Source organism: Lonchura striata, chromosome 1, assembly GCF_050655825.1.
Source record: "Lonchura striata isolate lonStrDom1 chromosome 1, ASM5065582v1, whole genome shotgun sequence".
In the NCBI taxonomy this organism is placed as follows: domain Eukaryota; kingdom Metazoa; phylum Chordata; class Aves; order Passeriformes; family Estrildidae; genus Lonchura; species Lonchura striata.
In genome coordinates this window covers 72,689,900-72,834,078 of record NC_140703.1, presented here as the reverse complement: position 1 = coordinate 72,834,078, position 144,179 = coordinate 72,689,900, and the positions used below count along the sequence as shown (strand labels likewise).

General features: G+C 38.4%; 2 long non-coding RNA genes across 2 annotated transcripts in view; one reads left to right on the top strand and one right to left on the bottom strand.

Annotated features, from left to right (window-relative positions):
* The window catches only part of LOC146768718 (uncharacterized), a 19,868-nt gene extending 12,806 nt beyond the window's left edge, over positions 1–7,062 (top strand). Inside the window, exon 2 of the long non-coding RNA XR_014955704.1 lies at positions 1–7,062. This exon is cut by the window's left edge and continues 8,170 nt beyond it. This is a non-coding gene — a long non-coding RNA (uncharacterized LOC146768718).
* Positions 7,063–57,988: 50,926 nt separating this feature from the next.
* Positions 57,989–130,836, bottom strand: LOC146768717 (uncharacterized). The gene is made up of 4 exons (XR_014955703.1): positions 130,403–130,836; positions 67,957–68,349; positions 67,820–67,876; positions 57,989–61,160 (listed from the first exon to the last, which is right to left on the bottom strand). It is a non-coding gene; the product is annotated as an uncharacterized LOC146768717 (long non-coding RNA).
* Between the last annotated feature and the right edge of the window lie 13,343 nt (positions 130,837–144,179).

Genomic DNA, 144,179 nt, shown 5'->3' with positions numbered 1-144,179 from the left:
AGTTTTCTAAACCTCTTATCATCCTTATTGCTCCCCCTCTGGCTACTTTCCAGTATATCTGCATGGGCTTTTTTTTGCTGTGCAGTGCCCCAAAATGGACAAAGTTGCAGTAACATAAGGTAGGGCAAGTACTGCTCCTGCATCGTATAGAACCATTCCTTCCAATATCAGACAGAATTAAATTATCCTTTATTTTTATCAGCACCACTTTATAAATACATATCGGATTTGTCCTGCACTGTGACCTTCCTCTTGGTATTGTTGATTGCTCCTTTACTCCTAGTTTTACTAGCATTTTTCTTCTCCTTCCTAGGTGTAGGGAAATACATTTATCTTCACCAATTTAATTTGGTTAATTTTAGACAATGCCTCCAATTTATCAAGGGCAGTTTCAATTCTAATCCTAACCTCTTAAAAGCTTTCAGCTCCCTCCAGCTTGACATCGTCTGCAAATTCTACACATTTTCTCTCTTTTCCATTATCCAAATCATTAACAAAAATATCAGATAGACTAAACATTACAGAACCTGCTTGGACCACACTTGAAATTCCTTCCCAGCAGAATATCAAGTAGCAAAATTACTTTCTAAGCAGCCTTGGTGGGTACATGACCTCACGTATTTGCATGCTCCTGTTTTCAGTAGCAGCAAGAATATCAAAAGCAGAGGGCAGGAGGCAAAATTCCTGGCCCAGGAATCCACCTGTCTGCTGCCACTGCTGGGACTGTGCAGTGAAGACCCCAGGAAGAGAAATGGCAGCTTTTGTGGGTATGTGGGGGGGAGCAATGGAAGTACAGAAGACCAGGGAGCAGAGGCAACCTGTGAGAGGCAGAAAGGCTGGTTTGGAACCACTTAAGTGTCTGTGCAGATGCTCCAGGGTTCAGGACCCAGCCATCTGCCCTGGCAAGCACACCTGCAACCTGCCACAGAGAGCAGGTTCTTGAGGCTGCTGCTCAGCATCAGAGATCAAAGGGGTGCTGGAGTTGGAGTCTCAGGCTGCTGTCATGCATTTAAGATTGGGCAGCTGGAGAGGTTATTTTCCAGTAAAAAATGATAAAAATATACATATACACTAATAGATCTGTGAATGTTACAAAGACAAATATTCAGTACTCATAAACCACAGATATTAAGACTGCAATGGAGATTTAATTATTCCCTTTTTGGATATGCTTTGCAAAAATTGTAATACCTTGATTTTCTGGTAGGACTCAAGGAAAATGGTATCAAGGAGCAAGTGTTTAAGTAATGCTACTGCTTGTCCTCATAATTCAGTGTGTTTCAACACACTATTTGCCACATAGTAGGGGTTCTGTAAAACATGCTGACAGTGGATTGCCCTTAACTTTACAAAATTTTTTTGAAATATTCTTATCCTAACATCTTAGAATACAATAGGTTAAATAAAATTTTGACAAAACCAAGATGATAAGGAAAAAAGAAAGGAATCATCTGGCATATGATATTCAAAGACTGCAGAGTTTGTGCATTTTTATTAATAGATTAAGATGGTTCTGCTGGAAAAGGCTAAGAAAAAGAGGAAAATTTTTATGATGAATGTTGATCAAACAGTAATGGATAAATCACCATTATTGATTGATACAAGACATCTCTTACAGGCATTACTGGTCAGGCCAACCAGATGAGGGACTTGTGAGCATTATTCAACAGTTCAGGCTCCTAGAAGACATAAAGAAATACGCAGATACTGTGCACCAGGTGGACTAGGATTACAGGTAGGCATGAAAGAATAGAATCTTAAACGTTTTTTAATATGAAAACATCCCCTTTCTAGCAGGTTTTTGGTTTTTTTTTCACTCTGTAAATCATCCTGAAAAATTGATGCTCATCAAGCAAAAATGTACTTTAGGAGACGTCTATTTATTATTTAATCTACTGGTCCTTCTGACACTGGAGCTTCCTCAGATCAAGAAAAACCCAAAGAACATGGAATTGCTGCTCCTCTGGCTTTAAAAATTTTCTTCTTTTATTCATGATGTGCAAGTTAGTTATTCATCAACCAGTATCAAGAATGCACTTTTGCAGGCTACAAAGACTTTTTAAACATTATGGTAACCTTCATGTCCTCTTACTACTGACATAAATCCACCCTAGGCAGAGGTAGGGATATTGGCATGATATCATGAGTTACAGAAGCTTTGAAATGGGTCCAGTGCTTAAACAAACTTTTGCAGTTATGCAGGCTTTGGTATCGGATCAATTTACACTGCTTTTATGCTGTTTGCTTTAGTGATACTTTTAATGACACTGTTACTAATGGACATATTATGCAAAGGTACTGCTTCCCTCTGATTCATAGTAGATGTTGTCCAATTTACTGAAAGCAAGAACTGATTCTGAATAAATTTTAGGCACACAATGAAGCAGTTATCCTGAAGTTTACCGTCTGAATTCTCTCACAGGTCAATGGAAAGAGTATGAAAGCCTGCAAAATTTCCAGGCAGAGGCAGACACATTTGCCCTCTGGAAGCATTCACAAACACATACTTCTCTCCACTGACTATAAGGGAAATTTGGCACTTTCTTTTGGGGCACAGGTTACTTATACAACTAAAGTTTAGGTACAGGTTAGGAGGTGTTGTACACAATATATATTTGGTTTCTGCTTTGCAAATAGGAGGGAGGCCCTGTGGGCTCTAACACATGCCATGCATTGCAGAAACTCTAAGGGTAGTGGGCCTTAATCTCATTTTAGCCAGGTGTTAGCCTGGGGTAACTTGCTAATGACAGTGGAGTCTTGCCAACTTTGCACCTGTGCAGTGAGAACAAAAGTAAGTCCATTAATGATGCATTTAGAGCTGGCTGGAGAACAGCAGTTCCACTTCATGATAACTTTGAACATTGCAGAATTGATATTTTTCCTGTATTGATTGGAATGAAAACAAAACCTTCCAAGCACTTTGTCAGAATGTATTTGAATGGAAAAATGCATTTTTGGATCAAAACCCTACCACATGTCTGTCTGCGCTCTCTTTCTCTTTTCCCCTGATCTTAGAAACCTCCTTCTCTCCCCCAAGTCAGCATGGTCACTTTTCCATAAATCCTGACAGCCTTAACAGAGAATATTTGTTTGGCAAGAAATTTCAAGCAAAGGACCTTCCAGACATAGCCATGGGTTCATTCCATGCAAAGATATAACAATTACAGAGCAGAGAATAGACAAGAGTTGCCAAAACAATAGATCCACTTCACTCAAATCCTTTCCTGAAGTTTGAGAAAGCTTCTATAACTTTGTGCATTATTTTTTTGTTTGTTTGGGTTTTTTTTGTTTGTTTGTTTTTTGTTTTTTACTTTTGACTTGCAGCTGAGACTGCAAGCAGTAGTTCCAAAATACCACTGGAAATACCATACTTTTATTGTTCTGGCCATATGGTATGTTGGTACATGTAGTTGGTAACCTCTAGAGGAAAGAACCTGGTTCCCATCAAACTTCCAGCTGATTACAGGTTGGGTCACCCAGTAGTTTTCAGTGTTGCCATCACAACCTAAAGATGACAAAGAGTGTGGCCCTTTGCAGGCTGAGGAGAAATTTGAGGCTATTTCTCAGATTTTTTGAATGGCCATAAAGGTAACTTGTCACCTTTGCTTCTGTGTGCATCTCACATTGGGTGCAGAATGACCTTCAGACATGGTACTCTGGGTAATTACTCTGGGTTACTCTGTACTGAATACCATCAAATCCATCTTTTCTTCCCTTTTGGCCAGAAGAAGAGGTCAGAAAATTGTACTGGCTCTGAAAGCCTTAATTCAAGCCTCTAAAATTGCTTCTCTGTACTTTTCATGTCCAAAGTATTTTTCAACAGTGCATGTGTCACCTAATGCATTACTGTTTTTAGAAACAAACAAATATTTCCTGGAGATTTCTGAATGTCAGTTATTTAAAACACTCTATTTACCTCTGTTTGAGTCCTGCTCCAGCAGATAGAAAAGAAAGTTCTTATATGCACAGCTTAGCACAGCTACCATGGTCCATTAAATACAGTCAAATTTTGTTATCATTCTTCCTCTTATCCTGCCTCCCTCTATTTTTTTTCCACTTAAATAGATTGGACATTCAGAGAATCTCATGCATGCTGGAGGAATTTCTTGATGTTGGCAACAAACTGATATAGTGGCAATCCCCCACAAGCAGTGCAGCAGAGAAGAAAAGAGCAGATTTTGGACTTTCCATCTTTACAGATTTTTTTCTGCCAACTCAGGCAGCATCAAAAAAGCACATATTAGAGACAGCAAAATAACCAGGGATGCACTGACTCTCTGTAGGGAATACTGAGATAGCTACTAATAATGCAAACTAGCAATTACACAAAATCTAACAAGTGAGGAATGTGAACTACAAATAGATATTCACTGATCCTCATTCTTACAAATCAATCAGGCCACAGGAAACTTTGTAAAGCAGGAGCCTCTTTCTTCCCCAACATGAGCCTGTGGGAACACATGGATCCCTTTCCTTCATTGTACATATAATTTTTAGAGAACAGTAGGTTAAGTTGAGGGTCTTGGCTATGCCTTCAAGAGGCTCAATGAGCTTAGGACAAGTCATCCAAGAATCAGCTGGTGAAGGGTAAAGATTGGAATCAAAGCTTCATCCCTGTGGCTTAATGAGAGAAACATGCATAGCACAAAACCTTTTCTGGGCAGGAGAGAAATGCAGGCCTCTCAGAAACCTGCTGGATGCTGTCAAAAGGATCAGCTTTGGTATTAGGGACTATGGCAAATTGCATTCTTGTTCCTGCATTGGGTATGTTTTCTGACCTTGTCTTCTTCATATATAACAGAGAGTGGACTCAGTACAGATATATGTTTCTGCTACTGAACTGGTCACACTTCTAGTCAATAGAGAGAGTAGTCAATGAAATCTTAAGGTAAAATTTTTCTATAGGTACTTAATACAGGTAGGATGATGTGTGTCCCTAAAATGCATCAATTTCTTCCCATTCCAGTACAGGAATCATGGCTTGCTATCTCCCACGTAAATAGCTATGTTGTAAGCCTGAACTTAGGTTACATAAATCCCACCCAAAATGACATTCACCTTAGAAAATTAAAAGCTAAGCAGTCAAAAAAAAAATTTGCACAGAGAATCATGATTGAAAGAGACTTCTCCCACCAGACAGTTTCTTCCTGGGAAGACAAAGAGGATGAACCATACACAAGGGTATTAATTTGCTTTGACTAACATATAATTAGGAAGTGCACAGATGCACTACAGGTGCAAGGCAGTATAAGAGCCTGTGTGAGATAGCGTACAGTGGAGACACAGTGAAGTTGGTTTAACTAGGGAGTGGGTTGCACACAATTACATTGTTGAAAGCCTTGATACATAGAGTAACTGTTTAATGATAATGCTGGAAGAAGACTGTTTAGAAATACAAAACAATGGGGAAAATGCATCATATTTCTAAAAAAGAAATCCAGATAAATCTTTATATTATTTTAAAAGTAAATGCATGACCTAGTGGTCTGATTTCAACTGGGATAGAGTTAATTTTCTTTTTAGTAGCTGGCACAGTGCTGTGTTTTACATTTAGTGTGAGAATAATGTTGATAACGCACTGATGTTGTAGTTCTTGCTAAGTAGTGCTTACTCTAAATCAAGGACATTTCAGTTTGCCAGAGAGCAGGTGCACAAGAAAATGGGAAGGAGCATGTCCAGGACAGCTGGCTCAAACTGGCCAAAGGGCTATTCCACACCACAGAACACTATGTTCAATATGTAAACAGAGGTGAATTGCCTATGACAGGCTGATTGCTACTTGGGAACAGGCTGGGGACTGGCCAGTGGGTGGCAACTAATTATGTTTTGCATTACTTGTCTTTCTGGGATCTTATTCCTCCCTCTTTCTCCTTTAAATTACACTTGTTGTTGTTACTATTATTTTGTTATTGATATTGCTTTTGTTGCTTCAATTATTAAACTGTTCTTACCACAAACTATGAGTTTCACTCCTTTTTCAAATTCTTATTCCCGCTGTGGGGAGCAGGAGTGAGTGAGTGGCAGCTTGGTGCTTAGTTTCTGGCTGGGATTAAAGCATGACATCAAATAATTGAAAGCTGAGCCATAGAAATATTTTGTATCAATACAATCAGGATATTTAACTGTTAAAATCAGAGCCAACACCTTCTGTTGCTGGGATAAACTACATCTCCAAAGATCTTCTTGCAGCTGCATCTCAAGGCAGCTCCTTATGTTACCTCAATCTTTTGAATCCAAGATTTACACAGGCTGTTCCCATGCACCCGCTAGCCTTGTCCCCTGAGCTGGTTGTCCACAGCCTGCCAGGGTCTTCTGCCCTGCAGTTTCCTCTTACCTGGGGTAAAACCTCCTTCTGGAAATGCCTTCTGGAGAAGACTGTTTTGAGTCTGGTGGAGGATGTATCTGTGAAAGCTTTTCAAAGCTCCCTTTTTGTTTCATGTCTCATGGTTCAGTCATTTATATTGTAGCCTGTGTTTTAATGAAACCTTTCTGTCTTTAAGACTAATAATTTGGAATCTCCCATTATCTTTCTGATTGCCATGGTTGAAGCAGGGTGACTATTAAGCTATTTTTGGAGCAAAGACCCCAATGTCTTGAAATGTTTGTTCTGAGTCAGAAGTTTATTCCAGCTTTGGATTTAAGTGACCATAAGTATCTAGTTAAACCCTATCAGGGCCCACAGAGCTTCTGGTCTGTGTTTCAAACTAAGCATATGCTTAAATAATGAATTTAAATTAATGCTTCTTGTATCAGGGCTTTAGTTGATAGTATTTTTTTTCAATAAGTTGGTATAATATTTCTTTCTAGTTGATGTATTGATGTCAAACTGCCAGAATGGTTAGGTTACCAGCCTCTAATTTCAGATCTTTCTCTTTTTCACTGATCTGGGATAGCAACCACTGTCTTGATTTTACACAAAGCGTTTGATCCTCCATGCATGTAAATAAAAGTAAAAGTTTCCATTCACTTCTGTTGTGCAGGAGTATTTCTACAATATGTTGACAGTTCCTGTGGCTTAACACCAGAGCACTAAATTAATAAACATGCAGTTTTATCTCCAAATCTCAGACTTCTTTTTATTTACAAATACCTAAAAAAGCAAGTACCATCATTTGCAGCTTAAAAAAAAAGGGAAATAATTTTTACCTTTCTGTTATACACAAACATCCTGTTTTCTGCAAATTGAGCTACAGAGCTTTGGTCTAAACATGAGACAGAAAATGGCTTTTGTCTAGCCTTATGGATTTTTATATAATGGCAATTATATATACGAAAATTGTTTTTCCTTCAGTAGTGTTTCTGTCAACAATGAACATATTGCATACATGAACTTTATCCTCTCTGTATTTTATGTTCATGTATGGTCTTTAATGTCATCACCACTGATGAAGAATTATTTGATATTTCTAAAATGAAATGTGAGGGTGCACAAGGAACATAGAATTATAATGTCAAATTCCTCAGATATGAAGATAGACAAATTCAAAATAGTGGTCAGACAGTATTTGGAGACCAAGAAAACATGAGACAAAGAACACAATCCTAAGAAAATGTTGGAACAATTGAGCAAACTGTATAGCAGATACTTCATTAATGAAAGCTTTTAACTGAGGTATATTACTAAGAAGAAACTTGTGGTCCAATATAGGAATTATTTCATGGTCTGTGTTTTTATTCAGGATATCAGTCCATTAAATGATTAGAATGGTCACTTTTTGCATTAAAATCTGTTATCTAGCAGTAACACAACAAAGACATTAGTCACGATTTTGAAATCCTCTTGATTTTTATAAAGTACACAAAGATACAAGATACATAATTATTTCAGATTGCAGTCTCTTAAAGTGGTTTGAATCCACCAGTAAATTCAGTCAGAAGTGTTTTGATATGATTGAGAGCAGGGGAATAAGGAGAGCAGATGATACCTGGAAGAAGATTATATCCTGACAGCCTGCCACCCTGGCTAGGATTTCCGGGGCAGATTAAGCTGAAAATGAGCTCTAGCATGACGTAGTGTGAGTATTCCCTCTATAAACAGCAATGCAATGGTTGAGTAAGAAAGACAAGACAAATTTAGTTCTCTACATGCTAAACAATTAGCTGCTGCTAATTGCACAGTGTGTACCATCTTGGAATGCCCATATTCAACAAAGAAAGACTACAGAGGCTGGAGGAAAGTGTGACAGGGAAAATTACCTGCTGGTGAGAGACTGGAAGCCAAAGCATTTGCCAAAACAGTTGTCATGAGATACCCCAATAGCAATGCTTTAGCACCCTTAAAGGGGGGAAATACTGTGTGTGTTTTTGATGGAGAGCAGACGAGGGCTCTCACCTGGACACTGAGCAAAACCAAGTGGGTTTTAAATGGTCTGTTTTTCTGAAAGATAAACATTAATCAAGATATTAATCTCAGCAGAGGGGTAACTGATAGAAGACCAAATGAAATATTAAGATGTTTAGAGGAGCTAATAGTCTTCTTACTCAGATTTTTAGATGAAAGCAGCAGAATCAGGGACATTATTATTAGAATATAGACCTAATCCATGCCACTCTTCTCTCATCTGCTACAAGATTTCACTCCAGGGATGCTGAGAAGAAGATAAGTTTCCATGGAAGCAAGAACAAAGGGTAACTTTCTAAGGAGTAATATTTAAATACCGAGGCCTGAATTTCTGTGTGACCTGGAGTTTTTATACACCTGGTTGATGGGGAAGATTTTGAATCTAAAAAATAACTGACTTGAATTTCAGTCACTGCAAGAACCTGAATATTCAGTGGGAGTTCTGTGATGAAATTGTGTAATGTAGATACATGGAATCCAGAGATGTCTTTAATCTGAGAGGTTACTCTGTCAGAATTATTGCTTATGCATATCATGGGTTAGTGCTACAAATGACATAAAAATAATACCAAAAGACAAATTCATATATATCACATTCCCTGGAAACTGTGAGTTTGTGTAAATTGGGATGTAGATAAAATAATTTGTGGCTTTAAGTATTTAACACTCAATTGAGGAACTTGACAGATCAAAACTACTATTCTCATTAAAAGTTTTATAAGAAGAGTATAATTTTGTACAGTTCAAACTTTATCTACTTCATGTCCATCTCTAGCTGACAGAACAGCAGTCTTTGCTGGTTCCACTATCCTATGTTTCTCACATTAAGGGATTGGTGAACTCTGTGAACCTAATAACAACCCAGTTCTAGTCACTCAAAACTCATGTGTGTCAGCTTCTTAATTATTACTGTACTGACAGACTTACTCCTGCTTACATCAGCATATGTAAGCAGACCCAGCACTTTCTTTGCTTTGATATTACATCACATTCTCATTTTTTAGTCCAAGGACTAATGATTATAACTCATGGTCACTGAGAAGCATGTATCCAGTCAGTATGGACAATGGAGTTAAATCTTAGAGCTTTTACTTAATTCCATTCTGTTTGTATTAATTTAGTTTATTTACACTTTTAATCCTCTAACTGGTTAAGTAGGTATTATGGAAAAAGAATTTTATTTGTGAATTCATTCATCTTTTTAATTTGACTTCTCGCTGAAGAGATGGATGAGAAACTCTTCCACTCAACCCCTTTTGGGTTTGCTTTAAATAGAGATAATTGAATGGGCAAGAGATGCCATTCACAGCTCTCTGGATTCAGATAGACATTTCCTGTGCATTATAGTGTAGTCATAGAGGTGATGAGACTCAGCCTTTAGGACTGCTCTTTAGTGTAGTACAGAGAAAGAAACATTATTATGGGAGTAGTTAAAGAAGGAAGGAATTAATATTGTCAATGTCCATTGTTCAAAATCCAGCACCAATTCTTCCTCAATAAGCCCATGTGTTGATGGTAATGGAAGCAGCCTGATGACACCTCTGAAGAGTCTCTTGCCACATTCTCTGCAGAGCAGGGTGGTTGAGGGGTTATTTGATCTGCTCTAACAGCTCTGAGGTATAGGTGTCTTCAGTGCAGGAGAGATCCTGCAGTCCAATTCTCTGGAGAGTAGAAAAACTGTATTTACACTGAAGTGTGAAAGTGTATTTTCTAGGTAGGAAGGAAATGAATTATATCCTCATAGGTGATTTGGGAAAGGAAACGAATAAGATCTATGCAAGAGGCTTTTCTTTAGGAGTCAGTAAAGGAAATTCAGTGCCAGCCATGGAAGATGCTGTTTAGAAACTGAAGCAGTCAAAACCCAGGGTGGGTAAAGTTCATGAGATCAGCATCTGCCATCTGAAAACTCTACCATGATCTTTTACTAGTTATAGCTTTGGACAGCACAATGGGACCTTTCTAATTCCTGTGCTCCTGAGTGATGTTCATTAAAAGAGAAAAAAGCCACTGAATTTCAGGAAGGTTTTACTGATTGTATCAAAGTGTCAGGGTCCAGAAGGCACTGCCAGCTCTGTGAGTCCTACCCAGCCACCCCTCCACCTGCCCACATCACAGGACCCTATGTCAGCCCCCTGCCTACCCCCATCTGCCCTTCCCCTGAGCATGGCTGGAGTGGTGGGACAGGCTCTGCCTCCACCCTGGGGAGCCCTCAGCTCTCATGAGCCTCAGGGAGTCCCTGGTCCCCATGGTGTCCTGAAGCAAAGGATTCTCCTTAGGATCCTGGGAGCTACCTTCTTTCATAGTAATCCATCAGCAGGGTGACGGCATAGGTAATGAGTGATTGCATACCTTGGCCTCATGTCAACGGAGACTTACATGAACCAGAGTACCTAGTCTGGATCAGAAATGATATGCTGAGACTGATCTTAATTCAAACTTGTAAATCACAGATCATAAACTGTAATGAGACTTTACTTTAAGTAAGGACTAGAAGAAAATCTGTGTCCAAAACACCTTGTATACAGGGCAGACTTAGCCATCAGACACAACAATGACATAATGTTGGTCTTTATGGAGCCAGCCTTTTGCAAAAAGCCAAACTGACTGGACATTTCCTATACTTTTTAAAAAATATATTTTATAGTAAAGGAAACTACCTTGATTAAGACTACTCGTTGTACATGGAAGAATCCACTGATCCCTTTTGTTTAATTTTTCAATGAAATGTGGCAGCTGAAGTCAGGTTTTCTGACCTTTTATTTTGAGAGAAATTAACAGAGGATCTTAGCTTATCTCTTACTTTTGATAACCTATCACAAACTAAGCAGGATTTGTGAGAAACTGATGCTGAATTTCTGTGGGTATGGCCCTTCCATATGGTTGGAAACTTCTGAACATAAGGAAAAATTTTTCTCTGGCCAGAAATGTTGAATGGAAAAATTCAATTATTGTTTGATATGGAAAGAGAAGGTGAGTCATGCTCATTTCTTCCACAGTGAACAGCATGGACTTTCTGCATCCAAAGACACAGAAGTAATTACTGCTAGCGAAAGTGGGAACAGACTGGCCCACACTATTGGGAGGTAAAGGGCATAATGTGATGCAGCAAATGCCCTGATGCCCTTTTGATATGGTAACAAAAGTTTTTCCACTGAATAATTTCTTTAGTCATATTTTGAATAAGTTTGATAACTGCACATCTCACTGTCTGTAGGAGGCAGTTTGATTGAAAAAGGAGAGCAGCACTGTCCCACAGAGAGATTGCTTTCCAACAGTTATATGCTCATCTGCCTGCATATAGCTTAATGTAGTTGAAAGTTAGTAAAAAAAACCCTCATGTATCTTTTGGGATCTTGTAGCCAGTTAATGATTTTTAGGAAAACTAGAAAGCCTCCAAGCTGCGTATGTACACAGAGGTGTATGAGCCATTTGTTCCGTACCAAAGTAGTTCTGGATCCTGAAGGCACAGGGAAAGGAGAAAAGACTCTCAGGATTGCACCTGGGATGCTGTTTTTCTTTCCCTGATTGGATCTTGGAACACATACCCTGTGAAAAGAGGCTGGGTGTGTTCAACCTGGAAGAGAGGCAACTTCAGCAGGACCTAACAGCAGCTCCCAGTACCTATGGGAGGATCATTGAGGGCACAAAGCTCTTTGCTGGGATGCAAAAAGGAGAAGGGGCAGATTTCTAGAACTGAAATTAGGTTAAAAGGTGGAGGGGGCAAGGGCTAGAGGTAAGGGGTGGGAGATACATCACCTCATCTTCAGAGGTTTACAGACAGCTGACATAGCCCTGAGCAGCCTGATCTGAATTGAGTCATGACCCTGCTTTGAACAGGAGATTGAACCAGAGACCTTCTCAAATCTCCTCTAACCTCAACAAGTCTGTGTCTTCTCTGTATAATAAAAAGCAATGTAGCATTTAGATACAGCATTACCTTTAGCATTACAAAACATGTTATGCTCTTTGTAAAGTCTGATGTATTATTATCATTATTAGATCAATTATGATTAACTTTACCACTTATTATATGTATAAAAAAGAATATACTATTTCCTTCTTGACTTTAGTCATCTTACTCTTTTAAAATCATATTTTTCCCATTGATCTGAGTCAGAACATTAGCTGACTCATCTTAAAATAAATGATTTACATAATCTTCCCATGGTCTCTGCTGGGTTTTTTTTTCTGCAAATAGCTTCATAATGTTTGATTATTGTGTGACAATTATATCTCTTCTGAATGAAAGTTTTGCTTTTAATAAAACCAGGCAAAGAGTTTATCTTCATGGGCCCACAAAGGACTGCAGTACAGAGAGTGCTGGTCCTCTTAAGTAGCGGTAGATGACTGGATGGATTTCCTTGGAAGAATACAGACTATGAAGGGTTTGTATTCTAGGCCATGAGAATTTTAATTTGGCTCTTCAGCAAAGATGGAGAATACTTTCTGCCAAAGCAGCAACAGGATTTACTTCCTGACACTGTCAGATATGGTCATGTCAAAGAATAAGCCCTTTCCTCCTGAAAGTTTTAATTCTGAACACTGTTTCTTTTGTTTTAAGATGACCTTGAACTAGAAAGGAAAAAAGTGTTCTTTGATTTTGTAATTTTTCTACCTTGATGCTGTACCAGGATTTTTTATTTGTTTACATATAATCTGCAGCAATATCAAGAAATACTTATAGGGAAAACAAATGAAATGGTTCTGTAAATTAGCCACATCTAATTTTTTTTTTTTTAATACTATGATCTCTTCTTTAACCCTCATAGTGCTAATCTAGACCTCTCATTTTCACATGCAAATATGCAGGTGTTTCAGTATAGTGCTCCCCAGAGCTCCATACTTAGCCCTCTGCCTTCTCTCATGGGCAAGGACGAACATGGATTTCTGGCTCTGTGGATGCAATAGGAGAGATCAAAAAGGGCTGTGTGGTCTAGAGAGGGCACCTTGCAGCAGCCTTGGCTGTATCTTTTAATGCTTTGCTTTGCATATGCATCACATACATGAGTAAACACTTAGATGTTGGACAGATTTGTTTAGAAGTCATTTACTAAGTGTTTTCTAGGTACCCACAAGTTCCAAGAGTGCAAAAAAGAGTCATTTCACTACTTGCCCATTGTCAGGAATTATTATACATTTTTTTGTTCTTATTGTGAGGAAGACCTCCTGACCAAGTACAAGATTTGAACTAGCCAGGAATAGAGCCTAACTGTTATTTAATAGGCTCAGGAGCAGTTAAAGCTCAAAGCATAAAGACCTTCTGGTTCCATGCCAAAGTAATAGTACCATATTACCAAAGCAATAGTACCATGAACTTTCTATGCAAAAAGAATTTCTTTGAGAACCTCGCACAAATTCCACCAAAAAAAGAGAATGTTACCCCTCTAAATTAAAGAAAAACATTTGCATGTATTGAAAATTTAGCATGATTTTACCCTTTTATAAAGGTAAAATCAAAGTTTTGCTTTGCATTTCCTTAATGGTTTAGCTAGTTCCTCTGATTTGGAGTTATCAGACCCAGAATTAAATACAGAGAAATGTCTTCCCATAGTGAAAGTGGGACATTAACTGCAGTGACTTGGTCAAATTCCAGTTGGAATAATTGCACACACTTAAATAAAATGCCCTTTTATATTTCTGTTAAGGATAAACATTATTTATCCCAAGTGATCTTGAACTGAGGAGTAGTGATAAAAAATCTTTTCATTTTGTGAGAGAGTGAGTGCTACATGGATGGGCAAAACTAATCTGGGCTATTAATGTGTCACTGTGTGTAGGGCTGATCCTGTGGAAACCAGTGGCAGAACTTCATTATATTTCCTAAGTGCAGGATTCCACTTATCATTCCTATGTCTGGTTTTGGCATCAGCCTCACATGGCATCTTGTGTAAATTACTTCACTACTTCATAGAAAAGATTTATACCCCCTCTCAAAGTACTGTAACTTAAAAACTGACCGCAATTTTAAGTACAAATAATAAGCACTGTATAAGGTCTCTCTTTTGATATAATTATTATAAGCAAGGCAAATAAAAGTCTCTTTTGTTTAAGGTTTTCCATTACAGGACTCCATTTTTCAGTTACTTGCATCAAATTACCTGAGTACACTTACGTTTTCCATGGAGGGTAGGGACTTCAGCCTCAGGTCTTTTGGAATGTCATCACAAATGGTGTGCATTTTTCTGCCTATCTGTAAAGAGGTCCCCAGATTTGGCTGAGTTATGTGCTTCTTGAAACCTTAGTTCTTATTTGCTCAGCAGTAACCTGGCAGAAGTTGGCACTTAGGTTTCCGAAGATACCATCTGCACTGGGCATCCTCTGAACCAAGGCTACAGGGGATGAACATAACTTTTCCTGTAATTTCTCCTCCTGTGTCCATGTATGGCTATGGCAGAGCATCTAATAGCAGGGTCTAATATCCTCTGCTCCTGCTGCTTCTCCTTCTGGTCCTCTAGCAATGAAGAGATGGAGGCAACCTGGGGGGAATGGAAGGACACAAAATCAAGGAACACAGGATGAGAGAAAATCTGCTCAGAGTGACTTACTCAGCATCAACAAGAAGAATTCAGTGGTACACTCAAGCATAAAATTTGCTTTTCCTAGAATAGCATTATGGTTGCCAGATATGCTGTGTAACATGGGATTTCTTGAATTATAGTCTCAACTTCCACGTCCTCTATTAAAATGTAGAGGTGATTGGTTTCTCTGTATATTACAGAACTACTGTCTTTGTAAAATCTGATAATCTACCACTAACTTTGATCTCATATCTTCTCTATGGGTGTTTTTTTGTTTAATTCCTCACATTGTGTGGATAAACCCACTTCTGAGGGTTATAACAGGAGGCAACAAATTCACATGTAGGATTTATGCTACTGCTGGAGTGAGATACAATTGACTGACCTCAGGGTGGGCTGCAAATGGACTTTCAGAAAAGTGGGTTTTGGGGTAAGGAAGGAAGGGAGTAAAACTGAGAACAAGCTGAAATACCAGTTTTAGTTCTGGATCTGAAAGTGATGAATGGCTGGGGAAAAAGGCTTTCTGGTGGTAATCCCAGGCCCCGGTACAGGGGACAGGTGTGACAAAGGGGTCACAGTGATGTCTTATGCTGGATAAATGGTTTCTAAACCATTAGAGTTTCCTGACACCAGGCTGATCCCTCTGAACAGCCCCATCTGCATGGAGTAACACTATTCACAGGGATTCTGGGGAATAAACTTTGTGATCAGGTCAATTTTTGATGATCTTCACCTTTTTTGTTCCTACAGTTGATATGCTGGGAAGTTTCTGAGGGTCCCTGTCCAACTCCAGAACCCATCTGAGACCCTCCACTGGAGCTGATATTCAGTGCTATTCAATACATGAGCTAAAGCCACAGTAGAAGCCATCAAGAACTGGTGAACATGAACAACCCTGAATACATCTTTCTTGTACATGTGCTGGCACTTCACAAGCCCCAGACATTGATTTCCAGGGACAAGCAGGATCTGTGGTGTGCCTGGTGAACACACAGCTGGCCTCAGGAGACCACAGTATCTGTTGACAAAGGCTGCCCTGAAGGTGCCTTGCCTATATCCTCAAGTGCACTCACTCCTGCCACCTCCTGCAGACGAAGCTGGAGGTTGTTGGAAAGAGCTGGATCCTCTGTTGCCTCCTGCCTGATGCTGAGGTCACCTTCCCCCTTGCCTGTTCCTGCTGCCTGTTTAGGCAGCAATGCCTAAACACTGTAAAATTTTGTTTTAAACAGCTTGGTTGTCCTGGTCTTCCTCAGCATCCTTTCCCCTGTGGCACCATGTCTCCAGGCACAGCTCCTCTGCACCATGGCTGTGGCTGCTGAAGATTGCCTGTGCTTGCCAGAGTTTCTCTCTCTATGCCCCTTTCCAGCACTCTCATTAGGAATGTGCATAATTCTGTGCTTGTAATTAGTATATGCTGTTTGAGGCCTAATTATACTGTATGTTCTGGTTTATCAAAAGCTGCTCATCTGTTGTGTGAAAAACAGTTTAGGAATCTCAGGCTGCCTTCTGCAGGAGTCCTCCTCCTTTGAAGTGGGAAGATCAGAGTCACGGCTGGGTCAGCACAGCATGAGCTCTGCCTCCGCTCAGGGTGCCGGGTGTCAGCAGCAGAGCAGGATGGGCTCCTGCTGTGCAAACGTGGCTGCAGTGCTTCATGTCCTGCAGTGCAGCCCAGAGACAGCCACAATCCCCAGCTGAGCCCTAGGAGCAAGTCATGTCAGAGCTAGCTAGTCCCTCCTTATTCCTTTCCTTCTCTTCTTCCAGTTAAATTTCCTTCTTGCTCTTAAGCATTTTCTTTTACTTGTGACATCAGCTACCTTCTTCTTTTTTAAGAACAGTTGATACTCACACAAGCCTGGAAAAAAAATTCTTTGTGTGTAGGCATCAGGTCAGTATTTCCAATGGAAATCGTAGTGTGTGGTATCACAAGCTATTTTAAATCTAATGAGAAATGCAGGAAATCCTGCAGTGAAATGAAGCTGACCTTGGTGACCGTGACTGTCTCTCAGCATTGCATATACTAGTGCAGTGTGAAACATGTAGAAGCCTAATCTTAAATAGGGAGTCACAAATATTTATTCTACCCAATGTTTTATAGAGAACTGGGAGTAAATAGCTTTTGCAACCACCACCCCCAGTATCTATTTTTTTGGATGAAGGAATATATTTTAAAAAAGGGATGAACCTGTGTAATAGTAAAAGGAAGAAAAAATATTTTCAGCATTTATTGCAGGATAAACTGAACCAATGATATTCTGACACCTTATTTTATTGTACTTAATGCTTGAATATATTTTTAAGAGTTTTAGGGGGTGGGGGTAGAATATCTGGGAATTATCCAGTGTAACAGCAAGGATAAAAGAAGGTGCTCCAGCTCACTTGGAAAACCAGCACTTGCAGGCATTAATAACATAAATGATAGTGTGTCCAGGGCAATCATCACATTGCTGGTTTTGGACAGTACCTCTTCTCTTCAACAAATGAAGATTTCTTCTGTTTACAAATGGCGCACCTCCTCTACACTAATCACTGTGTGATTAGCAGGACTGGGGCTATCTGGGGCAGCATACAGTGATAGTAAATGAGCTTCACCAAATGCAACGGGTCACTGACTGAGAAAAGGTCTATTGGTGATGCAAGCTAACCTCATGCCATTGAGAGAGCTATTACATCAGCCTATCCTGGGAAAAGAAAAATGAGATGTGGAACTTAATCTTTTGGGTGTGTTAACAACTCAAGACTGTGTCTAGAGTAACAGGACAGGAGTGAGTGCCATCCTGTGTCTCTCTCCCATGGAGACACCTAGCAGAAAATAAAGACAGTGCTCTTGTGTATCACAGCACCCATCAGCAGCAGGATGCTGCATGACTTGCTGCACACAGCACTTGCCACAGGACATCCAGACACACTCCATCCTAGAGACCTGACAGATTAAACACAGAAGGAGCTCCATGGTGACATCAGATAAATGTGACATCATGCTAACAGATCGTGTTAGTGGCACTCTGTGTTTTCAGGGCTTATGTGAACTCTTTTCTAGAAAAAAGGACAAAGATTAACATGGTTTGTAATGAAGCATCTGCTCATGCCTACAGAAAGTTGCATGCATCATGTGATGAGGATTTAAAGAGTAATATGCAAGAATAACCCATATATTTTTACATGCATGTTTATGCCTACACTTATTATGAAGCATCAGATATATGTGTACAGCAGGAACTATGCACATTCCCTAAGTAATCCCCAAACTCTGAACCTGAAGAAAAAAAGACAAAGACTGGTTCCTGAAGAAGCCTGAAGAAAGAGAAAAGGGTTCCTGACCTTAAAGTTAGATGATGTTGCTTGTCCATTTTAAAATATGCTTGTGAGCCTCCCTGGGCAAGGTTTCAAAATACACACTTCACTGTTTCAATTCTGTCATTCAGTCATACTGAGCTTGCAAAGCAAAATACAGGAGTGGGGGCAGAATCATGATGCGGAAGTTTTATTTTGGAGAAAATCAAGCAGTCCCAGACGATACCTGCAACAAGTTCAGTGCCCTAAGCACACAGTATGCTCAGGCTTTGGGCAAACTGCCAAATGGGTTTTCAGTAAGTCCTAGACTTGAAACACATATCAAGATACTTATTTTAAGTGTCAGCAACAGGCAGTATGTCCATAGCAGGATATTTTGGCATCTGATCTGATAGATTCACTTATATAATTGAAATAATATCTTGGCTTTTTCTACTCTTGGCTTCATGTTGGGGAAAAATCTCTGAAAAGATGAGAACCCTGAATCATAACAAAAATTGGAAATTTTGTGGTATGTATTATCACTTGGCTTCTAACTAAATAATTTTAGGGAACCATGTTATGTTCCTGCCAGAAGATTTAAATGTTCCCCGAAGTCAGTGATTCAGCAGTGTTTCTATGAGAAAGATTGTTTTGATGCTAACTCATTAGGGAGGATAAAGTCAACATGCACATTGATTTTAAAATTCTCTCTTGAAATACACAGTTGATTGTTTATTATCTTTGAATCTGCAGAGATTGGCACCTAATTTGTTTAACTCCTTAGAAGTGAATTTAGAGAACTTAGCAAGAAGACTTATTTAGAGATACTGGCTTTAATCCACATTCTGCATCATGTTCAGCTTGGGTCTTGCCCAGTCTTCTGGATCGAGGTGACTATAGGAAAGGAGACAGATCAGGTTCAAGTTCTCATACTCAAGTACCCTTCACTGGCATTACAAGAACAAACTGGGGTTGGTAAAAATTCTTATTAGGCTTTATAAGGTCTAGAAATCTTCATTATCCACTTTTTCATACCAGCTTGGTTTTTACACTCAAACCTAATCAATCCATGACAGTAAGCATGTATTAAGATAGTTTAACGTAAGGAGACAAATTGTTTTCCCTCTTACTTTATATGACTTTTTGATACTATGTCACTTGCAGTAAACCATCACTACAGATTGTTTGTTGAGGATCTGATTTCTTCTGGAGAAGTATAACTGTGCCTCAAATAAATCTGTTCTTGGTGTCTGTGATAGCTTAAAAAAAGTGATAATGTATATGGGAGAGTAATCAATTGTTTAAGGAGAAACAAGGAGTTGAAAAGCAAAAAGCTTCCAGAGAGACCAGACATTGTATGAAGATGAAGGAGAAAAGGAATGGGGATGGTGACTATACTGAGCTGACCTGGGCAAAGGGACCTGAAGGGTCCTTACAACTTGCTGGGTACAGTGAACAACCATGGTCCCATTCATAAGCTCTGTAAATTCCACCACAATATTGCTTCCCTAGTATGTAATTAAAATAGGATCTTTCTCATACTGAGAGTTACAGTCATAGGAAAAAACACATGAGATTTTTGTGCTTTCTTTTTCTTATGTTTGCATGTGTCTGAATAACAAGCTGAATAATGCAGCTCTGATCTTTTTCAGGTTCCAGTTATACTTCATACATAACATTAATAAATATAAACTATCATAATTAGAAGAAGTCCTGATGCATTGGTGACATTTGCAGTGCTTTACTTTCCATCATCCGCTGTACCAAGGAGCTTTCAGAGTCTGCTTCTGGCCACTGTGTGCAAAGGCTGTCTCTGTGTTTTGTCTGGTCTAAAAGGCCACACTCCTGAGTCTAAAATATGTCTCAGTGCCCTGTGAAGAGTGTCTTGGCTGAGCTTTCCATTTGCTTTTGCAGCTGCACTGTCCTGGCACACAGCTAAGAGAGTGGCTTGTGGCTGTGGCTGAGTAATCCTGAATGGACAGGAGGAGCAACGAATTTCTTGCTGTCACCATGGGAAAGCATAAGGCTCTCCAAGATGACCCTCCTTTGTGTTATCCCCATCTTAAATTATTTTCTGTTCATTTTTGAAATGTTACTACTAGAAGATTTGAGAGCTGCTTTATAAAGTGTTGTATTTAACTCCTGCTTTGTTTTGAGGTGTCAATGTCATACTGCTGGGTTAGGCTGGAGAACTGAGGGACCATTTTCAGTTTACTGCAAGCCACTGGAAATACTTTCAGGTTTGTAACCACAGCAAAACCCTTCAACTTCAGATGCAATCAAATATAAATTCACTGGCAACCAAAAGCTCACTTGTTTGACATCAAGAGTGTTTGTCCTCTGAGATAATATAAAATGCTTTGAGGTACTTTTCTGGAAACCTTGACATTTGCTTTATTCTCTATGATTTTATAGAAGCTTTGTGTGCTTCTAAAGGCCACAGAGAATTTAAAGCTATAGCTTTGTGAAAAAGTGAGGTTCAGCAGTTAGCACATTAAGTAAGACTCAAGGGACGTCAGGATAGTTCATTCTTACAACACTCTGGAGTAAATTATCTCCTAAAACTGTTCCTTATTTTCTGCTTTAGTCAACATGGGTATATCAGTAGTTATCTTTTCATTGTTCTTGCACACCCAAGCAAAGCATGATGGCAATTGTGACTATTTTTGTGATTTTAAAAGCATTAAGCTTTTTGATTAATTTATTTTAAAAATATGCAAATCTTCTGGTGTTACAGGTTTAATAGCAGTGAAAATTGCTAAGTAAGTCTTAGTCTTGAATGAAGGTCAAGAAAGTACTCATTACCCTTAAATCTTTCTGTGTGGACTCGACCTACATCTCTGATAATGGCTAGACCATGGTGACAATATTGGGAGCTTAATGCTTTGGAAGATCTCACTGTGATAACACTGGTCCCCTTCCAAAACTGACTTAAAAGAGTTCTATGCTACCAGGATTATGTATGCACAATTTCTCTGTATATTTATGAACAAACAAGCAGTTAAGGGTCAGTTTTATAAAGAATGCATGTTAAACACACTACCAAGGTCTTATTAGATACAAAATCACCTTTGCAAAAGATTGGCATCTTTTTCAGAAGAGTCAGCCAGGTGCCTAAAGTGACTCCTTGCAAATGAGAATATGTTTTGCAGGTATGTCAGCTCTGAGTTCATCCAAAACAATAACATATATTTAACAATCTGTGGATGAAGGGTTAGTCATAAGAACAGACCAAAGAACCCTGCTTGGCAACGATACAGTCTTTTTGTTTCCTTCTGTCTGGGGCTATAGAGGCTGTGCAGTAGAATAAGATACAAGTGTGGAAGTCAAACCCTCCTCATCTTCAACATGATCAGCTGACTTCCCGCATGACCTTCAGGCTGAAGCTACAGAAGGGCCATTCAACGTTAGAACTTGAGATATGAACAGTCCAGGGAATTTTTGGATGATTTTCTGGGCAATTAAATCCACAATCTGCCTGGGAACAATTATAGCTCATCCATGTGCCATGCTGCATTTACTTTGTAAACACCACTCTTTAGGCACACCTGTGATGTTGGGAGAAGAAACTGGGACTGGAGTTTAACCTCCCTCTTCTTTTCCCAGCAAAACTCTGCAACCCTATGGTCTCTTCCACATCTCACTGCCCTAATGTGAGTTTTAGAAAACCACACTGATCCCTGCTGGTCTGTACAAGTGACCTGGGACCTCTAGAGCTGCTCACTTGCTGCATCCTCTACTTCCAATGTCTTTAGACCCTGAACACTTCATTGTGCCACTCCCCTGCCTTCTTTGTTCTCTCACCTCTTGCACATTCATGTCAGATTCTTTCTATTCCCAGATTTTATCAGGACCTGGAAGGATCCGAGTCAGGGTTAACAAGAAACTATTTCTGTGGGCAATAGGAAAATTGGTGGTCAACTACCAGCTTCAGTGTTTCAAGTGTTTGATGCAGGATAAAAACTTATGTGTTTTGAGAGTGGGAGGGCTCAGGGAATTGTATTACTTCCTCCTGTCTTGAATGTGGTTAGACTAAATCATAGGGTGTAGAGAATGAAATGCCAGCTGTGCTGCAGTACTGCACAATGGAAACAGCATCCACAGCTGCAGTCCTTGGTTTTGGTGACAATGTGAGGAATATTGAGACAAGCAGATTTTGACTTGTTTTTCTAAGAATAGCCCTGCCCTGCTGATGTACTCTTGGACACAGCACTATTTCCAGAGAACTGAATTCAAACAAGAAAGTCCAGTCAAAGCTAAAATGCTCTTGGATAGGTCAGATCCCAAAAGACCTGGCTATTTAAAGATTGACCTTTACATTTTCAGATCAGAGTCTGCACTATATTTCAATGACACTTATGTAAAACTCTTTCTCCTGGATCTCTGCCTTATTAGCTATACTCAGTTCTACCGTTGAAAAATTGGAATTTTGATATAAATGAAGAGGACTAAAAAGGGAAAAAATAGAAGGGCTAATATGGAGGTACTCCCAGTATCTTACTAAGGAGACAGGAAAAAAAATTTCTTCACTGATATAGAAAGATTTGAGACATGATTCCAGTCCTCTGGAAAGGACCAGCCTGGCATTAAAAAAATACAGCTTTGCATCCCATATTATAGGTGACTTTCACTTTCTGACAAAGAAGGCAGCAAAGCAGCACCCCACCAAGAATGCAAAAGAGCTGCTGTCCAGTTGATTCATATTTAGTGAGCTGCAGTACCATGGTTGCCCATTGTGTAATGTCTGTGGCAGAACTATTTTCAGAAATGGCTTCAGCAAACAACTTTGAGACAGGATATAGACTGAATATCAGCCCTTCTGGATAATATAACATTTCTGGATTGTGTAACATGCCTCTGAGAGAATCTCAGGAATCTCTTATATTTCAGATATCTGGGAATGTATTTAATCTTTTTTTTCTTTATTTTAGGACTGAAGTTCCCATTTATTTTCAGTTTAACTTAACTGAAATTTTATCCTACTAATAGGAATTACATGGATATTTATAAACAGCATTAAAATTTGGAAGGTCAGAGATGGATGTTTGACATTTGAAGGCCTATTTTTCTTTATGAGACATGCATTGAAACATATGATTAAAGACTTGAGCCATCCTTCTAGACTTTTACTGTCTCTAAAAGCTACGCCACTGATTTTCCCAAGATTATTCAAGTAAAACAAGGGAAATACAGACCCTTCCCCACTTCCCAGCTGTTCATGTGCTGCTTGCAAATCTGGGGGAAGATCCAGCCATGCAGGATCTCCATGGGGGAGGGCAGATGCAACAACCTGTGCATAGTTTACTGCCAGAAATCAGGATTAAGGGAGATGGAAAACAGGGAGTGTTTTTGGTCTTGTAGACACTGCAGTTCTGTGCTTGTCCTTTGCCCATGCAGGAGCGAGATCAGATGGATTTTGAGTTATTGAATCAACAGTGTGTTCCCAGTGAGTATTTGTCCAGTCCATTTCCTTGTAGGATGTTGACACAAAGGTGGCGATGGCACCTCATGGTTAAGATGGCACATATACACTGTTATTTACTTTTTGTGTTGGAAAAGTCAGTGCACAATTTTGTCACAAAATATAGTAGATTTTGACTGTTGAAGACAATGTAGGGCAGAATTTTAAACGATATTTTTAGCACCTCCACTTTCAATACAGAATTCTTTTTTTTCAGTGCAGTTGTACATATTAACCCATTGCTATGATCCAATACACACATTTACATCAGTACCTCTGCTTCTGTGGGGTTCAGTGCAGTGCTGCTCAGCTCTGCCTCCTTACCTAGATCAATGAAGGACAGATACAAATCTTCTGAGGATATGAATGTTCTGCAAAATCATTTTGTTTCAATTAACAACACCTCTTTCATTATCTGAGGCGTGGCTGATAAACTTCATGTCTGTCAGGTCTGTCTTGCTTCATGAGTGAGCCATAACTAGTTCACTAAAACAATTAACAAGAAAGAACTCCTAAACTGCTCTCTCCACTCCTCATGCTCCCCTCCCCTCCTTCCAAACTGGGGAATTCTTTATTTCAGAACAAAACTCCTTAAAAGCTATTTTTTTATTTTTGTCTGATTCATTCAGACTATCCATTAATTTCCAGACTGCGGTCATGAATTCATGCTTCCTCCTCATATTTTGGGACAGCAGACACAGCTAGAGGCACCCTTCAAGGGTTGAACGTAATCTGTGCAAACACTGCTTGAAGCTGTACAGAGGCTACCGTCGGTCTGGGTGGAATAATGTTTGTGTACACGTTACAGATGAGACAAGGTCATCCATCGTGCCTGCAACACAGCAGGGAGTTGAGTCCTTGCCTTGAGTGTTACTTCTATGCTTACAGAGAGAAATAGTGTTGCTGGGTTTATTTAAGATTCTTTGCGGTCCCCACAAAGTGTCTGAGGCTCTTCTGGGGCCTTGCTCCCATTTTCTCTTCTGATAAATCTTGGCTTTTGGGGTGTTTTTTTTTTTTTTTGGTTGTTGTTGTTGGATTAGAGCCAGTAATATAGGTAGCTGAACAGCCAGGGAGCTGATTGTCAGGCTCTGATTTTACAGCAGGGATTTTGCAGGAGGCTGCTGATGCAGTGACCTCTGAGCGTGAGGTGAGGACCGTCAATCCTGCTGGGATACTGTTGAAGGACTGGCTCCTTCTGTGCTGCTCAGGGAAAAAGAAGCTTGGCACAATGGTATCTCTACTGCTGGTAGGGGGTAACCCTGCAGCAAAGTAATTGCTCTTCCGTGCTGTGGTATTTGTGGCCAAAATAATTAGATAGTTACAACAAATCAGAGCCTGGGTATGGACCATCATATATACAGTGCAGAAAATTAAAAGATATTGGGTTTTCAGCAAAACAGAATAAATCAAATTGACAATATGGATGTCTTTACCAACACTATTACTCTCCCTGAAGAGGAACTATTTAAACCCAGATTAAATGTTTTACAGACCAAGATTAAACCTGCTTCATGGTGGAGGCAGAGATAAGGGAACTCTTTTAGCCAGTACTTTGTCCATCTGCTAATTAGATATTGTATTTAGAAACATTTTCTTATTTTCCTTTGATAAGCCTGAATATTGTCAGAATTTTTACTCAGAAGTAGGAGACCCTCATGCCAAAACTGCCTGTAGCTCTTGGAGGCTGCAAAACCTACTTTCTATGTATGAGGCAGGCCAGGAATAAAAAACAAGCCTATTACACCCTGGGAGGGTGCTCTAACCAGCAGCCTCTGAATCAAGCAATCTCTTTGAAAAACGATTTCTTCTAAAAGTTCAAAAACACCCATGCAGAATCTTGTGGTGAACATAGCAAAATAGTAAGGAAAATGTTGGTTATAACAATTCATCTTTCCCAAAAGATTCATGGAAAAATTCTTGAGCTGCTTTATATTAGGTATTAAACCCACTCTGGTGAGAGGTGCAGCTTTACCAACAAAAGAAGTAATATCTACAAAGAGTTGTCTGTAGACTGTTGGACTAGTGACAGTAACAATGCAAAACATACTGGAGGCTCTGGCAAAAGAACAGGCACAATTTATTGGCTATGCAACTCAGAATAGGGTAAGATGAATAGAAATGATGACCTAGTGAATAGGTTACTGGATTGCGATGCAACAGAGCAGGGCTCAACTCCTGACTTAGCTTTTGACTTTTTTGTTACTTCAAGGAAGATGCTGAAATCTTTCCTGTGTAACAGTTCCCCATCCTAAAAGAAGAATAACGATATTTTCTTACAGTCACAGGGATACAGGCAAAGGTAAATGATAATTGCAAAGCCTTGAGGTACTGCGGGAGGGAGGGTCTAGACACAGAAATGTTCAACCCTAAATCTTTCCGTTAAGGACAGTGAATGCAAAAAATATTTTCTAAAGACATATTGCAAGGTTATTTTCCACTTTCCCAAACGTGGCATGTAGAGACATATTTCAACTTTTATTTCTATCCTCTATTCCTTTTTAAGTACATTCTTTCCTTCCCTTGTAGGCAGAGACATATGTATGGCCAAGGGGATGATGTCTAAGCCATATGATGTTCCTGTATTTCTTCAGGTCTGATTTGATGGTTTTCTGACACCAAAATAATCAGAAATTTTATGTATGATTTCATAGTGCAGTTTCTGAGAATTTAATATTTCACTTTGACCCTCCAGATCCTTCAAAACAGCTTATAAAATCTTCATGGTGTGGGAGGGAGTATTTCTGGAAATCTTTGTCTTTCCAGGAGTCATTTTGTGTGAAGCTATTTTGATGGATTTGCTATCATATTAGTCAAATATTTTCTCCATTAAAAATTTACACATTTGTTTTCATGTAAGGAAGCAAACAAAAATCTCTCATTTCTAGAAGGTAAACATTTTACTCAACAATTTTTGGAGTGTAGTTTCCTTTGAAACTCAGTTTAAAGAAATAGATGAGTGCTAAATGCAGGCAAAATAGATCCAGCTGTATAAAGTCAGTCACTTCTGTAGCATGAATCATTTCTCATGACAGATGGCATTGCACTATAAAGGTATCTGTTGCTCATGTTTGACTGTAGAAGAAACCTGAATAACTTATTTAGGCTAGTTACCTGTTTTTGGCTAGGCAAAGCTGGGCATAGAATCCATGTAATTGCCATCAATAAGTATACATTTTAAATCATTGCATGACCTTCTCAAAGTGTTTAGACATAGATTAAAATAGGCTTTCCAAAAGTCAGGCACCTAAAATGCTGAACATTTTTGGAACTGTAGGACTTCTTACATACAGGACTTAGGTATTTTCAGGGGAAGAGGTTTGCCTCTGGCTTTATTTGGGTAGCTGTGCTGCTGATGTGATCTGGGCTCAATACTACATGTCACACAGATCTCTCTGCCACATGCCACCTTTTTGGGTAAGAAAGCCCCATGAAAAATGATCAATAACATTTGAACTAATCATTTAGGTGAAGCTGTGTGATATTTCTGTTATTATAATTTTATTTCACAAGGACCAGTCACTCTGCCTCTCCTGCCTCAATACTTGCAAAGCCTGAGAGAGGGTTCTGTGTCAACCCTGCTCAGAGGTTGTGTTGCCACCTCCATGAAATGCAGGGTTTGTCTCTCCCATGCCGTGTGCACTCTTCACACTGACTAGCTGGGGTTAGTGGGGCTGAGCTACTGCTTTACCCCTCTTGGTTCCCCCTGGGAATGAATGGAGATTTGAGCTGGGGAGCCCCACCAGTTTTGTTTTAATTTTTTTGCAGTGGAAGTGGGGAGGCATTTCAGGGGCTGGCAGTATATTGTCCCTTCCTTCGCCAACAGCATCTTCGTGCTTGTTTGAGGGGTGGAAAGGCTTCAAAGTTTACACAAATATGTCACTATCTCTCAGGGCCAGATCCCAACAAGACTTCCTAATGGAACCTTCTAAAGTCTTGGGTAGAAATTAGAGTAATGGAAATAAAAGAAGACTGCCCAGGATGGTGAGTTTTGCTGCTTTTAGAGATAAGATTTTAACTGATAGACATAATGGGGCAAAAACATAGTATTCTGTTCACCTTGTTCAATTCAGTTTTTGTAAAGCTCCAGTCACCATGGCATCTAGGCATGAAAGATACCTTATGTCAGCGGGATATGCATCAAAGGAGTCCTTTTCTAATGGATAAACCTGATATCAAAGAACTGAAGAAACTGAACCAAAATTTACAGGTGTCCTTTGCTTTGATCATTAATTAAAATGTGACTTATACTCACAGTGTCCCTATTAGAGGACTTGACACAACAAAGCATTTGTGGTACCCGACTATTTCTTGTAATGCTGTGAAAGACAGGTGTTCATTCCTGGGAAAGCTTTGAAGCTAAAAATAAAATAAAACAAAATTAAAATTAAAGGATATTTCCAGGTACATAGTAATCATCTTAATACTTACATTTGAGGGCTTTGTGTGTGTGTTAAATACTGACAGAACTCCTGGCTGGAAAGGAATGTAGACAATGAGGTAAAGTAAAGCCTTGTATGTCATTTGAGATCAATTGTCAGAGAATTTGTCTCAGCCATGTCATTATCAGATTAATAGTTGAGTTCCAATTTAAGCTGGAGTTATTTGGATAACAGGAATCAAAAGGAAAGTTTTTGCAAACAATTTGCCTTAGAGCAAAATAAAAGTGTTAGACATAGGATTTTTTGTGATTTTCACCACACCCCTTGAAATTCTATGCAGACCAGATTGCTTCGTAGGCAGATCATGACAGCAAACCCCAGTACTCTGGGTTATTCCAGCCTGGAGGTGTAAGATGGATCAGGTCATTTAATTTCCCCAGCAGGTAGCCCAGACACAAGAAACCCAGTCATACAGCTAATAGGCTGTATGGCTGCCAAATATGTTGATGATCCAAAATAGCTAGTTTAGGTTATAGATTTGAAAATCATAGAATATCCTGAGTTGGAAGGGACCTGCAAGGACAATTGAAGTTTAACTCCTGATATCTTCTTACAACAGGTCATTTGGCAAATGAACATTCCTGCAGTTTGTCTGCTTTGCTCTCCAAGGCAAATTGAAAAAAAATCTTCCAGCTTTGCGATTTTGTTTTGTCTTCTTTTCACTTTACTTTCTGTCTCTTCATCTTCCTCTCTTATTAATATTTCAAAGGCTCATAACTTAGTATTTATAACTCATGTTAAATAACATTAAACATTCCTGGGGTTGAATCAGCTTTTAAACACAGGGAAGGGAAAGTGCCAGAAGAATCCTGACACCCAACCCAAATCGCTAACAACTTCTTAGGAAGTTTACTTTTTGTTAACTTCTTATTGTTAACTTCTTGTTAAGTTATGAAGTTAACTTATTGTTAACTTCTTATTGTTAACTGCTGCCCTGATTTTTAAAAGTGTTAAGTTTTCTTTTATGGTTCTTTTGAAAGTTTTAGAATTTTCATAAAACTTCTTTAGCCTTCTGATAATGTTTACATATTTCTACTGGAGTTCTCACGCACTGTTCATGTAAATAATTATTGTTTTGCATTCTTCTTTGTGGGAGGAGAGAATTGATGGACTGTTGGTTTGACCAGTGTGGTTGGAGAAGTGGCAGTTTCATCCTCCAATCCACTATCACTTTTGGAATTCTATATATTGTGAGGTCAGAAATAAAATTGGCTCTTTTTCTCTTTTGAACTTACCAAGCTTCTCTGTACTCATTTTGTGTCCAATAGTGACAGTTAACTTCTTAGGAAGTTGTTAACTATTAGGAGGTTGTTAACTATTAACTATTATTATCTTAAATATAGTTGTTAACTATTAGGAAGTTGGCAACTTCCTAAAACATGTTTTATCTTCCCCTCTCCTGCTGGGAATCTATGAGTTTCACTAGCATTTCATAAATATGTTCTACTATGTGAGTGGTTGTTGTACCATCTAATCTTTATAACACACTGGGGTGCAGATATCCAAAATGCAGGGATTTCATTTGCAAGAGCATTGGATCTTTGGGATGTGTCACATTGTGCTGTAACCTTGAGGTGGTAGCAGTTACCTGTGAGTGCAGTGTGGTTTTCAGTGCTATGACCAAGTATTCACCTTTGGTGACCATTGGTGTCCATCTCCAAATTCATGATTTGCCAGAGTGAGCAAGGCTTCAGAAAAGAGGATCCTCCACCTGTCAGTTCCTCTGTAATCTATAGATACTGTAGATATAATGACAACTTGTTAGACCCTCTTATTTCCCAGTGTAGAATAACTGAATAATTTCTGCAGCTCTGAAGAGATGCTTTTGACTCTGTACTGTAGTGGGTACAGTGGCAGTGTGGAAGAAGACAGCACCACATCAGGTCTGGTTTGTTCCAGTTTAAACAAGAACCTCCTGGGTTTTATTTCTTCCATTCTGTGGGACTTGTGTCCCCATTTGGTTTGAATCTTGCTAGAACAAATACCATCTGAAAATCTGGCCCACTCATAGTATACCCTCTAACAATTAAACTATGGGTTTAAAGACTAACCTTAGAGTTTTCCTCTATGTAATTAGTTTTACAAATTTAGGTTCACCAGACTGATTTGTGAAATTTAGGACTTCTATGAAACATCCTCTACTGAAAAAAACCACAATCTATAAGCAGACTCATGACTATGAAAGCAAATTGCAGGTGTTTCTGGCAAGCTTTCAATAAGGAGGGTGACACTACGAAGTCCTTTGTCACGATGAGTGACATCTCTCTTGTTGCACACCCTTTAGTAAAGCCCACATCAAGCCACAGAGGTGGAGCATTCTTCCTGGAGAGCTAACAGTCCCATTATTTTTCAAAGAATTCTTCAGCAGGGTTCAGGTTCTGGTTTAGCAGAATAAATGAATCCTAGAATATGAAGACATTCTTCCCACCCCCAACCCCTTCTTCTTTTGTGATGTAAAAGGACACAACAGTTTATAATACTTTTAATATCAAATGACAGGTTTTAATTCATTCCTCGCCCTGATGTTGCACCTACAGGTAGAGGGATAATTGGTGGATGTATAAATTAATGCTAGACTACATTAAAAAAAATATATGCTTAGAAAGTACTATTGACATTTCTAGCTGTAGCATATTTTCACCAGATGTGTTACGCCCATTCACAGATACTGTGTTCTCACTCCATTTTTAGTTACGAGCTTGACTTATTCTTTGTCAGTAACTACCCTTGAGGAATATTTCTGTGAAATACAAAAAGCTTGCAAGTATACTTAAAACAATCAATTAGTTAGATGAATGGCACAAAGACTGAATCAACATGCATCCAGAACATCAGACTATTGCAGACAAAACTTTTTATCCTTTCCAGAAAGAGTCTGCTTGATTTCTATTATCATTAACATCTGCACTCTTCAATGTTGATCACATGCCTTTAAAGAAATGTAAATCAACTCCATATTCTTAGACATTTTTCTAAAGATGGACTGTAACATTTTACCCCCTTCAGCAGAATTGCAGTATCACCCTGTTTACCAATGACCTATGAGTCTGGTATTTGAAGAAAGGGAAAACATAGACAGTATCCATCTCCCCTTACTCATCCCAAGACTTGTAAAGAGAAGACAGTCACTTCCTGTTTACACAGCTATTGCTGATGTGAGATTGTTCCATGCCTTTTAGTTTCTACTTTATATTGGTGATCTTCATGGAAGAGGAATTGCAAGGGAAAAAGTCCTTAGAAGAAATTATTTTGATATTACATAGTAAGGAAAATATAATTCTACCATTGAAAGGAACTAAATATAAGAAAATTATTGAATGTCAAGGACAGATACAGCCTTAGTCATCAGGTGGAAAATGGATGGGCAAAAATCCCTCTGTTCTGGTGATCTTTGGCTGCAATGTACATGAACTTCTGGGACTGGCTGTTACAGTTGTGGCTTATTTAATTGTTGGCTGTTCTGTGAAATATTGATTGTTCTGAGGGTCTGTGTCAGTAAATTTTCAAGAAGTCTTTAACCAATAAAGATATGTGTTTTATTCTGGAATCATCATTATTCTGGTATCTTTGTGTGTGTTACTGATGACTTGATCTGACTTGGCAGGCACTGAGAGAAGGGCTGAGTGTAACTTACACATTCCTCTTCCAAGGACTGTAAGAGAGGGAAAGTCTGAACAAGAAAGCTGATAAAGAAAATTTCATGTCTGATTGAGAGAAAATACATCCCTTATAATTGCAGATTTGGCCAGGGAAATAATTTGAGATGGATTGTTTATTTAATGAGGAGTTTAATAAATAGCCTTAATTTAGATATGGTAAATTCTTTGATAAGGGCCAAGACTTGTTGGAAGAGTTAAAAAAAAAAAAGTGAGGGGTTTATGTGAAATTCAGTCTAGAACTGAGCACCTGTCACTTCTATCTGTGAGGCAAAGGATCTGCCTATAAGGAGCAGCAGAGGAGATTCATACACCATAAATACAGCAAATGAGTGTGTGTGACCTTTTCTACATGACTGCTACAAGCATGACTGTCACAAGCATTGTGAAATCTTCAGTAATTTAAAGGTCTTCATAAGTGTGTTTGCACCATCCAGAGCTAGTGTGGTACAACAACTAAAACCACATTAAAGTGAAATTAAAAGAGCCTTGAAGTATCATTTAAAGGCCTTTAAGCAAGAACAAAGATCATAGACTTACTTAGATATAGATCTTTACCTATATATTTCATTTGAGCAGTTTATTGTTTTTCACAGTTGCGATTCTGTGATTACATTTCCTAAGAAAATGTGGATATAGTGCCCTATGTCCTTCCTGTCACTGTCTCGATATCTGTTTTGAAACAACCTCAATATATAAATCCAAAGTGTAATTTCTGGATCCTTGGTGATCAAAGAGTACGTCTGTGGCTGTTTATGATATTTTAATTATATTTTTCCCAATTCTTCTATAAATTTCTGGGAAAAAATACTTGCTTCTATAACTGACACAGGATTATTTGCACAACACTTCTGGAATTTTTCTTCTGGCAATATATATATTGAATAGAATGAGATTGGTAAAACTACCACTGCTGTGAGCAGCAGACTTTTTTTTCCAGAATTTCCCTTGTGTAATGACCGACCAAAATGCAATTTCATCAAAAGGCAAAATGAAAAAGTTACAGGTAAATTATTCGACAGACAAAAATTATTACATCTTCACATATCAAGGTACAGTATCTTTTCAGACCTTTCTTGGCAAGCCTAAGCATCTGATTTCTATACAGGAGTAACTGGATGAGATTCTCTGGTTTGAATTAAAGAGGTAAACTAGATGATCTAATTTTTCACTCTAACCTCTGCATCTCTGAGATGAGAATAAGTCATGTGAGTCAGGCTACTCCTACATAAACATATTTAACCATAACATCGTAGGATTTTATGGTGCTAGGCTTTCTCTGAGGAACTCTTGCATTATTCCACTGCTCTGCAAAGCCAAAGTTTTGCTTTCCAGATACTCAGTTGAGTTGAGCTGCTGGGAAGTTTGCAGCTGATTTTGATAATAGCTGTTATGGACTTTTTTGTTTCGTTTGTAAACCGTGAAACATAATAATTCCTGAAAGCACTTAAGATTGTGGTAACTGAGAATATGAACATGTTCTTGGATTACTGCTGTGCTTCTCCAGTTTGAAGTTGTCTGTCAAAGGCTGCAGAGAACATGAAAATGTGATCAACCAGAACCATAAACAAAAATCCCTGCCCAACAACCACACAGAAAAATTGACAACCAGAGTTTGGATTACCACAACTGTCAACAAGATTTCCATTCAGAAATCCTCAATTTGGCTTGTCTTCTAATACTTTTACTAATGGAAAGAATGCTCTTAAAGAAGGCAAACTCCTTTATAAAGTTCCTTTTGATCACAAATCAAATAGAGTTTCAACCAGAGAAAATGAATAAACATCCGTAGGAATTTGCAAACAATTAGAGCATGTTTTTTCTGCCTCACCCTCTTTCTGCATGTCTTAAAACAAATATACATGGACATGCATAACTTTTTCAAATTTGTTTAATATTCAAATATTATCCAGTGACAGTTTGCAGTTGTGGAATTTTTCAATCTGTTTTGCAAATTTTCTACAGAGATTCAAAACTATGCAGCCAGGCTGTGTTGCTTCATTCTGACATGTCAAATGGGATGTTGACTTTTCTTACAGCATCTCTTGCAGGAGAAGCTGCTAAAATGGCAATAGTTGCAGGAAGAGGTGACAGGAAATGTATCTGTTTTTTAAAGGTTTGGGGTATTTGCAGACAGCATTATTACCAAGTGCTTTCTCAACACATAGCTTTAGAGATTCCACTTTAGAGATACTGCAAAGAAAGCTCTTGAATTGTATTCAGTATAGTAAATCATACTGAAGCTTCAGTTGCTGAGATGCTGGCTTTGAACTTCCAAAGTGACATCTGTGGCACCAGAACAAGAGAGATAGATTCAGATTCACAATTTCAGTGTTTGAATTTTTCTTGTTGATTTGGTGAAGAGCAAGAAATAAAGATATAAAGTAAGAATAGAAACCTGTATGCATAAAACACATAAAAACCTGCTCCAAAACAGAGTGTTATTGATTATCTAGTTCAAAGCACAGGTGCTTTTGTTAATGACAAGTTATGACAGCTGGAACATACTTCTTTTATTTAGTGGGTAAAATGAATCACTGACTCTCTCATTACCCTGTCTATAAATTCTAAGATGTGAAACAATGCTGCTATGGTTAGTGCTCTGACTGTGGCCTGATAAATCCTGTGTTGTCTATCTTTTATAGTTATTTGTACATAGCAAACTGCTGTGAAATTACTCATCTCCATTTATGTGCAACACAACACTCCTGGTTTTATATAACAGCTGCTGTTTGAAAAATACTGGTATGTGAACAACAAGGTTTGTAACCTGTAATGGATATGTGAGGATGTCTAGCAGTTTTTATTAACTGATCCAGTATTAAACTAGTGACAGTTTCTACTAGTGACAGTTCTGGAAATACAGCTTGAAAAATGGACCAGATTCTGCAAAATGGACCAGAGAGCAATTGCTCTCTGTGAGGAGCATGCACGTGCATGCTAATAATCTGGATCAAGGATATGAATCTGATAAACTTGTTCTACAGTAGCTTCAGGAATGATTTTAAATGACTCATCCTAGTACTGACACTAGAAATGGCCTTCTCTGCACTGATTTTAAATAATGATGCTCAGCACCTAGCCTGCCCACAGAAACATCAGTCATTTGGAGGCTGCTGCAATTCTCAGTCCACTAAAATTGTGATGAAAGACTTCCTTTTCTTGAAGGATCTCTTTGCCAGGAGCAAATAGCTATGGCAGGCAGATAACAGGAAAAGTACCTCCCAAAAGCAAAATGAAGTTTTATTTAATGTTCCCTAGGATAAACACTGCATTAAAACCTAAGTCTGAGGAAATTTCTCCAAACAGTTGTTAAGACAGAGGCAGAGATACACAGCAGTCACTTTTGCCAATTCACCCCAAATGCAAAAAAACCCTAGAGGGATACATCTCTCCATTTCCTTGTCACCCACAAATTGCTGGGTATGTCATGCATTTCTAATGTTAGCCTATCTCTAGACACTTTGAGTTCATTTTCTATGCAGTAACCTGTGGTTTTTCTTGGGAGTTGTGAGTTTTGCTGAACTATTGCCAAAATGAACATTGATACCAGGTGCCTACTCTGGCACATTCCAGTATCACACCTTCAGATAAAGTGTAGAATTACATGTGTCATGCCCAAGCACCACAAATTACTCTGACCTTCATCTCAAATAACATGATAACTCCTGCTTTGAGACTTCAGACAATGCAACTTTGGCAAAAGTCAAGTTTTTCATAGCCAAGAACATCAAACCTCATGTCTTTTACTGCACTGAAGGGGTTGACTTTTAAAGAAAATGTATTGCCAAATTAAATCTACCTTTGGCCTATAAAATAAACCTACTATCCTGGGCAAGCACAGTGATAAACAGTCTTTGACTGGTTTGGAAGGAACCACAATGGGCTGCAGTGCTGACCGCTGGAGGCTCACATATGAAGGTGATGCTGATAAAAGCACATGAGTGTTCATGATGAGAGAAACAGATGGTCAGGAATGACAGTCATCTCCTCTGAGATTTCTGACTCTTGCTAAAAAGTCTGAGGTGTCCATACTTCATGCTGATTGCTTGAAGGCTGTTGAGAATTTGAGAAAAGCAGAGGTCGTGGCTGGTGGCACTGCACAAGCGCTGGGGAGGAGGGTGAGGACCACTGGGTCTCTGAAGGCTGCTGCTGCTGTAGCAAGTGCACCAAACCACTGACACTGTGTGGGCTGGTGGGAACTTCCTTCCCATATTCTCAGATTAACCATTCACATTCAGACAGTTATAAAACGAATTTTTTACCTGAATTAGACACCTTAGTTTCTCTGTTCACTAGCACATTTTGAAATTTTGAATCCTTCAAATGCGTGACTGATCTAATTAACCTCAAACAAAAAGGGTGACTAATTAGCAACTAAAATTTGAATTTGAAAGTGGGGCCTGATTAAGCAGATTGCAATTTTTATTTGGAGGATCAGGTCAAAAGTACCCTACCCCTTCTTCTACTTAGTGACTGGTCCCAAAGGACTACACTTGTAAATAGTCTCTAAAAACATGACTGCAATGTTTCCTCAAAAACTTTTGCATGAAGAAGTTCTTAGGGCTGTAGAGAACAATGTCTTTTTTTCATACAGAAATGCGGGAGTTTGAAGTGAGGAATGGATTAGACTGCAGAGAACTGTCAGCAGGGATCAGATGAAAATTTACATGTTATTAAGATCAAAAGAGTAATTTCCTAAAGTTTTTTTTTTTTTTTTAATCCATTTTCAGGCAAAGACAATAAGGTTATTCAGAACTTTCTACTTCAACTAGCTTAGTGGGATAATAGCCTTAAATATATTTTTTTAAAATTTATGGACTAAATAGTAATTATTATTTATAGACATAATGATTATTATGTCATTCTCTGTCTTAATCTTAGTTTTATTTAAATTTTTGAGCTTTTGCATTTGCTAAAAAAAAAAGGGTAGGGAAAATATTGGCAATTCTAAAATAAGTGACTGCTTAGCATATCATTGCTAATATGGAAGTGGCCTGGTTAATGATGTTCATCTTTAAGGACAAAGATAATAATCTTTATAGCTTGCAAATTCCTTATTAGCGTGCAGATAGTGTTACTATAAATTCAAGCTGCATATCATAAGCCACACATTTTTAGCTGTTAGAATTCATTCCCTGAATATTTAGTAAGATGATGAAGGGATGAATGGCAACTCCCCAGCTGGACACAATTCCAGTTTAAGCAAGATGATAAACTTCTAATATGAAGATGGAACTTATGGATTCTTGCCAGAACAAAATAGCATTTCTCCAGTGGAATTCCAGTTCAAACTATTCTGGAAAGAAATTATTCTAACAAGGTTCCTCGCCCTTTTAGGGGCTCCTGGGGAAAAAAAATAATGGAGAAGCCAAGTGTGTGGTCTTTTGAAATTTCAGATAATTTGTAAAAGAGACAGCATGGGCAGCTTTTAGGAAAAGAAACAGAAAAAATCACTGCAAGTTGACAAGAAATATTTGCTGCCCCTAAGCTCTTATAACAGCACCCATGACCCTGCAAATAGAATTATTTTTTTCTAGCAATATGTCTAAAATAATGGCCTTTATACTGTTGTGCAGATTTTTGAAGTGATTTCATATATTTTTAAGGAAAAAAACCAAACATAAAATTAATTAATTAATTATGTTGGGATACAGAGATCTCAATGTTTACATTTTGAGATCTTTTTTAGATTCTTACATTGTCTTTACCCTTGAAAGAACCGAACAACTTACCTAGTGTTTTTTTCACTTAGCTCATATAATGGCATTCATGTCTTGGGGAAGGCTTTTAATAGATAGGTCCTCACATTCAGCAATTCTAACTTAAGGCTAAGTGATTTCAGTCACTGTTTTTTCCTGAAAGTGTGGCAGTAACATGGGGGTCCAGCAGGAGTGTGTGTGATTGCACTCCATGCAAATCTATGGAAACGCAAAAATTTTCAAAACACTATGTGTGATCCTAGAGTCAGTGTCTCTTTTAACGTCTTTGTATTTAACATTCAGAGAAACAACCATATTTCACTGTAGGCTCAGGCTGAGTTTCATGCCAGATCCAGGCACTTTGTGTTAGTCACACGACTGTCCTGCAACCTTTCCCAGCCTGTGAAGTCAGCAGTCTTTTTATGCATCAGAAAGGGATGCCTTTGTCTCTCTGCTGTCTCCATGGGCAGCCTGCTGTACTTACACTCCTAATTAATGCACCTTAGTTTGTTCTCTATAGCTAAGAGGGGTTGAATTCTGGCCCCAGCACCCATTTTCAATTTGTCTCCAATGGTAGGCATTTGCCTTCTTTTGATACTGTCTGTGTTATATACTGAGCTTCTCAGGCATGTGAACTTGACCGAAGAATAAAACAGGAGCCAAAACAGCATTTAGTTCAAAGGAAATCAGAAGGTATGCAAAACATTGCTGGAAGTAGGATGATTTAATTCCATGAATTACTGGTAATTTGAAAAATTTTCCCCACAGAGATCAGCGGGAAGACTCTGAGATAGCTTTCAGCCACATGAAAGGACCCGATTTTCAGATGGGTTGCTTTGGGAAGGAAATTCAGAATAATCAACAATTTGCATTTGAGATACTACTAAAATTGATGGCCTTCGTTGACAGATTTTCTTTTGAAAGACCTCTAAATTACCATGGTTGATAGCCTGCCTTCTTCCTGTGCACTACACTTCAGTGCCTGGAGCTGCAGGATATGCCCAATGAAGGAAAAATGAAGGAAATAGAGTTGTCACAGATGAATTGTTTTATATGAAGGTAAACACCACATTCTCCTTTTAAAGCTGTTGTTATTTTATCCCTTAGATGCCATTATTTACTCTGGGTCCAACTGTTCTCATTCAAGATGAAAACTTAGCTTGCTTCAATACAACCAATTAAAACACTTTAAAACAGTTTCCCAGAGAAGCTCTTATGCAGTGATTGCCACAGAACCTCTTTCCTCAGGTAATAGGAAATTGAAAACCACTAGTACAGCACTTCATTTTGGAATAGAGTTTGGTTATTGGAGTTGGGTTGGGTTATTCTTGGTCAAAAAAGACCTCAGCAAGATCCAGAGCTTGCAGTCACTCTGGTTGTGACTTATGTGAAGGGCACAGAGACTTCATACCCAAAGACCTGTTGGGAAAAATACACTTTTCTAGTTCTCTGGAGAGAGATGACCTGCACCCTTCATGCTCTAGATGGAAGTATGAAGCAGTCCATGATGCAATGTTTTGGCAAAAGTTTTCAAGTATACAAAAAACCCAGGAGAAAACTCAGACATCCCTTTCATATATGGAAATGTTTTTGTTTCATAGAAGGCCTAGAGAAAGCCCAAGTGTGCTGTATGATAATCCACATTCACTTGCAAAATCTACATGTCTTCCACAAGACTGAGGCATGAATAGAGAACAGTTCTTGGAAACCATCACTTATAGTAGTAATGTTTTAAGACTTGAGGGGACACATTCAATTAAGGCTTCATATTGTTTCCATACCAAAGAAATCCCCACAAAACTGAATATATAGTAGTGGGCAAGATGTTTCCAGCCTACACTAATGTATAGAATGGCTCCTTTACACTGCTTTAGAGATGTAAAGGGACTTTAAAAAGTTTTAAATGAACTGTTAATGGAGGACATAGAGGACATTAACACAAATGAAAATCAGCTTCATGACTATTAGGGAGTTAAACTATTGATTGGATTACTTGGCTTCAGAAATTCAAAGAAAAGTCATGAATCCAATTCTGACTTTGAAGCTTATTAACCCTTTTCAGCTTTGCTTTTTATTTCATCCTTTCTTCTCAGCCATAACTTGAGATTTTCTGTTCTGTGACTCAGCTTCAGATGAAGGGAAGGGAGAATGAATGGTTTTATTGCAGGCAATGCCATGGCCTAGTTGTTGGATACCTGCCAAGACCTGTGATGTGGGTTCAGGCTGTGGATTTCAATCCACTCATTGCCTGAAAGAACACTTGAACTTCTTGAACAAGAGGTTGATACCCCATTTTTTTTGATACCAAATTTGGTGCTATCTAAATGAATCAAAACAGTCTAATAAATCAGTTTCTTCTGGAGGTTTATGTGAGATTTCTTTTCTTACATCTGAAATATCAGGAATTTAGATATGTTGTTCCCACCTATCTGGTCAGGAGAAGGACTTCTGAACTTGCTTGAGAATTCAGATTCTCTGAGATGTGCAATGGTATCTATCTCAGGCTAGACAAAGCTCCTATGAGTGAAGAAGTACTCAAGGCATGACTGAGGTGAGAAGTCAAGGTGCACCGGGAATAGGGATTTGAGGCAGGAGTGAAACATAGATCGAGAGTTAAGAAAGACCTCAGCAGTTAGGGAAAACTAATTTGGGAAGGACCAGAGCACTTAGACTGATTTTGAGAATTGTCATAAATGTTGGACTTTTGACAGTAATCCTGCAAATCTCCAGATTTGTGTTGAGTGTACAAATTGGATCTTTTCTGGAAGCAGGATTCTCCCTCATCCCTAAAGCTTAGTTAAGATTCTGGACACAAGACTCTGGATGCAACAGATACCTCCACTAAATCCTTCAGTCCATCTAGGAATTTATTATTCAGTTACAAAAGGATTAATAGGATATCTGAGGCTAAGGACTTGATATCTGTGATCACTGAAGTTGCCCATTTTTAAGCATCAGAAAAAACTTCCAGTAGGAAATTTCTGAGTCCTGAGGGGGAAAAAAATATCTTGAAGACTCAAGCAATGACAGTCTGAAAAGCTTCTGGGGAAAGAAAGAATTTTGTCATTCAGCAAGCACAGAAACCAATTTCTGTGGCTCTTGGAAAAGTTTGAAAGTTCACAGAGCTATGAGGGCACAGTTAGGGAATATATGCAAGGCTCATGGATAAAGCAAAACAAATAGATGCAATGACATAAAGAAAATTATGACTTATGTTACACATCGTTTGAATACATAAGTGGATGAACATCAATCCTACCAAAATACAGGTGGAAGCAGGAATAGGTGCCAGTGTCAGAGTCTGGTAACAGTGTTACTCATTTGTCAATGAGAAAGAGAAAAGCATGCATGATTCAAGCAGAAGGAAGGAATTTCTACTTACAGTCAGGTGTAATGTCCTATTCATCCTGGGATGAATAGCAACATATCCCTGGTCTTTGTAGCCTTAAATGTGCACTTGGGTTGGGTTGTAATGTTACATTTCTAAGTCAATGATCAATTATATTGAAGGACCAGTAGTGCTAGCATATTGGAATGAGCTATTAGTGTTAATACCAAAAAACATGGAATAATTCGCTGTCTGACTATCATGCCAGGGGTACCTCATTGGAGCTGAGATTCCTCTGCAGCTTGTGATGCAGACCATGGTGAAGAAGCTGTGCCCCTGCAACCCATGGAGGTCCACAGGGATGCAGAGATCCACCTGCAGTCCTTGCAGATGCCCATGCTGGAGCGGGTGGATGCCTGGAGGAGACTGTGTTCCTGTGGGAGACCTATGGAGAGAGGGCTTCTTGCTTCCAGACTGGAGCAGTCTGTCCTTGAGGAACTGTACCCCATGAAAGAGTGACCCATGCTGCAGCACTTTGCAGAGAACTGTTGCTCATGAGATGGAGAAATTTGTGAAGAACTGTCTCCCATGGGAGGGACCCCATGGTGCAGCAGGGGAACAGTTCTTCTCCCTGAGCAGTGGGAGAAGCCTTGAGTGATAAACTGACCATAAACCCCATTCCCTGCCTCCTTGTGCTGCTGGGATAAGTGAAAGAGCTTGGAAGGAGGGAGGGTTAGGGGGATGGCGTTTTTAAGGTTCTTATTTTACTTCTCATTATCCTACTCTGATTTTGTTAGTAATAAATTTACTTTATATCTCTAACTTGAGTCTGTTTAGCCCTTGATGGTATTTGATGAGCAATCTCTCCAGCTCCTTATCTCAACCCATGAACACTTTGTTAAGTTTGCTCTTCTCTGTCCAGGTACAGAGGGGAATGAGTGAGTGGCTTTTGTGGGTGCCTGGCATCTGCTCTGGGTAAACCCACTACAGAGCTGCTGCTGCTTTCAATTTTCTACATTTTCTAAAAAATCATGTTAGTTCATTTTAGGCATAATTTCACTTAATAATTTTATGGCAATTTGACTTCTCAAACTAGTAGGCATCCCGTCTAGAGCTTGCCTATGCAGAATGTGAACTATTAATACTGACTTCAAATAATTTCTAGAATCAAGAGGTGGAACAGCACTAAAACCTTGTCATTGGCTGTATAACTTCTACAGAAGAAGTGATTCCTAAGGAGATAAAACAGCTGCTGGACAGACTGCTTAGGAGCTGAGGCAGCACCTACAACTGGGGAAGTAGCATTTATCTTGACTGTGCATATGGTGTTGCTAATGGGTCTGAAGGGATTGACCCACCTGTTCACTCCTCTACAAATACACATAAATACTGGCATCAGTTATGGAACATATGTATCTTCCACTCTGGGGTGAAGTCCTTTGTAGACTTCAACTTACTTAAATGGAAATAAGTCTTCTAAACTTCACTTATTATCTTGGGTTGAATAGTGAGGATTTCTTTGGTTTTGGTGGTGTTTTTTAGCCTTTTGTTGTTTTGGTATGTTTATGCATTTTATTCAATAATAAAAAGTTATTTGCTATAGCTTATTTTGAATGAATCTAAGGGGTTTTTCCTTCCCTTTAGCAGCCTAATTAACAATCTCTCCCAACCAGTTATTTACCTGGAACACTCCTACAACCATGATTTATTCATAACAGACATTTGAAGTAGTTCAAAAACAGAACAGAAGATTGAGGAGAAAGTCATCCTTATTGTAATTGATGAAACCAAGGTAGTTAATTCCCAGCTAAAGCATAGCACAGATCTACAAGTCCATGATGACCTAGGAAGCTTATAAGGCTTTATCTGACAGACTGGAAATGGTCAGTGCTGAAGGATGCTCAGAGTGAAGGTTCCTAAGTGAGCCACACCTGCAAAAATCCTCCAGGAAAAAGAAAGAAGTGAATTGCTTATATTTATATAAAAGAGAGTAGGAACGAAACCATCACCACCAAGAATGTATTTTGTTATAAAAGAACTGCCATCATCCAGACCCCCTCCATCATCCTTATACAACATGCAGTGGTAACAAAAACAATGCTGATGTGTTTTTAACTTCTCAGTCTCAGAGAGCCAATGTGAAATATGAAATTATGATGGTTTGCTTGATTCCAGGAAAGTCTTTGTACTGAATTAAAAATGCATTAAAGGCTAATTGGAGTTGATATATCTCCTGCTAGATTAATTTTGAAGCAAGTACTATATTATATTGACATTGTGTTGGTGATCAAGATGTTCTCTAAACTGAAAGTGTTTTTGAGGGAATAATTACAACTTGGAGGAAAGAACAAAAGATTGAAGGTGTAAAGTATTAAAAATATATAAAAATAACAGTATAATTTTTTTAATATATATTTATAGAAGCTACAGAAGAACAAGCAAAAGGACTTGTCTAAGTAATTGAGGAAACGTTGAAAATATTTTGAAGGATCCCATGATTCTTCCATGGTTGGAAGAAAATTCAGTTCAAGGAAGTTGTATAATTTGGAATGCCTCTTGCTTTATGTTAGAGAAAGGTATACATTTCTTAATATTTTCATAAAAGAGAAAAAGGTCCAGGGCAGCACAAGTGCAAGCACACCAGTGTGATCAGCATAGGCTCTCTTTGTGTTCCCAGTCTTGTTCTTCCTTCCCTTCTTCCAGTGGTGCTTTGTCAGGAGTAATCTTCTTTGAATTTGAAGACAGTTTCTTGTGGCCCTGAGAAAGTGTAATCAAATCAGTGTTTATGGTTTTGGGTTTTTTCATTGTTTTGACCAATGAACTGTTCTTGATGAACCTCTTTTTCTTGGCATGGACCAGAGTTAGCAGTTGATGTCTGGGAGGCTTCATAGGAGCTCTGCTACCTGTGGGACTTCTTCCAGGTACCCCCTGGGACTGTGGCAGCCTTCTTTTCTGTCCAAACACACAAGCTCTTCATGTCTCCACTTGCCTTTACAAATCTGATTTTCTCAAGCTCAGACCAGGGAAGCTACAGATACAAAACAACAGTTACTTATTTTAGGCAGTGTCACTGTGTGCCTGTACTTTCCAAGATTTTGATTTCCTGTGTGAAAATGTAAGATTTTATGACATGTGAGTATAAATATCTTCCTACACATGGACAAAGCCAGACCTCATGCCAGAGAGTCAGCTCTTATTCTTGTTTGTTTTGGGATGGAGGAGGGCACAGAGATGTGTCAGCTGCTTGCCACAGAGCTGGAGGGAGAAGACCTGTGTGGGTCAGAGTAAAAGAGAAATAACTCCCAGCAAAGTCTGAAGTAAGATGGCAGGGACTGTGAGAATGGCTCTTTATCAAAAAGGATGACAGGAATCTGAGGGCACCTGGTTGGCACCCGGGAGCCAGAGGCACATGGCTTCTACTGTGTCTTCATGGCAAAATGCAGTTAAACTGCAGTGGGACTTAGGCCTATTTTGGGCATGCAGGAAAGCCCCCAAATTGAGAACTCACATTCATGTTTTTAAAAAGAAAAGGAAAGGAAAGAAAAAAGAGTAGCCTCAGTATTAGGTTCCCAGTCAGATTACTCTGCTGCTAACAAGCAGCAAACCACAGCAATGGACACACCAGGTTTCTCTGACTCTTTGCTGTTGGTATGGAAACTCTTTGCTCTTGGGAACATATTGTGTCTTGTTTTTGCCAGTGGATAACTTGATGTTACACTTAACCTGATAAGATTTTCACCACCTTTTCTGGGAGTAATTCCACAATATACTCATAGCAAGCTGGCAATATATTTATTTGCAGTGTGTGATGGATGCCTATGCGTGACCACAACTCATGCTGCAACTTAATGTTTGGCCAGCAATGGTAGCAATTTTGGCTACCATGGAACTGGGATGTGTTCCCAACCCAAATCAGTCAAAAAAGAAAATGTACATATTCTACAGTTAATTTTCAGAATCTTGCAGCCTCATCACTATTGAAACAATGAGTAAAATAGTAATGGATCATGAACATATTAATACCTGTTAAACAATGTGCCAGTTTCAGAAAGATGCTTACCTGCAACTAGATAATCAGGTGTTATCTAAGAAGCTGTGGGAGTTAAAAAGATAGATAAAGAACTTCAAAACCTATGGAAGCATTGAATATTCACTTGTTTTCAAATTTTTTTGCTAGAATAATCTGTTTGCAGCCATGCAGACCAACTGATAATTAGCAACCTTGAACAAAATGTCCCCATTCATAAATCAAAATTATTCACTACAAATATTAATTGCAAATTTAGCCTTTTTTTTTCCTTGTTCATGAATATATTTTCCATGCATAAATATTCATTGAATAGTTTATGAAAACAGATTTTAGTCTGTGGGTTGCTTGTAGGATGTTATTATATTTGTGTAGTTTCTACTTGTGCATCGCAATTAGTCAATAATTCATACAGGTATCATCTTTTCTCCCTAGAAATGAAATTGTTTGCTTTAAAAACAAAATAATATGGAAAAAAGTATAGGGATAATTGCAGTATTGGCATCATTTACAGGAACAAGTCACATGCACTAAAATTTGAGTAAAGTATGAAGATTCATGATTATCATGACAAATACCCACAGCTGTGTGTGGATTTATAAGCATGACATATTATAAAAGCATAAATAGCAGGAAACTCTGCCTTATTTCTTCTATTCACAAAAGTATTCTTGAATCACAGCATTATTGTAAATGCTCTTGCTCACAATGATACGTTTTCCTGTTTTAATCTCTAAGCATCAATTGTAACTGTTTGTCAGCTTCCAAAAATTGTTACACAAGATAATATCCGAGCTTTATGCTCACTTGAATAGATACTGCAGTCTGTCCTTTCCCTGTCCTTCTTCCAGAGCATCTCTTTTACTGAGGAAAATGAGACAAGCTGCTCTTTCAATTTTTGTTGCTGAGAGCCATTCCCCCATCAACTCTGCACCTTTTAACCCTTGTGATGTGATGTTGATGGAGCTGCCACTTAAAAACAAATTTTCTTTGGCCATCAGGGAGCTTCCTGCGGTGATGGAGATGACAGAGCCTTTTTCAGGAGGTTGCTTTTGAATCTGCTGTTGTGGGGAAACCCTTGTTGTCTGATATCTAACAGAATTTGGGTTCAAATGTGAAATCCCTGGGCTCATTCTGGATTCCTCATGTATAGGAGGCACAGCCACCAGAGTGGCTTGGGAGGGAGCAAAATCAAGGGAAAGTCTTTCTTGGCATGAAGCCTTATTTACCCAGTCTTGTGGAACAAACAAGCAAACAAAAAAACCCTGTCCAAAACAAGCCCCACTGTGTAACCCACTGTTAGCACTCAGAGTTCAGAATATCCTCTGGCTTTGAATTAAGTGATTTGAAATAAGAAACTATAGGAATGCCCTTGGATAGTGACTATTTAATACACTAATTATTTGTACTAGGCTTGCTATGATAGAGGACTTAACGCTGATTATTTTACAATATTCGTTTTCTAGCACAATGGCCCTCTGAACAGGTGGAGGGGATTTTATCCAGCACATCTTTGGTTGTTATCCAGCACATTCTTGCTCTTCCAGACGTGAAAATATTTACATATTAGTAATATGAAATAACATATTTCACTTTATATAAAATTTGTAAAATGACACACTAACAGCTTATCATATACTCATTTCCAGCAAAAAATTAGTACAGAAAAACACACCTCCACTTTGCATTCACTGCCCCAATCTAACACGAACATTTTAATGTTAACTCTTTGTCCCTGGGAGTCGATTTTTCCCAGCACAGCACCTAAGTGCAAAATGCATTAGCGCAAATGTCTGAACTCCAAACCCATCTGGCATTAGGAGCTATAAAATATTGCCATACTTGTCTACAGTAGATTTTAACAGACTTTCTGGACAATATCATTTAAAAAACGTTGTTGTGCAATGGAATTAATTAGCACAAGTAACGTGTACAACATAAATTTTTATTGTTTCTTATATGCCATAAAATTTCCAAGACACAGGCATCTGGTAAAACCATACCGTCTGACTGGGCATGGCATTACGAAGGCCTAGATGGGAGCAGATGGAAAGTCTGAGGATGAAATAAGAACAGATGGGAAGTCTGAAGGTGAAATTTGAACTTAGGTATTTCAAAGTTCACATGGCTGAACATAAAGTCCCATTAAATGTGCTCCGATGAAGAGTTAAACCGACAGACTCCACTGTGCCTTCCCTCCTTTTGTATTTCCAGTGTCACTTTGCTGTCAATAATGTTTGTGGCAGCAGTTAAAAAAGCACTTTCCTTAACTCTGCCTGCTCATTTCAAACCTGAGTTTTTGTCATCCACTCCGTACCTGGGATTTTATGGAAGTGTTAGTGCTATAAACATGGCAAAGCATTTCCAGGTTTCATTCAGAGCTGATGTCTCTCCCCTGTAATTTTGCTCGCCTTCGTTTAGGCAATTGGGCAGGCACAGAAAGCTGTGCTGGCAGGGAGGCAGCAGCACGCAGCCAGTGCTGAGGGGAGGACGGACCCATGGGGCTACCGAAGATAGCAGCGAGCCCACCCTCACCCATGGCTGGTGTCACTGACAAAAAGCCCAGCTCCTGCTAACACACCTCCATACACTGTGCAGTTGGCTCATTTTAATTGGTACAATTTCTTGGAAATACTTTCCCTTCTACAGTTTTTTCCAGCAGAACAAGTCTGTTGCAGTTTTAGCAGGGAAATATCATTCAAAATTGTGGGAACAAATACAATTGCCACTTATACTTAGCGGTAAATCCACAGAGGAGAAAAAACTCTGGAGCCATTCCTCAATTTTTGTTGGAGTTTTTTTTGCACCTTGTTGGAAATCCAATGAAGGATTTTTGTTTTAGAGTGAATTTACCTCAGTTTAATGGGGTTTTATGAAGACTGAATTTGCGCGAAGTCCTTTGCATGGATGATATTAGTAAATGTGGTGAGCTAAGAAACAAGGGCTTGGTATTCCTACTAAACTATCATACTTTGTATGACATTGTTACTTTTAAAACCTGTGAATCCCTGATACGTGATTGTCAGCAGAGATAATTTTTTCCAGCTCCCACAAACATACCGAATTCTCAGTTTACAGCACCACATTGGTTGTAAAACACAAATACTGTACCTGGCTCTTGTTCTGAAGTCAAGGCACAGAGAGATACTTCTCAAGTTTAAATAAATTACTCTTTTCAGATGTTGAAAAAGGCATGACAATTTACCACTGATTCTGAAATATTGCTGTAATTTTTAACAGTTGCCATAGCAGGGTGTACCTGTTCTAGGACTTGATGGGTCATTTGGAAAGTGCAAAGAATGGACACGCTTTTACAGTTGATCAAGTTCTTGGGTCACTTCTCTCATGCATGTGGCCAGCTGGGTATTTGGGAAGGGCTGTTTGTGCCGAGCCAGGTGGGGCACCTGAGTCAAATTTGTGGTAGGTTCCCAAAGACTAGGAATTGTGGCTTTCTTCAGGTTAACTAAGCTCTTTGCCATCATTATCAAATCAGTCACTCTGCTGCCATGTCATGTCACCTGGGTCTTGAGGATCATCATATTCTACAATTCTGGAAAGCTTTTGAGTAATGGTCTGAAAAATGACAGGCTCTCACATGTTCCTACTGTACTTGAGGAAGTGCATTTCCTGTGATTAATGGCCTCTCTTCATGCTCTGCACAATGCTTTTTTAAGATTTTTCTTTCCCTGCTGTAAGCCAAACCAAAGAATGTTTCCAGTTTCTCAGGCTCTATTTACCTTCTCCCTCATTAATGGAGGCTCTCTCTCCTTGCTTTCTGATGATTGTGCACATACTTAAAGCCTTCTGACTATTTTCAGCTGCTACGAGTGTGTTCCAAAAATGTGACACAGCGGAACGCATCACCTCACTGCCGGCGTGCAGCAGGCACTTCCCTTGGACTTCTGCCTGTTGCATTTGCAGTCCAGGGGGGAACCAGGTAGAACTGTGACTCCAAGGAATTTATAGGGACTCACTGAGCTTGACACATGTGCCCTGCTTTCTGACACCATCCCTCTTGATACTTCAGAGTTTCAAAGGCTACAGGAGACTGGCAGAGTGAGGGCAGGGGAGAGAAGGAAGCTTGTGTGTGCTGGGCTGGACAAACAGGCAACAGACTGGGCAGCTGATACAGCCTTTTAGCTGTACACCATGGATCACCAGAGTAATGTGCTGTAAATCCTGGCCTAATTCTCAGCTTTTCAGTACTATCCAGTCTACCAGATAGTAATCTTACTTTTTTTTTTTTCTCTAACTTTTTCCTGATGACAACACAACATATTTTTAGTAGAATTCAAGTGTAAGGCATGAAGGTTATACTGCGTCACATAAGGGTTGCCTTATAAATACAGCATTCTTTTTTCATGGACACTGGTGTGAGTGATTCATAAAATATTGTAAACAGTTTGTTTTGTAGTGAAATAGCCCAGTAAATTATCTTTATTTTCAGATTTTACTTGCGGCTCCACTGAGTTCTTTTAGGTGATGACTGTGGAAGGTCAGCCTCCACTTGCTTTCTTGCTAAAGTGAAAAAATTATTGCTTACTATTGTAAATGCAGATGAACCCAATGGGAAGAAATGACGATGTTTGACTCAATTCAGAAGGATGAATTATTTCTTTATTATAACTATGCTAAAATACATTAATATACTATATAAAAGGAGGATACTAAAACTACATACTACTTTCTCTGACTCTAACATAACTCATGACCCTCTGTCGAGAGTCCAGACACAGGTGGATTGGATTGGATTGGTCATCAGGCTCAAACAATCCTCACCAGAATTCAATCAAACACTCACTCCAGGTAAACAATTCTCCAAACACATTCCACGTAGAAAAACAAGGAGCAGAAATAGAAATTGTTTTCTTTTTCATTTCTCTCTGTGCACCTCTATGAGAAATCCTGAGAGGGAGAGAAATGTGCTTGCCACAGCTCACCACCTGTGTATCTTTTTTACTGCTGTGGAGAGAAGAGATGCAGCATCTCATTTCAGGTAGGATCTACAAGTACATTGTCCTGCTCAGACTGAGTGGGTGAGGAGGCCACAACTGTGGCCTGGAGCCACAGCAGCAGTGGGTGCCACAGACAGGGTGAGAGGCGGTGTGGAGAGATGCTGCTGCTGTGGATGCCTCTCTGTGACTTCTTTCCAGTGCTCCATGGGTAAATCACTTGCATGAAAAGTCATCAATTCAGACACATAAATGTGTGCTGATGTGAAGGAGTTCTGTGGTGGGTCACAGAGTGTTTGAAAGGCAATGGAATAAAATAGATATGTAAAAATGTAATTACACTGAAAGAAATGACCCCTACTTCTTTCCTTGGATGGTTTAGGGGCTATGGATGAAGGCATACAACTTGGTAAAAATCCAAGTAAACTGCACTATTTTTTGTGTCTTTCCTGCTTATTTTTCTCTGTTTCAGCTTTCAATTCCTTTCTGAAGTCCCTGTAGTTAGCTCTGGCTCAATTTTTTGCACTCAGTAACTATTTATGGTCGTGAAAGAGCTCAGATAAAAGTTCTGCTGTCACAGTTTGTGAAGGCAGAACTTCATCCACAGCATATTTATTTATCCACTAACAATTATTATCAGAAGCATTGCCTTTGCTGTTATCCAGATTTTTGGTTCTGTTTTTCTCTTTTAGTATAGTGACTGATTTGATAAATAATTTACAGAAATGACTGGCATTTTGTTCACAGTGAGTTTCCTGTCATGGTGCTCTACTATTTTTAAAATTCTTTAGCCTTATGAATATAAGTGCTGAAATAATATGGTGCCTTTCACACTGATTACTCAGTGATTCCATGCACAGATGAGCCGTGTGCTGGAAGACTGGACAGGTGTAGATAAGCCTTCATGTTGGCAATCTTGGTGCTCAACTTTCCCAAGACTTCTCAAAGCACAAAGTGGGTAAGAGACAAGACACAGAGTATCCAAATGGATTTCTTGAGGTCTTTCCCATCCCCTTCCTTGTAAACAGTTTTTAACAGTGTGAAACGAATGCCGTATCCCCACAGAGAATGCGTGTTTCATGTAAGTGTTATTTCCAAGTACTTCCAATATTACTATTATGTAGTAATCAAAATATAACATAACCTAGTTTTATATATTTTTACTAACATATTAGAAGTGTGATAATTAAGAATAATTCATTAAAAATATTTAGAATTCATATTGTTGTGTGTGCCACAGGTCAAGTACTTGTTAATAAAATGTCTGTTCTTAACAAAACTGCACAAACACAGGATCTCTACCGTTTAGGGAAAAAGAGCTTTTAAAGCAGCAGCAGTCAAATCTGTAACGAAGAGGAAAAGGCGAGTGTATGAGTGCTGCAGTGTTGATAGCAGGCAGCTGGTTGATTCTCTGGAAGATGACCAGTAAGCTCTGACATTTCTCTAAGTAGCATCACAAGAATTGATCCAAGAACTATTCGAAAAACTCCCGTGGCATGATTACACTTAAGTTGAACTCTTTTTTCCTGTTTTGACTATTAAAAAAATTTCAGTGTTACTATTATATTTTCTGTGAGGTAGATCTCTTACATATGCTGACTTGGCCCATTTTGGCTATTTTTTTCATGGTCAACCTTGATTTTCAGAACCTTCTTTCTATTCCTGACACAATCTGGATTTGAGAATTGGCAATACATATTGTTAATTTCTATTTAATGCAGCTGTGTCTGACTTGTCTTCACAGGTGTTTCACAGGGGCAGTTTTTGGGAAGAAAAAAATCCAAAGCCAGTAAAGTGTAGTGCAAGTTTACTGAGCAGATGTGCCATCTCACGGGGAAGAGATATTTCCTTTTTTTTTTTTTTGCATGTAGTTTTTAACGGCAACCTCAAATACTAAATATGTTTCTTTTAAGTTTCAAATGTCCAAATAAGTTTTATCAATTGCTGATGAAAATAAAAGCAAAAGTAGAGTATTTTAAAGAAATTTAAAAAAAAATCAAGACCGTTGGTTCACACTGGTTCCATGCAGCAGTAGACCAGTCTCTTGGGTAAGCCTTTGAGGTGAAGCTACTTCTTTCTCCTATACAACAAATACATTGAAGCAAAATGTTTATATATTGCCTTGCTGAATATTTTATACATTAGCCTGCTTGTGATTTGTGAGATTAAGGACTAGAAGGAACAGCTACAAATCTAGTTTGATTTCCTGTTTGATGGAACCAGTTAGCCTTTGCTTGAACCATATCTACTCCTTGACCAAAGAAAAATTATTTTCAGTTTAAAATATAAGGACAGTTGTGCTTGAAGACATGGAAATTTCAGCTAGTCCAGTGCCTACTCTCTTACCAGGGAATCTTAGGAATAGAGGACAGAGGAAGAAAAACTAAAATCTGATCCCTACTCTCTGTGATAACTTTCCAAATAACTGCAATTTGCAATTTGCAGCAAGGTCAAACATCATAGCAATATCTTTTAGTAGCAGTTAGGAGATTTATTCTTCTATTTTGTCCTAAAGAATATTTTCTTTCAGTAGTCTCCAGTTTACTGAAGAAATATGTTGCTCTAAATAAATGTCCTGTCCCCATTCTGTTATATTATTGCATTAATCTGTAGGTGAGCACCAAATTTGTTCTTATTGCTTCTAATTAATATAATAACATTGACCAGTAATTTTACAGCAGCAACTGAATTGACATTAGTTAATTCTGAAGCACATACTACCTTTTCAATTACTTTGCCTGAATATGACATTAAACTAGTCAAACTGTAGTTATCCAGATCTCTGCTTGTCTATTTTTTTTTTCAAATTAAGTATCTTTCTAAGTATCTTTGATAGACTATAATCATCAGCAGGTTCATTAAAGATTAGCACCACTGGAACAAATATCACTGTGGAAAGTTATATAAGCACAGTTTCTTTAAAATAGTTCTCTTTCAGTTAATGTAGTTCAGTTTCCTTTAGATTTTTGGAAGTAGCCATTCTGAAACATCACATCTACTGTATTCTTTGGGGCTATGCTTTGTTTGGGTATGTTGAATACAATGAGGTCATGATCATTGGTTCCTAGGCAACGACCAACTTCTACTCCAGTGATTAATTCATCTTTATCCATCATATGAAGTCCAAGGCAAAGTAACACTCTGTGTCAGAAACATTTAATTAGTGTACAACTTTGAGCACATCTTCCAAATGGAAGTTGCTCTCTGTAACATCCATGTTTCTCATTAATTTTTGTATTGCAGACACTAATATTGTTTTTGTCAGGTAAAAGAACTAATATTAATCTGTTTACTTTGAAACCCTTTGTGGATTCTATATTTAGTGAGATACTGATACATAAATTTGCAAGTATGAACTATATAACTGGACAGAGAAGAAAGATTTTGTGAGGTGTTTTGCATTTTTTTAGCACCTTCATCTTACCACCCTAAATGGCCTCTAAAAAATGAATTAATGCACTATTGCTAGAAATTTATGCCAGCCACTGCAGTTCCTTTCCTCAATAAAGTATTGAGCCCGATAAAATGTTATTAGCTTGATTTCTTATAAGTAGGGAAATGGAAGGGCAAAGTGGTTACATTCAGCATTTGAAATGTGGGCATCTCATCCATATTTAGGCACCATTGTGGCCTGATTTTCAGAGTTGTTGAATGCCAGCATGATCCCATTAAAGTAATTTATCAAGGTCACACAAAAATCCTGTACCAAGATTAGTCTTGATCCGTGCCCTGTATGTTAATGATTTGTAAATTCAAAATTAAGACATCATCTCCTTTATGGATAAGGCAAAAAAGCCCAGGGTTTTTCATAAAAAGAAGAAATGGGCCACATCCCCTCACTTCCAGTTTTGTCAGATCTAAACTATTTCATCTCCATCAGTTGTAATGAGCTCACAGCCATATTATGCTGTTCTGCAGTTCCCAAACTAGCATTAGTCAAAGCATAGGATATCTTTTTTAAACAAGCTCTTCAAGGCTGCTGTCTCTTGTCTTGATGGATTTCTTCATCTGTGGGCTGCTCACCCTCCTCTTAGAGCAGGCAGGGATAGTTGTAGCCTGGTGCCTCTGGTGAATGGTTATGGAGGAGCCAAAGGCAGCTGTTTGAACATGGTGGCCTGAGACAGATTTCAATGCAGCAGTGTGAAGATGGAAAATAAATGCAAATTTGTGTAGCAGAGGTAGAGAAAAGGAATGTCAGAAGACAAAGAAGAATGATAGCAAGTTAATTGTTCAGCCCTAGATGAAAAGTCCTATGACTCAGCCCCATGGAGACCGTTATCTCATAACTGTATGCCATAGAGATTTTACTTTACAGGGCTGAAGGGTGATGGGAATAGATGCATTAAGCCTTAGCCACCATCTGGGCAGGGAATTCAGATGCTGACAGAGTAGGATTCTTGAAATGAAAAAGTTATGTTTAGAATGAGTTCACTGGAACATGACCCTGTCTGCACAGGATTTCTTTCTTTCTTTCCTTTACTATTAATTTTTGCTTAAGTGGCAGGCAAGTTCTGGGTCAGACTCCTGATATGACAGAAAAGAGAAGCAGAGTGAAATAAAAATTTTGGAAGAGTAATTAACCAGGAAACAGGACTTAAGAAATGGCATCGCCTGCCAATTACCTCCTCCCCTGCTTTACCCCTCACCTTCATCAGAGTGCAGGGACTGAGGAAGGAAAGACTGATGGGAGCAAGGGACAAACATTGTCTTTACAAGTATTGCACAGTCTGGCTCAGTATATCCTGTCTGGTGCAGGGTCTTAACTGCTTACCTTTCTTTCACTGTCACCTTTAATTAAGCTCCCTTAAGGGTCATCATGAGCATGGGAGCTTGGCTTTTCTGTTTTCCACTCTTTTTATACTGAACTGACACGCTAGCCAGATTTTCCGAAGTGCACAACTCCCTTTTGTATCAGATTTTCCACCAGATGAAAGTGTGGGGAAGAAAAGGGTGAATGTGATTTTGATATCTTTTCTCTTTTTTTTTTTTTTTAACCTGAAGAATTTTATGATATGCCCATTCCCACTTTGATAATAAAGGAGTTGGGACTGTACCTTTGTTTTAAAGCCTGCTAGGTGAGAATTTCCCCCTGTGGCTCCCACAGCTTCGCTTTCAGGACAGGATTGATTTAGTGGGGAGCTGTTCTCCTGGTGATGCAGGGAGGTATGCAGCACTTGTGGAATCCTCTTCTCCACAGAGGAGCCCCTGATGGCCCCATGTCCTGTGGACCACACCCCTCTCCAGTCCCAGGCAGGACATGTTGATCCATTAGCTCCCAAGGAATAGCTGTCCCAGGCTGCACTTCCAGCCCACAGTAAGCACAAAGTGTGTTTTTTTCCTGATAGAGTAGCTGATGAAGAGCTTGACAGAGGATGTAAAGATAGCCCTGGACAATAAATAGTTTCATGGAAGCCCTTTACCCTGGTGTTATGGCCATCCCAGGACATGTACAGCAAAGGGTTTTGTGCTGAAATACAGTGCACAAAACCTCTGTCACAGCTGCAAAAGTAAACCAGACTCTGGTGAGATTTTGCCTCATTCTAGTCTTTTAACACTTGGGGATTCTTGTGAAAGTGAAAAAACATGTTTTCCATAGCTTGCAACACAGGGAGCAGGGGCCCATTACCAGAATACAGTTGGCTCAGAATATTTCAGATACTCTAAGGCAGCTAAGCCACCCACACAGAGCTGGTAGAGAGGACTTGGGATCTATGGGATGATCCACAGCCGTCTAAAGCCACAGCTGAAGGTCATGCCAGATACTCTTCTGTCGCTGTCGAGGCAGGACAGGAATGAATAGACTTGACTCAGAAAGCTGTGAAAGTAAGACTCCCCTTTATTCAAAATACACTGCTCTTTTATACAGAGCTTCGTGAGGACCAAATCCATTGGTTCCGAAGTGAAAACAACCCACAGCATTGGTGCAAAGTGCTTGACGCACAGTGATAGAACTTAACTATAAACAATGTGAAAAACAAGAGAGATAAAGAATTATTTACATTATTTTCCAGCTCTTTCCCAGGCTTTTTGCCTGGCTAGAAACTCTCAGTTTCTTTCTTTGACTGAATCTGAGACCCACACTCTTCAGAATCTGAAATGGCATGAGAAGCCTATGTTGAGGCTTCCCTGGGAGTTCATGGAAGCTGGAGACTGCAGAGTCTGGCTGGGTCAGCATGACAAGCACTGTCATTCACGTGTTTTGTTTTGTATGTGTCTGTGTGGCAAAAACCAGTAGGAGAGACGCTGAAATGACCTTTACTGACATCCACCTGGCCCTTCCCAGCTTTGACTTGCACACTGATTTTACTCTTTAATATGTCCAAATTTGGCTTTATGGAGAAACTAAGATTTTCCAGATGAGTATTACTAGAGATTACCTATGAGCAGTCATAATTAGCTACATTCCCTCTGATGCTGGAAGGGGTAATCCCAAGGTGCTCCATGCTGTTGCATGGAACCTATTTTAAGGCTCTTCTGTGGTGGGGGAAGGTGTGAGCTCAGGTGAGGGAGGATGAAAGATTGCTACACTCACAGGACAATTATCCTGCATCTGTCTACCTTATTTGCCTTTCCTTGTCCCTCTCTGACTACACAACTGAATAGACTGGGAAAAAAAAAAACAAAACAAAACAACTCAGAGAAGTGAAACTGATAATTGGCTATAAATGTGGGACACCTGGAATTTTCCTGATTTCCCACTGCTGAATTTTGCTGATTGATGAGACTAACAGTCCAGGAAGAGTTTTCAAGGTTACTAGAACAAAGATTCCAATTTTTGGAGGTTCATTAAATGCTAAACAGTTAGCACAAGTGAAAGGAAAATATTACAAAAATAGTCAAAACAAAAACCTCTCCAAAAGGATAACACTAGCAGGGAAAATGTTTGCTTGCTTTCTCTGTAAGCAAGTTAGAAAGATTATTTATTGACATGAAAGCAATTTATAAATTATGAGGCTGTGATATAACTTGAGTTCAAGATTTTTAATCAACATTAAGTTTTGCTTCCAGATTCGCTGAGACTACTCAGTGTCCTAAGAAGAAAAAATATTAAGAACAGAAAGAAAGCAAGAACTATTTTGCAGCCTTTACTGTTGTCTAGGTTCCACACTGTGATCCTCCAAAAACCTTCACACAGAAGGAAAAGAAGAAGGAAACGGGGAAAAAAAGTTATTTTCTTTTGATATCCTCTTAAAAAATGACAATATAGGTGTAAGTGACATGGCTCAGGCCTGCTAGTTACAACTGCTTTCTGAGGCAAAACATATAGACAAGATACTGAATTCTCTGTTTCCATCAGCTTGAGACCTCTGCACTTTCCCAGGTCTTTCTAGCTTGGGTTCTGTACAGTAGGAAAGTTTCCTGCCAAAAACTTTATCTGAGTTGACATATTCCCATGAAAAAACTTCAGTGTTGGTCCATAAACACTTTCTCATGAAGTAAATAAATAACATTCCACGCTAGCTCTGCTCTGTGTGAGTTCTCACTAAATATCAGAACAGATAGGCAAATAAATTTGACGGCATTTTTGGACACAGGAGCTTTCCTAGAAAAAAAAGACTCCATTGTGTCCTCAAGTAGAGCTACTGGAGAAGAGATTGTCAAACTCCTATACCATACCAGAGCAAGTAATCTTCACAGAAAGAAAACACATCCTTTTCTGCTGCTGGTGAGCTCATCCCATAAGGCAGCATGGTTTATGATAGCCCTTGATCTTTTTATCTTGACTGGTAGTTTGCAGATCCTTTAATTATGCACAAGTAGCACATTTTTCTGGTGAGATCTGTGAGCTGCAGAGCTGGCTACAAGATGTTAGTCTCAGTTTTGTGAGCCTTTTTGAAAGTAATTTCAAAGTTAGGTAAATAGCTCAGAAACACCCATTATTTTGTGCAGGTGAGACAACCACTAGTTCATATGCTGAGCTCTTTGATTGTTTTTCTCAGGAAAGAAAAATTTTTCCCCATGGAGTTTTACCCAGGCAGGAGAGGACTGCTCGGTTTGGTTTTTTTTTTTGTTTTTTGTTTTTTTTTTTCCCGTCGGTTTGCTTTTGCTGGCAGGGTGGAGAAAGGATGAGTACTGGATAAAGATAATTTCAGGGAAGATAAGATACTGTACCAAAACTTTCTTAGAAACATCTTTTGCATGTATGATGATATTATGACCCCTATGTTGTATGTAGCAGAACACACACAAAAAATATTGTCATTCACCATTTAATATGTTCTTGAAAGCGTTAATTTCTGCCATCTTGAATTCTACATGCACTGTACTATTCAATTAATAAATGGTAGCAAAAACATAATAGCAGAAAGATGATACAAAATAATATGAGATGAAATTGTTGTAAAAACACAAATGAGCAATATGATTCAATCTGATTTAGAAAAACAGTTATCAGATAAATATAATCCAAAATCTAGTAAGCAAATTGAAGATAAATACTTAGAAGGAAATTATGTTCAGCAAGAGAAATAACAACTAAATACATTAATTTTTGAAGAAGCCAGAAGATTTCTAGCTCTTGCCTGCTTTTGCATTATGATCTAGAATATTGCCTGAGTTTCTTCCATTAGAAACATGAGATGCTATGGTGATACATGCAATAAAATGTCATTTATAACTGGGTATTGTAAGCCCAAGTGCATTAATTAAAGAAAATTAAGGGTTTGTCAGGCAGAAAGCCTGTGCTGGCCTGTGGAGGTTCCTGTCCCCCAGCCAGGATCCTTTATTTCAGATGTGTTAAGAGAGCGAGTTCCATTGCTGCACTGTGTCGGAAAACAAGGTCAGTTGATGGTGACTCACATGAACCCCTGTTACTTTGCTTCACAGTGGGGTAACAGCACATGCACAGTGAGCTACTGTGTCTCAGCTGACAGTCTGGAGCAGCCAGCTGGGTTGTGCCTCTTGTATCGTGTCACAGCCTGGGAGGCTGTCACGGCATCATTTATCTCCATAAACTCCACAGAGTATCGTTCTAGGCACATAATCTGCAAAGACATGTCTCCAGATCAGAGAGTCATGAGAAAAGAGTCACATAATTAAAGGTTGGTTTATTTATAGATAGAGAAAATATCAACAGTATGAAAATTATGACTAGGGAAAGATACACATATGAATATTTAAAAGGCACATATATTAATGAACAAGTAAACTGTTTTTCCCGATGCAGATAGACACTGGTAGGAGTGGACAGGGCTGCATCCTGGAAAAGAGTTTTTATTTCTTGATTATTGCATAAATTGCAAGCAAACAGCTCCCAGTCAATGACAGCGACCCAGCTGTGCCTGATGTGATCCCACATGTAGCCTGTGGCAAGTAACACAGGGGTTTGCATCTCTGACTCAGAACTTATTTATTTCATGGGGGGCTGTTATGAAACTCAATTAACACTTGCAAAGCTTTTGGATGGCAGTTACAGAGTAAGTGTGAGGTATTATATAATGGGATGAAATTAAGGACAGTGAAGTCTGATTATCAAGGAAAAGAAATCCCAACAATGTAATCTGTTAGACTGGGGAATAATGCCATAGGGGAAGAAGTGGATGACTCATTGCTTGAGTCAATTAATTCTGGGCTGGATGTGGCACCAGCAAATATAATGTAGGGCACAACCCTCTAGTAGAAGAGATATGGTGCACATGACCTTATTTCTGTGATCTTGCGCTTGGCTGTACAACCAACTAAGATTATATGAGCTCATATAAACTTTACATCATTTCTCATGTGTTTCTCATGTGTTTAAGGACTCTCAAAACATTGTTGTGGTCTGCACTCAATTGATGAATACTTAATATACTAAAGTACTGGAGATCATTAGCATTCCTGAGGTTGTCTGGCATGCTTTGTTTATGCAGTGTGGAAATGGGAAATATTTCTTTCAGCCTTTATGAGATATTGGCAGTGTCACCTCTTATAACCATCAGCCTACCAATTATTTGACAAAATATGCTGATTATTGAAATTGCACTGTTAATAAGCATCAGTGCCAGAATATTATTAGGACCTAGAGCCTGTGCCACATAGAGGACACAGACCATGTAGTGGGTGCTGTGTAATGGGTTGATTCTCTCCTCACTTCCTTTAATCACAGACTGTGTAGACTTACATGTGTTTGTTAGCTTCCATATACTTCAGGACTGGTTAAAAATACAAATTTTTATTTCCCCCTGAAACACTACTTATGCCCTTGCTAGAAACTGGGGATGGATTGATAGGTTTTAAGAGGATTGCAGAGAAGGGGAAAATTGAACTCTTTTTTTAGGAGTCAACTCACAAGCCTATGCTCTAGTCACATCCAACCTCCCTTGATTAAATTTCTTTGTTAGGAGTGCACTTCTCTTCCTTATTTAAACCATGAAAGGCAACAGGCACTCCTTGAGAATGATTTAGATTTTCAGCATCTCTGTAAAAGGATCTTATCTTCACTGAACAAAAAAAAAAAAAAAAAAAAAACCCTCTGAAACATATCACACGCTGATATACCTAAGTGTACCTTAAGCTGGACTGTGTCCACTTATAGATATTTGGGAAGACAATCTCTGAAGACATAGTCTGGCAGATGTGCTTGAAGAACTAATTCAGTCACTAAGTTTGAGTGACCCTGACATGCATTTGCCATCTTCTGCTCAGCTCCAGAATATCTGAGTTTATGGCAGCAATACACAATGCACTAAAATTAATTTGATACTGTTGTGCTTGACCAGGTATATCAATATAATTGAAACCTTCTGGGCTGGTATACTGATGTCCATTGGTACATCTACAACCTTGCTTCCTAGTAATTTCTATTGCTTTAAAAATGTTTTTTTTTGTGGTAATTACTATCACAACATAACAGGGTCTTTTCCAGTTACAGGCACCAACTCACTTGCCCTTGGTTTCTTGTCACAGCTGCCTTTGCAAACTGTTTATTTCCTTATTTCCTGCTTGAGGGGTTGCACCATAGGGAGGGATGGTCCTCACCAGTGATTGTAAAGTTCTTTCTGGTCCCCCTGCACAGAGGGGACACACAGTTCTCCATGGCACATCACAGCCAGTCCAAGGCCACTGAGCAGCCAAACCCCTGATGTGGCCTGAGGCTGGCCTGTAGCAACCAGCCAGACATGACAATGCTGCTGTTGATGAATGTTTGCTGTGGTGATCTCATGGTGATGTGATGACATTAAGTTGAACAAACAAAGCAGTGGCTAATTGACTCATCAGTAAACATGCAGCTAAACAGAATTAAAAGGAGAGAAAACTCAGTGAGATGATTTAATAGGAGGCTCCTGATGACAGGGTTTTATTAATTATATCTTCACACAGCCAAAGAGGTACAAAATGAGAGACAGGAAAATTTTCAAAAGGTTGTTGGAAAGAGCTATCCAAGTTTCAGGAGAGGCTGGTGTTTTCTGCTTGGCTTTTTTTCTCCAAAAGGTAACACAAGTTCCTTTGAATGAGAATTTTTGTTGTTTTTTCATTTATAAGCTGAAAAAAATAAAAAAATACATACTGTAACAAGCAGGATGCCAGAAACACACACCTTACATGCTCCCCCTGTTAACATAAATCACCACTTCTAAACTATCTAAAATAAAAGCCAATCTTCATGTAAATTAACAGAATTTTAATAGGTAGTTTTCTACTTCTAGTCAGTATTTTGGTGAAAAAAAGGCTATAAACCCCAGAATTTTATTCAAGGCAGGACCTCTTTTCAACATTAGCTCTATATGGAGGTGGAAATTTGGCTTAAAAAGTCAACCTCTGTCTTCTTGAGGCTGTTTGAATATAGCACTTCTCACACAAAATTTCTGAAAGTATTTTGTGGTGACCATTTAGATGTAATTGTTGCAGAACATGTCTTAATGAACCATTTCCATCCTGTGGTAAGCCTTAGAAACATGATTACTCTGATGTTTATTTTAATCACAACTTTGTTAAAGTTAATGTTAGAGTTCAGAATTAAAATTCCCAATAGGAAGGGACTTGTATCAGTTTAAAAGTGCTAAGTCTCCAGTTTGACAACCTCAGCTGCTACTTCAATTTTCATGTTCCCAACAACACCCTACCAGTTTTATCAGCAGCTGTGTTAGCACCACACATTTTTCAATGGCATTTGTTGTGAGAGATCTCAGCTTCCTGCAGCAGTGCAGGCCTGCAGTGATCACACACCTCTCAAAACAGCTAACTGCAACCTTGAGCAGCACCTACTCATGCTCCTGGTTATTTCTGCCAGGCTAATTCCTGTCCACTAGCTGGAAGAGATCTGTAGCCCCATCCAAAATTCAACTTCTTCCTCCCAGAGAGCAGTGTATTATTATGCCATTTGCAGATTACTTTCCTCTTGATACTTGCCTATAGGTAGAGGACCAAGGATTTCCACTGGCCTCCATTTGTGGGAGAATGAACCCAGAGACAATTTTATTCTCTCTCAACATAGCTATGACAATCCTCTGTGTGTAACATAGTGACATATGGCAGCATTCTTTGATTTTACTTCCCTTCTCCCTTCACATCCAGGCCCCTGTTCTACCTTAGTAGCTTTTTTTCACATCTCCAAGTTAATCTCCCTTTCATTTCCAAATACAGAAGTTCTAATGCATGAATCAGCTAGCCTCCTCCCCTTACATTTGTACTGTCCTTCCTTCTGCCTCCTCCAGATCTCCCACAACTCCCAGTCAAACTACCATGGAGCTTACAAAATCCTGTCCATTGCTCTGACCTCAACCCCTTCTCCCCTGGACCTCTGCATTTGCCAGGTCTTCTTCAGCATCTGTGCTAACAAGTTTCTTGCTGGGGGATTCTTTTACTCTGCCATTACCTGAGAGCACCTTCTCCTCACTCCTTACGAAGAACACCCCATGACAATCCCATATCCTTTGCATAGTCAGACAGGAAATATTTTTGCAAATAAAAATCTGTTCTGGTACAATTGTGTTTCTTTCCTCATGGTCAGGGGGACTTTTGTATGTTTACATTCCTTTCTGGCAAGGACCTGTAGTCAGAATCTAGATTAAACGTACCAAGATGTTTATGGCATTATTATGCAGGAGAAGCAGATACAATATATGGAGGATAAATTTCCAGTTGTGATGATACACAATACGTGGTTTAGTTCCTTAATCTTTTCAAGAAAATAATTCCTCCTTTTTAGAGGTTCACACAATTAACATTATCTGTCTAGATCTTCACAATAATAACTTGCATTATTTTAATCAGAGGAATAACCTTATGCCTTTAAATCTTGATTAAAAATAATTACCAACTATAAAATGTTCCTAATGTTTTCGTTTGAATCACCTTCTGATGGTTCTGTAGCAAGCCAAATTAGATCCTTCAGGTATGGTAGAAACAAAGGAGTCCAAATGACTCAGAAATCTGCAGGGTATGTGGAGCCTGTGACTTCTAAGTCACTGATTAAGCTCAGGAGGTACTGCAGATTTTCAGTGGAAAAGACAGTGCTGCTGCTCTGTCTGCTGTTGAATGCCCACAATACTAAGAAATTTTGATTACTATTACTTATATCAATAATGAGCACTGGCTTCTGCTTTCCCTTTCTTGCTATTGTTACTGTGCTCCCAAATAGCATACTTATTTTATCGGTCTGATGGTTTCTATATGTGATCCAGGATTTATGGAAATCAGCAGAAAATACTTTTCACACTGCTTTCTCAGGAAGGGAAGGAACTATCTCAATTTAGATGAGTTGGGTAAGCTTGCTTGATATAGAGCAAATGATGCTCTAATTGATACCTTCAGCAGGAAAGGGTGATAGTGAATAGATTTAAAAAGTTAAAATACCTTTGACTAAGGATGTCCTAGGAAACCGAGTAGCTTCAGACCTTTGTGTTTAGGTTACTATCATTCTGTGCATGAATAGGAAATTCTTAATTCCTTATGTTCCTTCAAGAATGTCACCATTTTATGAAGAAGACACATACATGCAAATACTAGGGCCTTTCCATGAATAGGTGAGGAAACTGGATGAACAGACTATAATTTTAAGTTCTTCTACTGAAAAAAATAAATAAGGAATTAGGTGATTCATAGATTTCTAAACTGGGTTGGGAAAATGTATTAGTTTTACAAATTATTTCAGCTGACAGCTGCTAAAAATGGTTTAGTTTGCTGGGTTGGTGAAGGACAACAAGGCAGGTTAATCAGTACATATAGGCACAGTAGGGATAAACATTGTGCTAAATTTAGCAAGGCATTCTCCTAGATTGCTTGAGCAGCAGTAGGTGTAACTGCTCTATTTTAGGATCCACTACCACAATGAATTCACAGGACTCCCAAGGGCATTTGATTCAATTGATGCTGCCATGGCTAAATGCCAGTTTTTCTATAGCCAGGTAACCCCATTTTTCTGTTTTTCTTAGTCAATAACCACAAAATGATAGTAAAAAAATAAACATAAGCTACAAACATACATACATACATACATACATGTATTTGTAAAAAAATGATGCGGGAGGGAAAAAAACTGTCTGAAGACTATTTAAATGATGGTGATTCTGTCAATACTTTGTTTTGCATTTGCTTAATTTTACACAGGGTGGGGGAAAATAATGAAAGAATATAAATGCTTTATTCAGAAGTGCAGGACTAAAGACTATGTAGGTCTGTATCCTTAAATAAAAATGCACAAATAAAATAACAGTGGAAAATTGCTTCTGACCTTTAAATTGACACACATTAACATTGGTGGGAGTTAATGGTCTTTAACATTATTAACTGTCTTATTAACTGATCGAAGAGCTTACTGGCAAACTGACTAGCTGTGCAATTAGGTGTACAGAGAAAAAGAAATCCATCAGCCATTAATCCTTCTAGTAAGAAAAAGAGGATAATACTTTCTTTTCCAAATTGGGAAAATGTTTAAGGTGAAACAGAAAGAAAACATTCTATAGCAAAACCTAGGTTTATATCCCCCTGGAAATATTTGCATGAGATCTGTGATCACTTCTTCCAGCTGTGTCTCAGGCTGAGGAAGAAAGGGCTTGAGATGCTGGATCCACACTTAAGTTGCTTCTAATGCAGTGTCCTGCCATATGTCCCTATCAAGTGTCTTTAAGAAAAATATTTCCTTCAAGGTGAGATTCTAAGTTGTGGTGTTACCCGCTTAACAGCTTTATCATAAATTAATTATGATGTAAATTTTTCCATTTCTGGGTAATAGTTGTGACTTTGGATGTTCCACAGATCCATTAAGCTTTATGTTGGCATTACCATTTCCATCTTTCTTTTCAACCTTGATTCATAGTCCAGCTAGCTCTGTTTACTGACTTGGGATTACATGGTCAAAGCAGACCAAATTCAACTTTTGAATGAGAATTAACAGTGTGGTGTCATGTACTGTGCTTCTTTGCTATGGGTAATGTGTAAAATCTCAGCCATTGCTAATTTTTGTTTATAATATGTTAGGTCATGACATTAAATGTCATTCTGGCTGGCACTCAAAACACTGAATGTCACTTATCTTGAATAAATGAAATAACAATTTCACACAGGAAAAAAATGACTTTGGAAAATTCTGAATTTGAGTGACCTTGGATAATTTGAAAATTAGCTGAAATTAATCATCATTAATCCTTCATTTGCAGCATTTGTCAAAGATGAGTAATCTAGTCACTAAATTGTTCTCTTAGAAAACACTTTTGCAACTGTCTTACCAAGGCCTGTATTCAAAGAAACAAAAGCAATGCAAGTCTTGAAACTCTGTATTTCAAGGCTGATTTGTGTTTTGTCTGCTAAACAACTGCCACTCGAAACTTAAGAGAGGAGCAGTCACTGCATAGGTAGTGCAAATGTCTTGGACAGTAATCTAAGTTTCACTCTTCCATCTAACATTCATTGATCACTCTAACCTCTGGGAAGCTGAAACTGAGCTTCTGCTCCTGCCACCTCCTACAACACACATTACGTTCCTTTCATAGCAACTTTCTCTGTGTCTTTCAGCCTGTAGTTGAAGGTTCAGATCAGATATTAGGACAAAATTCTTTAATGTGAGTGAGGGTGGTGAGGCACTGGAACATGTTGCCCACGGAGACTGTGTACCCCCTGTTCCTGGAAGTGTTCAAGGCCAGGTTGGATGGGGCTTTGTGCAACCTGGTCAAGCGGAAGGTGTCCCTACCCATGGCAGAGGGCTTTGAGCTAGATGTTGATAAATGTTCCTTCCAAGCCTAACCACTGTATGGTTCCATGATCCCATTTGAAGGTCTTTTCACAGCTGCACTGTGCAAGGCTAGATTCTGGTCATAAAGAAAGTAAAGCTTCCCAGAAAGTTTTTATATGCAGAGTTGTTGTCCTCTGTATGTGACTCTCAGCACAAGGAACTGATGCTGGTGGCTTTATCTGTTCACAGATCTAAAATGGCTATTCTTATTTTGCTGAATCTTAGAATAAATAGAAAGTCAAATTTTTCAAATGTTTCCTACAAAAACACTAGTCAAACTATGGAGAAGAATAGATCAGAATATGGGCTTTTGTCTAGTGTTTTGACTGTCACTAAGCATAGCCTTTGATTCATAATTTTGCTTCTGTCACTCTCCATTTCTTGGGTTTGAAAAGAGAAATGCATTATTGTGACAGATATTCACCATGTATTTTTAAATTTACAGCAGGTTTATTTGAATATGGTACCGTGAGTTTGCAGTTTCCCTTTGCAGAAGCAAGAGAAAATATGGTGTCATACTCTGACAGAGCAATTTGCTACCTGTGGAAATTTGCAGTATAAATTAGTTAGTATATTGCACATTTAAAGATGTCTTTTTAATAGGGGTATAAAACCTGTGATAGTACAAACATTATGAGGAGATGGTACTGATTTAAAGCTTTCTAGTTAAAGATAGGAAAGTTTTAGCTTTGTTTTGAGATGAAATATGAAATGTAAATCTCACTTGAAACCACAGCCTTTAAAATACTTAGAATCAGTCAGCTGAGGAATTAACTTATTCTCGATAGGAGTTAACATAAGCTATTTCAAAGCTCAGTGTTTATGTAGGTCACAAAAGTTGAAAACAGCTGGAGACATACTTCATGCGCTATTGCTATTTATGTAAGTAATGGGATTTTGTAAGTGAAATGCACAGTAAATAGCCTACTGAAGGAAAAATACAAGAAACATGAATAGCAGTAACTTGTTAACTAGAGTAGGTTAACTCTTATTGTGATAAGGCTGACAGGCTTATTAATTAATGACCAAGATTTAGACCAGGTGCATGAGATTTCTTTTACCTGCGGTTTATACTGGGGTGTAACAAATGCTGATTAAAAAATAGAATAACTCTAGAAGTTATCTGGGTGCCAGATATGCATTTAGGACCTTATTCTTGAAGCTGCTTGGTGTTCCCTGTGAGGCAGCAATCAACTAGAAGGAATATTGGACCCCTTCTTGAAGGTCTGACTGAGTGCTGAGGGCATTCAGCCTTTGATCTTTTTTAGTTCACAAGAAGCCAGAGGCACAAAGTGCTATAAATGCTTACTAGGCTCAATTTTGTAGTATTACTTATGCACAGAATTTGGGGGTTTATGGTTTAGTTTTCTTATAAAACTCTTTGGGACTAATGGTACTTCCCACCTGACATACTGTCTAACCCTCTGGACTTTCGTAACATTTGTCAAGCAACTGCAGACCTTTCTATTTCCAAATGCCCTGAGATTCAGAAGTGGCTGCTTACTCTCTCATATCCATTCAAAGTTGGGCCACTGCTAAACCATTCTGGAAAGCTGGCAATCTCTCAAACCTGGTATTACAAAACCAAGACTATGATCCAACAGATTGTTTCCTTTGCTGAGTTGGCATTTCACAGTCAGAGGAACTGGGAGATATTGTTACAGTCCTCACCCCTTTTCATCATTCCTAGTCATTATTTCATCCTTTCCAGAATATAGCTCTTGTTCTGCCACCTGAATGTCTGTATCCTTTTTATAAAGCTCAAGCAGAAGTTGTCTGGGACACTGGACATTAAACTTCGAATGATTTAAGGGCAAAGTTTTCCTTTTCTGGATGTTCTGCAGGTGAAGCATCCTGACAGAGAAGTGTGTATGAATAAATTTGAAATAGCAAATGATCTGGTCCCTTAAAAAATGTAATCCAGAAAAATTATATGGATCCCTTAGGAGGGAGCTGTGAATTTTTTACTTACAAGTAGTTCCAGGATATGTTTAGTCACCACAACTTGAGACTTCTTTTCACTTGATTGCTAGGGAAAAAGAACAGAGACTAATATGCAGTCAAGATCATGCTTTGGGCCAAAAAACAGCAGAAGGTAAGTATACATACCTCACTGGAATGTCTCCTCTCCTCTCTGTAATAGCTGCCTGAGATTTCCAGGCAAGAAAGAAGCCATTTCACTGAAGCCTGAGCCACATGCCTGGAAACTTGTGCCTGTACTGCAACCAACACTCACTTGTCTTCTCTGCCCATAGTGGGTGTCCATGTTTTGGGGCTGCTGAGAAGGCTACTGCACTGTGGAAGCTGTCACCTGGCTGCACTCTGGAAAGGTAGAAAATTCTGGGTTGCAGGTAATTCACGGTTTTTGTAAACGCAGGTAACTCACGGTTTTTTAAACACAGGAAAAAAAAAAAAAGATGGTCATCCTCTTGACGAAACTGACTTGTGCCCAATTTCTAGGTTAATGATAGAAAAGGTCTCCAAAAGGAAGTGTCTGATGTCCTGTAAAGAAAATGGACAAAGAAAAAAGGCATTTGAAAGCCTCCATTGGAAGATCTGACCTGCCTGAATATGACATCTGAGCTTAGGATCTAATTTGTGTATTTTCTAGGTTGAGTACATTATTAAATGCACTCAAGGTGCATTTAAGGTATCTTTCCTGGTTCAAGTTAGAATGCTTAGACCCAAAAGATGGCTCATAAGTCATGCACATACTGTTAAAAAAATGAAAATTTTGACTCATTCTCTAAAATGCTCCAATGGTCTGCATATCTCAATATCATGTTTTCATCTCTATTCCTTATAGAGTTATATGATTACTGCCTTCAGTCAGTGAGGGTCAAAGTCTTACATATGGAATCAGGGAACCATTTCAAGAGTTTTGCTCTTTTGTTCAAGTCACCTTCAGTGTGGATGCACATGATCAGTAATCTCAAAGAGCTACAGCTGAAGCAGCAAGTATCCCTTTCACTCAGCTGATCAGGGCATTGATTATACAAATAAGTTTTCACCAATAATCTCTACAGCACCCACATTTTCAAACTGTCAGGAGGCAAAACAAAAACATATGGTCTCCTGGTTTCCTAAAATGTACTATAAAGAACAGAGATTCATTAAATACACCAAATGCCTCAAAGTATTTCAGTAGTGTGTTACTTCTGAGTCTGCTTAGCACTCACATTGGTGTGTAATACTGTAGGGTTTACTGCAGATTACAATAAGGAAATGTGTTGCCAGTTTGAAAAGAGTGTTAACAATTAAAAAAGTGCCAATCAAAGCAAAAAGATGAAACATTATGCAGCTATTAAGAATATTATTCAGTCCTTTTAAATGATTGCCAATTTAGATAGTTCTCTTGTTAAATGATCCTTTTTAGCTATTGTACTGAATGCCAGTTTTCAAGAACAAGACAGTCCACAAGTTTAGCTCATTAATGAAAACACAACCTGGTAGGTAATTTTATAATTAAAATGGGTATTTTGAGCACTATGCTGACTTTTGCTACATATCCAACTCTCAGTTGAGTAAGAGGCTTTATGCAAAAGAATTTTAAAGCTAAATTGTAAGAGAAGAGATTGAAAGGGAGGCACGGTTGAACATTTTGACTTTTTTGAGCAGAACAACCTTAAAATGTTCTGTTTATTAACACAGTGCAGAAAGGTTTATATAAGGTTAATGTTAGAATCACTTAGAATGGTAATTCCTTCTGCAAAGTATCTGCATAAATTAAAAAAGCTGCCAGATTTCCATCTGTTAGCAATACAACTTCAGTCACAAAGACAACTGTCGTGACAACCACACTGAGTTAGTCTTTCAAATAAAACCTGTTAAAAGCTACTGCCCTCCAGCCTCCACCCACTGCAGTTAACAGCATTAAATAGCACTCTAACTGGTATTTATTTTCTTAGGCATTCCTCACTTGTGCAGCTGCTGGCACACTGGCCTTTGATTTTAAATAACCTCAACAGGATAAGAGTTTACAGTCTCTGAAGGTCATGATGTATGTGAAGTGTTTGTCTGAAAGAAATATCCAACCTGAACTTTCTCAGGCTGATGTTACTGGATTCTGTATACTTATCTCTCACCTATTTTGCATGGCCTCATGTCTGGGAACTGTGATGGTTCAGATTATTTCTTCCAGATGATGGCAAACCACAAAGAGGCTGCTCTGGACAACAGATCTAGGTTTAAAGGTGGTGGGAATCACCTTTAGGACCTTTCTGCCCTCCCCATCTGAGCTCCTCCTGCAGTTTTTGATGCACTTGGGTGGCGCAGCAAGTTCAGGCTAGTTTCAGCTCATCCATGAAATCTGTGCTGACAACAATATCAAAGCTATTAGAAAATTCATTTGTGGAAGGTCTCTCATTCAACAGTCTATTTTTACTCAGGCATTTCAGTGTGTCAGGGTAGCACATAAAACACTTACTGACCTTTGCAGGAGCAAGCTTAAGGTTTCTAAAGCCTTTATCAAAATGTGCGTATACAAATGGAAGTACTTTCTTGTAAGAGTAGAATTATTTTTGTGCTGTTTTGGAACTGTTGCCTGCTCTCAGTGACAGACCACTGGTGGGGCCAGAGATGCTGGAACCCTTCCCTCATCCGTGGAGGGGATGTCTGCCCATCTGCCAAGGCAGTGCCTTGTTTCTACTTCAGTTTTCTCAATCACTGGTTATCCCTGATACATGTACTGCATACTGATACTGGCTACACAGCTAGGATAGAGGAAGGGAGTAAAAATTATTCTCAAATATTTGTAACTTGTGGTTTAAATCCAGAGAAGAAATTTCTTGTTGGGGGCTGAAAGGAACTGCTCAGGAGCTGCTAAGGAGAGTAATAAAAGCTTGATGTTGTCTCCTGGATGTTTAAAAGTGGCCATTAAAAAGGTCCTTCATATGAACAATGCAGAATACAAACCAAAAATGTAAAGCAGTGATGTTTTTAGTTATCAATGTCAGCAGAATTTCCATAAATAATATTTCAATTACTTTTGTGCATTAACTTTACATTTACTATACATCCTTATGGAAGGAGAAAATTGTCACTTCCAAGGTTTCTTCCTCTGGGCTTCATCATATGTTTTATTTTGTAGTGGAAGTATTCCTGATATTTTAGCATGATCACATAGGAGACAAAGGGCATCAGACACCTAAATATCAGATGTCATGTATTTTTAATTACAAGGACCTTTTCTAAAGGAAGAAAGAGCAAAGCTCCCCTTATCTTGTGGTTAGGTCACCTGAAAAGATTGAGATATAGACTTTCTGATTTCCTTTAGCAGAGGATACAAAGACAGTTCTCATGTCTGCTGGAAAGCATTGTGATGGGGCTGTGTAGTAGCTCCTTGTGAATTTAACTTACCTTGTCTGACAAGTACCTACTTCCTGAACGCCATACAGGAACATTTTGTTGTGCTCACTGTGCATCCTTTCAGGCCCCTACTTGGATCAGTTCTCATTTAATGTCAGTCAAAATGAACTCACCTTCCTTGTCTTGTTCTTGTTCCCCCTTGTTCCCCACTTGATGGTTTTTTTTTTGTTTGTTTGGTTTTTTTTTTTGCATTGGCATTTGCATGGGGGAGAAACAATAGCTCAGCTCAGGGTAGGGAGGGGACTCCTGTTAAGAAATGGGATAGAAGGGGAGGTTATATACACTGCTACACTCTGTGGGTGCTCAAAATTGCATGTAGGTGAGCCATGTGCTGGTGGTGGAACAGTGCCAGACAGAGGTATGAGAAAAAACCAGCACAACCCTCCCTGCAAACTCAGTGCAGAAGCAAGGTGAGGTTTTATTGACAATATGAGGCACAACAAATCTGCTCATTGCAAAGAGATGATGCAGTTTAACAGTGGGGTGCTAGGGCGCAGTAACAGTAATATCCTGGGTTCAAAACTAACATCACTGCCCTCTGGCTGGCTCAGGTGTGCTGAAAGTTAGTCAATAATGACACAGCAGCTTCAAAGCATTTACAGTGTCAGCCAATTAAAATACCTTCCCTAGCACTTTTATTCATGTTTGTTAAGGGTTAGATTGGGCTTTTAACTTCAAGCAAGGCCTGTGGGAGGCTGGCTGGAATAATGCTCCTTCCAGCACATCCTTCTTATGTGGGAGGCATGATGATAATCAGCTGCAGCTCTTTCCAGGACACAGCCTGCGGAGGGGGCAGGGGAGGTGACGCTGCAGCCGTGCAGCAGCTGGGATGGCAGGCAGCCCCCCGCCCAGGGTCCCTTCTTGTTGGCCTGGTGGCTGGCTTCCTGCAATGCCAGTTGCATCCTTATCTGCCTGCACCCAGGGTTATCCTGGAACCAGGCAGAGTGTGAGGGTGGAGGAACAAGTTTTGGCTGGAGGGACATCATGCCCAAGGAATGGGGAGCAGACTGAGCCCTTTGCCTCTAGTTCCTCTCTCCATACTGAGTTAGCTGGGGTTTCCCAGCACAGAAGAAGGTCCTTCCCTGGCAAAAAGCATTTGCTGCTAGGGTGCTTCTGCATGACTTGGAGGCTTCAGCAAAGGCTCCTATGGCATCTTCAGCGGCAACTCTGTGATCTACTACTCCAAATTTAGCCACAACAATGTCTTGTGGTACTAAAAATAATCTCTGGAGTTTCCTCTAAGCAATTGCAACTAGAGGTGACAACAAATTTTGGGCTGCCTCATGCAAATGCACTATCTACTGATACAGTAACAGTTAATGTCACCACCCTCTAACAACATTATCCCGATCTGTAAACAGATAAAACAGAGGCTGCTGGTGATGTAACATTGTTGATCATAAGATTAGAGATCCTGCTGGTCTTTGTTTGAGCCCTTTAAAGAAAATTGCAGAGATTAAATAGAGAATTTCTAGTGATTTTATTATTAGTGTGTAATATGTTTACTTAGTCATGATTAAACAAGATGACTTGGTATTAAAAAAAAAAACAACAAAACCAAAAAACCAAAAAAACACATGCTTTCACTAGCTCTGTAAGGGATAATCAAACTGGGGAAACTTTCCAGCACCCTTCAGTTACATAGCAAATGTGACTATATCAGTGCAGCAGCCAGCTGAAAAGGATTATGATTCTGGAATAGAATTAATGTGCTTTTGAGTGCAAGTCCTGAATTCTCCCTGCAGTTCAACAGGAGACTACACAAGAGGCTTTTAGTCTTTGTGCAGGGAGCCATTAACAGCAGGGATGTGATTTTACTGTGTGATGGGAGGGGGTGTATTCCCTTGGATTGGGATCCAAAACACACCAGGTAGTCACTTTCTGCTTCAAAAAAACCTTTCACATTAGAATAAATGTTCAAACATGGGAGATTGAATATAATTATTTACATTAAATTCACATGCTTTTCCCTGATGTTTTTTTCTCCTTACTGGAGGTGTGTGTATGTTCCAAAGCCAAGCCCTGAAGGCCCCCTTTCTGTCCAAACTCCCCAAGAGTGTTTAAGCAGGGACTTTGTGGCTCATAAGTAGCTTTTTCTCCCTGGTAGCTCATTTTCCAGAGAGGTCAGGTAATGATTATATCATTTTCTGCTTTGGGCTGCATCTTTTAAAGTTACAGCCCAAAGTGAAGAGTATCTTATTTTCAGTGATGTGCTCAGCAGAAAAGAACAGTATTTCAAAGAAAAAAAACAAAAACAAAAACAAAAACAAACCAACCCAAAAAACAGTTTATCTAGTTAAAAACACAGTTCTAAAGCAAATTGTCAATCAGCCTTATTGCTGGGACAGTTCAGAGTCAAAGAAAACACAGCTGCTGGTATCTCTCAACTGCAGATACCAGGCCCTTCACATTGCTTTAGTGCTTTGGAATAGTGTAAATATCCACCTCCAAGCAAGAGGCTGGTGTCTGCACCCCCAGAGAGTGCAAGGATGGCAGCTGTACTGTGAATCCAGCATTTCATTGAGGGCAGTGTAAGGCTTCTGCAGTTTGCTTCTGATGAATTAGCTAGAGTACAGGGAGCGTGGGCTGGTGTACTATGGAGCAAAATTTGTGCTGACTATGTTTGAAAGCTGGAATAGGTGCTCTTGTCCTGCAGAACTGGCACATCCACTCAACCTCCAGACCAAGTCCATGACCACAAAAACATCAAAGTTCTGGGATGTACAAAAAAATCATTATGAAAGAAAATTTTTTTCTTGTGTCATGGCTCTTGGAAAAGGGGCTGTCTCAGCTAGTGCTGCCTTCTCTTTATGTTTAGCTCTGTATATTGACCTGTCCTGTTTTGGTATCTCTGCACAAGGGCTCAAAAATAAATGTAAAGAGATCACACCTTGGCAGGTGTGACTTCATGTAGCCTGCAATAGAAAACTGGTGCCATGATCCTTGTTGTATGTTGCATTATCTCCACTGTCTTAGAAGAAGGGCATTATGAAAACTCCTTTTGTGACCTCAGTGGAGGGATTCCACTTAGAATACTACATGAAAACATTTCTTCATGGGATGCAAAGGCAACTGTCTGGCTCTGCTGGTGCAAGCAGTGCCTGACTGAAGTGGAGCAAACAAAGATGTTCCCTCCACTGACTTAAGAAGGGCTTTATACTTGTCCCTGCATACAATGATAGTATCTGTTCTCTGTTACAAGGTAGTTTCCTGAGGACCCATGTTGTAGATTCCTTTATGCTGCAAGAATTAATCATTATGATCAGACAGAGAAGTCTGAGTATTGGTCCTTCACTACCATCTCTGACATGATGAATATGAAGCTATACACTTTGGGGTTTTCTATGGCTGCTCTGTGGTGGCTGCCAGTTCCTGTACTGCTCTCATTTTACTACAGGTACAAGAATGCTTATCTCTGCCTCAGTGTTATTTAGTCCACATGGAATAATATTCTGAGGGATAAGACTGAGGCTGCCCCAATGGACTGCAGAGACACTTTGGTGCTTTTTAGCCTGGGAATCTGCACTTACATTTGTCAAAACTGTGAAGGGATCCTACGGATTAATAATTCCATATGGCAATGCTATGATACTGAGCAAAACCCAGCCGTTTCAATCCAAAAACCATCAGTCATCCTAAGTACACAGATCTGCTTCACATGTTTCGTCAGTCTTCAAAGCATTTCAAAGAATCTTGAACAATTTTTTAAAGAAATTTTGATGCAGATTTTCTTCTCTCTCCATATTGAAGCTAGAATGTAAACATTTTTTTACCTTTTCATAATTCCACAAGTTTCTTCTTTGTTTAGGGATTAGATTTTTTTTGTTTTATATTTCCATTTGTTGTTTTTGTTTCTTGACAAAATTAGCTCTAATAAAAAAAAAATGTTGAAAGGATTTTTTACGACAACAAATATTTAGAGGAAAAAATAGCTACAGTTATTGTACAGTTTGCTATAAAAGTTTTTCCTTAAGCAACATTTTTTTTAGCTTCAAGTTCCTCTGCAATGTGAATTGCTTCTACACTGAACACTACTTTTCAGCAGAAAAATGTTCTTCCTATGCCTTATTTCCTAGCAATATCCTGAAGGGGAAAGTAAAGAAATTTTTTCTCTGTACTGCCGGTATTGGAGTTGGCAGCCAAGCCCACATTCATAGCAGGCAAACTGTTATTTGTTTCCTTTAGAACATATCAACTGTAAATGTTTATAAAGTGTGACACAGCGAATAATTCAGATATAAGTGGAATGGAATAAGCAAAAGAAGTATTGTCTGGCAAAGTATTTGGCCAGTGTAAACTTAGAAATGATGAACGTTTGCTTACAACCTCAGCAGAAAGGTGGAAAGGTAACATACATCCCACCTGATGCTATACATGACTTGTTCCCTAAAACTCTTTTAATCAAGATCTTTAAGATCCCTAATCAAGGACCTTAGTGCAAGCACCTTAATCAAGTGTGCATTACACTTGAAGGGACATTATGTCGGTAGGCAGTTATCTTCTAGAAATGCCAGTCTCTCCCCATCCAAGATTGTTAGTTTAGACAAAATGCTTGGATTTCTGATGAGTAAATTTTGGAATAGACAAATACTGAAACCTCATGAGTACCTGAAGGAGACAAAAATTTAAGTAGAAGAGAATATTAAAAGTTAGAAAGAGCAAAGGTTTTTCTTCCAAACTGTGCTGTATATTTCCCAAAGGCTCAGCACTGTTTGTAAATCCTAAATGCCCAGCTTGAGATTGTGGCTGCTCCACGTGAGGGAAGGTTAAATTTAATACATGTTTTCCAGTGAAAGAAATAAAGAAAGATTGAGGATTTTGTACAGGGTATTGTACAAGAAAAATGCTAAGGTTTTGGGCTCTGTTGATAAGCCTTGCTTATCTGATAATGAAAGTGGCAGCTGGAAAAATTCTAGTCTATTAATGTGCTCACAGTGGATTGGTTCTACAATAACCCTGTTATATCCAGGGCCACTTTTAAGAACCTTTACTTCACTTTAGGAACCTTTACTTCATTTTAGGGAGGTCATATGTCACAGGGATCAATAAACACCAGCTGTCGTGGTGCCTCCCCAAGTGTTGGCCAGCCCAGTGTCCTTGGCACTGCGGGCAGCAAAGGCCACTCTCGTGTGCTGCTGTGGGCAGGAGCTATGGCCTGTGAGCCCGAAGCCGCCACACTGGGAGAGACACGGAGCGACGTTGACAAAAGCGAGGAGCGGTCCTTTCGGGGGTACCCATGTTCCGAGTTTATTAGCAGTCTGAGGAGACAACCATGGCTCAAAGAGAGATAAGCCCCAAAAGGCACTGACCACTGTGTGCACGGCCTTTTATATAGGAGAGGTAACAAGAGGAGGGAACAACAGTCAACCAATGGGATAACAACTGGGGGTGGCAACCGAGGTGACAACAGGGAAAACGTCCAATGGGGTGAGAGGGAGGGGGGGACCCCGGGAGCAGCCTATCACCCGAGGCCCTGGTAGAACTCTCTGGGTGAAGGGGAGGGGCCGCAGAGTGACGGACAGGCTGGGGAGGGGCCAGGGGAGGGACCCGGCGTGAATGAACCGATGGGGTAGAGGGAGGGGTGACTGGCAGATGGAGGGGGAGGAGAAGGGAGGCCGGACCATTTAACGTAAAGAGGGGGAGAGGGAGCAACCATAAGTGGGGGGGAACTTAAAACGCACCCCAACAACCAGCCACAATAACACACACTTTTTTCTCTTTTCTCTCTCTGATTTTTTTTAATATAGAAGAGGATTATAAAACATAATTTCAGACATCCTTCCCCTCAGTCATTAAATGAACTAATGCAATGTGGGTGCGCGCGCGCGCACACACACACACACACACACACACACACACATACACACACACACACACACACACACACACACACATACACACACACACACACACACACACACACACACATACACACACACACACACACACACGCACACACACACACACAGGTTGGAGGCTGGAAGCACATCATCTGAATTTCGTGGGATACAAGAGTGTTATTCTGCTTCTTTGGGCAGCTGTCAATAAGTGCTGTCTCTAGACTTTGGTGCTTTGCCTGTTCTCAGAACAGCTTCTTCTGTGATGCAAGATTATCTGGATGTCCAGCTGGAGCCTGTATTTGTAGCTCCTCACTGTGCTTCAGTCCTCAGTGCCTGGGTGGTCAAGCTTCACGTCTGCCAGTTCATGAGGACTGTGAGCAGTGTTTTGGAGGTTTGCAAAGTGCAGCTCTGGGGTCCTTTGCCCAGTTCAGCTACACACTTACATAACTTCAAAACCAGAAAGCACACCACATGACTTGGCAAGTGCTGCTTGCATTCTATGTGCCTTGGAAGTCCCTAGACACAAATTGTGGTATTCTGTGGGAAGCAGAAATGCACAGATATTAATTTACAGCACGCTACCATGGGCATGTAGCTTTATGAACCTACCCTCTGTCATTTGAACCAAGCTCTGTAAACTGAAATGGCCACCCTCCTGATTTCACTGATTGGTATTCATTCGTCTTTGCAAAACAGACACGTTTTCACCTGGTTCTTACATTGATAAGGTATTTGGCATAGAAGAAAAGGTATTAAGCACTCTGTGTAATTTTGTTAGAATTCTGCATCAATTATCCTGTGAATATGACTTTTCATCTTCAAGGAATTTTACAAACATTTCTCCACCAGCAGGGAAGTAATTCTAATCAGTCTAGCAGATGTTGTTTTGCTGGACTGTGATACCATGTATTCAGTAACCTGTGCAGCCAGAAAGAACAGTGCAAGAGCATAGCCTCCTGATTTAACTTTGATGGATGTTACTAAAACTGAAGAAAATGTGGAAAGAAATGTATCTGTGTTTTGGGAAAAGAAGTATTGTTTAGACTCCAAGTTCTAAGTTAGAAGATGAGTAGTGGCATGAAGGAATAAGGGAAACCACATTATTGAGACACTAAAGTAAACAGGCATGTTTGTAAACAAATACACAAAAGTATGATGATGAATTAAGAGTCTCTAATGTGACACAATGGATAAAATATTTTTTGTTAGAAAACATTTATCTTTATGTTGAAAATTAAGTGGCAGAATCCAGAGAGAAATTAAAGCTATTAGGTGAATTTCTAATATTTTCCAAAACATTTTACAACAGAAACAATTTCTTCCCTCAGAATATGGCCCTATTTACCTATAAACTGGCATTACAAAAGTTGGTGAAATAAAACTAAGTGATTAGTTTCAATTAACAAAAGACTAAGTCTCCTTCCAGGCTTTTGCTATGATAAATCCCAATAATGCACTAAATAATGCACTAAAACACATCCCCATGGGCTTTCCACTCACACAGAGAAGCACTTTTGTGCACAAATGCACACTCACACATAACCACCAAAACAAAGTCCTTGGTGAAATACATTCCCTAAGGTGACCTGAAAGCATTTAAATAGCATTTTGAACCACAGAAATGCTTACTTGAAGTCATATTTCCTTTGTAATTTGTGTCAGTGCTATCACTAAAACAAGAGGGAAAACAGGAATGAATTATTGCACTATAATTTCTTCCCCATAGTCCTATTTGCCAAGACTGTATGTAGTATATGCTTTAAATTCTGATGTGTGATTATAGGCCTAGGGAAAAAAAATCTCCCCAAAAGATATGACAGGAATATTTAGTAACTCCAGTTAACTTCCTTAAACAATCATACCTAATAGCTTACACATGAGGAAGAAAACTTGTATGAGAATAGATTGCCAAATGATACTTCATAATGAAGTGTGCGCATGAGTGTTTATACATTTTTCTCTAAAGTAATAATGGTGATAAGAATTTACCACAGAGTGCTGGATTGCACTGTCTGCTCCAAGCTGAGCTCTAGGCTGGACCTGCCAATCCCAAGGAGCAGGTTGGAGGATGTGCTACAGCCAGCACAGCTGGCTGCCCCTGGTGCTTGGGGAGGTGGTTTACTGCTTCAACCTTTCCGCAGCCTCTCCCATTGCCTCTCTTGGTGGGACAGGGACTGAGCCCTGTGGGTTGTGGTGGAATCCTAGGCCATCCCGACCCTTCCATACAGCCTCTTGCTGTGGGCAGTGTTCCTTTCCTGTGGAAAAGGCTTGTTCATCAGGTTCATGCCCTGGGGGACTTTCCCAAGATCTGGGATGCCCCTGCAGTCCTGTTGCCCATTCCTGCATTCTCTCAAAGCCCAGGTGTGAGTGTAAGCAGAATCCTCTACTCATCCTCCACCCTTTAAATCCTCTTTAAGGACAGGGCATGGACAGAGAGAGGTTTCTCTTCAGCAGGCATACAGTCCCCATGTCCTGTTCCTGGCACACACATGTCCATGCCCTAGCATGGTCTTCCCACTCGCCTCCTGGGAGGACTTTGCTGCACAGCCTGAGTCGCTGCCATGGTAGGTGACACCACTGCCACTCCCTGCTGCTCCCTCTGTCCCACACAGCTGTGCTGGGAACTTCAGAGCAGAATGAGCCTATTCTCCCAGTCCTCTCACCATGGTCTGTGCTTTGTCCTGTTAATGTCAGTGGGGCCAAAAAGACCAATTCTAACCTTGGCCAAGCAGATATTGAAGAACTGAGGACAGAGCATGTTGCTTTTGACCATCATTCACGTTTGACCATCATTCATTCATGTGTAATTTAAAACCCACAAAAATCCTTTATCTAGATGCAATAAAGACAATGACTATGTGATAGAGTTCGTAAAACTCAGTTACAGTTACAACACTGGAGAACAGCCATGTACTTTCTCACAAAAATGAGCCACTACATGTACTCTAGAACAGTTGTCATGCTGTTACATTTTCCCTTCAGATAAATCTCACATCCTTAGGGTAAAAGAGAGAAAAACTGAGGTTACTCCAATAATGCCAATCGTTCTTATGATTTCAAAATAAAGTTCATGGTTTTTTAAATTGACAGGAGTTTGAAAGGTCATACTTTCTGCAGAAGGCTATGACATATGCATAGTTTTCTTGCCCTGTGATCTGGGATGTCATCTTCAAGCCTGCTTTCCAAGAAAATTATTGTTCAGATGCCCTCCACAGCAGTGTCTCTGGCAATACTGAATCCTTTTCACTGAGAGCTAATTTAATTTTACTTTCATTGTCTCCACTGGAATTGGAAATATATTATAAATGAGATGTGAATCTAGACATATGAAAGAGTAAAAAAGGAATGTCTGTGGAGGAGCTTCCTCTGGACCCTCTGTGATATTGTGCTTTAAAATAATATAATCAAATTTGCAGGCAAACAAAAGTTCACAGTAAAGTCCAATGCACTTTGGACCTCAGTTAAAAGCCAGCCCTGAACTGAAGAATGACAGCTAAAGGACATCTAGGTAAAAGTTAAATCCCCAAACTCTGAATATTCATTGCATTCACAGGAGAGAAGACAAGAAGCTCATCTGGGAAGGCAGAAAAACTTTAGCTGTCATTATAGGTGCTGAAAGTTGAACATCTTACTTATGTCAAATAGGACACAGTTTACAAAATAAATATGCATGTAGAGTTTTAATATGCAAAAGAGAAAAATAGCAAAAGAGATGTAAGGTTCTAAAAGCATTCCTACTTTGAGATGTACAAACATATTCTTCTTTACTGAAGTTTCCCAATGGCCCAATCTCGGGGTCAAACAGACATAGGTATTTCATTTTTTCCTTTGGTAAACCAGAGAAAGAAAAAATCAGCCTGGGACTTGATCAAGGCCTCCAGCCTTGTAGGGAGGTGCCCTAATCACTAAGTTCTGGTAGTTGGTAAGTGGAATCTTCTGTCTCTTATTTTGACCAGAAGTATGTTCTTGGCTTTCAGACGCTTTTCTTATTTTGTCTGTATGATCAGGCATATGGTTCTATTCAAGCAGCATAACAAATTACTAATAAATGTAACATATTTTCAATTTTGTTGCAGAGAAAGGCAAGACATTTAAGCAAGTTGCCTTATTTCACCTTTAGTGTCCTTCAAAATTCAAACTAAATCTGATATTTTCCCCTGTTCAGCTAAAAAAGATAATGTCTTGCATCATACAGGTCTGACTGTGCTACATGCAATCACTACTGGGACAATATGAAGAAAAGTACAAGATTTATTGTATTTGTTAAAGGCCAAAAATATTTAATGAAAAATTCCTAAACAGAATTTTAGCTGAAATCATTGCTGGAACAAAGGTAAAAAGAGATTCTATTGGAGGATCTTGAGGTCGTATATCAAGACTGGATGATAGATAGTGCAATATCTAAGAGGAATATGGAAGAAAAGAGAGGCTTAAGGCAGTTATGAGATTGTTCTAGTACAACAACAAATGAATTAAATAAATTAAAATAGAAGAAAGAAGAGACACCTTTGTAGTGGAGGAAGAAGATGAAGGAAAAGCAGTAAACATCTGCTTCTAAGTGATATGAGAGCCTGCTACTTTTCTGATTTAATTTTATGCAGACAGGAGATATATAACAGCCTCTGAAAAACTAAGTGCAATGTTCTCACCTTGAATAGTTCAAAGTCATGTGCAGCTTGATGTACCTAGTAGTGGAACTTGTGATTCCTGCAGTTCAGATCTTCCTATGTTGGTTGATACTGGTGGGTCGAAATAATCAGCATACAAAAATTACTTACAAAAATGCAGCAATTAAGAATTCTTCTCACTTCTGGCCGTCAGGCTATGTCAGTTCTCCCTCTGAACCTGAAACCTCCAAATCAGGCTTTAGAAGACTTTATTTTGTAGCATGTGGATTCAAAAGTGCTTACAGGGAGGTGTGTAGGAATAGTATTCCATACAAATAATGTCTGTGGTTAAGATGGAAGGTGGATAGATCACAGCAAGATACAAAGGTTAATTTGAGGGTGAACGTTTCAGCTTATGCATATCAAAGCACTGATGCATGGAGTCACTGGCACAGAATGAATAATTATTTTTCCATGAGAGTAATAGAATGTTCTTGCTTACTGCTCTTCAAAACTATGAATAATGCCAAATGAAATGATTCTTCTTTACATCAGTCATTTTCTGTGTTTGCTGCATAACAAAGATACTTATTCTTACAGAATTCATAGATGGATATCCTCAATATGCCAAATATGAGGAAGAAGGAGAAGGAGAGGGAGAGGGAATGGGAGATGGGAAAGAAAGAAAGAGAAAGAGTGAGAGAAAGAAAGAAAAGAAAAGAAAGAAAAGAAAAGAAAAGAAAAGAAAAGAAAAGAAAAGAAAAGAAAGAAAAGAAAAGAAAAGAAAAGAAAAGAAAAGAAAAGAAAAGAAAAGAAAAGAAAAGAAAAGAAAAGAAAAGAAAAGAAAAGAAAAGAAAAGAAGAAAGAAAGAAAAGAAAGAAACAAAAGAAACGAAAGAAGGAAAAAAAATTACCCCCTCTGCCAAGACAGTATTATTAGACTGCTTTTTGATAAAGCTGTGCATAGAATTAGCATAAAGCTTTTTTTTTTCCATACATGGTTTTTGGAACTGGTGTCTGAGAGGTCACTGGCCAGGTGTTTAACTATTCTTGCTCAGAATAGAAGCCCATTATTCATTTTTATGTTAATAGTAACTGGGAGATGAGGAGTGGTAAAAATACATTCAGTTCTTAAATTAACACCTTATGACAACTTGAATTAAAACACAATGTGAGTGTATTACATTTCACTCTGAATCCACATGGTTGGCTACAGCAGGTATTGGACCAGCAGGAATCACTACTTGTCATATTTGTGGTAACTCTCAAATTAGCTATGACACGGAACAGCCTTTTGATCTTGACCATATTCTACTAATTATTTAATCTTTGACAACATAGAAACATGTTTCAGCACATAATCTAAGAGGACAGTATAGGTTTTCTTCCAAAGTGTACAAAAGCCAAGAAAGCAACCTCACACTTCTTTTAAATCCCTGTTTTCACTCTCTCTTCATTAACGCTGGATATGACCCTTAACTTCAAATGAAAATGGACACAAAGTTTTCCTCTTAGGGTAGAATTCATTGTTTCCAATTTCAGATATCTATGAGAAACGTGTTTAACCCTGATTTTTTTCTTCTTTATTCTGCTTATAGTCAATAGGAAGAAACTAACAATTTTAGGGACTTTTAGACATTTACCTTAAAATGAAGCAAATAGTGCTGTAGAGGTGTGTTTTTTTTTTTTTTTTTTTTTTTTTTTTTTTTTTTTTTGGTCCATTGGCTTGGGAGACCAGCTTGGATGTAAGAACATCTGGTAAGAGAAATCTCACCTAAGGTATCTAAGAAAGACCAGATGTATCACACCTCAGAAAAGCCTAATTCTTTCCATGGACTAAGAGCATGCTTGGGGTTAAATCAGATGAATTCCAGCCTTGTTGTCTTCTATAAATTTGGCAGAATCTATGTCTGGGTCTGGCCAGAGAACAATGGTTACATTTTACTTACAAGTAAAGTAGAAACACTCTTTGAAATTCTGGAATTTGTGAGAATCTTACCCAGAACAGTAAGCTTCTGCCTAAAGCATCTGCTGAAGAACCTTTGGGACAAAGCCAAGCTTTTGTCTGGTTTGATTCACAGTGAAGAATCAAAGCTACTTAGTGTAGGTGAGTGCCCTAACAAATGGGTTTGTGTCTGCTTTTGGGCCTGTTTCAGTTCATATCATTGGATCACGAAGAAAGGATCTGAATCAAGGCTGAGTAGTATCTTCTGCATGGGACTCTTGTGGAAAAAAAAGTTTGCTCACTACAGTATCAGGTGATTTCTCACTTGTTGTCTCATTAAGTGCAGAAAATCTCTTTATAGAGTTTTGTTAAAACAGAACCAGTGCCACAAAGTTATTGAGTCTTGAGAACTGGCACTTTCTAATGTAAAAGCATGATGCTGGAAGGTCCTGGATAACAGTCCTGATAAATTTCTCTTTCTCTCTTTCCTTTTTTTTATAGTTTTCATTAAAACTTTGTGATGAAGCCTAATATAAATGAGCAGAATGCATTTGTCTGTTTATTGTTTATACCAAGTTCCTTTTCCACAAGAAGTATTCTGATCTGACTCCTTTATATGCTGCAGTAAAAATGTTTCACTGATAAATTGTGGTATTCTTTGGCAATTAACAAGAATTCTTCAGTAGCAGCTGATGGTTTCAAACACACTTTCCTCACATTTGATGAATGTCTACCCAAACAGACAAAAGTGGATGCCAGCTTCACTTCTCTTGTCTTACAGCTCATGTGTGTTCCAGGATATGCTACAGCTTCCAGGTGTGGGCCTCTAAATTCTAGCCTCTTTGGGAAGAGTTTTCATTTTCCTGCTCTTTCTGTGTTCCTGCCCTCTCAGAACCTGCAGACCAAATGCATCATATAGGCAACACAGGTCCTCCTGGTTCCTGCCTCAGTCTTCGCTATGGGTTTCTACTTCAGATAGGTGGGACTTTCCTGGACATAGGTCTCATTGAACTTCCTGGACAGTTACCAGGTAGTTCTAAAGAGAAGATTTTTGACTTTTAATAGAAGGTACTTCCCAGCAGCCATGAAAACCAGTACTGGGAAGGCAAGCTTCTCTCTTACAAGCAATGACAAGAATAGGGAAGAAACATACTTAAGGTATCAGTACACTGGAGAAGTGGGCTTACAGAAAACTCACAAAGTTGAATAAGGGCAGATGTAAATTCTTCCAATGTAGTGTAGATCTGTCCCATGTAACAGGGCAGGCTGGGGAGAAGACAATTCTGAAAAGAGTACAAAGAGTCCTGGTGGATGACTTGAACTAGTGAGAGCAGAGTCTCCAGACTGAGGCAATAGAATATTCTTTATTCCATACTTCTGAGACTACATCTGAAGGCCTTTGTCCAATTCTGAACTCCCCAAGACAAGACTAAGCCCAAAGTACTGTAATGAGTCTAGCTTATCACAGGGACTTACTGAGATGGATTAGCTGCTAAATCCTTGATGTAGAACGACTATCTGAGAAACCTTGATTTGCTCAGTCTGAAGGACAGAAGGCAAAGTCAGATCTTAATGCTGTTTTCTCTTGGGGATTCTCAACAAAAGCATAAGCAGGAATACATACAAAAAGTGCAAAAAAAGAAAATCTTTATTGGATATCAGGAAATAAATTTCACCATATGGGTTGTCTAACATTGGTGCAAATTATCTAGAGATGTTGTGAAAACTCCACCCCTGAAGATAATCAAAATTTGACAAAAAAAATCCATGAGCAACCTAATGTGACATTATAAAACATCAAATGGCCCCCCAAGGTCTTTCAAATCCATTTTATGCAGAAGGTCTTTAATGGAGATCTTAAAAACCTAATTTTTGGTATTAGGTGTTACCATTCTGGTGAGATCATCTTTGGTGAACACATTTGCGATAGACCCATATCTACTTATTAAAATAATGCTTATAACTGTGTAAAACTGTGAAGTTACATGAGCCAGGGAAAAGGCAGATAAGGAATTAATGTACATTTCTTAAAAGTACCTACTTGTCATTTTCATATTCAGAAATTATCTCTTACAGAAAAGAAACCCTGCTTTTCGGCATCCTCTAATGTATTAACCAAAAATTTTTCAGTATTTATGATTTACAATTATTATGTAAACTTTTTAATTTCCCAAGAACTAAAAGAGTTGTATGATATAAATTCATGTTTTATAGACAAAAGAGAAGGAAAAAGTACCGAATTTGGAAACAAAATTAGTTTTATTTGCTGTGAGCGGTTCTGGTAATGCAAGATGATTTGACCATGACATAATAGAAAGAAACTGTGCAAGATGAGGTTCAACCAATTTTTCTCAGAATTCTGGTTCTGAAGATCCTGCAGAACAATGTGCAACCCTGAGAAATGAGGAAGAGTTGCTGTGTAGAAATCAAATTCATTTTGACTCAGAAGGCTTAAGGCAGTAGATAGCAATACATACTAAATGTTCATGTAGTGCACTTATATTTTGTTTTTCATTTTCTGTTTCCTTTGAGACACCCACATGAAAGTTGCACAACTGGTTCCTCTTGCTGTTATTTACTGCAGTTGCACATTGAACAATTTGCTATTTCCTGTGACATTTTTCATATATCTCAAAAGTCAGTTTTCATATTATTCCCGAAAAAAAAATCCTCTTTTACATGTAAAGCACTGAAGAATTAATCTTTTCAAAGAGAGCATTTAGGGGGGAGTTCATGGTTGGTTATTCTAGAAAACCATTTTCCTTTTTTCCACTTTCTAACTAGGAAATCAAAAAGAGTATTTGACAAAAAGAGTTATTGAATGACTTAAAGACTATTGTAAAATGTGCTGGTATTTTGCTGCCATGTTGTCAAGAGTGACTTAAACCTTAGAATCAATACTAATTGCACATTTATTTGATATTTGATTATTTGCCCCCTACTCCATTTATTCTATGGATCCAATGGAGACTCTTTCACCAGGATAGACTTCTGACAGAAAAAGAGAATATGAGAATATTTGAGAAGAATTCTCTTCTTCTCAAAGAAGAGAAAAGCTTCAACTGTATTAGGAGTCCTTCCAAATAGCCACATCATATCTGTGAGTATATGCATTCAATTACTCTATAGAAAGCAAATGGAAGCAGAGGCCTCTCTGCATTCTTCTGCATGTGCTCAGCATGCTGACAAAGGCCTTATGTGAAAACCAGCAAGGACCTATAAAAAAATCAAGAACTTTGAATCTCAGGCAGTGAGAAAAAAAACTGTCTTAGTGATGCTTTCTTATTCCTTCTGAATCAATTTAGAGGCTATGAAAGGTACCAAACTGACAGACCAAATTCCTTTCTTAATACACAAAACAGGTGCAGTAAATGGTGATTTTTGAGCTCTCCCCACTGTTCCAGTGCATTTCAGCCTTGGTTGAGGGGGACCACCTTCGGGCAGAGAGGAGAGTTCATCTTCCAAGCCTGTGCATTTTTTCCTCTCTGTGTCGACTGCCAACAAAGACACCAATTAGTGCATAGCCCCAGCATTTGAAGCAAATGAAAGCAGAGACAACAGAATAAAGGGAGAGATGTGTTTGCTCCTGGAATTCTGTGTTGACATTTATTTTGGATTTTAGCAAGGCCTACAATCGTTTGCATTATTTTAAGGGAAAAAAAAACACCACCCAGTCTCATTACCATTGGATATGATGATGGGGGAAATGGGCTGGAAAAATCCTGGATCTTTGCTGTGCCTTATTCTGGAATTACAAAGACTAGGGCAAATTCTTTACTGCTGTGCCATTCAGCTATTATGTTTAACAATCTAATTAGAAAGGCTATGTTGCTTTCCCCCATTATAAAAGCAAAGACAGTGCACACAAGCAAAACCAATTAGACAGCTGTAGTTTACAGAGCTGGCTTGCCTCGAGGCTTGTTTCTAATGAACCCCCAGTAGATGGTTCCTATCCAGAAACAGGACAGAAGGAACACAGTGACAGTGTGCTATCTGTCCTGTAATCAGTCACTAATGTCTGCTCAGGTCCACAGAGCTGACACTTGCCCATTTCTTTCTGCAGCCATGGTGGCCACAAGCACCAGCAGTGTGACACTAACCTGGCTGACAGCGCATGTCCCTTACACGGCTCAAAGTCATGCTAACAGGTGGCAATAAATCTAAAATGTTCCTCTCAGTTTTATGATTGCTGCTTTCTGCTCACCAGGGACTTGTTTTAACTGAAAGCAGACACAAAGCTGTACAATAACCTGCATACTTGCCATGCTTTTATTTTTTCAGCATGTATGGCTCAAATTAAGGCAGAGTGTATTGAGTAGATTGCTCACTCCAAGTTAGTCATCTGTTTAGTGTTTCCACAAAGCAGTTGTGGTTGTTCACAAGTCTATTAATTAAAAAGAAAATGGTTAAGGAAACTACTCAGTGGGTTGATGAACCATTCAACCACTTCAAAACTGAATAAAACATTAAAACAGCCCCCCCTCCCACATTCCTTTTCTTGAATAGTCTGATAACAGGTATTTGTTTGAAGTGAACTTTATAAGGCTTGTGAAAACACAAGCTCTTGTCATCACTGCATTTAAATGAGCTTTATGTCCAAGAAACTGAGTAACACTGTCTGAGCTACAATAGATGGGACTGTGTCAGCATTCCCATTAAAAATGCCCCTAAATTCACTGGGTTATGAGTCAGTTATAAAAAAAATCACTCCAGGATCAAATTTTGCATTTTTGACAGTAATACTTGGGTCAGAGAAAGCAAGCATGGGGCTTGTAGAAAAGTCTGTATAAATTAATTTATATTCAAAATTAAAAGTACATGCACAGCTACATATTGATATTTTTTTTCAGCTGTAGAGTTGCATTGCTATTACTACTGCTATTATTTATCACCTGAAATATAATTTTCTCACTCATATTATTTTGAATTACTCTGTTTGGGAGAAATAAGTGAAGAAATCCTTCCCATCCACTATTTTTACCCAGTGTTTGTCTCCTCTGCCCTTGTTTCAGTAGAGTATATAGGGGTGGAGAGGATATAAGCAGGATGAGAAAAAAGGAAAAACAGGAATATAAGGGAATAAAGAATACAAATCTGAATTCCTGTGGTATTAATAAAATCTTAAATAAGACATTGAAAGTAAGAAACTAAGCAAAGAGGAGTTTGAAATATGTCTTAGTCACAACACTACTGTCAAAAACTTGACTTTTTTGATTTTTTTTTTTAAATTCCATATTTTACAAGCAGGTAGAAAAAATTTTCTGACTAGCTGTCATTGTCATAATGCTTTCAAAACAAAATAATGAAAAACTTGAGTATAACAGCCCGAGATGTAGGAAGAATAGCAAAAATAGCAACTAAAAGGGTAAAAACCTTTGTTGATAGTAGTCTCAATTTGTATCTTTAGTTAATTCTTTTTAAAGAAGTTACTTTCATGGATGGTCAAATGGAGTAAATAAGTAAATATCTGGTTATAAATTTTATTAGATTCCTGCCACACTGGTAGAGGTAGCTTAAAGTAACCCTGTACATGAAGGCAAACACAAAAGAAGGAGTTACCTAGGCTACTGTATATTTACAAGTACTTTCCAGTAATATCTCCAAATGTAGCTCAAAGCCCAACCAAACAAAATAGATAATGAATGCTTGTAAGGTTTAGGAAAAGTGCCAAAGATGGCAGATCAAGGAATTATTCTTCATGGGAAAAAAATGTAGGATCAGATTTCTAGAACTAAAGTTAGTATGAATTCTTTATGCTGAGGCAATTTTATTCTCCAAAGAAAGAAAGAGCTTTGGAGGGTGGGTGAGATGGAAAGTCAGCTTTTAAAGACTTCTTATGTTTGCAATGGTCAGCTATTTTTTGGAGTAAAACTAGGTCAATTATTGTTGGTTCAAAAAGAGGTAAAAATTATGTCTGGATTAATTCCAAATCTTTTTTCCTACCCATTTTGTACTATGCAAATAATACAAAAGATGAATTTTCCCACTGACTGGCAGTCCACTGCCATGCCTTCTCAAACCATGATAGTGGCATCTCCCTGTTGCCAGCCCTAGAATAAAGGAGTTCACTGCAGCTGATTTTTAAGCTTAACCTACATATAGTGGACAGGATGCCTCTCTGAAGAAAGAAGTCTATGAGTTGTTTATCTCACAATTGGTCTTTATGTGTGCTCAGGTTCCAAGACCCCCAGATAAGGGTGGGGATCAGAATTTGTGTTGAGACTGCAAAACTAAACCAAGGTGAGAAGAAATAGGGAAAAGCGGCATCTTTTTAATGACCTGCTTCAAAACATGCTTTTTAGAGTGTCCTGTATATTGATTTATTCTTCTTGTGGTTTTGTCATTTTGCCACCATAACATATTGATATCTCGTATCATCTGGATTATCTTGCTGTTAAATAAAACTTCTTTACCTATCTCTTAAGACTAGTTGCAACTTTGTGCAGAATAACAAATTCGGAAATGCTGGGCAAACCTCACACTAAAATCAGGAAAGCAATCAATCCCTGCAAACATGCAATCATGTGTTTACATACCTTTCACGTGTGGCTAAGGATCAAATTGTGACCCCCATCCTGTGCTTACACAGAAAGGTTTAGCACATGCCCACACCCACTTCTAGGCAGACCTTCCTTACAGAGGAGTGTAAGTGTAGAGGAATCCTTGACTAAGTCAGACTGGAGAACCATTTTGTCTGTTACTCAATCAGATACAAGCAGAAATAAATGCTATAAAGAATGACAGAACAACCCTGAAGGAGGCGGAGGCAGAATAATCTGCCTCCACAGAGATCTCCTGATCCTATTCACTAATTGTGAGAGACTAGTTTAAGCCCTGAAGCACTAGGTTTAATATCTCTTCCAAAAGTTTTATTTTCTTTAATTATGATAACTCCGGTTATCCATGATATTGATATAATATCCAATCTCTTGATGAATCTGGTGAAGCTTTTGGTCTCAACAACTTCCTTTGGCAATGAGTTCCACAATTTAATTACACGTAATATAAAAAGGTATTTCCTTTTATCAGTTTTGACTTGCCCACCTTTTAATTTTAATGAATTCCATGTTGTTTTTCCTTCCACAGCCAGAGTGGAAGCCCCTAATCTGCTTTCACTGTGCTGTTTTATATGATAACATTAATCTGTATAATGTTTTCATTTTGCCTCTCATTCCTTCTTGTACGAGGGGAAAATCCTCTCTCATTCCAATTTCTCTTCACAAGACCACATTTCCAATTCTGTTATTTTTTTTGTGATCTCTCACCAAGTCTATCATATTATTTTATGGAACACAGTATCTGGTGCTGCAAGAAGTATCTGAAGTTTCTCTGTCATTTATATATGCAAAGGCATTATGATGCTTTCTGTGCTGTTTCCACCCTCTCCCCCATGCTTCTGCAGCACCTGAATGCTGTCAGATTTTTTTGGGGGGGACCACAAGCTGCACTGTCTGACATGGTGCCTACATTTCCCTGCTGAACTGAGCCATAATATAGAGTTTGATTGTAAGATTAATCACTTATATCCTCTGATGCGTTTTACTTCACATGTATCAGTGATTCTTGCAGCTGATTTAGAGCTGAGCTTTCCTGACTGATCAAGGTGATTTTGGATGGGGTCCAGTCACTATAAATAAGGTGCTTAACTTGAGGATGAACTGTAGGCCCTTAGTGAGGCAGCTCTGCCTACACGTATGAACCCAGTTTTCTTCAAGCTGATGAAGAGAAGAAAATTATGTGAATGCCTCTGAAGCAAGGCCTCATAAGCAAGACAACAACTCACAACTCTGCCCCATGCTTAAATTTAGTTGTAAATTAGGATGCTGCCTTTCTGTCTATTTTGGTATGTTACTGTTTGCTCTCCATTACTATCCTTTCATACTTATCAAAAGCATGCCTTAGACTAAGATTTGGCTCCACCTTACCTGCAGCCTTGGGCTTTTAGGAAAAAAAGCTAGAAACCTATGAGCAGAAACCTTTGAATCATAAAGAAATCCACAGCTATTTAAAACACAAATTTACTTTATAGGGATTCTAGAGACAGAGATGGGTTGCATGCTACCCCAGAGAGCAATGGGAGGGAAGTGTGGATTTTCTTCACTCTGAGCTTGTCATAGAACAATTCATTGTGTGCCCTGCAGGGCTGAAAACAAGGGATGATGCCACTGGCCAGGAGAATTTATTCTCTGATAGCATCTGCTGTTAGAAGTCAAGATCCCAACCCTATTTTTCTTATTTGTCCTATAACTCCAAAGAAGATTCCAGGAGCAAGGAACTCTGACGAAGCCAAGAAGAAAGAATAAGCAGGGATTATTAAGGATTAATAATAAACAGGATTATTAAGGAAGATGGAAGATAAAAAAAATGTTAAAAGGGATGTGTTTACAGTGACAGAAAGTGCAAGTTTTGGGTGGATTGTCATTCATTTTTTTCAGGAAAGGACATAAGACCCATCCTACTGAGCTGAATGCAATATCATTATAAGAAGACCCTCCTCATTCTTTAACCACCTACCTGCCTGTTGTACTTTCTGATAGTTTTTTTTATAATTAAAACTTTTTATTGCATAGAAAGTTGCTAAACAAAGTACTAGCTTACTGTTATTATTGCCTTAAATATAATTAGTTATTCCATCTATATTGTTTTATTTTGATCCTAAGGATTTATTCTCAAACAATTTTTTTCCGTAAAATGCTGTAAGGACAGAGTAAAAAAATCAATGCCTTGGAACATATAAATACCAGCTGGTGGTGTTGAAATGTCTTGGGTGGCCTAAGATGTGGCCAGCTGTGCTTTTGGGCTTGTCTGCAAAAATCTGGGAAGTTATGATGAACCTGTTTCTGGACAGATCTGGTGAGACTGCCTTTTCATGTTCCTTATGCCACTGGCACATGAATATCAGCATCTGTAATTGGAACCATTGCAAAACATTTTGAGTGAAATTCTGAACCATAATCTTTGGAAGCAGATGGCTTTCATCATGTTCACCATGTCATATTGCAGTAGTGGGTATGCCTGCCTATGCTGAATTAAAACAATATACTAAATTAGAAAAGATTGTTTACTCATTTACTGGTTTCGTAATAATCAGGAAAATGATGAAGAGGAAAGGAAATATATCTCTGTTGAAAATGTATTTGAATCTGGTAACTAGAGAACACTTTCATAGTTTTTTAAAGATGTGTCACCTCCAGTTTACTTCCAATTGTATCACTTCACTTGACTTTTGAATATGTAGGTGCTGTCTTCCATTTTATACACACACATTCCCAGGAAGACAGGTTGTTGCTTTAAAATGTCAGCTCCATGAAGCATCACTTGAAAAATCCTAGTGAATTTAACTAAGTTGGAGAAATTTGTGCAAAAATATAAGGTCAAAAGAGCCCTATGTGACAGATCCTTGTTTGCCTGCCTCAAAATACTTCAAAGGAGTTACTTATTTGCTTACCACCAAGGCTAAGAATATGTGTCAAAACTGCTCAAGATAGGGATCAGTTTTACTAAATATGATCTCAGACCTTCCAAGGTGTTTAGGCCTGGGAACACTTACAGTACATCTGCTATTATTTTGGTTCAGCTGAGTTATTGCTTTAATCAGCAACATTTCAAGAGACCTGGTATAAAAAAAAAATAGAAAGACTAACTTGTTTTCCATGTTTACATTTCTGTCATTATGTAACTTTCTTTATCATGGCTAAAGATATGAGATGTCTTGAGTTGTGGCAAAGCAGCCCCAGAAGTCAGAGGAGTCAGTAGGTCCTTGTCAATGAGCTTGTGGAACTCCTAAAAGTATTCAAATAGTTTTGGGTTATGTACACAGTTAACAGGCATGATTCAAAACCATGCCATGTATTCTCCTCATAAACTTATCATGTTTTCCTTAAAACAGATTAGGAAGTGAAGGCTGCTGCCCCTCATGGATCTCTGCATGCTGATGGCTAATTCCCATGCATTTTTTTATGCCAGTTCTATTTTCATTGTGAAATAACTAACCTCACAATAATTCACCAGAACCTGTGTAAGAACAAGTGTTGTTTTTCCCTACTCATTTCATCCAATGGATGCTTGAACTGCTTTGCTCATTCTGTTTTGTTTTATAGGGTTTGTTTCTTTTTCCCCCGCAGTATATTAGGGAGCTTTAAATTATCTAATTTATCTAATTTATCTAAATTATCTATTCTTTGAGATCATTCTCTTCAAATGGATCTGGAAAACATTCAATGTAGAAACTACTGTGAGCACAATAAATGTCCCAGTTGTGCTTCACTTCCATAATTTCTTCTGGAACATCTGTCCACTTTTCTCTTTTTTTCCTGGTGCTAGCTTCTGAGCTATGTGCAAGTGGATTCCATAGAAAATCACAAAGTGACTAGTTTCTATTAAGTGAAGAGTTGTAGCTTAAAATGTTTAAAGTGAATATATTATTTATCATAATTTATATTACATTACTCTGGATTTCATAGTTTTGAACATCTAAATCTTCTAGGGAAGTATTTTTCTTACTCCACTTTGGCTCTTAGCATCCAAATCCCTCAAATTTCCCACTTCATCCCTACAAGCCTAAAATTTAGGAACTTCCCTCATAATTTATTGTCTGGAACTGAAACTATTCAGAGTCTTATTTGGATTCAAAAACTTGTGCAGAGATCAAAAATGGGATGAAGGTTTTCTGAACCTCAAAAATTTAGCTTGCAGTACTATGAGACCATTGCCATCTTGTAACTCAGTGAGAAAGCTTAAGAGGTCTTAGGATGTTTGTATCCACTTAGATATTTTTGGAATTAAAAAGCAGTTAGATCCAGGACATGCTAAAACCATTTTTTTCCCTTTTTTTCCAGGAAAGAAGGAACTGGGCACCATTCTGAATCTTATTAGCAAAATATCCAGTACAGTAGCAGATAGTACAAGCTGCAGAACTTTGGTACAGTATGTGATATGTGTCCGGGAATTAGGAATGAGATAATTGGAAAGATCTTCTGCATTACATAGTGTTTCTGAAGACCAAGTGGATAGTTTAATTTTTAAGGTGCGTGCCTGAATTACATTTCTGATTCATTAAGACAGGATCATTAATAATGGAGAAGAGGAAAGGACATAAGTTAAAATGAAGGAGTTTGAATATATTAAGAAAGGAAGAAGAAGAAGGACATGAGAAAAATCTATGAATAGCAGATGTCAGATATTTCTAAACAGGAAAGAAAAATATAGGAGCCTCTGAAGTATTTTATAAAGGGGGAAACACAATAGTTATGTTTATTTATAGATCAAAATGTCAGAGATGTTAGCAAAAAGGCAAAAAAAATTAGATGCTTTATTATATATGAAAAAAAAACAGGAGACATTATCTGTAGATGATAATTTGGAGACATTATCTGTAGATGATAATTTTTTGCTGTAATGACTGACAAAAATGTTAAACTACAGAAAATTAAATTAGACATTTTGAAATATCTATTTAAAGAGACATGTCTTAATTATTAATACTGATTTAAATTTCAGAGGCATAGATGAAAATTTATTATTGCATCAGGTATTTATAAATGTACTGATCTGACACTGATGCCAAGAGTAAGTAGATTTGGATTCTAGAAAGGAAAACCTCTAGCATGTGTCAAGCACAATGAGTTTTTGAATAACTGGTCAAAAATCATTATAAGATTATAAGATATTTTTGTTCTAAAATTAATTTGATTTTATGTCACACAGATAAAAGATAAAACAATTCATTAAGTTAGCATGTTTTAAAATGTAATTAGAAGTAGGCAAATTATTATTAGTGTATGTGTTTATCTCTGCAGAGCCCCTAGAGGTAAGTCCTTGACATTTTCATTTCAAAACTCATACTTGTAGCTTGAATGAAGATCTAAAACCACTCCTGAAAAAAACCAAACACAGCAAAGAGATAGAAGACATCTGAAAAGATTAGGGGAGAGCAAAATAGTGGTACTGACATATCACTGGGGATGGGATTTGTCTTACATCCCATGTCAGTAGCCATGCACTGACTGTACAGTTCTTACAGTCAAAGAAGAGTTATTGGCACCTCAATGAGACAATCCATCCCCTGTCATTATCTAAAAAAAGATGTGAGGAAGTGTTCTCAGGAGCTGTGGACTTGTTCTCAGGACACTGTGACTTTCTGGTGGCTCACACAGGAAGCTATGTGGCTAAAAGAAAGGGACTTTGGGATGGTTGAAGGCAGGTAAATGCACATTACCCTGACACAGGCTTATCTGTATCCCTTAACCAAGTGCGAGTAATAGCATGGCCTTCAACATGACCAGCTGTAATGTTCTGAATCCAAAGCCATAGAGTAATAGCCAATATATAAGAGAATCCACGGTATTTTTTTAGACAATGGACTCTGGAAAACTTGAGGGTCATGATCATCTGAATAAGTGGAGCCATGATCAAAACAGCATATGCTAATATTTGTAGCTGAAGAATGCTGAATAATTGGGAAGCAAAAGCTGCAAGAAAGTTTAGAGAATTATAGAACAATCCAAGAAGTGCAACCTCTTTAGGTAACTCTTAGCAAGCCTGTCATGATGGCTTGCTCATAGTCACTTTTGTACCCAAATTGTGAAGAAAAACATCTGATGACAGCATTTCAGGCTAACATCCACACAGTATAAATCAGGTGGTAAAAAATGAAGCATAAGGAGCTCATTTTAACATTCCCACAGAAAACAATCTATCCTATGAGTGGTATGGAAACAAGGCAGCATGAAAGTTATGTGCCTTTACATGTGAGCATGATCATGTATTTTTTTTCCTCACAAAGAATCCACATATTGATTAATTTCTTTCTCCACTAAAACTGTGAATGGGGAGTTTGGAGTGAATGTACTTTTCTTGGATTCTATCGCTTGATTGTTGCTGTGATTATCATTGTAAATAGAGTGTGTTCTTAAAAGAGAAATAAGAATTTCATAAGAATTTCATAAGAAATTCAATGTGTTAAAGATAATTTCAATGTGTTAAAGATACCTAACTAATCAGTCAAACGTCCTGGAGGCTCAGAGTCACAGAAGAAGAGTTTCATCCATTCTGGTACTCATGGAATGACCTTTTTTAAGCAATAGTCTAACTCCAATACAAGAATGAGAAATGAAGTTAGCAATAAAAATAGGAAGGCATACACCATCTGTTAAAGAGAAAATCAGGGTGAATGAAAACAGAAGCATTTTGTAGCCATAATATCACCAAGCAGTAAGCAAACCCAGGCTTTCCTGTTTGTTCATGAACAAAAGCACATGTTACCTTACCATAGTGACTTCAGTATTTTCTAAGGATTTTTGGCCTTCAGTAGTCAACTTAGTATATGCTAAGCTTCATAGCAACTTTTTAGATAAAATTATCTGGAATTACTTATTCTTTTAAAACATTATTATTATTATTATTATTATTATTATTATTATTATTATTATTATTATTATATCACCTCCAATTTACCCACTGTTAGAAAAAACAGACCAAAGGGTGGCAAAGACTGAGGTTTATAGTGTCCCTGTGACCAGCTTGTTCATTGATAAATTTCGTGATGCAATGGCAGTTGTGTAAAAGAGTTCCTTTATTCCTCATGCCACTGTTAAGTAAATTCAGGATTGTTTTTCTACTACATGCAATCTTATCTAGCTTTTTTACTTATTTGTCAAAATGCATCAGTGAGCTGCGGGGATGCTTTTGGTTTGTGAAAGAGGCGTTTGTGAAAGAAAGTTCAAGGGGACTGTCTGAGGTCACCAGATGATTATGACATGTTAGTTTTGGTGGTTGTCTGTCTTATTCTCTAAGGGTGTCATGAAAAACTAAAATTTTTTCACTACTATACACTTTAATAATTCATCTCCTTGGTAGAATGGACATAAGACTGCAAGTTTCATCAGAGTTGGAAAGAATTTCTTTTATCCTCTGTGAGTTTGCAGGCCCCAAGTTGGGCAACTCCCTGGGGGCTCCCCTGGCAGGGGAGACCCTCCTGGAGCAGTTCTGTGTCAGGAACAAGAGACGTGTTGGACTTTTTTGGTCTTCAGCTTCTGTTTATTGTTATCTTATCAAAACTTCAGCACACTATCTGCACCAGATTCTGCGTGCAGGAAAAACAGCACAAAAATGGCCAACAATCTCTTGTTACAAGGCCTTTTAAGTCTAATCAAAAACTAAGCTACTCAATTAAGAAGAAACACCTAAATTATTTTCCTTTCTAACCCAATAACTGACTCCTGAAGACCCACAATGCAGATTTTTCTACCCAATTACAAGACACCACCTAAACCAAAGAAGAAGGAAGAAGAAAGAAAGGAACTCGAGACAACACCCTGTACCTTCCATCTTGTATCCATCTATAACATACTAAAAATCCTAAAACCTAAATTTCTCACCCATGTGACACACTGCACTACTCTCTACAATCTCTACAATCTATTTCACACATTTGTGGTTTCTAGTTTATCTTGAGGCTTTGGATTTTGTGGTTTCTAGTTTATCTTGAGGCTTTGGAAGTTTTCTCCATGAATGAGGGTCAAAGTCAGTGCTCCCCTGGGGGTCAGGACACCCCAGAGCAGACAGAGAAACAGTCAGAGAAATATTCTCAGTGCCCTGGGTTTCCACAGTCCTCAATGTTCAGTTTGGTAGCTACATGTGTGAACTCATCACTACTATGTGGGAATAGATGTCAAAATATTTCTTAAGATTTGCCTATGAGTGTATGAAAATTGTTAAGCACCTGCCAAGCTGGGCAAGAAATCCTGTTGGAAAAGGACTTTTTTTTTCCTCTGGGCAAAAGGACAAAGGTTGATCACCCCTTGGTTGCATTAGTTCTTCTCCTGATGACTTATGCACACAGACAGAAACTCATTTAAGAAAAATACATGCCAAAAATAAGAATAAAAGGTGAAAGAGACAGGAAGGGCCTGAGGATCTGGTGAAGAGAGTGAGGAAGGCAAGCAAAAAAAATAATGGGTCTAGGAAAGAGATGGCACAGCTGGGAACTGCATTTCTTCCTGCCAGTTCCTAGCTGCTGTCATAGCACTTTTGTGCTACTGACAGGAGGGATAATTTAAAGCAAACAACTTATGTTGGAAGATCAGATCAGCACGTCACTAGTTTGGGAGTGGCACATTGCAAATTTGGCCTGAAACTCCCTTTTCACATTTCCTGTGTTGTGTAATATGCTTTGTAGTTCTAGCCAAAGATCTAGGGTGCTACATGTATACCATCAAGAAAGCATACTGATTTGTATCAGGATTCATGAATGCAGACATATTTTATATATATGTTCCCTATAAATGAGTCAATCATATACTTCCTTTTAGTTGTGCAATGTTGCTCTCAGAGTCTGCTCACAATTCTATGCACATTTGTAACATGTTTGCTAGTACGTATATTGAACACACTGAAGAGCACAGTGTAAAAGCAACAAGATTCTTGGTTGGAATTAAAGTTTTGGTGGTGAAAGTGCAGACGAGAAGGTGGTAAGTACAGGAGAGTGGCACTCAGTGTATCTTTCCTTTTATTTTCATTGCAGTGATGTCAAGGCTAGGTGTGCTCTTTATTTTTGGTACAGGTAGAGGGATACTTCTGGGGTTTCTGATGCTAACTTTTTACTGTATTACACATATAATCTCCCATTCCTTATTTTCGAGTTGGAATAGTTATACATATTACAAAGGTAAAGAAGAAAACTCCTGTAAGATCAAAGGCAGCTAAAGAGAGTTCTCCAAGAGATATTTCTCATCACTGCATTGTCTATAAGACACTAAATTACTATAAAGTTATTGCTGATTTGACTTCCTCTACACAAACCAGCCATACTCACCTTTCAAAATTTTAAGTAGGTCTTGAATAGGTTCAAGACCTTGCAACAATTCAGCTGAAAGCAAGAGGTTAATTAATCTTATTTTAAAAACAATGGAAGAGAAGTAAATTAAAATGTAAACAATAGTCTGTATTGTTACTGACAACTTTAGAAAAAAGAATCTTAGAAATTCTTTGTGTAATGTTTTTTACCTGACTGCTCTTGGAGGAGAGAGTGCTTTTGCAGCATATCACATTACCCAACTAACCTTTCTTCCACTTTTAAATGAAATATATTCTTTGCTCTTTCCAGTGCAGTGCAGCTGGACAAACTACAGCTAGTCAAAAGCTGTCAGAGCCCTGTTTACCTGGGAGGTACCTGCTAGACATGAAACACTGAGGAGAGTGGCTGGAGCCCCTGAAGCAACCAGAATGCAGTGTGTCTGAGAGCACTGGGAAGAGAGAAACAGATGACCTGGAAAGTCAGAATGCAGAAAAAAATGTCAGTCAGTGAGAAATGATTAACAGCTTGTCCAGTTTATGCCAAGGACAGAGGGTTCTCTCAAGCATTCTTGTGCAGTCCTGGCTGTCAGCTGAAACATGCTGAGGAACCGGAGCAATCCAGTGTATGGGTCTGGTCCAGAACTAGCTAAGCTGAGCAAAAAGTTTTTGGAGGTTAGGATTGGGCTCCCATTAGAGGGGCTTTGTGGTTTTGTGTTTTTCAAGGTTGATCTTGTTATTCCTGTTCTTCATTAAAAAAAAAAAAAAAGGAAAAGGAAAAAAAATAAATATATGCCAAATAGGTGTGGCAAAAAAAAAAAAATATCTGGAATTTATGAGCCTGAGGGGGAAAAAAATCTTGCCAAGTTATCTTCCTACTTCTCTATTGAATTATTGCATAAATATATGTGTCTTCTAATTTAGTATAAGCTCCAAATATCTACGAATGCAACAAAAGCCAAATTTAAACAAAAAACTTACAGTAGTGAAAATAACATATGACCAGTCATGAGACTGACAATTTTATATTTGGCTCCTTCCTTTGTAGTAGCTGAGTAAGCCAACTCAGATTAGCAGGGTATGTTACACCTATTACCTAAAATGGTTTTCTGGCCCACATCAAAAGCTGTGAGGGAAAATCTGCAAGTGACTCTTGTTCACATAGAAAAGTGGGGTTTTCAGTAAAGACATAAATGGATTCATAGAAAGGTTTAATTCCCCAGTGTCTTACTAATGATGATGTTTTGAAACTGCAAGTAAGAAATCAGCCTTAGGGACTTTCTATAGCAAAAACATGTCATTATATGCAAGAAAGGATATGTTCTCACAGACTATTTTTTCTCTGCTACACATGCTGACATCACCTGTTTGTTTACATTCTATTGCTTTAAGGTATGTGCAAAAATTGATTAGTAATAATAAAGAAATATTGTCATCAAAGCACCCTCATCACTTTTCAAATTAATCTGCTCCACAGTAATGAAACCAAGGAATAGAGAAATTCAGTGACTTAACTAAACTGCAATTCCTGTGACTGAGTCCCTGGCTGTGTGGTTACAAATGACATTTTGCTCTCAATAGAACCTGTAACAACCAACAAAGTGTTACTGACCCACCTATAGTTCAGAGAGTGAGACAACAGGCATGAAAACCCACTCACTCCTAGACCTTGAGGGACTATAGTAAGCAGAGCTATTGTGCAAGCAAACACAGCCAGCTTCCTGCCAATGCTGTAAAACCCAAATCATGATTCAGTCCTGTTACATTTGTAGCCCTTCTGTTTGCATTCCTGGAGAAATTTCTGTGGCCAGTTGTTGTTAACATAGGTCCCAGGAAGAGGCTTTATTTGGACATGAAGTTAAGGAAACAAGGTTTCTTGCCCAGATGGCTTTGGCCTTAGTGTCCCAGGCTGACAGCCAGTCTGATTTGGGCTTGGGACGTAAGTGGCGCCAAGACTGGTGAGAGGAAGCAGGATAGAGCTCAGCCTGATCACCTATAGGTAAGTGACCATGCAGCACAAACTACAGCTACAAGCAAAGGTGATGCAGGTTTGCAAATGGTGCTTTCTGCAATTAATGTAAGCCTGACCTCTTTTGCAAAAGAGTTCAGGGAAGGAGGAAAAGTGCACATGCTTGGGATTTAAACATATGGGGCCTAAAGGTTTTGCAGAGCATGTTACAAAGTAAAAGAACATTTTTTCTATTCACTGTGGTGAAGATAAAAAAATTCATGTGTATGATGTATCCTAGAATTGATTTTATGTACATGGTCAGACTAAACTCAGAGAAAACAACGAGGTAAAAAATAGTTTATATTGACTGGTATTTTAACTCCTCCAATCCTCACAGAATAATTTTCTTCAAGTGAATTCAAAAAGTTCCCCTTCATCCAAGTTGTCCAGAAATGCTAGTAATGATGGCAGCCACATTTGTGAATTCTTCTGCTAATGGAGTCACACTTTAATCCTGGTTCCACTGATAACCGAGGGCAAGTAGGTAAAACCATATATATACCAACGTTATAATTATCTCCATACATAAGTGTAATGTGTACTGTTCAACAGGGTTTTTGACACCTATAATGTGTGATATGACAGAGTATGCCCTCAACAAGTTCACACATAGTACCAAACTGGGGAGAGTTGCATTGATCTTCAGAGGGATCTTGACATGTTAGAGAAACAGAGGTGACAAGAACATCATGAGTTCATCAAAATAAATGCTAAGACTTGTATCTGAGAGGCAATAAGCCAAATAAGCAACAATTAAGGCTGGGGACCAGCTGCTCAGTTTTCCAGAAAAGGACCTGGATGTCCTGATGGACAATAAATTCAACATGAGCCAGCTATGAGCTCTTGCAGCATTGAAAGCCAGCAACAACCTCAGCAGCATAAGTAAAACCATAGCCAGGAGACTGAGTGACTTGAAACATTTGAGATGACTTTTGGAGTGTTGTGTCTGAGTTCTCCAGGACAAGAAAGGCTTCAGCTAAATGGAGAGAATTCATTGCATGTCACATCAATGGGAGCATGCTGTATAAAAGACGTAGAGTTTGTGGCTGTGGTAAAAGTTCAGCCTTTAGAAGAGAGGGCAAAAGGGAGGTTTCACTGCTGTCTTCAATTACATGTAGAAATGTAGCTGGGATTTTCTTGGAGTTGCACAGTGAGATAATGAGGCACAACAGAGATGAGTTACAATACAGAGAAATTCCTGTTGTATATTAACAAAATATCACCATGATGGTGGTCAAAAATGTTGTCCTGCCTGTGGACACTCTTGGTTTTGGTGATGTTCAGGACTCAACTGGACAGCTCTGCAATCTAATAAATTTAACCCTATTTAGAGAAAGGACCTGGATCAGACATCGTCTGGGTGTGTCTTTCAAATCTAAATTTTTTTGTGATATATGATTCTGTGATTGTTACACCAGTTAGTTAAAATGGAATTAAGATGAAGAAGACACTTATAGAACACAAAAATTAAAGACTTGTGGCAAATAACTTACACTCAATAGAGCTAAGCTCATTTTTATGTATATCAGTTTACAAAAACAGCCTTTAATAATAATCCTAGTGATAATGTCATTTACATAAGATATAGTGTATGCCTACTCTTGTTTCAATTCTGAGCACACTCCTGTGATTAGCTAGAAACCTGAAATAATATTTGGTAAAGAGAAGCACAGCCCAGCACTCTTACAGGAGTTAACTGATCACTGCAGAACAAAGCTTTCTTAATCTTAACTGTCACAATTTATTTTTCCACAACAATTTGTTTCTCATCTCATTTCAGCAGGTAAGTATGTATTTGGAAAACTTTGTTTTCACTGAAATCCAGACCCCTGATTATGATAGCAAATTAAAAAACACTTGCAAGTACATGTTCTTTTAGAAAGAACATGTTGTTTGCATTTGCACACATAGCTTAGCATGACAGGGTTCAGGACGTGAGTAGTACCTTTGCAGCGTTCCAGGTGATAACCCAATTAAACAGAGAATAGAGAAGGGAATGGAAAACTCTATAAAATATCAGCAAGCTATATATTTTTTTTTTGTCTTCAGCTGACCTGACGACAACCAGTGAGCAATCTTGGATGAGTGAGCTATGTTACTGTAATTTCTATATCTACTAAAGAGAATGAAAATTATTATGCAAATCAGATTTATGATACTGACATGTGATCAAGTGTAAATAGTAAGGCTGCTGGGCAAAGGCTTTGGCTTTAGATCATATACCTGATTGAGATCATTCCAACCTTTTAAAATGGGCTTTTATTCTCATGTATAGATGCTTTCCTGTAAGACTTCTGGCTCTGGTCCAGAAAGAATTAGAAATGAGACACATGAGAGAAAGTAATGTTCTGAACACTCCAAAGTATCAGATGAAGACTAGTTTCAGAGGAGATTAAAAGACGGATGAATTTTCCATGTAAAGATGATCAGGACACCAGATGGGGATAGCACTTTTCTTGAGTGAATCTAAAGGAATGTTTCCTAAATGTAGATTGCATATTGAATATAACACCAGGCCCTGAGTAGGATGTGTAATATATATGTAAAAAGAATGCAATATATCTTGGTAATATAAGGCCAAGACACAGTCTCTCAATGATTCAATCATGTGCAAAGCCCTAAGTGAAAACAATTGGGAAGTATTAATATGTCTGGCACAGCAGTTGTTAACATGTAAGTTGGGAGCCAGACTAGGATTTCTTTGCTGCAGATGCATAAGTTTTTCCTCTGCTTCTCTATTCTTGCCTTTATTCCAGCTCTTGTCCTGTCATTGCCAAAAGTATTCCCTGTCTATTCTGCCATCCCTTTTCATAAAACAGCCATGTGAATGAGGACTCCTGCTTTTCAAGGTTCTGTGATGATTTTGATGACTTGTCAATTCTGCTTCACATAGAAAATGTGCATATCCTTGTTGAGCACCAGACTTGGTGTGCACTTTCTCTTCTATTGTTAATCTTTATGTCAGATTCAAATCTCGATGAGTGTTTCAAGATATCTGGCTGGTTTTATTTGCCTATGTGCAAAGAGTTCATTGTGGTCCAGCCCAAATTTGAATCTGGGGTAGCAATTTAGTGATAGGCAGTCTTGCAGAGCACCTCATGAGATCACTACTTACATGACAAGAAAATTTGGAAGATGGCAAAGAGATGATAAAGAGAAGTTTGAAACAGGACATGGATGACCACTGAGTTGAGAGAGGTATTATGACTGGAGTGTTAGAAATTAAGCTGGCGGAGCAGGGTGAACTTGGAGAGGAAGGGTCCTTGATTTTAAGAAACACCATATCAACTCAGATAGTAATTGAAGAGTGAGATGGAAGCAAGGAGTGGGTGTAGATGCCCATTTTGTCCCCATCTGTGTGGTGTTTCTCCATGAAAGAATGCTTGGTATCTGGTACTCCTCGGACTTTAAGTGTCTGCTCCATATATCTGCAAATATTAAGCACAGCCTCAGCTTTGAGGCCCTGGCATGGATGGGACATAAAGATGCCACTTCACTGAGAAGGTAAAATCAAAGATTAGAAAAGGAGAGACGTCCAAGAATCAGGCTGAAGACAGCACATCATCCTGCTTTAGTAACTCCAAGTGTTCAGCATAAAAAGCCTAGCCTTCATGCCTGAATAGTACTTGGGACTGAAGCAGGGGAATGTGAGAATGATAAAAAAAACAAAAAAGTATTTTAGAGTTGTGTGTATGTGGAGTCAATATTGCACTGTCATATGTCAAAATTGCCAGTGTGATATGATCTGAATCCACAATAATAGGTAGGTTTAGGTGAAAGTGCTGGAGTCCTAACAGTCATGCTTCTAAAGACATCAAATGCCTGCCTGCAAGGACATAAATTTTTATTTAGAATGAAAGACAGATAAGGCAAGATTCACTACTGTACTTGTCAGTGAAGGACACAGGGGCACCATACACTTGAAGAGAACGTGGGGAACAAAACATACTCATGGAAAGAGAAGACAAGATTCCTATAAGGAGGTGATAAAGAAGGGGGCATTGTGATGCTCCCTTACCCTCTCCATTACCTGAATTAGTAGGGACACTAAAAAGATCCTAAGGAATAGATGGTGATTTTTTCATTACTAGGAAAGGAGTCAATGGGTAAATGCTGACAGCTAAGAGGTAGGATAGATGCAGTGATTGAGGAAACTCAGTGCCTACCCTTCCCAAAAAAAATTAGGGTGGTTGCAAGCAGAGGATGTCAGCACTCCGATGAAGGAAAGGAGGCAAAGAACTGTGAGAGTTGTGGTTAAACTCACAGTAGCTACCACTGGATAGAAAAAAGTTTCCCAAACGTGTGATTCAGCTTCTGGGGAAAGTCTTGACAAAAGTCTGTAAATTTTCCTTCAGGCTATAGCTTTGGGTTAGCCAGCCGCTCTGTGATGGAACCTGAGCTGGCCAGGGAACAATGTGCAGCAGCTGGAAATGAGAAGCAATTGTGTGAAAAGAGTGTGTGGTTCTCAATTCAGACAAGGACACCACAGTGCCAGAATGCTCTGCAAATTAAAGCATTTTTTTTGCAACCAGCCAAATGAGACAGAAATAGGGATCTGATCTAACCTTTTCCTCCAGGATACCTGTACTGCAGAATTATCTGAAAGGAGACATGCAATGCATTTGGGAATGGACTTGTACACATTCCTAAAGCCGAAATTCTTATTCCTAAGGTATATGAACATCTTGGTATATATTAGGTTTGTTCAGTTAGGGAATTCCCTGTTATTTTCATAGTGAATAAAGCAAAATTAATTATAAGGATACAAAGAGCTAAATAACATTAAAATCTGAATTCACATGCTTTGCTCAAACTCTTCTTACAGATTTAACTTTCTGGAGCTAGTTGGCTCCCATGCCAGTCAGACACTTTCCAGCATGAGTCACTAAGGTTTCCAAATTTTTCTTTCCCAAATAAAAATGAAAAATTCCAAATGTCTTACAGTTTTTTTTCTATAGAAAAAAGGAACAGACCATCAAGTACATATAGTCAAAGAATTGTTTTCTATTTCCTTTTACATCCCTAGTCTAGACAAGAGGTACTATGATGAACCTTGCCTTTGCTGCCAATACCAACAGCACTTAGTGGTCTTGTTACCTCACGCCTGGCTAATTCCCAAGGACAGTCATAGCTAATGAGTAGCCCTTTCAATGGCCATTCCAGCAATTCATTTGGGCTACCCTTTCAAACAGCATGGAGAATTCTTAGGAGAGAAGGTCTTTTGTACCAGGCAATGTTTCACTCACTGAGTTTAAATGAGAAGGGCAGTCAGGTTGTAAAGATTTATATAAATGAGAGCATTGTGCACAGGAAAGGAGATTGGTATGTTTGATCTCAGCTGTTATTGATTTACCTTTTCCACATGATAACATTCATTAGGCATGGTAGGTAAAGGCTGGGGTGTTCCATTTCAATTATCTATGGTTAAAATACAGACATTACACAGGGTGGAGCGTCAGTCTACTTTCAGCGGGCTGAAGTGTGAAAACATTTTCCTACCAAGTCATTACATAGGATGACACGACTTTTTTGAATCCTTTCCTGTCTCCTCCCCATCCACCCCACCCCTTTTTATGTTTTTATGTCTTTTTAATTGTTTTTGAGTATTTGTGTTTTTGGTCAAGGGAGCTATTCTGCCGCTTGAAATTTCCTGATACCTTCACTGCTGCTCTTGCTCTCTTGTCATGTGTGAAACACAACAGTGCTGGTGAGACACTGCTCTCCCTGCCTGACACCTGGCTTGTACTGGTGTCCCAAAACGTTCATAGATTTATTCAAGCAGCCTCCTGTACCTAGGAGGTGACTCTGCTCTGGAAAGAGGTTGGACTACGAGATCTCCAGGGATGTCTTCCTACCTCAATCCTCAGACTGCAAAGGAGCCAATCTCCTCTCCTTCTTCACAGAGTATTAGAGTATAAGGTTGTTGCACCATGTTGCTCCAGAGAACTAAGTACTTTCAAAATACAATTCTCTTATTTTAAAGGAAAAATAAGACTAGCAACAACAAAAAAAGGACAAAAGATAATATCACCTCAGGAGTAATTTCTTTCTCAGTATTGGCTTCAGAGGAGCCTCAGTGACTTGCTCAGACTAAGGAATATAAATGGAAATTTCCACAGCTAAGTGAGATGAATATTGCCCCAAATATTTTGATTTTTCAATTGAATGAATGGATAGCTCTCCAAAGATTCTTTCCTTCCAATGAATAATGTTTTTAAGACATTAAGAAATGCCCATAACAAAACTCAATCGCTTCATATTATATGTATCTGTTTAAAACACATTTTCTTATTACTTCTGTCTTTTCTAAAATTCCAGAATCCATAATTTGCTTGCACATACCTGCAGGCTTATTTGTGAAAAGAGAACATTATCTTCCTTTATATTAAGACTTGTTGAGTGTCCACAGCTCCTGTTAGTCTGTGTTGAAGACACTAATAGAACTTCAATAGAACATGGTTTCACCAACTTCAAAAGTGTTTGAATACTTGAAAATGTTGACCTTTTATGTCTATCACATATCCAAATTACTTTGATATTGTGGAGATGACCTTAACTGTTGACACCAGCTGAAAAACCTGAATAGAAATGCATTTCATTGAACCTGTGGAAAACAAGTCATGTGTGTGGCATGATGTAAATGGCATAACAGCAAAGTGTAGCTGGCAAAGTGGTAAAATAATAGAGGATTGTAAAACATTACAAGCAATGACTTGTACTTTGACTTGTACTTGGACCTGCAGGTACTGAAAGCACAATGTTTTCTTGATTATTTTGCCAGACAGAGAAATGGAAAAGTTTATAATAAGGATTTGCACTAATAAAAACTCCCAGTCTTATCTGAATGTACTTTACAAAAAAAAGCCACATGCTTTTCTTGTCTGGAGATGAGGCAGGAGCTCACAGACATTCAATGCCAGGCTCCTTTTCTTATGCATTTTCTCTGGTAACTTCTTTTCTCCTTGATGTCATCACTATGGTAGAGAACTGGTGGCACCAAATTTTTCTTCAGTTGTGCTTCTAATTCATTAGGCAGAGCCAGGCAACAACAACTGTCAATTAAAAAAAGATTTAAATGATGTGCACAGGCATGGAGGGGATAGTCCACGTATCTTTCCAGTGAGTAAGCTCATAAGATATTTGCCCCTTAAGATAGCCTTTCCACTCACAACACCCACGTGATTCAAAAAGCTTTTGGACAGGGAGAGACACTCTCTGGGTCATCTCAGGCCACATAATCCAGACATTTCTGGGTCAGGTACATGCAGCTACTGTCTTAGCCAGAGGTTTTATTTAATAGACATAAAATTGATGACTGTTGCAACCCCAGGAACATTATAATTATGTTGACTATTGCGCACCTGATTTCTAGTGCAAATTTTTAAACTTTTATAGATCTTATTTCCTTATGGCATTTTCTGCTTGACTGAGGTTCTCATGACCAGAAATGTTTTCATGGGAGAATATTTTAAATGCGAATAGCATCACCTCTTTAAAGGTCTATGGGGACTGATTTTCAAAAAATGTGATGTATTCTGGAAGTTATTTTAAATTCTTTTTCTATAAAAAATATAGAAGAAAGGCAATGGTATGATTTTTTGTATTTACCATGTAGTGGGAACAATACCATGTTGAAATAATAAAATACCATCATGGAAGATTTCCAACTGATAAAGAAAATTAGATTTTATTGGAAGAAATGGTTAAAGTAAGAGTCATTTAATAGATAAGAACAGGCATTTGTAGCAGATGGTAAGGGTTTTGCTGAGGAACCTACACTATTAGGAGAAAAAATTAAATATTTAGTACTTTTATTGGTGATACATGGCACGTGCATTGTTTGGCAATTTCAGTGAGCAGATTTGAGCAGAGCCAGACATGTACAGGTCTTGATATTTTTCCTTAGAAACCTTAGCTCTGTGTTTGTGTCAGAGCTTAGGTGCTACAGCTTTCTGGGGAGATCAAGGAGAAAATTTTGCAATCCTGTTGTCAATGAAGATTTTTTTGACCTTGCAACCAAAAAAGCAGGACAAGCCTGGGATGGTGAGGGCCTGGAGACATGTCCCTGCTCCACCCCAATGAGGTAAGACAGTTTTCCAATGGCTTGGACTGGCAGATCGGAAAGATGACTTATGCTTTTGTGCATTTGTTTTCCAAAAGGGCCAATCCTTTGCCGACCTTGTCCTTGTCCTTTAGACCTCTGGTGTGCTTTGCTCACATACTGAATTGTTTTCATCTGTGCTGGGCAAGGCTTTTGCCATGCAGTTTGTGAATGACCATATGGTACCTACAGGTTTTGCAACCAGATGAGTCTCCTGCATTCAGCTGGTATATGAGGTGAAACAGCTTTTGTGTGCCTGGTGCTTTGTCTGCAGTGCATGGAGGACTCAGGGAGGGTTATTTTTTGGCTGGGGAGATATTTATTTTTCTTGAGCCTCTGTCACATATGTTTTGCAATTGCCTTTCTGGCCTTCCTCTCCCGTTTCCAGTATGTACTTCAGTGGAAGTTTTGGCACATCCTGAAAATGTGACGGTGCTTATTACTCATGAACGTATTGTCTCACTTTTGATTGAGTGTCAGCACTTCTTTGATCCCGTTCCTTCTGCCTGAATTAATTAGGGCAGGAGTGACACACTCCTCCATGGGCCTTGGCTGGCCTTTAGCCCTCTGTCTTTGCAAGAAGGTTTATCATGCATTTGAACCAGCATTAAGTCATGAGGAACTGCAAAAATGCAGTGGGAGAAGATCAAGATCTTACTGCTCCTGTGAGCAGAGCCATTCCCATCAGGCTATATCAGGGATGTATTTGTGCCTGGTTTACCCAAAGTATGTCCTAGTTTTGCCCCTTTGGGCCATGCAAAGGGAAAATTTTCATATTTCTTCTCTGTTCCATGCTGAGCTGGCTACTGGTTTTGTTTCTGAGTGTTTTGCTTGCTCTATCCAGATTTTCTCTTGCTCTGTGTTTATTTTTACTGTCCAGCAAAGCACAAGCCCCAGCAGTTCTCCTGATGTGTGAAACCAGATTTCAGGCTTGTGCCATGCCTCATTGCTTTACTGTGGAGTTTAAAGTCACAGGGAGAAGCAGAAGAAAAAAGACTGGATGGGACCAGGCCTTTCCCTTTCTACAGTAATTTTTATCTGTTTTTATTTCTTTTTCCCCCTTTAGGAGCTTCCAGTGTAGGTTTAAAAACAGCTGTGGTGTATTCTTTAAAATTTTATATTGGATCAGGGAAGATGACCTGTTTTGAAAAGCTGTCAATGTAAATTACTTCTCATTAACATTGCTGTATGTTGAATTTAGTTCAGACAGTAAACATGTATATATGTCTAGTATAAATTTATTAAAGAGTGGGTTCCTGAACATGGCTTTTTGGTGGGTTTTTTAACATAAGCAACTGGGTTTGAAGTGTTTTTTTTTTTTTTTTCTGAAATTTCTGCTTTTCTTCTTTACAATGTGTTTTCTGTAATTTTGTGGTATAAAGACTTTTACAAATCAAACCTAGCCTTTCCTTGTTTCAGATTTGTCTAGTGTGAAGAAGAAAACATATGTGTATGAATATGCTAGTGTACATCTGTTCATAGGCAGGGTTGGTGGGTGAAGCAAGTGTTGTGATCCTTTGGGTCTGTCACTGGTACATAAAAGTAGACAGTATCCTTTTGTTTCCAGATTCAGGCAAGCTTGCTTCTTCTCATTGCATGGCTCTTCTGAACTGGGAAAATCCATGAAAGGGTTTCACATGTCCTGGCCATCCAATACTTCTAGAAAAATAATTTTTTATTGTTTTTGTGGTAATAAAGCCAGGCAGTAGGAAAAAAAGGCAGTCATTGTCCTAATTAAAGATCAATAATAATAATAAAAAAATATTAGCCAAAATCAACACCAGAGTAAATCTGGTGAAGAAAACTTTTAAATCTGCTTTGGGGAAAATATTTTGATTAGTCTGTTTCTCTAACCTTTTTCTTAATAAAATTTATTAAGATATTTTTTAAGTTTTTTTTCAGCTATAGGTTAGTATCAAATTACTGCAGAATGGAGACATTCCTTACTTCAGATGTTCTTTTCTACCCTTCATCTACATAATCTCTAACTTCATGTCACAATCACAGAAACATTGCCAGAACCTGACTTCTCTTTCCTCTACATATCTGCAAATACCTGTTCATGCCTTAGTCAATTTGGATCTCATCTCTCCAAGTGCCTGCTACTGTGTTCTTCCTAAGTCTCTCTTTCTAATCATCCTCTGCAATGAAGCAAGTTGAACAATGGGAAGAAAACAAAAAAGAAGAAATAAAGTCCAGACTTATGTGTGGTATAAATCAATGAAGCTTCAGTGACCCCATTGCTGTCACTAGAATGATGTTGATTTTACACCAGTCTAGAATGTCTGTCCTGGCATACGCTATAATTCTTCTTTGTTACATGGAAACCTTTCCTATTTACTATTAACAATTTTTTTTTTTAAATTTTTGATTGTATCTATTCAGTGACTGATGACTTTCACTATGTATTCACCTAGAAACAGGTATAGTGCCATATGGAAAGAAATAATATCTACTGCTTTTTATTCCTAAATTGTTTGTTTTCTCCTGCTTGAACAGTTTTAGTTGTGACCCAGAGCTAGATGACTACTAATCATAAATAACTATTAACTAGTATTCCGTGGTTATGATGAAAATAGATTTGCATAAATTATGGAACAATTAATGGCAGGTTCTCACAATTAAGTAGATGCTTGCCAGTGATTCACTGACAGAAAAAAACAGCTGATGCTTTCTGATACTTTATTCTCAATTACTGTTTTTTTATCCAGTTTTCTCAGACAAAGCATGACTGCTAAAAAAGGGTTTAGCTTTCTTCTAGACCAGCTGCCTGTGCCACTATCCAGCTCTTCTATTTAAAATTTCTTTGCTTTTTTGTTTGGTTTTGTTTTGTTGATCCCTCTATTCAGGCATTCCACTTGCATCTATCCTCTCCCCAGCTCCTCTTCCATTTACTCAGATTGAGGTTTTTTTGAAGTAGTGATGTCTTGGAATTTTAATGAGGAGATGGATAGCATTGACATTTGGCCCATGTCAGCTATCAATATGATAACTGAGATATGAAGGCACCTCTGGAGATCGTCTAGTCCAAACCATTTGCTCAGAGCAGGGTTAATTAAAATATATATTTGGATTTATTTACCTTTCTGGAGCTGGAGCAGGTTGTGGTCTTTCTATACAAGTTTGCCTGTAGAAAAAACCTTTTGGTGCTCAGCAAGCCTGTGTTTTTATGCACAACACCAGAGGCTGCCATACTGACATGACCAGAGACTGAAAGTTTTGGATAGCCACTCATGTTGCAAGCTCTAAAGAGCTCCTGCCTTTTTGAATGCTCTTCCATAATAACCAGTATGTGTCCACTCCATAATAATATCCTATGCATATTAAGAAATGTTCATTGATGCGTGTATTTCAACAATACATTTAGGACTACACATGGTATACTGATATTCTGGGAGCAGCCTTTTTAAGAGAATCAGCTTCAGCTCTGTTTTTGAAACTGCAATTCATTGCATACTTAATTGATGGCCCAACTGATATCATTTATTTATCTCACATCCTCAATTAAAGGCACAAACAAGTAGTAGGACTCTAAGTGTCATTATCTGCACATGAGCTTGAATAACATTGCAAAATATAGAGTAGAAGAAAAAATTGATACTACTATTTTTTCCTGTATACTGTGTATTGGATAATTTCATCTGCCTTTTGCTGTGTTACTTGTGGATCTACTGGAGAGTATGATACTAAACAAGAACATTAAAAACAAAGCATATGCTAGGAAAAATAGGCAAAACAAAACAAAATCCCCAATGTTATTTTTATTTTGTATCACCACTAAAGAGAAAAGATTACTAAAGCAGAATAATCGGGAAATCTGCCTAGACTGGCAGGTTTGGCAGATAATCTATTTAATATTTCATTGATGCTAAATGAACAAATCTCAGATCTTGATAAAAATGAAACATTTTTTCTAGGAATTGTCTTAAAAGGCTCCCCTTGAAAACTGGTAGAATATGGCAAAATCACTGCATGTCCTTAATAGCATAATTGCTTCTTGGATTAGGATGGATGTATGTACAGAAGGTATCTAGATTTGAGAATACAGCCGTTTTCCCATTACTTTTTAATTTAATAGGTAGAGAAAGAACATATTTCTCTCTTGCTCCTGGAGATAATTTGACTATGCCACTGATACTTAGGATCACCTGCTCAATTTATTTTTGAGAATTATCAATTATCTTTGTGCTGCATTATTGCACCAGTCTGTGTTATCCTGTATTAGGGAAGAGGAGGTGTGCTTTCTGTCCACATGTGCTTTCTGTAAGAGAAACGTTGTGTACAGAGGTGGTTGAACTGGTTGTATCTTTGGCCTAGTAAGAAGTGGAAATGACAACTAGAGTCAAGTCTGCTTCCCATTGCCACCATCCTCTTCAGTTGCCATTGGCTGCAAACTGATAAAATAGATTAATTTCCACCTTGGCTGTTATTTAAATTGCTTTTCCTGCTTCAAGTTAAATTTGCTCAAACAGTGATTTCAAGGATGTCTTAGTGTTTGCCTAGTGAAGATAAAATATTATACAGCCTTTTCATTAAGTTTATTGTGATCTAAGTTTTGGCCAAATTGTTTTATCTGTGAAGCTTTGGAAGTCAGATTAAAAATGAGGGACTGTTGCTATCCTTGAGAAAACCAAAAAACCTTAATTTGTTAAAAGCCTCTGCGAAACCCCATTTCCATGGTCAGCACAAACACCTCTGAGGGCTCCATTCACATCAAGAGTGGTTCAGGCTGAAACTGCAGCATCTGTGTGGGGCTTCCCCCGGAACAAATTATTGTGCCTTCCAGGGGACAAGAGGGTAAACCCAGAACCTGCCCTGTCTTGTCCCCTTAATACTCTCCTGGCTGTAGCTCCAAAACTTAGAGAGAGGAGAAAATAGGGATGTTTTAGGGACAGTCTGGCTGAACAGTGACAAGAGGTGAGTTGGAACCAGGGGGAAAGAATGCAAAAGCAGAAAAGATGACATGGTGAACAGGGAAGACTGTGACAGGCTGAGGAGAGGATAAGGGTTAGATCAGGCTGAGAAGATGGTAGTAAGAGACAGGACAAAGAGCTTGAAACAAGGAAGGACCGCTCTTTCTAGATCAGGTGCCTTGAAAATATGTACCATCCTGTTTAAAAGGAACTCATGTTCATGCACTTGGCTACGCTGTAAATATGATGTTCATGATGCCTCCTCCAGGTTATTGAGGAAGTAGTTAAACAGCACAGATCCTGGGATTTTTCCTTGCATTACTTCGGTTCTGCTGGTCTCCAAGTTGAGTGCAACCCACTAAACACTACATGCTGCACCCAATCATTAAACCATGGTTTTTAAAAAAAAAACCCTTGTCATCCATTACAAGTCTCAACTGCATTTGAGGTTTAGCTTTCCTGACATCATCAAGTTCTTTGTTTGCTTTCTGGATTGCAAATATTTTTATGACAGTTATATCTGAATTTTGTACAAGTCTTTTAAAGAGCATTGTGCCTCTTATTTAGTATTTCAGTATTTACAGCAACTGCAGTAGTCATCAAGATGGAAAGGTAAAAGAATAAAACTGTATATGGTAACTGTATGTTCTTTAATGTAAATGTAATTTCAAGAAGGAATCACATAGCTCAAAATCAATCTAGGTAACAATCAGTTGATTTGCAAGTTTAACAAATACTTTTGATATTTCTTTCAGGAGGAGAGATGGTTTAATTTTAGCTTGAGTTTATTATACAGCCTCTTCAAATTTGAAACCAGCAATTTCCTGACCCCTCATATGCTCTCTCTCTGATCATAAGACACACACTTGCAGGTCTGTCTTCTAGTCACAGTTTCTGTAACTTATTTTCTTCTGTTTTTAGTAACACATGCATAAAACAGAACTAAACATTCCTACTCTTACGCCTGGGAAAAAGGAAGAAATGCTACACCTGGAAGTATGATCAAACATCTTTTTTTCCACTGGACAGAAAAAGCATTGAAAGAAGATCTTGAAGATCTGGAAGATCATAATTTCTATGAGCTTTAGAAATTTTACTTCAGCATTCTTATGAAAATAGTCCTTATTTGGGGACTTCTGTCCTCGTATCTGATCTTCTCTCAAATCTTCATGTGTTAATTCTCATAGCAGTCCTTTCAAGTAATTATGCACTTGCTATCCTCATTTCACAAACAGTAAACTGCAGTTTGAACTGTTCTGAACTACTTAATTTTATCCTGAAGGTGGATTTAGATGCCTTGATTGGGAAAAGCTCACCAGCCTGATTACCTTTGGTAGTGATCCAATGCCCTCTGCACCACAAAGCTCCTCCATAGGAAGTGTTGGTGCTGTCGCTTGCCCCCTTCACTGCCCACTGTGTCCATCAGCAGTGCAGGGATAGACCAAGAGGTCCTGGACACAGACATCTGCCAGGGGACCACATCCCATGGAGTCTTTCTGAGGTCACCAGAGGCACTCACAAAGGCATGAAGTTGATTTGAAGGGCAGCAGTTGCGTCCCCTTTCACCAAGGGTGACAGCTGGAGAAGTTGTGGATGGAGGACAAGGCTAGCACAAGGTGTGTGCTAGCTCAGAAATGAGGGTAGCAGTGCAGTAGCTGGAGCCTGACCTAAGCTTCAATCTTTTTTTCTAGCAGACATCTTCCTTCTGGGCAGTTACCTGTTTAGCAAAAGCAATCCCTTTTGCTGCAATTTGTACTTGTGTGCTCCAAATGAAGAGAACGGGACAGAGGTGCTCACTGGAGCACTGGGGCTCCCAAAGTACCACGTGCATAGCCAGAGTTCTCCTGTCAGGGACACAGCCAAGCTTGGAGGTGCAAGGCAAACTGCTCAAGCGCTGAGTGCTTGCTCTTAGGGAAAGGACAAGAGAAGTTTTGGATGTCTCATCCATAGAAGCATACAAGGCCAGGATGGATTAGACTTTGAGCATCTAGTCTAGGGAAAGGTGCCTCAGCCCAAGGAAGGGATTTTGGAGCTAGATGATCTCTAAGGTTCCTTCCAGTCCAAACCATTCTAAAATTCTGTGGCAATACAGGGCATGTGAAATATCTTGGTAAAATCAAGAAACAAGTGTGTGCATACAACCATGCACATATAAAAGTTTGTGCCTATGCTTAGTGATATTATGAATATGTAAACAGTAGCACACAAAAATGTCTGCTAATTGTATTTGACATATTTATAGCGATTCAATTTGAATAATTGGACCATTTTTATGATTGTATGTCACAGTCAAAAGCAGTTCAACAGCTGATTTTCTGTTTATTCATAACAGTATCAAAATACAGATTACTTTTATCTCTTCTTTTTCTGAAAACATGGGGTTAAGCTATTTGAATCCTGAATTTTCAGTCTTGGGAAAGTGACCTTATAATAGCCAGAATAATTTTGTCACATCACTTTATTTGGAACTATTTCTTTGACTAGAATCAGGAAACATGACAATTAAAATAGCTTATGAAGACCAGTTTATTGCTATTTACTTAGTAATCAGACGAATTCTTCAGTTTCTGCTTTAAATACCACTTTTCAAAGAAGAAATATTGCATCCTTTTTATAAAATCCAACAACTTTGTATTTGCTCAAAAATCAGTCAGTGAATTAATATTTTCTAGTGCCAATCCTTTTCTGTATTTTTGCCTTGCTAGCTTCATTTTCACAGCTTTTGTGCTCACCACTTCTCTTGCCAGACTTTGAGAGTTGTGAGCTGGTTTTTTTGTTTGTTTTGCTTTGATAGCCTTGACGCTAAAATTCAAGATTTCCAGACAGTCCTTGCCCACTGCCAAAGGGTTAAAGAAGAGTATTGGCTTATTTGGTAGGTTTTTCCATGCTTTTATGGCTCTACAAAAGGCAACATCCAAAGCAGTAAAAACAAAAGGCACTGAAATGCAGATTTACTATGTTTTTTCCACCTTCGTCATTGTATGAGATTTGCCTCTACACCCATTTTATTATGGGAGTAGCAGAATGAATACTGCTATTTAAAGGGAATCTGTCACTGGCCAATATGATGATGATGATCATGAACATTTTGTCTGATTCTCTCTTCTTGTTACTATGTGGTCTTTTCTTTAAAGAAAGGTATGACTTTTGGGCACCACAAAATTTTGCAGTGAACATCAACTGTTCTTTTTTCCCAGAGTTTTTACCTTTTCTTTTTCCCATGATGTTATGATTTATGATTTCTCTTCTTATTAGATGGTATTTGTGGCCCATTTTCATACATGCCTTTCTGATGCCCATTCTATTCTATGGACTTGCTGGCAGCAGGGGCCAAGGGTTATCAGGTGGAGAGGATGAGAGGTGAGAGGATGAAAGAGGATGACAAACTTAGAGTGTATTGGCGTGTTTTTTTGCTGTGTCATATTCAACCAAACCTACCATTTATAATTTATAACATTTATAATTCAGCTCCTTCATGATATTCTCAAGCATGGTGTAAAAGGCCAAGAATAACCATAATAGCTTGAGACAGAAGCTCATGGCAGCATCTGAGACAGACTGTCTTCTCATCTTCAGCTTGAAAGTTAAAATTTCCTAATGTGGTTAAACTTGCCTACTGCTGCATTTGCAGATGGGGGAAAAAAAAGAGAAAAATGAGAATATACTGAGTATTGGATTTTGAAATGACACAAAGTACCTTTCCTGTCAGTAGAAAAATAATGCTTAGTTGAACTGATACACCTTTCTCATTGCATTCTCAATCTGGTGCAAGATAGCTGTTTCTGAAGAGGGATATATATTTCATAGGCATTAAGGAAAAGAAAAACTTTTTATTGAATTTATGAAACTGTCTGACTATTTCAAAAGCCAAAAACCACAATAATTTTGTCTCTTTAATTCCCCTTTTATCTCTGAAAAAGAAGGGTCCTTGCTTTTTCTTAATTGCATTTCTCTTACTGACACTCTCACAGTTTCTCCAGTAAAGAAACAAAGTAATAATAACTAATGCCAGGAATAATTTTTCAGTGTCTCCAGCAGGTATGACTGCCATGTTGTTAACATGCAAGAGATCAGGGAAGTGACTGTCTAGGAAGATGAAAAGAAGTAACATGAGTAGCTGGGCTCGTAATTATCTCTCTAACTAGAGCACACTGTGAACTAAACTAGCTGCTGGTGTAATTAGGTCTCCTCATGCTAAGTATTACTGAATGGAATTCATCTGGAATGGCACTTTTTAGGATTACATGCTACTTTAAGACCTTGTCTTTGTGCTTCCCCACATGCCTGAGATGACCACAATGCACTGCCACTCTGGCCCCAGGCAGGCAGTCCTGAGACATTATCATCCCTGTGCAGCGATGACCAGAACAAATGTCTGGGTACTACTGAAAATAGTAACAAGCCTACAGTTTTTGCTTTTAAGGAGCTGGGTGGGAGCAGTGATACAATAACAGATGTTTCATCCTATTCACATATTTTCCGTATGACAGATGCTCCGACAAGCAGCTGTTGAGTAATTGAGGGCGAACAATGTTAGTATCTATGCCTTGGATTGGTTTATTATCTTTTCAGCTCAGGTATAGTTGTGTTTCAAGCCCCACTGATTCTAAAATTGACTCTCCCACAGCATTTTAAATGTGTACCTATGCAGCTCAAATGTGATTATTATTAAGCTGCATCAGAATTTATGTTCAGGTCTCAGACATAACCTCCAGAAGATGGGCTCTTTCTCGTCTTACTCTCAGTCCCACTGTGACTTTGCATTGTAAGGGGTGTAGAATTTGGCCTCATCATAACAGATTCTTCAAAAGAATGCCATCCAAAAATAGCTATTGCCTACATCATCTCAGTCTCCAGTAGCCATAAATCAATACAGCTTGATAGCATTGATTTGGACAGAGTAATGTTGATTACTATGCCAGCCAAGATGCTGGTCTACATATATGTAAATCAAAGTCAATGTTTGTTCCTGTAATTATTAACATATTGATGGTCATGGTCTCAATCAGGTAGTTACCTTCCTGGGATGACAATAAATTATGTCATCTCTGCTCTCTCTTGAATTCAATTCAAGAAAATAACATTTTAATCTACATTATTTGTTCTTTTGTTTGAATCTCAAGATTCAGAATTAATCTGATTACTATTTGTAAAAATTACCCAGGGTAGTAATTTTTCATTCTTACAAGGCCCCTCTGATATTGTCAAAATTAATGGCATATGGTAATCCTTTCAATTATCATCCCTCTTTGGGAAATGAGTCAATGACTATTTAATGTCATCTTATTATGGTTCCCTAGTAACTTTTAGTTTAATCAGTGATGGTTGCATTTGCTGAGAGAATTCTGCTTCTGTTCTGCTCCCTTCTCTGTAAATTTCCCCAATCCAGTAACTCTGAGCAGGAATTAAGTGACACATGTCCAAGCTGCAGGCAATGTGGAAATGCTCAAATTCGAATTCACAAGTCTATCAGTATATCAGTATATATCAGTCTATCAGTATTCACAAGTATATCAGTTGCTATGGCCTCTTCTGAAGACTTTCATCATACTTCCTTTTAAAGTAGACTTGACCACATTGTACCTATCCTTCCTTCTTTCTGTACCCTGTTGTATTCTGGATTCTCCCATCAGGAGTGACTGGTGATGCTGTAAGCATCGATCCTGGAGTAAGATGTTTGCACTGTATAGTAAATTGCCTTATAGTACTAATATTAGAAAAAAATACAGTGTAAAGACCGGTACAAATATTCCCACTCCAGGCTAACACATGCTGTTCAGAAGTTGCTTATTTGATCACAGATCCAGCTGAGCTGTTGGTTCAGTAGGGATGATGTGTTTAATGCAGAGGGTGCTTAGAAGCACACTCAAAGCACTGAGGTCTGAAAGCTGACATCTTTCAAATATGTTTTAATGTGATGACTATAGGAAATAGACTGTGAAAAGGAAGTGATGAGAGCTTAGGCGTATCTAGTGCTATTCTAATTTTAAAAATAATTATTTTTTAATTTTCATACTTAATATTTATGGAGGCGTTAAATAATCACCAGTTATTAAGAGGCTTCACAGATAGGAAAATGGACCTAATCTGGAAGAGAGAATTAGTATGATGATGAAATTTTTCATAGAATCATAGAACATGATGAGCCAGCAGGAATTCACAAGGATCACCAACTCCAACTCCTGGCCCTACACAGGACAATTACAATAACCACACCAAGTGCTTGAGAGCATTGTCCAAATCCTTCATAAACTCTGTCAGGCTTGGTGCTCTGACCACCTCCCTCAGGACCCTGCTCCAGTGTTCAGCCACCCCTTTTCCTAATATCCAACCGAAACACCCCCTGACTCAACTTCAGGCCATTTCCTCAGGTCCTGTCATGGGTTATCAGAGTGAAGAGTTCATTTTCTGACCCTCCACTTCGCTCTGTGGGAAAGTTTTAACTGCAATGAGGTCTCCCCTCAGTCTCATTGTCTCCAGGCAGGACACACCAAGTGACATCAGCCATTCCTCACAAGGCTTCCCCTCCAGACCCTTCACCATCCCTTTTGCCCTCCTTTGGACACTCTCCAATAGTTAAATGTCTTTTTTATATGGTGGCACCCAGAACTGCCCCCAGCACTGGAGGTGAGGCCGTCCCAGTGCAGAGCAGAGCAGGACAATCCCCTCCCTTGCCCAGCTGGCCATGCTGTGCCTGGTGCCCCCCAGGACAGGGTTGGCCCTCCTGGCTGCCAGGGCACTGCTGCCTCATACTCATCATTAGTTTGGAACTACCATTCATCCAAGGTATTTGGCTTTCTTGGATCAATACTGTGTTATCAAAAAGGAATTAAGATTTGTAATGCTGGTGCTACGAAATGCCTCTCAGTCCTTCACTGGGAAGATTATAATTTAAAGATTGTAACACACATAAAATGATTGTATTGGGAAGAACAAATAAAAAGGAGAAAATAAATTAATGTGTTTCAGTGGTTTTCATGCATGGCATTCCTTGGAGGAGGAACATTGGAGAACATAAGAGTTTCAACTCTTTCTGCAATCTTTTAATGAATAAGAAAATGGAAAATGATTGGCTATATTTCCTGCTTTTGTTGTTTCTAAACTAGGTGACACATTAGAGAAACCATATACCAGACTGAGATCTTTTTAATTGCTAACTTAACCTGTGGGTGATGCCAGAGGAGCAGCATGTTTTAGCCTCTTAACCATTTTAACATGGGAATCTGTAATTTCTGCATTAGGAAAGCCTTGTGTTTTCATTATTAGAGCTATGCTGCAAATGAACTGAGTATGCAGTTGCTAAGAAATAGTCAAACCACTGAAAAACAAACCACTTCAGCATGTTGTTTTGTTCTAATTCACTGTAAGGACCCCTAGAGGAATAAGAAAGCTGATTTGACAGTGCCAAAAGGACCCATCAGAAAATAATCATGTGCTTTCAGAAGACAAAGATAAAAACTAGAGAATTATTGCTAGTTTTAGCTTGAGGTAGCTTGATAAACTTTGCTTTATAAAAGTATATAACTTTTCTTTCTTTAAAGACTGGCAGGTCAATCCTTGCATATGAATGGTTTTCATGATGGACATAAAACTCAGTAAAAAGATTTATTATGTAGGATTATAGGATCCCCTTCATGATGAGGAATTTATTGCCAGTGCAGCTGATAGAAACTATGTGGAAAAAGTTTCCTTTTCCTTTGTAGATTCTGACCAAGCTGTTAGGCTCAATGCTGCTGTCTTTGCTGAAGTAAAGCTCCTCTGGAGGAGCACATATTGAGACTAAGAGGTTTTACATGTATGAAGACTTAGCAGCTTTCTGGTTTATCTTATCATGTAAGACCACTTTTCATTAACTGTGAACAGAAAGTGACCTTAGGTAAGATTTTATTGTCAAATGTTCCACGTGGTGCACTTTACTTAGTATGTGTGAACTTTAAATTGTTCACATCACTGCTTTGAAGCTGCTTTGTCATTGTCATTATAAGATAAGTGTTGTAATGAGTATATGTGAAAAAGTACAAATACAAAGCACAGAAGTTGTACTGAGTATTCCCATCTTAGTTTGGGAAGTTAGGAACACAGATACACATATTTTACTGAGTAGGACCAAGTAAAAAACAATTCACTATCATCAAGTTTTACCTACATGAAGGACTCTCTGTTGGTGGCAGGTTTGTATTATATCATAAACTCTGTTTCACTGACAATAAAAGCTGAGTGCTTCTTGCTTAATGTAATCAATCTGCATAAACACCTCAAGTTAAAGTGATTATTAGTGTGGAAAGAACAGAGGGTTCAAGGAAATTCTTTTTACTCCTATTGTTTTATCCTTATATTTCTTCTGATGAACATCGCAGCTGAAACCCTACACATCTAGTCCTTGAATTTCCCTGCAAGATAAAGACCTCTCTGTGGGAGCATTTGTGGTCAAAATCTACTTTATCTCCACTCCAAAAGATTACTTCTCCTTCCTCAAAGCCACATTTTTGTCCCTAGCATCTTCTTCAGCAACAAAATCAGATATTTCAGCATTTGGCACAGCTGAGGGTCTGAGGAGGGTGGAAACTCCACATGTTAAGGAAAAGAGTGGGAACAGTCATAATTTTCTCGTTGGGGTATTTTTTTTTTCTTGTTATGTTTATAATTCCAAAAACCTGTAATCTTATTAAGTAAGAGTAAAAAATATCAAAGCTGCAGTGCTACCTAAACATGCAATAGTTAGCATACTGACATAAAAATAAATACAATAAGTGTTTAGAACAAGTCTAGTAAGTTAAAGAGTTCATTCTGTTTGGTCAGTGCATATTTTTAACAATAATGCATTTTATTTACTTTAAACATATTAAAACCATACTTTTGAATGAATGATGTTATTTTCCCTAGATTCTGAAATGTTTAAGAATGTCTGTGGCATAGATTTACATAACCAGGCCAACTGAATACCTTGGGTTTCTTCATTCCCTACCACACATCCAGGAGCTTCAGTCTGATTGAGTTTGTACTCATCACTCCATGCCTGAAAGACATCTGGCCTTGATTGCCTTGCATTCATCATGGGAACTTTTCACGCTGTACAGTACTGTTAAACAGAATTATTAAACCCTTGATTTTTAAACTATTTGAATCTGCAATTCCTTTTCCACAATTATCTTTGTGAAACATTTCAGATCATATTGGTAAAAGAGGCTTAAATTTGTGCTTTTGGTATTTGCAGACTCACTTTCCCACATGGGTATAGTGTGGCTGGTTGAATGTGTTATTAAATGAATGAATGTTCCACCAATAAACACCTTTGTTCAGCCATCACCTCTTTAAGCAAGAAAGAGAGGCTATAATTTTGCCTTTCAGGACAGACACAAGCACCTTTAAAGCAGAACAAATATAAAGCCACATTTTAAGCTAACTAGACTGTTGACTGAGGAGTTTTGTCTTCTGATGGATGCAAATCACATTCACAGATTAAAGTAATTTTCTGTGGCCTAAAGGGAACTTTCTGGATCCAGTCATTAAATTTTTGTTTAAGCATTTTCGCATGTGGAAAAAACCTTTTTTGCTCAGAAAATGTGAATTTTTAACACAGTCCTTGAGAAACACATCTCATTATGTCTGGGCTTTTTATTTTGGCTGCAAACAAGTGATGTGATGATATGAACTTTAAAAATGCTGAGATCAGCAGAAATTATTTCACTGTATAACACCTAGAAAAATTCTCACAGTAAGCTTCTGGAAGCCTCAGATCAACAACATTTTTGTTTGCATCCTAGCCCTGCCAATGAAAGTGTACAGGGAAACAATTTCTACTCAGTCAGTGATGAACCCAGCAATCCATCTTCCAACATGCAAAGTGTTATAGTTTATGAAACCTTGTCAGATGTTGCCTACATTTCAGCATTTTACAAGCTCCTGGAATAAATTAGCAGGAAGTTGCTCTTTACTAGGTGTTAAAAATGTTTCAGATAATAGCTGTGTTAATACACAGTGGTTGTGACAGAAGTAATTAAGTTATCTTTTGTCTATCATTCTCTGTGCTGCCTTCAGCAGAAGAGAAGTAACTTAGAAATACCTACAAGCTAAACACATCACCTTATAAATACTATTTTAAAAAATATTAACTTGTTTCAAAAATATGAATGCTTACTTATATGTTAGAAGGAAAACAAAAACCCTTCAAAACTTGAATTCTATTGCATTTAGGAAAAAAAAAAATTGGAACAGATTTTTTTAACTAAATTCTAATTAATAACATTAATTAAAAATGTATTCTTTCCTTAGAATATCCTGTTCACCTAATTTTGAGAAGTAATTAAAAGATTTTGTAGCTACACACCCAGCCTGTTTTTTTTTTTTTTTTCTATCATATTAACAAGAAGTTCATAAAGAGAAAATCTACCTTGCTGATGCATCCTTGCAGTTGAATACCCTTTAATCTGCTTTTATTCTTCTGAGAACAATTTTCTGGGACTTTGGAGTATGTAAAAATAGTACTGTTTCAGAAACATCACACAGGAGAAAAAGCAGTGCCCCAGACAGACACTTTTCCATGCACAGGCACTGCTATGAAGTCCTATTGATCCAATAAAACATATTTTCTCCTTAAATTCTCTCAAACTATTTTGCAGATTTGTCACAGGCCAGTAAAAGCACCTGGTCAAGTGAATTTTGCCCTTTTGCTACATTCTCCGTGCCCTTGTGAACGCATCCCTGTTTCTCATTTGTGACTGATATTGTCTTTCTTGCACGCGTTTCCTCTGTCCCACTGACCATGGACTTTGGCATTAACAGACCAATAGAGTGTTTTTCCTTTTTCTCTTGCAAATTGCTGATAGGGGAATATCAAATGTTCTGCTACAGTTTCGATGCTGGATTGTATGTGAAATAACTCCAGAAGAGAGATACAGAATTGGTATTTGTAAGAGCTGAATCAACCCAAAATGTCTACAGCAGTCATACAGCTTATATACTGCACATATAAAAAATGCCTGTGTTTCAAGAGAAATTAGGAAATTTTTGTACTTGAAAGGCCTATAAAGTATAATCATTTCTTTACCATATCAGAATTTTTCTGCCTAATTGGATTAGGATCAACTTAATTAAAAGATGACTGAATCATTTAAGTTTTCTGTGATACAAAGTGAGCTAAACCAAAAACACCAATGATAATATTCATGGTTTGTATTAAGAGTTCACATCTGTAGTTAAATTGAAACAGATGCTTTTCAATACAGACCTTTGTTTTTTACTTGAATGCAACAATATGTTTTGATGTTTTCTCCTTAATTATAAAATCATGTAATGAAGTCTCTTTAGTATGTGTGAGGCAAATTGCCAAAGCCTCTTGTTTTTCCAAAAGTCTTTGGTAAAATTTCTCATGGTACCTTAGTTAAGATTGTTCATCACAATCAGATGATTACCCTTTTGGATTACTGAAGGTCCATTTGAATATTCTGGAGAGCTCTTAGGAGGACTGGAAACACATGAATGCATCTCTTAGGCTTCTCTAAGGCTGGGCAAGACCAGACTTTCCTGAACATAAAGGCTCATGGTGGAACTTCTCAAAAAAGTCTCCTGTTAAGTATGTCTTCATTATTTCCAGTGATCAGTATGGAAGTATTTGGTGTTCTGCTAGATCAATTGAAATCAAGTGATAAGGATAACATTTCATGAACCTTCTGAACCTGGTGACTGGGTATGTGTTTTTCACTGAACACAGAAGTCTGAAATTGCGAAAGATTTAATCACCCAACAGAAAGTGTTAGTGACAAGGAAAAATAGCCATTCGTGCTTATTAATTATAAGTCAGTTTATGGTAGCAATGATGAAGATATGAAAACTAGAAATGGAAAATTGCAAGCAACTTTAAGTTTCCTGACAACAGATATAACAATAACAATGGTAAAAACTTTTGCTAAAAAAGATATTTCATTTCTTCAGTATAAATGTGAAGTATATGTGACTATGATGAGTAAAGAATTAAATAGATCTGAGATTCTGTCCAAAGATCTAAATCCTTTTCAGCTTTCAGAGATTTGTCTTTGAAATAGAAAACAAACATTTGTTGAAGAAGCATGGTTTAATTAAACTTTGAGGAAACTGGTTGTTATTTTCATAATTCTGGATCTCAGCTAGGAGCCATGAGCAGAGAAGCCCCCTGAATTATACAAGATTGTTCTGTGAGGCTGGGTTGGTTAGCATGAAATCAGCTACAAAGCCAAGGATATATTATTCCTGGCTTTGGGCAGATAAGGAGCTTCTACAGCAGAATAATGATGTTGTCCATTTTGGTTTTTCTCTTCTAAAATTCTGAGGGCTTTTGACTGCTAATGAGAAATTATCTAATGTCTTCATGAGCCATCTATGATAATCCTATTACCCTTCTTTTTCATTGTAATAATTATTACTTTTAAGATATGCTTCACTTTGTATTTTCTACCTTAATTTTCACCTGCCATTTGTTGCTTGCTGAGTCAGATATTTTTCCCAATTATCCACTGCTTTTGCTCTTAATTATCCTGAATAACTTAGAAAACTTGATGAACTTTTCTCTGACAAATTGATTGCTTATCTATTTCTGAATCAGCCTAATTCTAGGGCTTTTCTTTCTCATGGATTTCGCAACTAACTTTATTTTTCTCTGAATCCTGCATGAAAGAGTTAGGCTTGGGGTGATCAAGCAGCTGCAAAAAGGTCAATACTCTAAATGAGCTCTTGAGTATTGGGGTAATATTATCTGTGCCATAGATTTATAATTCTTCACTCTTATTTCCTTCAGGTCATCTTTTACTACATCTACTATATATTGGTATTATAGATCCTTATGAAAGTTTGCTAGGAGAAATTCTTTGTATGGTTTTTATTGTATTTACAATAGCTACTTTTACTGTTTTCAGGATCACCATTCAGAATTGAGTGCATATTTTTATAAAGGTCTCTATTATTCTGCTCCCAGAGAGATAGATTTTAAAAAAATCACCTGATTTTTATTCACAAACATGCTAATGACATCTCAGCATCAGATTTGTCAAAGAACCACATGAAAAAGCCTAGATTACTGCCACACAAGTTACTGTTCAAGTGATTCTTACACCAAATTAATGCTGAGTTTCTTCATGGGTGAGAATTAGGAACAGCTGAAAATGGCCCCATAGTATTTTTTTGTCGAGTGCAGTGATTCCACTTGAGATGAGAATAAGGACTGAAAAAGCAGAGAAGGATGGCTCCCTGCCAGTGGCTGGGCAGGGAGTATGCAATAAGCTTGGACCTATTGGCAAAGCTTTTGAACAGGCGAGACAAGTTTGGAGCAGGTGAAACAGGTGGGTGGGAGAGAGGGACAAGGTACCAATGTCAGTCCTGGGGGCAAACTGAGCTGAGAGCTGCGGAGTTTTACAGGAGTCTTTGAAACTGTTTTTGTCATGAAGTGAGAGCAGCATGGGTGCTTCTTACTCATTTAAAATGAAACTGTTTGCCCATACCATGAACCAGCCTGTCACAGTGATCTTTAACACTGCAGTGGCTTTTACACCACACACAGCCATTTCACAAAGGAACAGACTTTTCCTGAGCTGTCAGCCACGCAAATCCACCATACCCTGGAGTTCAAATGGGGCCCTTCCTCCTTCAAGCACCATCACCACTGATGAGGTTGAGGTCTGGTGGAACATCAGAGTAAGCCCTGTGCTCCTCACACACTTGCATTGAGAGTCCCAGTGCCTGCTTGGCCTAGGAATAAAAGCAACAGACATCACTGCTCTGGCTCAGAGCTGTGCTGCCTGTGGACTAACCAGGCAGATGCATTCCAGGGAATGATATTGAATTCATTGCCAGACTGGAGTCAGGCTGTGGGGCCCATCTCCTCGATCTCTGCCATATCCCCAGAGCCCAGAGTGAATCAGGACCTGGCATGGATCTCTATGTTGGTGGCAATTGGGGGGACAAGGCTTCACACTCCCAGAGGGTCTTTTTGTCCCCACAGCATGAAGAATTAACTCATCTGCTGCAATATGTCCCTGGGATGCAGTAAAGCTTTGTTCTAATTTCATCTGCTGCTGATTTGACTGGCATATCCAGAGCAGACTCTCCATCCCAACTGTCTTCCCATTTAGCACAAACCTGTACTAGGCCTTCTTTTCAAGATTGTTTAGCAAATTGACAAATCAGTATTTGTAAAGCATTCTGAAGATGGGAAATGGACCTTCCACCTGAAAAGCTTCTGCTGTTCCTGACTTTTTTCTGTACCACATGCTTTTCAGTGTTCTTATATTCCTCTGCAATGCCACATTTTTCCCTGAATAACAGAAGTAGATTTTTTGGCTTTCTAATCTTGAATTTGCCATTGATATCTTGTGATCGTGGATCTAACTGTTCTGCACTTTGTCAATGTGTATAGTGGTTATAAAAAGCATCTAGCCAGCTAACAGGAATTGTGAAATGGAGGGACCTGATAAAAACTTTGGCTTGTTTTTATGGGCTCATGTGAAAGGTAGATAAAAATATGCCAAGTAAACAAAGTTTTACTGCTGTTATTGTTTAGTTTGATATTTACTGTTTAACATTATAGAAAAGTATTGTGATATGATAGAAGACAGCTCTAGCATAGGAAAACTTCCCTTGGTCCTTTAGGTCTCACATACCAGATAATTAGCATACAGCATACTTGATGTGTCTGGCAGAAGGAAAAAGAGAAAGAGAGGGAAAACGTGCATTCTGCAATTCTGTTTTCACCAGGCACTGGCCAATAAATTATGTCTAGACTTTGTCCCTCAACCACTATGCAGAAGGTCTGGACTGAACCACCTATAATAAATTAATTGTGGTAAGAAAAAAATCACAGTGGGAAAAGAAGCAGGGTCTTCATTTCAGCTTCCCATATAAGTTCTCTGCCAATAAACAGCTTTACTGTGATAGCTCAGCCAACAGGCACTCTTTTGAGAACTTGTACTGAAGCCCAGACTTTCTTACAATATCACAGTTCACTGACTTGCCAAATAGTTTCTGGGTAGATAGCACATCTGTATCTGGATTCATCCCAGTATTTTCTTATACAGCTAGACACCATCTGAAGTATTTTACATAAAACCCTCTGTAACCTCTTCTTTCTTCAAGCTTTGAAATCAGAAGAATGATGAAATATTTAATTATCTGTGTGTCCTGCCAAGGCTCTTTCATTACTTACCTATAGCTGTCTGTGTGCATGAGGAGGAAGAAAAAAGAAGACAATTTCTGAAAACAGGACTGTTTCTGGGAGGTCTGTTTTTGGAAAAATGGTCAGCTCCAGCTCTCTGTTGAGGTGTTGCAATCCTGTGCCTTCTGCACAAGGAGATGAGACAAAAGATGTGACATACCTCAGCTGAGCTGCAAGTGGGTTGGGCAGGAGGCAGCTCCCAAGTAGCCCATGCATAGCATGGAAGCTGACAGATAAAAAGGCCCACAATTTTTGGAGTCTGTCAATTTGCACCTGCTGAATATATGCCCACATACTTGCAGCCACAAAATGAGTTATATGTGTGAACCTCAACATATGCCACTTCTGTGATTTATATTCCCAGCAAGGTAGTCAATGAGGCAAACATTTTCAGGTTTCAGCAACAAAGTGCAGACACAGATTTTCTGACTAAAACTAGCTCTTTTAAAAGTGCATCCCATTGAACAGCTTTATTTCAGTAAGATGAGAGAGTCTGGTTAGGAGCAGGAGAAAATAAAATATGCAGCAGCTCCTTTATAACCCACTCAGGATGTATGTGACCCTTTGCTTTTACAGTGTAATTGCATTCACTCATATCTTAAATACACATTCTTGCTCCTGTGAGTCCAACCTACTGCTGTGGTATGTGGGATGGTGGAGCAGGTTGCTGTTCTGCAGCAGGACTTTGTGACACAGAACCTGTTTAAGGAAAGCTTCACTATTAGCTGTTCAGTAGTAGACACAAAGGTATAGCCAAATGAAATTTAAATAAAATAGTGGAATTTCCACCTGTCTAACTTACCGAGAGCCCTTCAGTCTCACCAAGCTTGTTAGGCTAGCAGGCTGAAACCGAGATGTGCCAGAGATTTTCTGCTCCTCTGTTGTTTCTCCCAAGCAATTGCTCACTCTCTCTGGAAGCACACTTATGAAATGTTGCTAGCATCCTTTGTTCTTCTGTCCTTGGATGGCTGCAGGTCCTTGTTTGCTCTCAGACTGAGCCAGAGATGGAACCATCATCAAAGCTATCAGTTCTGGCTAAACCTTTTAAAGATTTGTAAGTATTAGGGTTTTTGCCAGGCTGATGCTTGGTGAGTTAGGCCAGTGTAGTCATACAAAAAACATCTCTGTAAACAGGCTAGCACACAACGTTAGTAGATTTTTGCATGACAGTGCCAAGTCTATTATAGATAGCATTTGAAAATAGCATTGGAGCAGTCTCTAAGGTGTTAAGCTTGCCTATCTAGTCATTCATAAGCCAGGGAATAACCAAGTTGAGGTATGGTGATTGAACATAAAACCTTTAGTATGCTATTTGATGCATCATGTCTTCAATGGGAATTTAATTACTATTAACTACTACTACTAGCATAGTATTTCTCAAAGAATAGCCTCCTACTTCCCCTGTCACCCTGATTATTACCAGTGCAGAATTTTTCAGGGCTTTTCATCATTGCATGTTATTTTTTTTCCTCTGAATACATACTTTAATTTTTTTTAATTTATATTTTTTTCTTATGAACATTCACACACACACAGCATTTTTATAACTGTACCTTAAAGCTCTTTCTCAGACTAAATTATATACATCTCTCTATAAGCAATATGTGAAATAGGACTTCTTGATTTTTCTTTAAGACTTAATCCTGTTGAAGTTCATAGAACTTTTGAAGTTGAGGTTAATGATTTGGAATTATATTCTCAGGAATGAAACTGTCTCAGAAAGTCAAGGAGGTTGCACTGCTAATTTTCTAGATTCGTTGAAAATGCATTTACGTTACATATTTTTAAATAACGATTTTGTGTTTATGGTATGAGTTATCATTACTTTAACATTTTAACATAAATGGAAATGAAAGTGACTTAAACACCTTTGGAAATAGAAATCATGGATGGGACAGGCTCCTGTACTATAGAAAACTATAGTTCAGCAGCAGCCAGGCTAATGCTGCAGTATGTGAACCTACTACAGAGACATCACTCAGTTCCTTTCAGTAGGTCTTCTTGATGGACAGTGTTCTCACCAGGGGATTTGAGGGTGACAGTGTTTGGGGGACCAAGGGTGAACTGAAGGCCTAAGAGAAAACCTTTAAGCTGCCAGTCTCTGTGTGGGATGGCTGGAACACAAATGGCAGTAGGAACTGATGTGATCAGAGCTGCACAAGTGCACAGTAAGGAAAGACTTGGTGGGAATCTCCATAATGTCCTGTAGACCCAACCCAGGTCATTCCATCATTGCCATTTATTTTGTCCTTTTCAACATACAGTTCATGGGTAGCTATCGGCTCAGCTCTTTGGGTGGCAAACAGGATAATTTGGGAGGAATAAGAATGGGCAAAATAGCGAAAACTGATCAGGGAATAATAGGGGAAAAAAAGACTCCTAGGAGAAGAAAACCTGAAAGAAAATATGTGGGCACTGCTGAATACTAAGTAAAATGTTAGATGATCAGAGGAGTACTTTTCAGATGTCTGGAAAAGGTTGGACAAACTTGCACCTGTATTCTGTGGTACTTTGGAGATATTGTAATCTCCTGTGTATAAATATAGGAAGCACAGGATGATGTGGGATCTGAGAAAATTCTTGAAGTACTACTCTGTGTCTCAGAAATGAGGAAGATTTACATTGAAATGTTCTAATTGAATATTCCAACATTTTCATACCTACTTTAACTGTTTGTTTTCATTTCCCTTCCAACTTCCCCAAAGCTGTTTATTTCATTTTTTCATCCAAATCTGGGACATAAGTGTGTGTGAAATACTGGCATGTTCACTTAAACTTCCTGGCTTTGCTTTTCTGTCAGAACCTCTTGAAGAGGAGAATAAAGAAAATAATTTGGGATTATCTGTGTATCAGTGTTTCAGCAGGTACAATGAAAAACCCAAATGGATCTGTGTACATAGAAAAGCATATGAAATAAATCAGTGCAAGTTAATAGGACTCGCCCACCCATCTTTTCTTTGCTGGAATGAATTGTGTGTAAGTTTCCACTAGATCATCCTTTGAATGTCAGGATTGATTAAATATTTTCTGCTTTCAACTCTGAGGAGATGCTTTTAATAAATTTTTAATATTTTATCGGAGCACTATGTATGCTGGCTCCCATTAGCAATGAAATCTGTCCAGTGAGATTTGGATTTGACTGAAAGCATAGACTTTGCCTTTCTTCAGTTACTCTTGTATACCAAATAGATAAGTGCTTAGTGGCAGAAGGACACTGGAAAAAAAAAAATCCCCAAAATTATACCTCCAGCCAGGTCACCAAATTTGAATGGATGTTATATTTTTAAGTCCCACATGAATGCTTTGACTGTTATTACCCACTCAATTGCATCTGAGTTAACACTTTTAAACAATTTTCATAAACCTAGTCAGTGGGCTTTACAAATGCCTGTCTTTAAAAAGCTATTCAGGTTATGCAAAAACATGTGGGTGACTGGGTGCAGTATTTGCATTGCTTATCCCTTCTTGGGTGTCTTCAGGTATCTGCAAATGAAGAGGGCACTTGAGGATGAATATACCTGTTTTGGCCTTCCAAAAGCCATAGCTGCCCCACTCCTGTCAAGTTCTTCCTGTCTTGCCTCTGCATTGTCAGAATCTCCCTTTGGCCCTTTATTCCTTACTGGTCCTGAAACAATATATTCAAGCTTTTTGGCAAATGCCATCCACCCTCAGCTATCTATTACAAATTCCTTTGATTGACTTATTTTAAAGCCTCCTGCTATCTTCACCTTTATCTGAAGGACAGAAATTTTCTACCCGAAGCAACTTTTCATGTGTTAATTTTGGGAGCTGCTGTTTTAGTGGGAAAATCTTTGCTTTACAATCACACGGCCACTCTACAACCTTAAGCTAGTTGGCATACTAATAACTACTCACTATGGAGGCCACTACTTAACTTCTGGATGATGATCATCCCCACTCAGTTCAGATTTTAAGTAGCTAGTCAGTTTAAAGCAGGAAACTGTTATCCTCAAATGACCCATGACAGGTTGAAGTATCTCAGCGGGGAGAAAAGAAAGAGCAAAAATAAGAGACATAACAGATATGTTGCTGATCCAGGTACTATACTCAGCTTTGAAATTGAAATGAAGACAAGTTGAGAAAAACAAAAATTGTGTTTTATTTAGATTAACATGTTAAAAAGAGCTGAGGAATCTGAGAGCATTTGGAATGGAATTAAAGGACTTTCTAGCAGAGCTAGAACAACTCATTTTAATTAATTAAAGATTTGGGTTAAATTGTAACAGACATAACAAATAGTTAGGGTATTAAATAATCATCACCTGGCCTGTTAACAGATTCAGAAACCTTCTGACCTTGGAGAAGTCAAGTTAATCTAATTTGTTGTAGTTTGTTTTTTTTTTTTAAATCAATAATCAACTTTTCCTCTTTTGAAATTACACATTTAAATAAAGTACTGAAAACAATTAATTAGCCTTTGAAGAGACGGCTGGATAAAATCCCCTTTTTACAGTTGAAATCTGCAATCATTTTCTTTCATGATTCCTTCAACATGTGTCAGTGCTTGCTGAAACTCTGAACAATTTGGAAGATTTTTTTGTGTGCCAGAAAGGTGGTATTTTCTTGGATTTATGTAATCACAGGTTTTCAACTGCTTTAATGCCATTAACTAACATTTCCAAATGTTTGGTGTGTGGAAAGATCAATGGCTTTATTAATCTAAACTTATTACTCCCCTCACCCTTCCCTGTTTCAAATCTGGTTTCTGTTTAAAACCCTTCATAACCTCAGCCTTATTCTAGGTTAAATGTTATATTAATCAAGCTGTGGATAAAGGCCACATATATGACTGAAGCTGTGTTTATTAGCTTTGGTGAAGCCTTTGATTTGGTCACACACTCTGCTCTTAACAAAGCCTCAGAATAATACAATATGGGGTTTATGTCAATCCCCAAATTGGTTATCATCATATTTAAGAAAATAATAGAAAACAAACTATATTCTGTAGTGGCATATGAGCTGATTTTAAACTCTCTGGTGCAGGTGTTATCCATGGTTTTCTTCTTCTAGTGTTCTGGTTGTTTTCTTTGGAAATGTCATATTTAATATGTGTGGATAAAAAAAAAATCTGCTTTTGTAAAGAATTTTTTTAAAATAATCTCTTTAATCATAAAGTAGACTTTATTTGCACTTTCTAGCTTATGCATGATGTGTTCTGAGGAGAGGAAAACGGGAGAGGTTCAAGTAGTGAATTGCTTCATGGTGTTATGAAGAGCTGTTTTGAGGTTGTGTGCAGCTCTAGCCCTTCTGCAGCTAGCAGGATTTCCAACTTCAGGGCTGTCCTGTGGAAGACATTATTGCCTTGATTCTGCTCTTTGATGTGCTGGGTATAATCCCCACCCAGGATAAAGCATATGGTGTAAATTTAGTCTGGGCCTTCAAAGGAGATGGCCACCCTTACCATTCAGCGCAGAGGGGCTAGAGATGACACCAACATGCAGAAAGTGTGAAAACTTATATTCTAAGAACATTCTGGCTGTCAATACCTGCCCTTGGGAGCAGAGGAAACAAATATTTTACCCGCTTTTAGTGCATCAGTATAACAACTGACTATTGTTCATATTTATATACCAACATTATAATAGATGTGTTAAAAACCATTTTTATATCTGTAAAGAATGTGGTCACCAGAGCTCAGAGCAGGGCTGTGCCCCCCACAAAGACACTGGGTAGAAAGGTTATCCTTCATCCCCATCATGGATAAATTAATATTATGCCTGGAGGGCAAGTTTCAGGACTTTGTTGTGACTTGGTCTCCATGTCCATTTTCTACTTACATGGACAATAATTTCTCAAAATTCAGGGAGACCCAAAGGTTAACATAATTCTCCCATTGAATAGTCAATCCTTGCAATGTATATCCATTTATGTGGTCTCTGAAGAAGTGACTCGGTCCATGACAACAAGCACCTGATTTAGAATATAGTATTCTAAATTGCTGGGGCCTTTTTTTGGTTTTTCCTTCTCCTGCCAGATTCATTGGCTGGGTGCTGAAGGTGGAAGAAAAATTACAGTTGTAAACAGAGTGTAGTTTTTAACAGGAGGAGATTTAACATCTGAAACAGACACTGAGAGATGTGATGCAGTCATTGGCCCAGGGACATTTCATGCCTCAGCACCAGTTGGCACATGGAATAATTCTGAGATAAAATAAAAAATACATTCTTCAATCTCTGTTAGAATTCCTTAATTATTAGCTCTTGTATTATCTTGGAGATGTGGACTGGCTTATGCTGGAGGCTGGGAATACTGGAAATAAATCTTTCTGCCTTTTAGAATGGGTGCTTTGTTAGATTGTTGTGTCTTTTTTTTTCTTGTTATATTGTTACTATTAATTAAATCTTAGGTCTGTGTAAGCTTATTGTTTCCAGTGATGTTGCTGTAGTTGTTTATATCACTTTGAGAACTGGCATCTGCTTTGATGCATTATATACACTCTTTAACTTTCAAGCAAATTATTTTCTTAAAAGCAAGGGAGAGAACTTTTCAGATCACCAGTTTTCAAATATTTTCTGAGAAAAAAGTCTGCATGAGTGTTGAGCACAGTTCATGTCTGGAAAATGAAACAGCTTCCACACAGCCACCATATTTGATCAAGTGCCAGAAATGTCTAGGAAAAAAGTCCTATCAGTCGTCTCACAGAACTGCAGATGTGACACTCCAATATCAGTGCCTTAAGGAGGAGCTGTTATTGCCACCAGCAATCATATAATGCAGTGGTTCCTGCTAAGCACCTTCACAACATTGTTTTATCCAGGTGAATGGCATAAGACATTGATAAAATCATGGTGTAAGTATTACAAAAATACCTACCAGGGAAAAAGATACTGAAAATGAGTGCAGATTTGAGAGGTGTCCTGGAGATCTGAGAAGCCTCACCTGAAAACCTTTGCTTTTACCAAAGTGGATTGGAGTCACTATAAAAGAGATGGGAAGAGAGTTAACAGGAATTAAAACTGGATTTTCTAAATTTAAGCTTCTTTGCACGGCCATTCACCTATGTCATCATGACATTATTTCTGAAGTAGTCTGGAGGAGCTTTGTGTAAAGTTTGTAAGGTCACTTGCAGATAGCAACATCAAAACATTTAAGTGCTAGAATATCCCTTCCCTCTTCTGTCACTGTCCGACATATTCAGTGGAATGAGAGCAGCAGGGGATCAAGTCAGAGTTGAGGTTGGCTGCCAAATTTCAAAGCTTTCAAAACCTCTTTATTTCATAACTGCAACATTGTAATAACAGTGCTTTAAATTAGCTGATGTGTATTTACTAACTTAATCTTAGTACAATGCAGATGTTTAAGGGTCTGGGAATATTGCACAGCTTTGATCTCTATAAACCCCTATTAGCACAGGTACTGATAGAATTATCTGCAGGGTCACTCTACATACTTGCAGTCTAGCAGCCCAGTCAACAGATCAAACTACCTCATTTATCATCATGTGATCTGTTTCTAATTAGTTCACTCAAGTTAAAGGTTTCTTAAAACTGCCTTTTTTGAGGTTTTTTTTTTTTTTTCAGAAACACATAAACCACTTAAAATAACTTCTCAACATTGGCTAAATATATTATTTATTTTCTGGCATGTTTCCAGTTGTATGAGTTACAAAAAATTCATTTACTTCATGAAATAGGTAATTTCTTTTCTCTCAGAGATGGAAGGCACAGAACAATGCTAAGGTGACTGTAGGGTCTGACTAAAACCTTTTTAACACACTTAGTACATTGTCTTGGCTCCTGGAGTCTGACATTTACGGTTTTGAAAACACTCTAAATACAGCTAGTTTTATCTCCTTCCAGGAAAGCATAATCATGTGATTTGCTGAATGACTGGTACTCTGTGAACAAGTGTCAAATAAGACTTAAAAGTACAGGTGTGGATTAAAACTACTAGTGTGGATTGGAACAAAAAGGAAATGTCAATAGTTTTGCATGCCAGTCGTAAATTGCTGGTCTTAATTAAAGTGTAATAAAATTTTTAATTTGATCAAAGCATGTAGCACCTATTTTAAGCCTACTGTTTTTCCAGGGAGATTTATACCCTTTGCTTTCTTCTCAGTACATCTAGTAATTGCATCTGCTTATTACTTGATTTGCTATTATAAATACACCTCTCCTGATGGTCTGTGGGCCAGGATTTAGTGTTATTAGGCTTGACCTGGATTGATACTCTGTCAAAGAAAACCCTTCAGCCTCAAGTATTTAATAAACTGTGACCAGTGTGCCAGGAGGAGTGAAGTGGAATTTAACAAGATTGATATACGGGTGTGGAGGGAGATTACACATGGACATAAACCAGGGTTGAAAATCCTGCTTTACTTTTGCCCAAGTCAAGTGAAACCCAAGTGTCAGGTATCATCAGCTCAGCATGACCTCTTTGCTTCCAGGTGACATGCTAGGTTTTTTTCCTGGAAATTTTTCTTTTACAGCAATATTTGAAAGGGAAGATGATCTCTGAAACAAAGTAATGGTTAGCACTGGCAGACAAAGTAATGGTTAGACTGACTGGAAGATTGAGTGTGGCAGGGAAAGATATGCAGGCACAAACTGTACCTCCAGATTTTCTGTGTAAAATTTTGGTGTCCCAGCTTAAATAATAAGACATCTGTGTGGCAAATGCTTATCATGCAGCTTCTCATAATTTTTATAGGGAAAGATATAAGCAAAGATAGAGCAAGAAAAGGCCAGCAATAGAGGAAAGTAATAATTTGGAGAAGAAGAAAAAGGTTAAAAAATAGCAACTAAGGAAAAGGGAGAGGAAAAACACTGTCTCTTCCAAGTGTTGGTGATTCAGGCACTGAGACAAATGCCTGCCCTTGGATGTCTGAACCTTGCAAGGAGCAAAATTTCCCAGCCTCCATGTTTCCTGTTAGATCATCAGAAGGTAGAAAAAGAAAAAAAAAAAAACCAAGAAAAAAAACGAAAACTAAAAAAATAAGAGACACCCTTCTTCCCTATTTTCTCCAGATTTGGAAAATAGTAATTCCCTATGAATGCCCCTCTCTCTCCAGGGACGTCTGTATTATTAACAGAATTGAGGACTCAGAAACGCAAACTTCTGTGGTAAGAGCAGTGCTCACATCCTGGTGTTCCCTGTTTGGCCATCAAAGCTGGCTTTCATATCTTTTTTTTTTAACTGTATGAAGAAGTTCTTATTAAGCTAATTATTACTCCAAAGCTCAAGCCAAATTTTTGACACCTTCTTTGCAGCGCTTCTTTGTTTCCATGGAGAAATTTTGTGCTAAGATGGGTTTTGTTAGCACTTGGCATCTCTAATTATAGCTTAGTGGATACTCCTGAAACTGAAATAAAAATTGTTTTAGTCACCTTTTCATGTTACATCCAGTCTTGCCCTTCTGGAAGCACCTGGTATAGTTGCAATGTGTTGGTGTCGTGCTGTTTTAGATAGTGAGTAATTTGTAATGAGCTAAACTGAAAGTAGATGAGATTATGATGCATTCCTTTATATTCAAAATGGGCTTATTCTTTTTTTTTTTTTTTTTTTTTTTGTGGAAACTACGTGCCAAAGTGGGAAATGTATGTTTTCTTTTAGGAAAAGCCAAGGAATAACCACAGTGTGCTATCTGTCACTTACATATTTAAGTCATTGAAGGTAGATCAATTTTATCCCAGTAGTAATGGGTATGATTTTTAAAATGGACTAAATGTTATAATGATGATAGATGTGACTTCTGATTTTTTTTCCCCTTGAAGTCTTGCTAGTGTTGTTTCCTTGCTGTTTGCTTGTAGCCCAATGTAGCTATGTTAAGGACTCTGAAGGAGTTTGTTCAACTGTTTAAACTGTTAAATTCTTCATGATTATTTGATTCCATTGTGAGTCATAAGGCTCTTACTAAGGAGTACTGTAGAACAAATATTATGTCATATTGGCATATACCATATCTTTTGAGCCCTGCCAATACTGTAGTTTTGTCTGAGCCATTGCTTGATGAGCAGGCTCATGCAGATGTTCTCATCCATACCTGCATGCTGAAGTTTCAAGATTATACTAGACTTCTATTCTAACTTTTTGAATAATAAATAGGCATATTTTTATCTTCTACCTGCAGTAAGGTGGCAGATACCTGCAAATCAAAACAAAATACAATTTCAATATTCAAATGTCAAAGATATCATGTGGTCCATGAAAAACAAATGCCATGGTATGCACTGAGCATAAGTGCCAGAGTTTGCATAAGAAAATGCCAGCATGAATTTCATAGGGTGAATAATAAGTTCTTTACAATGTATCCAAGACCATCGTGATGAAGACTTACAGAAATAGGTAATATTTTTATTTTACATTTTTTATCATTCTTTGGAGTGGAAGAATTTCTATTATCCTGAGGACAGGCAGGAAAAAAAATATCTTCCAGTAAGTAACTGGAATTGTTTAATTTGTCACCTTAAGGAAGTGGGAAGGAACATACATAATTACCTGAAAAATATTTGAATTACATACATATCTTAAACTCATGTTCTGAGGAATAGTAAATTCACAGCCTGGAACTAGAACCATCTCTATTTTTCACAGTGTTTGGGTTTTCCTTGAAGGATGTGGAACTCCTATTTGCACTGTCTTGGAAACTGTTTTTGTGGTTTCGAATCTTTACATAGAGACAGTTTTGAATCACATGCTGTAGCATATGTCTAGCCCAGCTGTTCTCTCAGTATTTATATGGTCCCATCCCTATAAATCTCTGAGTGGATCAACAGTAAAAACAAAATTACTATTGCAGTACCCACAGTTGGGGAAGCATTTGGTGTCCACCATTAATTATATGGGTAAATTAGAGATTAGGGTTATGAAGCGTTTAGTCTCAAATCAAGCAAAATATCTCTGACTGCTTGAAACTGGTCCCTCTGCTGAGTTCCAACCAAGGGCACCTTCTTCATTACATCTTTTTCCAGAAAGAAGAGGATGTTTGTCTTTTTTGAAATGACATATATGGGCAATCCTCATGTGGCACTGATGTATTCGAAGATCAAAAAAAAATTGCAGCTAAAACCCTCAGTGCTGTGCAGCTGTATTCTGTGCAGCCCTAGGAAGAGTGAGTAGTTCCAGAAAAGGAAGCTGAAAGCAATTATCTCTGAATTTTTTATCTGCCTTTTGCACTGTTAGTACCCCAGTGAGCCATCTCTACTTATATACTTTTCTCTAACCCACAATAGTTTCTAGATCTAAAGTTTAACACACAGACCAGATCCAGCAGATATTTTTGCCTTTTTTATGTACTGTGCTATTTTAAACAGGGAAAAAATAAAGAAGGAACTGCTTTGATCAAAGCATTTTTCTCTGACATAGCAGGCATAAAAATGTATCCTCACAAATACCTCAGCTTTCAAATGCAAGAAGGCATTCTCACATTTATACCATAGAAGGTGCTACTGGGATATTCCAGATTCCCTTCATTCCCAAGAGATCTGCTAATCTCAGAAACATGAATAAGGCACTTTGCTTGGCCCAAGATGCATTTGGGGAGTTTCAGGACGCAGCACCCAGGCACAGGGCTACAGGCTCCTCTTGCACCTGAGTGTACCACCAGCCGGACTGAGAGCAAGAACCCAGGCTGGATGAATTAGCACAAAATCACTTCTTAACAGCCACAAGCTTTAAACAGCTTTCGCCTCCCCATCACCTATTTGAACTTATTATTGGTATTAAGATACATGAAAAAACCTTGTTTTACACACTTAGCAGATAGACACATCAGATGGGTGGTGTCCCCCAAGCAGTGTAATTGGAGAGCATTTCACCCATGGCATGTTGGGCAGAGACAGAGGGAAAACTGCATGCACTCCCTCTGGCTCTGGCTTGTGGGATTTGCCAGCCCAAAACAACATTTTATCAGAAAATGAAACAAACAAACAAAAAAAAAAGATCTGGTGGAATTTTAAAAATGTCTTACACAATCCAGGCTGCACTTTCCCTCCAAGATAAACAATCAGCCTTGGAAAAGTGGGGTGGTACTCAGGACAAGTGGGCTGTCCCAGCTGGGCATCCTGCCTCAGTGGATGAGTGCAAGACCATTATTTTGTATCCTTGGACAGTCCACTGGGGTAAATGCTGCCTGAAAACACAGGTTTTGAGATCTACTGATGTACTACTTTGTACTGGAGTGTGTTGTGCTGCCTTATCAAATATTTAAAACACATGTTTAGAACTCTGTTCCTTGACAAATGGCTGGACTGCAGAGAAGATGTCCTGCATGTTTCCCCGATGAAAACATTAATTTCAGAAATTCAGCCTGCCAATACCAAGTCATATCAGATAAATCTATACCAAATAATGTAAATAATTGAAAGATACACAATCAAGATATATGGATGACTGGAATAGCTGCTCCAGGGAGGAAGTTTCTGGAGCAAGGGGTTGTTGCTCTCTCTCCAGGAATGAATATTTCTATTTTAGCACTTTCTTTGCACTCTTGGAGTTTTACTAACAGACATTCATGATACTTTATCAATAAAGACGTAGAGACTATTCTCCTGTTCCTCCTTCTAGCTGCTAAGGCTGTGTCTATTTGGATTTTGTCTAGAATGTCACAGGACCTCCCAGAGCCAGAGAAGATCTAGCCGTGTTCCCTGAAGGAAAGGCTGGAGGACTGTGCTGGGACAGTACAAATGATAGAAAGGCTCCAGGAGGTAATAGCTCTAATGCACCACCTTATGACCAACTGCAGTGATCAGTGTGGCTGAATAGCTTTGGATTGGACAGCCAGTGAGGATGTCTGAATGATCTAACATGCACTTGATTTGGAGGGACAGAAAACACTTTGTAGTGAATAAAAAAATCTCTGTTGTTTTGGTCATCGATATTTAGCCTCAGAAGTTCCCTCTTAGACTCATAGATACATCTGAAAAGTAGAGAGGAATCCTCATCACATGTGCCATTTCCAGGCCACTAATGCCTGAGATTTATTTGGACACCATCAGTGTGGAGAGGGAAGCATGCTGTCCCAGTGGTGGCAGCAGTATTTTCTAGCTTTCTGTCAGGTCCTGGGCTCATGTAGGCAGAGATGTTCCTTGAGGTTTTCCAGGTCCTTTGTCAGGGACATGACTGCTAAGAAGCAGCTTTTCCTTTTGAAAGAAAGTGAAAAGGCAACCTGAAAAAACTTGACTTCCTTTTGGGAAGTAGTATTTAGGATATGAGTTGTTCACATTTCACAGGTTTAGAAGCCCGACATGCGTCTGTACATCTCTGTAGCAGAACTTGTCCTCCAGTTACTCAAGTGAATTTTCCTGAGCATTTATACTCACGAGACTCTCACTCAAATATTTGGGTGCCAAGCTGGTCTGAACAATCAGGACGTGAGCAGGGTGATTCACTTTCAGACATAAGAAAAAATTTCTTGAAAAGGGTTACTGTACACAACAACTCTGGCAAGAGGTTATGTATGAGTCCAAAGTCTCCTTCCTGAATTCTGTGCTAAGGAAGACAATGTTATGACAAGACTGTGCTCTTTTCTTCTGCAAGAATAGCAACTGTTAAGTAGAAGAGATATGAAGCACAAAAAACCCCCAGGAATTCCAGTAACCACTCTGAGCCAGATTTTAGCGGTTACATCCAATACATCAACATACCTTTCTTTCTTATGTTAATGAAATATCAGTCAATAACTTGTGTAGAACAAATCCTCTTATATGTATAAAAATGTAGCTGTAAGTCACCAGGGTAGCCTAAAGCTCTAAGAGATCTTCAGCGAGGATAAGTCAGCTTAGCTGCACTGCAACATTTCCAGTAGACATCAAATGAAAATCTGGCTGTACCACTGAGAATCATGTTAATGCCCCAGTGCTGCAGTTTTCTAAGCTGTTTCTTTTCTGTCATGTGGTGACTCGCATTACCTTACGCAGTTCTTGCCTCACACAAATTCAGCTCATCAGCTGAATTCCAGTTTGGACCTAGATCTGTAAGGCCTGAAGGAGGGGCATTCCTCTGGGACTGGGCTAATACTGCCTTCTCTAGTATGAACAGTCTTAGTATTTATTTTGAACTTTATTTTCTGGTGGTTTTGAAATGACAATAAATACTGTATTCTTTAAGCAGGGCTGAAAAATCAAAAGCATTTAATTTTCAAGGATTTACTCTTTCTGAAAACTGAACAAGAAAATACACAGTATGTGGCAAAGGGAACAGCATGAATAAACCAAAAAACCCACACACCATTAAAATATCAACAGTGACTCATGAGGCTTACAAATTGCTGCCTACAGATTCCAGGTGTCTGAAATAAATTATTTAAACTCAGCATAAAACAAACATTTTGATAGAGGTCAAATTCTTAATTTCGCTGTTAACAATAAATGTTTGATAAATGCAAATACAAGAAACCAGATTTTACAGGCTATTGTTACAGCAAAATTCTTATTTAGTATTCTGTTTTGTCTTTTAAGCCATGTCTAAGTTATGAGGAAGGTTTTCTTACCTGACTTCTAAGAAAACAATATGCTCAAATGTCCCAAGAAACACAACAAGATTATTAGATAGATAACTCCAGTGTATCTGCAAGCTCATTTGGGAATGTTACTCACAAAACAGACTCAAATGAATCTACT